Source organism: Diadema antillarum, unplaced genomic scaffold (genome assembly GCF_040938485.1).
Source record: "Diadema antillarum isolate AM-2024a unplaced genomic scaffold, OU_Dant_1.0 scf00000052, whole genome shotgun sequence".
In the NCBI taxonomy this organism is placed as follows: domain Eukaryota; kingdom Metazoa; phylum Echinodermata; class Echinoidea; order Diadematoida; family Diadematidae; genus Diadema; species Diadema antillarum.
This window is the reverse complement of record NW_027270941.1, coordinates 661007-805185: the sequence shown is the minus strand read 5'-3', so window position 1 is coordinate 805185 and position 144179 is coordinate 661007. Positions and strand designations below refer to the sequence as shown.

At 39.2% G+C, this 144179-nt stretch overlaps 3 protein-coding genes across 4 annotated transcripts; 1 reads left to right on the top strand and 2 right to left on the bottom strand.

The window, feature by feature from the left end:
• Positions 1 to 27270: 27270 nt before the first annotated feature.
• Positions 27271 to 81762, top strand: LOC139715619 (SRSF protein kinase 3-like). Its single transcript, XM_071627176.1, has 16 exons — positions 27271 to 28808; positions 43798 to 43940; positions 51722 to 51830; positions 58889 to 58976; positions 63955 to 64042; positions 65682 to 65788; positions 68610 to 68772; positions 69324 to 69479; positions 70072 to 70317; positions 73418 to 73777; positions 74443 to 74961; positions 76225 to 76313; positions 76968 to 77075; positions 78483 to 78552; positions 80458 to 80550; positions 81316 to 81762. Exons 1-16 carry the CDS (start codon positions 28456 to 28458, stop codon positions 81498 to 81500), a joined length of 2877 nt encoding a protein of 958 aa, XP_071483277.1. The 5' UTR covers positions 27271 to 28455; the 3' UTR covers positions 81501 to 81762.
• Positions 81763 to 94046: 12284 nt separating this feature from the next.
• On the bottom strand, positions 94047 to 133590 carry LOC139715616 (uncharacterized). The gene is made up of 5 exons (XM_071627175.1): positions 133535 to 133590; positions 123034 to 123083; positions 114608 to 114779; positions 95951 to 96219; positions 94047 to 94594 (listed from the first exon to the last, which is right to left on the bottom strand). The coding sequence occupies exons 1-5, from the start codon at positions 133588 to 133590 to the stop codon at positions 94047 to 94049; spliced, it is 1095 nt and encodes a 364-aa protein (XP_071483276.1).
• Positions 133591 to 133962: 372 nt separating this feature from the next.
• On the bottom strand, positions 133963 to 141658 carry LOC139715603 (dnaJ homolog subfamily B member 9-like). 2 transcript variants are annotated; one of them, XM_071627162.1, is made up of 6 exons: positions 141533 to 141658; positions 139762 to 140044; positions 138766 to 139169; positions 138157 to 138190; positions 137450 to 137497; positions 133963 to 134195 (listed from the first exon to the last, which is right to left on the bottom strand). In XM_071627162.1, the coding sequence occupies exons 2-6, from the start codon at positions 139985 to 139987 to the stop codon at positions 134125 to 134127; spliced, it is 783 nt and encodes a 260-aa protein (XP_071483263.1). In that variant the 5' UTR covers positions 139988 to 140044; positions 141533 to 141658; the 3' UTR covers positions 133963 to 134124. The 2 variants fall into 2 exon arrangements, with proteins under 2 accessions (XP_071483263.1, XP_071483265.1); XM_071627164.1 differs by lacking the exon at positions 137450 to 137497.
• Positions 141659 to 144179: the final 2521 nt, after the last annotated feature.

The window sequence follows — 144179 nt, the reverse complement described above, 5'->3', positions numbered from 1 at the left end:
AAATTCCATTTACGAAATTACAGTGGCATGACAAAATAAGCATTGTCCTTGAGTTTTGCCAGTCTTTTGTTGATGCGATGTTCTCTTATGACTGTGTGAAGATATAGCAGTTGTAGAATTTCTCATGAATTTGTCGATATCATTTTACGGAGGACATTGCCCATAGAATAGTATGTATAATACAGGACGTCTAATGTGCCTGTCGTGTGTATCACTTGAAGTGATTATGCGCTAAGATCCCGAGTGGGATGGCATTTGAAGTGCTGGCTGGTGCCATGGCATGATTAACCACTGTCACATGAGTCGTTTGAAGCCCTGGTAATTTGCAGTCATGGTCATCTGTGCTCCGTACTGTAGGCCCATAGAGGACTCTGACATGCCCGTGCCGCGAGTCCAGTCAATTACTAGCCCATCACAGCCACCTGGACCTGTGTATAAGTCAACATGTTTATTAGGTTGACGGGGATTTTGTCCTGATATAACTAAGGTCATACTTGTTTTGGGCTTCCGCTGAATACCTCATTCTGGTATAAGTATTATTATCGTCATGCCAGCCTTTGTACATAGTATGGCCTATTGATATGTCCAGTTTTCAAGTTGTTAGGATGTTTTGTTTTTTTATTTGTTTATTTGTGAGTTCCTGGGCTTCCACCACTTAAAATAATTTTACTCTATGAATAAGGTAATATCATGACTGTTTCGATATCTGGTAATGCTTTCATGTTGATGAATTTATTAAGAAGTGATGCAAACTGCAATTTGACATTGAAGTTGTCAGAAGGGAATAGACACTGATATTCTGCAAGAGTCTTGTGTAAAATGCTGGGATGACATACATGTAGTGTGGAAATGATGCTTAAAAAAAAAAAATATGTGATAAGTAATTGTCATGAATGTAATGCTCCACGAGGTGTACACATTGCTTGGGTTTTATTTAAAGGTCCTGTTTACCTTTGGGAGCAATGATTTAGAAAATTTTTAAGATATTACTTTTAATGCATACATGTGTAGGTCAGGTGTATCACAAAACATCCTACATTTTTGCAATAAAGCCTAAAATATAAGGAGATACCACTATTTTTCTCATTAAACCATAACTGTACACGGTTTAGTCTGGATTTTTTTTTGTCATTACTATTGTTCACATTTGGTATACTTAACAATACTTAACATCGATTATGCTGGTTCAAATTTTCACATTGGTTGTTCTATCCCTAACTCACGTCTTAGAGCTATTTTGAAGCACTAATGCTGGGTTTTTGTTTCATCTGCAAATGGTAAATTATGCCTTTGATAATACATTCAGTTTCTTTTCTCACATGAACAGATGTAGACAAGTTGAAGTATCCAAAAAGCTGACCGAGTCTCTAATCTGCTGGATGTAATTCCATGAATAGTGATAGAAAATGAATACTAGTAATTGACCCCCCATAACAACAACAGCAAACAATAGGTGACCATTGTGATACTTGTGAGTTCATAAACTGATAATAATATGACATCTTGTAGCAATCCTGACATGGCTATTCAAGCTCCTCCTTGCAATAGAAATAGAAGGATATATGACAGCAATAAAAACTTGAAATCAAGAATTGGTCTGCAATGCATTATCACTTGAATATATTCATTGGACACTTATTGGCCAATATAAGGAATTGTATTGAATACAGGTTAGAGATGGAATCATGGTTACATTGCTGCTTGATTTAGCTCAGTTAAAACCGTGTGTGTGTGTGTGTGTGTGTGTGTGTGTGTGTGTTAGTCCTTTCAGAAATTAAAGTGCAATATAGGATGGAAGAAAATAGATGAAGATGTGATTCAATGGCATAATTATTAGGCCCATGATTACCATTTGCAAAAATCTTTTGAGTTAAATCATAACTTATCACGTAATATGATTTTTGCTCACAGGTGCAAAAGATCAGGGCTATTCTTTCTTTCATATTGTTTTTTTTTTCTCTCAATTGTTGAATATAAAATGCTGAGTTTAGCTGACATGTGGTAGTCCAACGTATTTCATGCATGAATTGACAAGTAGATCAATGGATCATGCAAGCGTAAGGGTGGTAAGGTGCTATGGAAGCTTTTTGGTGTAGCCCTGATCCACATAAATGTGGGGAACAAACAATGTCATGCATTTGTTGAATCTTCTCCACATGGAACACAAGAGATATTGTATTTCATTGAGACCCTCAGCCATTCCTGTACCTGTGTCTGTCAGCATTCCTTCCAATTTCCATGAATCTCATCTATAGAGGACATTTCATGCATACCATGACGTCAGGGATAAAAGAAAGAGATGAAAATTTTACAATAGCCTACAGAGGAAATCCAACTCTCTCGCAAAAATGTTAAAGGTAAAACAGATTTTTTAGAAGCGCTTCAAAATGCAGCTTCCACCATTTGGAATCATGAAAAAAAACCCCGCAATTCATATGAATTAACTTGTGGCAGATGTTCCACTAATTAAAAAAAAAGAAAAAAAAGAAAGAAAGATAAATCACAGGTCCAAATATCTTTCATGCATGCGTACAGTCTGGATGTTTCATATTTGCGGTCAAAGATGAATATTGAATTATTGTCCCCGCCGAACGAGTTCGAGCAGGGGACTATGAAACGGGCTCCGTACGTGTGTGTGTCTTTGTGTCCGTCCGTCCGTCCGTCCGTCTGTGCGTCCGTGTGTGATCAAAATGTTCAATTTGCTACTTCTCTGTCATTTATGAGCCAATTTTGATTCTGTTTGCTTTATATGATAGCACTACATGGGAGCTTTGAAACTTCTACACTGAATTTCAGTTGTGACCTTTGACCTTGACCTTTGACCTATATTGTACATTTTGCTTCAAAATGCTACTCCTTCGCCATTTCTAACCCAATTTTGATTCTGTTTGCTTTATATGATAGCACTACATGGGAGCTTTGAAACTTCTACACTGAATTTCAGTTGTGACCTTTGACCTTGACCTTTGACCTATATTGTACATTTTGCTTCAAAATGCTACTCCTTTGCCATTTCTAACCCGATTTCAATTCCGTTTGCTTTATGTGATGGCACTAGGTGAGGGCTTCAAAACTTTTACACAGAATTTTGACCTTTGACTTCTTTGACCTTTGACCTTGATTTTTGACCTATATTGTACATTTTGCTACAAAATGCTACTCCTTCGCCATTTGTAACCAGATTTCGATTCCGTTTGCTTTATGTGATGGCACTAGGTGAGGGCTTCAAAACTTTTACACAGAATTTTGACCTTTGACTTCTTTGACCTTTGACCTTGATTTTTGACCTATATTGTACATTTTGCTACAAAATGCTACTCCTTCGCCATTTGTAACCAGATTTCGATTCCGTTTGCTTTATGTGATGGCACTAGGTGAGGGCTTCAAAATTTCTACACAGAATTTTGACCTTTGACTTCTTTGACCTTTGACCTTGATTTTTTTACCTATATTGTACATTGGCTACAAAATGCTACTCCGCCATTTCTAACCCGATTTTGATTCCGTTTGCTTTATGTGATGGCACTAGGTGAGGGCTTCAAAACTTCTACACAGAATTTTGACCTTTGCCTTCTTTGACCTTTGACCTTGATCTTTTTACCTATGATATTGTACATTTTGCTACTAAATGCTACTTCCGGTGGGGACATATTACGCACCGCGTAATTTCTACTTTTACTTGTTATTATTATTATCATTGTTTTTTAATGCACAACTCACACTAAGCAGGTGCAGGAAATTCTATTTTTGTTCCCGCTCCTCAATCAATTTTTATGCTGCATGTGCATTTTTTTTTTTTACTTTTCACTGAAAAGAAAGAAAAAAAACTCAAGGATTTGATTAAGAGTAATTATGTCGGGCAGCTGTGTTTGATGTTGCATAGGCCAGAAGTAAGAAATTATGTACAAAAAGGCACTTTCTTGTCAGCATTAATAGTGAAATTTCAAAGCACATTTTTGTGTGTGTGTGTGTGTGTGTGTGTGCAAACTTGACAATTTTCCAGCAGAACCACAGCAGTTACTACCCAAGTATTTTGCCCAGTATGTATTGCATGATACATGCATTTCCATCAGACGAGTAGAAATATCCACCTCCCATTCACAATAGTACACAGCCCAGTGACATTCTAAACTAGGCTTCTCATTATGCTATGCAAAGCAAGTAAAGACAATTGTATGGGAATTGTGGTTGGTCTGCGCAAGGAATTATCAGACACAAGGAACTCCTTGGTCTGTGTAATATTGCAACCATTGAGCAGAGCAAAAGACAAGAAGGGTAATTGCTGTGGATTTCACAGAGATCATCTGGTTTGCCCCCAAATCTGAGGATTACTTCACATCCAGTGAGCAGCAGTACGACAAATGCCCACTGAACTGCAACCATGGACCAACGTTGAGAGAGACTGTGACCTATTGTAACTATTTGTGACTATTTGTGTCCATGGGACAGTGCTTACAGAAAATATATGATTTGTGTTCGTATCTCCTCTTGCCCAAGCAATACTAACAGTGGCTACAGAGCTGGAATTTATGGGAAAATTTGGTTTACGCTGTGGTTCTCTTTTCAGAGTTGAGAAAAGGTAGCTTGTAATATTTCCAGCATTTTTTTTGTCTTCCTTGATTTTTCCACAGTGTCCATAGAGCCCCATGACACTGTTATGGTTGTTAAAGTCGCTCTCTCTCCCTCCCTCTGATTTATCAACTGCTGACCAGGCATATATGCATTATGCATTCAGATCTTACTACTCCTGAGATATTTATGATGCCTGTAGACAGTTGGGCCTCAGAATTTAGTCTCATCATTTAAGGCAGCATTGCCAATTTGACGCTTTCATCTACTTTTATCCCCGTAAGAATCAAATTTCACAGTCAACTTCCATGCAGTCTCAATGCGGCTGAAATTCAAAGCCGGGCAGAAAGTGGAGAATCAGGTTTCTTTGAATTGATCGTGTCAATGAGCACATTCTGGGAAAGTATTGCTGTAGTCTTAGAAATTATGTTGATTTAAATAGTGTTGCAAACACTTCACACATCAATGTGCTTGTACTTTTGGCAAGATGAGAATGTCATACCATACAATTTCATTGTAATTCTGTCTGAGAGGTGATGTCGTCTCAATGTTCTTCGTATACCAGTTCAATTCGATTTACTCTTGTTCAATTCAAATTGTTACAAGGCAAGTCTGTTCTCCGATATTTCAGTTACAAGACAGATGTAGTCCTATGATCTCCATCGAGTCTGTGGCTGCTTGTTTGAGTCCTTCGCATTTCGTCACATCAGGGAATACAAGCCTATATTTGTGCATTCAAGCTATCACTTTTCCACAATCCACAGCGAACATGAAACATTTTTCCATAAGGTTTCGAGACAACTTTATTACACACCCAAACTAAACCATGCACCCCTCATGAAAGATCTAGAGAATACTAGTTCTGAACCACCACACACTTGTCCACCCAATCAATATTGGCTGGTGTACACAGTGTATGTAGCTGCAGCTCTCATGCTGTCCAGTTGCCTGGTGATAGTGTGGTCATAGATAGCACTGGGCACACTTGCACTCTAACTAGACACAAGAGATGACAAAGTGTGAGATAGAATGAGATATACTGGTCTGCACACCATGCATGCTTTCCTTTCAATGGTTATATAGCTGCTACTACAGTACACTGAAGTACTTGTGTTTGTGTTGGCGTGTGTGTGAGTGATACAATTGTGTACTGCTCGCTGAGAGAAGTGTGGTGTGTTTATGTTGAAATGAAAAGGATGGATACAAGGTTTTTGTTTTAGTTTTTTAGTTTTTTTTATATACTGTGGTTGCTGGTACACAGTAGCAGATCAATGAATATTTGACATCAATTCTCCATTTAGCCTAGATAATCGAATGATGTTTTTTTTTTTTTTTTTGTTATATGAATGTTTATGATATTGCTAAGGGATTCAGTTGTTTGATAAGAATTTGCCCTTGAAAGAAATTTGGCATGAAACAAAACTTTTATATAATTACAAGCAGCTAATAAAGAAGACCCTCATGGTATTGATAACATCTGTCATTGGACCTCGTGTTGTTTTTTTTTTCTTGTGTTGTATGCTAACATTTTCCCATTGTCCTGGTTTTGTCAAAGTGTTAATAGCAAACATGCAGCAGCTACCATATGAGTCTCTACCCAACCTTATGGTGGGTGGTGCATTTAGTACCACACCACACGGACAAATGACACCTCATGCACACTTAATCAAGGTATTATGCAAATAATGTACACTGTGAGTAGGTTCACTTGAGTTGTGTACAACTACATCACTGCTGAATAGCAAGCTTGTAGCTGTTTGTTTGTAGCAGGGTGCTTTCTCCTCCCAGCAGCATGATTCTAACTGGCGCATCGCTATTTAACTGTCATAAAGGTTTGCACGTCAGGGTTATTTCTGTGGTAAGAACAGCAACACAGATTATCATGCCAAGTGAAGAAGCAGTTGTAGTGACCAGTAGGGAGTGAAAGTCGGTGGCCTAGGTTGTAATGCATCAAGTTATCATAGGCCTATTGTTATCCTTTTCTTGCAGAAATTTCAAGATGGCGTCGAAAAAGCCCATCTTTCGTATTATCAGCGACAGTCCGGTCCCAAACAAGTCTCTTGTCATGCCAAATTTGTGCTAGGCCTACATTGCACATCACGCCCAACTACTGAAGAAAGACGAAGAACTCGTGGGCTTTTTGTTTTAATCTTTAATACACGTGCGTGCATATGCACACATACAGAGCTCCAGGACTATCATGGGAAAATATTTGTGCAGTGAGTAAGTGTGTGTTCAGACGATATGCAGTAGAGTGTGCTCAGGCTGGGCACATGATTTGTATGTACCTGTGATACAGGCGTAGTGTAGATCTACACTAGTAAAAATGAAGTGTAGAGGAAACTCTCCAATGGTCGAGTGTGCACCCTAGGTGTTATAAACTCCCAAACACGTTTCTTGCTTCACTTGGAGGATTTCATGGCTGCACTTCCACAATAACAACCCGTGGAATGCAAATGCCCTGGAAAGAATTTAACCTAGAAATTTTTGCGAGAACGCAGAATCGCCAGCGAGTGCATCTCGTGTGGTGTGAGGACTCCCCTCATCCTGAGTTACCCCTGCTGACTTTGCTGGGGTAGTCTCTCTGGTAGACTCACCGACTATTAAATCGGAACTGACTGAATGCAATCTGCAGAAATCGTCAACAGTTGCATATATGCCAATGAGGTGGCGTTGTCATGGAAGCAGAGGTGCGGGGGGAAAGCAAGGGCTTTGGATGTTATTGGAGAGCAGAACAGAATGATGTTGCATTGTCATTATATCCAAGAAGGTTTTTTACTGCCTTGCTCATTTTTTTTTTGATAGACTTTATGTATATTTTAAATTGTTCATTTAACTTTGTTTTCATTTTGCTTTTTATGAACTTTTTTTTTTGGTCCCATAAGTGCTCTGGGTAATGATGCCTTTAAACATTTCTTGGGTGTTTGAGGGAAAATGATGTTTGCACATCTGAAAATCTGAGATTTGAGACATCAGTATTGTATAGTGTAAACATGGCCAGTTAAGAATCATTGCATTAATCATGTCATGACAGATACAGTACAACGTGTCGGGAAGAAAAGAGGAAGGAACTTGCTTGCAAGCAGACTGGCATGTGAAATGAAAAGTTAGAAGTGCTAACAAAAAATGTCCATTTCAGATTTAAGATGTGATGTCTTTATAAAAAAAAATCAGTGATTTCTGTTGATATGAAAAAGACCACAATTGCAAGATGGAAAATCCTCACAATAACAAGTATTAACTTCAAAGATATTACCTCAAAAGAGATGTGCATGGAGATCTTGCATTGTACATTCTCATTTAGTACAGGTACTGCTTCTGATTGCACAAAATTGAATGGATGGGTCATAGCCTTGGATGACCTGAGCTTTGAAATTTAATTCAAAGTGAGATTCCTATGTAAGAGGGATCCACTTGCACCCCCTCCCCCCCCCCAAAAAAAAAAAAAAAAACCAAACCACAACAACCAAAACAAAACAAAACAACACATATTCAAAAGGAAGGAAAAGATGGGATGAAAAAAAAAATGAAAACAAGAATTTACCTTTTAGTGGGGTTTTTTAATTTCCCTGAAAGGGAAGCAGGAAAATTAGAGATAGTTCAAAATAGTGCTGCTCAACTGGTGGAACATGCAGAGAGTAGGGATCCAATTATGCCCATGTTGAATCACCTGTATTGGTTACCTGTAGCAATAAGAATTGTGTATGTAATGATTGTCCTATGTCAAAGAAATGCAATCAATAAATTCCCTTCCTATGTACTTAATTATTTCATACACACCCATTAGAAACCTCCACTCTTCCTATAAGCATTTCCTTGACTGTACCAGCGGTTGCATCCACCTGTTCATTATGAGGTCATTCGTTTGTTGTTACAGCACTCCATTTTGTGGAATAGGTTGCTAGACAGACTTAGGGCTGAAACAGACACTAAGAAATTTGTAAAATTATTAAAAACTTCAAACCTTTTTTTCTGATGATAAGTTATGTACATAGACAAACTTTTTTTCAGATTATTATGTACTAAATGCAAATAAAATTATCTTTATTATAAGGTTTGACAGAAGGGGCAATTGAAATAAACAAAAGATCAGCTACAATTTGAGATAATTTAGCCATGCACTTGTATGTTCGGAAAGTAACCTATGACTTTATAAATTCAGATATTTTTGAAAGGTATAAGAATTCATTCTACTTTTGTTATTGCTGTACAGCAGCACTCCTGAGTATTTTAGTCATTATTAGAATGAGTCGTGCCTTGGATGATATTTAACTTTGAGATTCATTTTACTCACTTTTCTGGTGTGTTGTTTTCCTCTGTGATCAATGTTTTCAATGAACCAGGAAGAAATTTGGCTCTTGTGAAATGACTGAATGCTGATACTATAATTATCTTTTACAACCTGTTGTGATATGATGAGAAGCAGATTGCACTAAATTGACATTCACTTTGGTTTTAATGGTTTAGTCATCGCAAACATCCCACATTTTTGGATATCGTAGACATGTAGTCAATTGGGTGTGTGTATGTGTATGTGTGTTTACGTGCATGTGTGTGTGTGTATGTGTGTGTGTGTGTGTGTTAAGGGGGGAGGGGTGAGTAGGCTAGACTTGTGGTATTATGCATTGCCTTGGTACGGAGATGGGCAGTATCTTTTAGCAGGTGGGGAAAGCAGCAATTACGGAATTTGACACTTGCATCATTCTCGGCGTCTGCACTCCGTGACTTTACCCATGCATGTTCGTGCATGCAATAAATAAATGCCAACATGCAGCCGAGTGAATTTGTCATGATTCTGCTGGGGAAAAGCTCACAAATCAAGGGCTCGCTCATTGAACGGAAATGTCAAACAAGCACCGCGCAGCGCAGGGCAAAGCAGAATTCCACCCAGCAAAGAGCCACCAGGCTCTGCCAAGACATATCCCCCTCTCCATCCAATTCCAAATCTTGAAGACATGTCGGTGGTTATTTTGCCCAGCACAAGAAGATGCTAATCATTGAGATGTGCCCCAGAATCTGCATGCTGTTCATGTTTGTTTTTGTGATGATACAACATGTTTGGAGTGGAGTAGATATAAGGAGAAAAAACACTCATTTCAACAGGATTAGTGAAATGATGGTTAGGTGCCAGTAGAATGAAATACATCTGTAGACATTTGTCACACAACAGCCAAAAACTGCTGTTGCTGTCGAACATTGCCTTCTTTTTATAGCAGCTTGGAATTCCATCTTGGTCATGTGACTGGCAAAAGATTGCTATGGAAAGGAATAAGCATTGATAAGGTGTATGAAGACAAATTTGGTATTTCTGTAACCTCACTTTTTGATAATCACATTTGATTTTCAATTGAAACTTAAACACAACAAGTGAATGCATCCCCCCTATAGAATCTCCGTGAATATGAATTGATCATTGTGATGAAGTAGGGTTAAAAATCGAGATTACTGCAGGGATAACTGCTTTAACATTGATGAGCTTTGAACCTATAAAGTGTTCTACACAGTTGCTATGGGCTGGTTAATCATGAGCATTAGGAACCTCTTCAATTTCTCTTTATTACTGTAAAAGTGGATATTTTCGCGCGACTAATTTTTCGCACTTGGCCGGGTAAGAACAATTTCGCGTGTTTTTAATTCCACGTAATCAAGACATCATGCACAGGAACATTATGGCCAGCTAAAAATATTTGCGTGCTTTTATTTTCGCGCTAGTTTCTGGTTGCGCGAAATGAGCAAAAATTTCAACACTGCGAAAATTTCCACTTTTACAGTAAATAAAATCACAAATAATTCTGAATCATCAACAGTGTGACTTGTAAATAAATGATCAGTGATAGGAAATGCACAAAATTTAAAGAAAAAAAAAGTTCACAAATGAACAGCTTCATAGATTTGACTGGGATCCTCCATCTCTCTTAAACAAAACTCAAAATAGGAATGAATGAATCAAAGTAAAGCTGCAAAATACAACAAATTGACAAAACTTGTCAGGAATGCTTCTCCATGTTCTCTCAGTCAGACTGTCCATCATCCATTATGTTGAAAGCTAATCTTTAATGGACATTAATTGTCATTGATCCATAAGGAATCAGAGTGTTATACGTGTAATGTACATAAATGTATAACAGATTTTTTCTTTCTCTTATGTGTATGTTGGTTGATATATTTACTGTCATTTTTAGATGAAATGTGATAATGTGTGGAAGGTTTGAAAATCTATGCTTTCATAAGAAAAATCCAGTTAAAGGCAGAAGAAAATTTGATAATACACATTTGCAAAGATAAATGATCTATTTTATTTTTTCTGCTATTTTTGTCACAGTCAAGTGTGGATCAGCTGATTAATTTCTTTTGTTTATATTTGTTTTGGTTTTGTTTTTTGATGAAAAATACAGGAAGTAAGTTGAGTATATGGACAGGATGGAACTTCAGTTGAAAGATTGTACAGTGCACTCTGTGGGTAGAAATTGAATGCAGGCAGAGTTAATGTGGGTTGCTATGCAAACTATCCACTACAGCGTACATGCTTTTGCTTTTGTTTTTCTAGTTTGGTGTGGGGGGGGGGGGGGGTAAGGAGTGACTGCAACGCAGTGGGTCACTGGTTATGAAGAAAGGTTTTCAATCAGAGGCCCTGCGATGTGATACAACCCAAGCCTCCCTCCCCACCCCTGCCTGCCAGATTATAGAAGCACACAGACACACTCCCATACACAGACACAGACAGACATACACACACCCATTACATATGTATACGTCGATATAGGCACGTTCTACGTCTGTCGTATCTGTGACATATTTGTGAAAATTGGAGTGGTGGGGAGTGAGGCTATTGGCTTCCTGTCGGTACATAAGGGTATTAACATTAAAAAAACATGTGATATATTGTTAGCTTAATGACATAGACATTTTTGCAATGTGTTAAAGGGAATAGTCTGTTGTATTTCAAGGTCTGTAAAGAAATATTTTGATGTGTTAAAGGGATGGTACAGTATTGGTGGAGATGAGAATTGGGCTTTTAACTTTTTGTGAGATACCAAGAAAACACTTATAATTTAGTACAGAGCATACCATTTAAAGAGGAATTCAAAGTTTATTTGATGAAAATCGGGTTTGGAATGACTGATACATCCAAAAACAAAGTAGAACAAAGCGATCATAATAAAGTGTAGGTCCCACACTTTATTAGAATCAGTCTTTTTTGGATATCTCAGCCATTTCAAAACCAATTTTCATCAAATAAACGTTGAATTCCTCATAGAATTACATGCTCTTTCATATTTCATGAGAGGTTTCTCATTATCTCACCAAAAAATGTTAGAAATCTGAAATTAGGTCTCAACCAAAGCTATACGATCCCTTTAAAGGGAATAGTCTCTATTGAAAGATACAATGTAGATAGTCTGTCAAAGTGCCAAAAAAAATAATGAATGAATAAATGTATTTTTTTGAAGGGGCCACTAACAAGCTGCAATAATTTGAATCTTTATTTTGTATTGAAAGTGTTTGATAGCTGAACCAGAAAGTTTACAGAGATTTTTGTTCATATGTTTGAAATCTACAGTCATCAAAATGTATCTGATCATTGTTACACTAGCTAGTTTCATGTCAGGTCATTTTTAATGCAACATGGCTCATATTATATAATGTGCACCACTGAAATGACAGCATGAGAAATATTGATGAAGAAATTGGTTTTGATTTGGCATTTAGTTTGTCAGCAACGTTCTACTATAGTACTTTGTTGTTTTGTTGTAATATTATTTTTTTTGATTTTTTTTTTTTACAGCAACATAGAATGTTTATTGTCAGAGATTGACTACTTGTCCACAAAGATAAATCTGCTAATCTGCTATAACCTTTTGCTTTTGAGCACTAAATAATATCGATACATTTAAAACACAGAGAATGCATAGATGTGTATCATCTTCATGAGCCTGAAAATGATTGAATTAGAAAAATGGCCAATGTCAGTGCTGGATTTGTATCAAACAGATTAAAAACAGATACAAACAAATTAATAAGACTATGTAAATGATATGTCATGATTACATCTAATCAAAATTACTTTCATGAAGTAAACAGCTGTGTAACTCCACAGTGTTACTTACACCACTGCAGATGAGCAGATGTATGTAAGCTATGATTGTTTGATGAATGGATTGTTGCAAAGATTGTGGCGAGAGTTTTATTTCTCAGAGTTCAAGTGTTTAAGGAAAGAGTTCTTGACAAAGATGCACAAGATGTGTGGTGGTGTGGCTATGATGCCTTTCCTGGTTCGTTGCTTCTCCTCTCCTTCCAGGGCAAAGCTCATTTAATGTTGCATGATGACTGAAGAGGCAATCTGGCATAGCCCCCTCTTGAGTTCAGTTAATTACAGCTTGCAGAAAACACCAGCCGGAAAGGTTCCAGGCTGTGGCCCATAAAGACCTGTGCTTCACAGCATGCATCTGCCCTTGTGTGTGTATCTGTGTGTGTGCTTGTTTGTGTGTGTATGTATGTGTTTGTCTGTGTGTCAGTATGATGTTGTGTATTATATGTGAGGATGTAACTACAAGGACTATTGTTATGACTGATGATTTGCATCCATGGAAAGATATCATATTGCTTTGAAGTACATGTTTGACAAGAGTGATCATTAAACAGTTATGAGTACTGTGTGTGTGTGTGTGTGTGGGGGGGGGGGGTTAATCAACTGATCATAATCATCACAAATGTTTTGAATAAGAGCATGTTTATTCTTTTTCTCTATGCTTTTGTGCTGCTATCTGTTATCTGCTCATTTTTTTTTAAATCCTGAGAGATGAAATAAACATTGTTGTGAGGTTTCGCCAGTGTTTTTTTTTTTTTTTTTTTTGTGCAAGACTACTAAATGTTCATACCACTGAATGTCTTTAATGTAAAGATTTGAATTCTTTACATCATGTTCACAATGACTGAAACTTGATACTTGGAATGACTCAAAGAAAAATAAATTGTAATTTGTTTGTTGAAAACTTTGTATTAACAAAAATATTAGTCAATATGGCATAGGAAATGCATGTTATTAATTCTGTTTCAGTTATCAATTATCTCACTTTAGCATCCTATCATCATCCAGTTTGTTGCTTGCTGCAACACTCATTCCTGATAATTGAACTCCTAGTCTTAACATGTTTGATTGTTTGTTGGTTTTAATATTTGTCTGCTTGTTATAATGCTACTAGAGATGTGGAAACCATCAGTGCATACTGGAGCATTTTGTCCCACAAGAAAGACTTTAAACACTATTATGGTGTTATTACCCTTTTGCCTCAGAATAGTCTACTTATGCTGTATTGTGCTCAAAGCATTTATTGATTATGAGTTCTTGCAAACCTTTTATAAAATTATGATTTATGCAAGGGGGGGTATAAAACTTTAAAAAATATACTCCCACAGGCTATGCTGTAAAGCAGGCTGTGATATTTTGTATTGTAAAATTACTAATAAACAAAGAACACAAAAGGGAAAGAGAGGAAGATGGAAAAAAGAAGAAGAAGAGAGTAGGCTTTTGTCAGTTCATCTGGAGTTCTTCGCACTGTGTGTCATGATTATTCCACATATTATATGGGGCCATAGGGCTTTAGGGTAGTGGGTATTGTTGTGAAAGTACAATGGACGTGGAATGCATCGGTATTCAAGCATGTCCAAGGCAGCTCCCATTGATGCACCGTGTTTAGCCTCTTTCATCCACTACGAGTACTGTATACTGAGGTCCCGTGTGCAGGCACATGCATGCTAATACCCCTCAGTGTCATCACAGACTGCGCATCAGGCCCCGCTCCACCGGCTCTGCGTTTTTTTAACACGGCCACTCAGTGTTGGCTTCGACGAAAGGAGGGGATTCAGGGAGTGATCACGGATAAGAAGAGACACTGTTCGGCAGTGGGACGGACAATTTACGCGGGGCAGTCGGCACTTGGGAGTGCATTAAGTCGACATTTGCTGAGAATCATCCACGCTGCATCGTTGCATTCCGTTCTTCAATGTGTAAGCGATTGGCTACTTTCACGTACTGGATGCATTCTCAATTCCTTCTCTGGATCCTAAATGTCTGAGACGGCAATCAACGTGGGGTTCTGTCTTGATTTTATCCACCCCCACGTTCTGTCCTTAAAGTCATCAGTCATGTGTGTATAGCAGAGTTGCGGAGAGAGTGGTATCGGATGCAAGTGAATCGATGCACATGCCGCTATTAGGACGAATTATGCTTTTGCATTATCACGCTTCGCCGCACATTCGCACCACTCACATGCCAGCCTTTCTGCTTTCTAACAAGTAAGTGCAGTGAGGGTTTTTTTTTTTTAATGATCTCCTGTGTTCTAAGCGAAATGACCTTGCGTCTGAGCATCATGAATACTTTGCATAACCACTCCTGTTCAACTGCCATTGCTTTATTTTTCATTTCTGCAGCACACTCACCCTTCTGCATTTCACTTGTCACTAATTCATTATATAATATAACTCGCCTCTCTCGCTCCATTTAAAATGAGGGGTTTTTCCATTTTTATTTATTTATTTTTTTGGGGGGAGGGGATTACACATCTGTATAAAATCAAATTAAACGGAGTTTTACTATGCATTCAATTCTTGGTATCATTGTAAGTTTGATGTGCTGGTGGCATGTGTAATTTTCTCAGTTTAAACTGACTCTGTGCTTCTTTGCTGCTCATACATGTTCTTTTAAACCACAGACTGATTTATGCCTTCCGCATAATATCTATCAATTAGAATGCGTTGAATAATCAAAGAAAATAAAGAACATCAAAGATATAATTTCTGTTAATGCCTGCTCACTACATCTCTGAATTGCCTAAATTTTACAGCTACTATTCTGAGAATGAATGCATTTTTATTTATTTTTTTTTTTAAGTAGATGGAAATTGGGAGGGCTCCCTTAAGAGGGGCTCCTTTCTTGAAGTGAAAGCTGATAGGAATGTAGGCCTTCGACATGCATGCTTTCCCAACTCGTCAGGGTGAGTAATCACCAAGAGACCCCTAAGAGTGAATTAGGTTGTTCAGAATTCCTAATTTGTTTTCCATGTGCGAAGTCACCACATCTCATATTTGCAATATGAACATGCTCCATAATGTCTGATGAAATACTTGAACGTAGCCAGAGAATCTTTATTATCTTTCCTTGAAAATATGTGTGAATATTTTCAATCCGTAAGGACAGGATCCAAGGCCAGTGTGGTACTGGATGTATAATCCATGCTTACTTCAACAACAAAAAAAATAAATAAATGCTAAAATTGTTTATATTTTTGCTTCATATCATGCCACATGTCTCATTCTGGCTGACTGGTTTATTCACATCCAGTTTGTCTTGTCGAAAACATTTATGCAAAATCATAACACCTCTTTCTACCCATTTATATCTTCAGTCAGCAGAGTGCGTGATGGTCTTCATTCTATGAAGTCTTTATAGTTTTGTTTGCTTTTTGAGTGGTCCATTATTAACTCTCCTTCTATGTAGGAAATTGTATTTACTGTGAGCCAATAAAGAAAAAAAAATGCACAGGAAAGAAGTACCATCATCACTAAAAATATCACGCTTATTCTTATGTATGGCCTTTTTGTCAACTGGAAAGGAGTATGAATGGGAGACAATAACATCAAGTCTGTCTCTTTAGTAGTTTATGGAGGAAATCTGGTGATTGTTTTACAAAGGAGTTTGCAATGATTGCAAGGTGCTGTAATAGCAGTTACCATGGGAACGCATCAAAATATCTACATCCAATTGGCTGATACATGGTCACTGCCGTAGCAACTGCAGATATTGCAATTTGAGATTGCCGTTGAGAGATTACATGTTTGAAATGGTGCTTAGATCAGTGAATTCTGCTCAAAACCCCCAGCAATATTTATCCATTTTCTACATAAAATAAAACAACGACATACAAATGATGATTTTTTTCTGCTGTATTTTGTTCTCATTGCGCAGCTGCAACCAGGTAAAGACAAGATGACCAGTGTTATATCCCATGTTAACAGTTCAAAAATTATCAGCAAGTGAAGTACTGATATCTATAATACCAGTAGAATTTCATAGGATTTGGGAGGTAGGTTGATTGTCAAAAGGCTCTCAGCTTCAAAAGGTTAAGTGGATCTGTGATTGATGCGGAGTACTCTCCACTGACCACAATCACTAGTTCCATTTACACTGACGTGAATTAATAGGATCCAAATCACGAAGTTTGCGTCGTAATCCGTTTTTTTTTTTCAGTGTAAACATTAAAAAATCCGTAAATAGTGCAATCAGCATCATGCGCTAAATTGAAGGAAATCTTTCAGTGATTTCTGAACTATCTTGATTATTTGAGAAATTGTGCCATTACTGTGGCGGGTATCTAAATGGTTGAGCAAATGATCTCTTTATTTCATAACCCACCTCTCAGAATGTACAAAGGGCAATGAAGGGTCATGATGGTGGGAGATTTCAGGCCCGCGCAGTCTGGTTGACAAAATACTGCAATTAACAAGATATTTTTGTCCATCTGAATGGGTACAAAAAAAAATCTCAGTATTTGGAATGCGATTGAAATCCTGACTTGTTTTGTCTTTGTGGACTTGCTTTATTTAGTCCTGCACACATTCATCGTTTTAGATTTCCATTACTACAGTTGTACGTCTAGATGTTATCCTAGACCGCAGGCCCCAACCACAGGCCCATTGGGGCCTGATCAGTGATCACAAAGGTTGTTGATGTTCAATAATCACTGTAAAAGTGGATATTTTTGCGCGAGTAATTTTTCACGCTCGGCCAGGGATAAAGATGAATTTTGCATGTTTTTAATTCCAAGGAATCAGGACATTAATTACTGGAATATATGGCAAGCAATACATTTTTGCATGCTATTATTTTCGCACTAGCTTCTGGTTGCAGAAATGCACGAAAAATCTCCACTTTTATAATATCTGTACTTTATAGGCCTATTTGTCATGTGTTGTAATGTTTGGTACAACTTTCTGTGAAAAAAGCAAGCAACTCTTCTTTTCTGGTGGCCATACATAGAGAAGCTGAGTCTGCTGTAAATTAGTCGCTATACTGTCATGCATTATCTGCATGGGTGGGGGGATTTTTGTAAGCTTAATTTTCGCCAATGCAAAGCTTGCGCCTTGTGAAATAAAGTCAGAGATTATTGTTCCCTAAATGCATTGCGTCACGTCACGGCATCGGATGATTTCTAAGCCACAGCATCGTGCATGACGGAATGTATCATCTGTATTGGAGGGATGGCATTGTAGTAAAGAGCAGGATTAAAATACCGCTTTCATCACAGTGGGAGACGGATTAAAAGGAGAAAAAAAAAATATTGTCCTGTATAGAAGAGGAGCATTGTTTATTGATGTTTGGTGGTAGATGAATCTGTGGCGCTGGCGCTCGCCGTGCAAATGAATTTGCCGTCGTCTTAATGTATTGGATTATGAGATCTTTCTCATCTGGTGTCACGTACAGAAGACTGGCTATAAGTGCTTAGAAGAGTGGTCTGTAGCCTCTTCCCCATACCACATTAATCTTCTTGTCAGAAATTTCAGGTAGGCAGCCACGAACTGCACCCAGTGTTTTTGAGGAAAAGTTTTTTGAGGAAGACTAACGCCCAACCATTTGGGTCTTTCCTGTTGATGTGCGCTAGGATTGATTTCTCAGCTACGATTTCCATTTTTTCCCCTTTCTTTCTGGATAAAGCATGCACGGCCCCACAGAGCGCATTCCCGTATGTCAGAAGGAAATGAAATTATTGTCCATGGATATGAGCAATGCAATCACGATTGAAATTTGTCCCTAAAAGCTTGATATGCAACCACATTCACCATGTCTCATCCCAGCTGCACTCAAACCAGGCATAGGACCTATACAACTGTACAATATGACGCCTTATTCAGGGTATGTATTGAGATGGATATACAGATTTAAAAAAGTGAGGTTGCATTCTTGCTTGTAGGTTTTATTTCTAGGTTGTTAGTGTCCGTGCTTGCCTGCCCTATTATTTCTAGTTCTCCACTAAAATATACTGTGCAATCTGAAATTTGAATGACATGTATGCTCAATTGAAATAGTTGCACATAATATCATGTAATTCCCTGTGCATTTTTGTATCTCTCAGAGAGAAATATGGTTTTTAATCAATTTATTATGATTGCAGTTTTGGTTGATCCTTTTCAAATGACATACAAGGTAGCCTTGTCAACTTTTTTTTTTTGAGCAATTGCACAGCAATCACCATTTGTTTGATTTGCCCACAAGTAAACTGTGTTTTACCAAGAAGTTATAACTCCTTGGTTTTACATTTTGGCACATACTCCCTCTTGTTTCTGTAAGGACCTCTTCTATATATAGCTTTATGTTTCTGCAAAAATACAAGGATAGAATATGAAGCTGTTTGGAACCATGAACCATTGCACTTCCTGAATGAAATATTATTCACCCACGCTGACGATAATTCCTACCCCCCCCCCCAAAAAAAAAAAGTGGGTTTGGCAATTGTGGTTTTATCTCTTTGATATATTCAGAAACACCTTGAACGTTTTGTTGAGCACGCTGTTGTACTGTAAATGGTGATTAGCTATACTTACCAATACCTGGCATTGACTTTAATAAATAGTCTGCCATGTGACCTTCCCACCCTCTGAACAAACAAATCTCAAGAATATAGAGATAAAAAAATAACCAAGCCAGCAAAAGGTGTGGGTTAGGAAGGGGGGGGGGGGGGGGGGGAGTGGTAGTGTGGATACCTGCCTGAATTTGTGAAAGAAATCTGTAGCAATTCTATCAGTGACAGTAAACAAAATGCACTGTAGCATCCATCCCCATATGGTAATATTGTAATAAATCTCTCACCCTGTATATTTAGAAGGACAAAGCTGGCTTTAATAGACACCGAGATATCAAATTTGCAATTGGACCTGAAGTAATTCGTCTGGCCACTAGAGGGCATCATTGAAGAGATCTGTTGACTTAACAGTTGCGGGAGTTTATTTAACAGATTTGGAGCTAATCAGCTGTATATACCCCTGCCCTCCAGCACTCAAATCAAGCTGGTGTGTGTGTGTGTGTGGGGGGGGGGGGGGGGGGCACTCAATTAATGCCAGCGATGATATGAACATGTGAGTGAATTATTCTCCCTAGGTTTTATCTTTCGGCTAGGGTGCCAGATATTATGCATCACTGGCACTGTACATTTTTTGCATTTGAATGTTAACATGAATTTTATGAGAGCAGAGTGAATCGGAGGCTGTATTATCTTCTCCACAGTGCTTCGATAAACCAATTTCAAAATCCCCCTTTTTGTACCACTCCTTCAATGCACTTCCAAAGAAGCTGTAATTGACATTTTGATGGCGGACAAATTCATCTTCATGTTGTGAAATGCACTCCGGAGAGACATTGACGTCACCGATTTGTGGCCGCGCCGGTAATCTTTCAAACTTTCTCAGAAAGCAAAACAAACAATTCAGACACAGACATACACACAAACGTACCCACTGGCAGAGATCACAAAACATTTAACAGGAAGTGGCATGCATTGAGCATCTCATTCTGGTGGCCACAAGATTCCATTTCAACAATGCATGTTCTATTACATAGTAACCTGCTTTCTGTTTTTGGTTTATCACCGGGAACATTATGAAAAAGAGTGCTTCACTGAGATTACAGGAATTTCATGTTTTCATGCTTGCCCAGAGAGCATTGAGATAGATCACCTAATTTTCAACTCTTTTTCTGTGCCACATTTGCACGCTTGACCAAGTCAATGGCATGCTATTAAAGTTCGCATATTTTGCTCTAACGCACAAACACACCCAAACTGATCGATAAATTGCCTAATGCCACATTGCAGTGCAATGAAAGCGTCACTCGCGATTCCATTCCTGTCACACGTATGTAGCTTGCAATATGTGGTGACTGAATATCAAGCGGTGTTTAGTACCTATTGGCCTTTGGAGTAAATTCTAAGTTTCTGTCACTGTTTTGTGTTCAAAAGTCATGCCTGGACAGCAATGTAGTTATTGGTCATTTGAAAGAAAAAAAATCGTAGATTTGTCATAAAATTTACCTCAAAGCAAATCTTGGCATTTTGGACGATAATGTAGTTATTGGTCATTTGATTTTTACAAAAATTGTAGATTTGTCAGAAAATTTACATCAAAGCAAAGCTTGGCATTTTCTCTCCAGCTGAGCTCATTACACGTCCAGCGTAGCAAAAATCTGTATAATGGCCCAAAGCATGCCTATGTTGTGGTCTCAGAATAATGTGGCACAAAGGGGGTTTACACTGTGGTGCATAAAAGAAAGCTGTTCTCTGTGTCACTTTTGTTATACTCTAAATACATTGTACATTGTTTATACTTGCCGGAAAAGAAGAACATTTGTTTATCTATTTTATTGTTGCTTTGCTTTTGTTCAGTAATTGTTTTTTTTTAACTTACTCTTCAATTTCTTCAGATCCTACTGAATCTGCTTGAATTTCTCCATGATATTTTCTTAGTGCATTTCAAGCTGGCATTTGGATAAAAGCATATATTGTAATTTATACCCAAAAAAAAGAACATGTGAGGTTTTATCACATGTCCCATTTAGAAAGCACCAAGAAAAAATGAGAATGCAATGAAAACTGGGAAACAGTGACAATTTTGTTTTCTCCAAGCTGCTTACATTATGGGAGATGGATTTCATTCATTTGTTGTTGTTTTTTCTTTTTGTTTTTATAGATAATCCTGATGTTGTATGTGTGATTGTGTGTGTGTCCAGTGGTTGACTGAGCCTCCTTTGTGTAGAATGATGACAGTAATATGAGGAAGGCAGATGTTCAAACTATGACTCAAGAGACTTGGTAAAGGATACTCAGGGAATTTTTCTCCCATGATGTGCATGATGCCTGCACATGGTGAGGAGAGATCAGTTGAGTATGACATGTATTCAGACAGATCTCATCTCACCCTGATACTATGCCAAATGGGCATCCGGAATGTAGGCCTCAAATGCCTTCAGGTGCAAAACTTCTGCTAGCACCCTTTTTTGAAATGTATGTAGGCCTGAATTGTCATGTAACCAAATATTGTACATCCATATTAAAGTGGGTTCTTGCAAGACACATCGAAAAACAACCAGTCTCAATTACTTATTGTCTGTTGTTTGAAATGGGAGTGCAATGCATATGTTTCTGATGTTGGTACATAGCAAGAAAGACAAGTATTCTTTTGTGCTTATGAATAGTTGAGCAGCTCTTGTCGATATAGTCCATGTTATGTGGTATCGATTTCAAGTCTCTTCTGCTATTGCATCATAAATTTTTATCTCCATGATTGTTTTCAGGGTATGAAATAGCACTCAATAGAAGTCAAAAGCACCATCAAAGAACTATGCTGGGAGAAGATGAGTCACAGTAGATGGATTCTTGACTGCTTTGTCACTGATGTCTTTACATTATTTCATGAAACTTTGCTGCAACGGGGTTGTTTTGCTTCAAGAGAATGCTTGAGCAACAGTTTCCAGTGTAAGTTGGTTGTGCTGAGAAACTAAGTCAGAGTGACTTGCGTGTTTTATGTGCATTCTATGTATGAGATTGTGCGGTTTCAATTTACAGTTCTTTCTATCCCCCCCCCCCTTTCAAAATGTTCTATAGATGGGTAGGGTAGAAATAAACAAATCTAACGGTAACTCAAAATGATTGCATCAAACGTGTGACTTCCTTCTGTCCCTTTTCATTTGTTTATCTTATTAGAGATAATTCTGTCTTTCAGGGGGGAAAAGGAAAGAGAGAAAAAGAACTTTCTATCTTCATATGAAGAGCAAGACAGTTGTAATTTGAATCCTAATGATGTCCTGCTCTGGAATGTGTAGGAAAATGAAAAGATAGATGGGGTGAAAAAAAAAGGGGGAAATACGTTCACATGAGTGGGATTCACACCAACAGGTATTGTAATAGCTGGATGCAAATCTCTGAATTTGCATCACAAACCAAATCTTGAAATTTTCGCAGGTGTGGACATGAAGTCCCACTAGTTAGCGTGATGAGCATTGCAATCCAAATCCCAAGAAATCTTGCTGTAATTTCAGAATTATCACAATAGTTTGATAAATAGCGCAGCAGTTTGCACTATAGTGAGTGGGTGAATGCAAGAGCAAAATATTTTGAGATTTCTTTTCCCATGATTCAAAACATGCATGATTGAACAGAAACACAAAGGCAATGGTCACCATTTTAGGCATGTGCTGTTTGATTGACAAATTATCGTGATCAGCAACTATTGGGATATTTCCGTGTGTCTGAACAGGCCCCCCAAAAATCTTGGTATTTGGAGTGCGATCGTCATCCGTCTATATTGTCTGTGAATACAATCCGTTGTTCTTTCTTCTGGCAGAGCTAAATCTAATATGATTCCTCGTCTCTCGTTGCGGTATGCAAAATTGAGAATGACAATATCCTAGAAGCAAATATACACAGAGAATTACTAATATGTGGTCGAGATGAGATTGTTGGTGTTGGTGCGTCAAAAATAGTTCCAAAGTTTTGGTCTGCAGTGTCTGTGCAGCTGTATTTCATCTGATCAGTGCTGTGAGAGGTAGGGATTACAATGTGCATTTCCCACGGCTGCGTTCATATCACATACTGAATGAAATTGAAGTTGCGATCGTCTCTAATATTTACTACTGTCCTATTTGTGTAATGCTCAATGAAGGTTATCATTGTCTCAAGCAGGATATAACGGTTTCGTTTTGCATTGGAGAACTCGTGTTTGTCCACGTTATTTTTTTTTTCCTCAAAAAGATGAGACTCCAAAGGTCGAGGCTCAATTAGCCCTGAGCAATCAAAAAGTAGATAGGAGCATAGGAGGGGAGGTAGTAGTACACATCGATTAAACACTCCCTTGGCTAATGCGCTCTCAAATTAGTCATTCATTTGCCGCGCTGAGGACAAGCTCATGTACGGGAATAGCACGTAGTTGCTTTTTTCCTGTCTGTGTGTCATGTGCAGGCATGTGTGTGTGGGGAGGAACAAAAAAAGTTTTGGGAGGAGGAAAGGTTTATCGCTTTTCGATCCCCTTTGTTTTTTGCTGTTGACTCTGAGTGCCAGTCTCTTAGTTCTAAGCCTTCTGTTTGGATCCTCTCATGCGGAAATGTAGCGGGAGGGAGTTCTAGGTGACTGCATGTGTCCGTTTGGACTGTGAAGAACTGAACTTGCAAGGCTGTGCATTCTGCAGTTTGTCGCCAGGTGTTTTTTTTTTTTTCTTGTCTTTTTTTTTTTTGGCGACATATTCCGCAAAGCATGAAGACTTTGCAGGCAGGTGAGGAGTTCCACAGGCCATGGTGGCTATGGGAATGAAGGAGAAGCAACATGTCAAAGCGTGTGCAAGTGGTTTTCTTGGTCGAGACCGTTGAGACGGTCGTCGAGGAAACTATAGTTCTGCCGGCAGAGAGAGTTCGGGAGGAAAGAGTTGAAGGGCAGACGGCCGAGGCGAGGAAATCCACAAGGTATGCACGAAATGCACTTGGCACGGAGCTATAGGCACACAGCACAGTGCCAAGGCTATGGATTGGCCAGGTTTTTTTGAGGGGTATAGTCAAGACAGGCTTGTGGCGGAGAGTTATAGGATAGGGTTTGTTTGCAGGATAGGTGTAGAAGTAAGGCAGCAACTGTCAAGGTTCAGCCTTGAATAAATATTGATGAACATCACGCATGACCACTCTGTAATCATGAAGATATGAGCTGAGAATGGGGTGTAAAATTTGTACCACTCACGGCACCATTGCCTATTCCTCCTTGCTACACAAACTTATGACATTAACGCATACATGGAGTGTAAATACAAATGCATGTATTGTGCGTGTAATAAGTGGTAGGTGTGACATACATGATCGGCAGCGTACATCCAATGTTATCTATGATGATATCTAATGTGTAGGCCCTAATAGTATTGTTAACTGTAATTCAACCTTATTTGACTTGGGGAAAAAAAAAGGAGTATCGAGGTCAAATTGACAACTATCATTATTATTATTATTTCTATCTTTTATTTATTTATTTATTTTTAGTTATTTAAGATAATTTGGTAATCTGTTTTTGGAAACTGTCCAAAGCTGACCTCTATGCATGTTGCCAGTTGGGTCCCCACATTGCTACTGAAGGGCAGCAGGCTTTGAAGTACAATGTATTGTGTTGCTAAAAGGCAAGGTTGCTATTGTAAGTTCTCATCTAAGTCTCTATGGGCTGCTAATCTTGTCACATTGAAAGGCACCAATGTGTAGCAGCAGGCTTGTATTTATAAAGAGGATTCATTCTTGAGGTTCAGTGAGCATCCTATGCTCTGCCATCAGAGCAAATATCCTGGGTCAATAGGGGTCAACTTGTGGTCAACTTGTGATTAACCAGTGGTCAGTTGCATAATTTCTTTTTATAGTTTTATACACACAACACGTAGTTATGGTGTGGCTGTGTGGTGGCTTTTACAGGGAAGATCATTCCTTTGGAAAAGGCGAACTGTAGTCTGCTACTTGAAAGCACTCAGGTGTTAAAGTAAGCTTTGTTGTGAAGTTCATGACAGTAGTGCCCAGCAGGAACTTCTTTCATACTTCTGAATAGGTACACCCAATTATAGTCAGGACAGTAAGGGTCACAAAAGGTCATTTGCACTGACCACAAGAGGATTTGTGTGCAGATGCTATGATGGTCTTCGATGTCAATGCCCTAGTTTTCCCTGAATGTGTTGGAGAGTGAAGGAAACAGTAGATGAATCCCAAAGAGCAGACACGCTTCATGGACTCAAACTCAGAAGTAGGACGGGGAGTCAATGCCTTTGTGACGTTAAAGGACATTGAGAAGCAAAAAGTCCTCCATCTCAGATAGTCATGATAAGTAGGGCCTATAGTATAGACAACAACACATACCCACTTGTGCTTTCAGAAACAGAAGGATTAAATGAGAGGTATTAAAATGGCTACCCAGATGGAGGCTTGAGTAAAGGGCATGAATAGCTCCATAGGCTGGCCATGGTACAGCATCGATACGAAAAGACAACTTGCTACTCAACAATGATGCAGGAATGAGTGCAAAGGTTCAAGTGTGGATTATCTCCTTGGGTGAACCAATGCAGTGTGATGATTAGCTTTTGATACAAAATGCAACCCATGTGACAGTGTTATGAAATCTCCTGTGACCTCAGGTTGCACTCTGGAAAGTTAGCAAGTCGAGGCTGCCTGCCAACCACACAAATGCACACAGCACATACAATATGTACATAAATACAATTGTACACACATAGTGACATACATGCATAAATAATTGCAGTCATATTGTCATTCACTGAAAAACAATGCAGATCGAGACCATCCTCAGATGCGTGAAGATCAGAATCTTTTGAGTCGAAATGACCAGTGCTTCTTACTTCTCCGTTGTAGGATAACCACCTCGATGTGTTCAGGATAAACACTTTATTACACTTCATGTGTTGTTTTTTCTGTGTTAATGTATAAATTATACACTGTGTATATGTAGGCCTACACATATACAAGCATAATACCATAAACATACAATTTATACATACCTAATTTATGCATACAGGCATGCATAAATTTCTGTGAAGCTATATTATGCACAGAAGAAATGGAGTATGCTGTTCATTCATAGTGTCAGATTTCCTAGATGAAGTCCTTCATCACTTCATTATACATGGAAGAATGCAGCTCCTCTTTGTTCCTGATTGTTTGCATTTGTGTATTTTTTAAAGCCAAAAAGGAAAACAATGAGGATATATTACTTTTTTTTCTTTTTTTTTCCCCAGTAAACTGCAATGGTGTGTGATATTCTGTAAATGATACAGGAATCTGCAACTTTCAGTACTGAGTTGAACCCCACAGACAAGCTGCTGTATCTGAAAAATACTCATTTATTGTATAAACTAGGTACATGCATAATATATTCAAGTACTGCATATTTCCAAATGAGGCTAATGGAGAGAGAGAAAAAAATTGATATGCAGTGAAATCATGATTGTATTAATTTCTGATGTGTTTGTGTGTATAAATGTGTGTTTCAATGCTTTTATAATGCTGTACTGCCATCTTTCTTTACTTCAATAATGTGTGCTGGCAAGTCTATTCTAAATGCACAGTTCTCTCAAGTCCGCTGCAAATATCTCCAAACTGAATCTCAAATGGTCCCCTCCTGATTAATCCAACTAGCATCTGTCGTAATCCACTTATCAATGGCTCATCTCACATTCCACCACTAATGAATCACCGGCGGCTGTGTTGGTTACCTCTCTCATCTTCCGGTAGTGTGCTCTATTGAATAAAATCAGATGTGACCAGTCCTGTCAAAAGGAGGCATAGTATTTCTATCATCATTACTGTTGAAATGCCTTTTACTTCTGAATCGTGGTACGTTAAATTAACATTCTTTTTTTTTTGCACAAAGTCATTTCTTTTATAACAGAAATCAACTTTTGTGTAAGCACTAAAATGTGTATGTACCTCATTATCATGAGATTGGTATATTTTGATACTAGCGTTAAATATCAATGTTAAATCAGTTCTTTTGACTGTACTTCAAATTTATATAGGGGACATAAAATAGGGTTAAGGAGAGGCTTTCGATTAAAGTACCATTAGCACTTTAAACAAAGGAAATGACTTGTTAAGTCAACCAAGGGGCTAATGGTTAAATTCACAAAAATTGGAGTAAACACCCTAATGCTAGTCACATGATGGTAGAAAATTTTGACAGGATTGGTCACAACCAGCTGCTCTAACTTCTCTCATCTTAAAGGGTGCTCTTGACCTGGGATAATCTTCCTCATGTCCATAAGGAAACTTGAGTGCCAGTGCGTTGGGCGCTGGCTTTTCGTGGAATCCAGCCAGCAAGAAAGAGGGCAAAAATTGCTGCAGATGTCATTCCGCAGTGAGATGCAGAGGGCCCGCAAGATGGATGTAGGAAAGATTGTAAATTTGACAGCAACATGTGCTACTAATGAGAGCGGGATTCATAGTGCCACCCAATAATCCATCCACAAGGGCTATTACATTTCATCTCATTATGCACGGCTTCATCCCATGGCTTGGCCTGCCTTTGGGGCCTCACCTTAATAATCAAACCACCTCATTCACTCTGGACAGGACTGGAAGAGGGTGAACTTTTACCCTGTCTACAGTCTGTGACCTTTTCCTTTTGACCTCAGCATCATGTGGGGTTCGGCAGGATCCGTCAGGTTGGAGCACTCACCGGAGGCAAGATTGTGATCCCCGTGCGCCGCCAACGGGCTGTCGCCTGTCTGCTCCTGGCAAATCAGAAAATGGGACATACTTAATGGGAGTGGAGCATGCAAGCAGACACCCTCTCAAGAAAATCTGAGGTAAACTGAAGAGAGGCAGAGAGACAGTGTGCACGAAAGTGAGCACCTCACCTAAGAATAATCGAATGCTCTAGAGTTTGCAACACAAGGCTGCCACCAGTGGTTGGAATCGGGCCAGCTTTCCTTCCTTTTCCCCCTCTTCTCCTCTTCAAACTGCGAGTCGTCAGTTGTGTTTCTGAGCATTCATGCCCTGGCAATCTGAGAGGAGGTAGGGATTTTGTTAACAGGACCAAAGTGGTACTGCTAAAGGAGTTTTCTGAAAAAGGGGGAACCTGTTACCCCCCTGCATAGATCCGTCCTCTAGATTCCAACCCTGAATTCTCATGTGAGACTGAGTGAAGTGAGAAAGTTAGGCAGGTGCCTGCAACGAGAACTAAAGCATCCACTCATTACCGATAGCAGTATACCACCAAGCAACAGCACCCACAAGGATTCATTTTACAGAAAGAGGGACAAGGGATCGTCCCCAAGGTGAAGAACTTTGCGCTTGGATGGAAGAGGTCTCGATTTTAAATGAATGAACTCAACAGCCTCCACAAGCTGGCAGCTGCCGCCCGGCTGCCAGCCGTGGATAGGGATCGCCTCCGCAGGACTTTCAGCTTTAAGACGCTGACCACCGTCAAGGCACGGATGCGGGCCAAGATGCCGTCATACCCCGACCTGGACCTACGCACCAAGCTCTCACACCTCGCCTTCAAGTTTCGGTCAGGAGGCGTAGCCAACAATGGGATTGACACGTATCCAAACTCTCTGTCTTCAGACACGGCATCAGAGAGTATGGTAGAAAGCCTGTCGGATAGCCCCTCACAATCACAACTGGAGTCCGAATGTGAACAGGACAGTTGGCTCCCAGATTTATCTTATTGGTATGTATCTCTTCAATTTCACCTCCCCAGCTCTGTATGAACTAAAGAACAGTTCTCACAGTTGTTTTGAAAAAGACATGTTACATGGTTTTCCAGTAGTGTGACTTGTCAGCATTGTGTTTTGCTTGGTAAAACTGTTCCTGTATGTATGAAAAGACTCCAATATCTTAGCACTCGGATGTCTTGGAGGTATTTCATTTACTGTCATTATGTTTCACACACTGACATAGATTAGGCCTACATTTTCATTGCCTGCCAGTGATGAATATCACACATCATTGACATCATCATCATCATTTCAAACCACTGTTACAAACTTACGTCGTATATATGTGGTGTGATATGACTCTAGGCTGAGTACCGGAAACCGGCAATGTTTGCATTAGGGCCCATATATGTGTGTCACAAGTGAGATCCTCAATCCAGGTCATTAGAGAGCACACTCCAGTGTGTGTCTCCTTCAGACTGCTTTAAACTCGAGTAATTTCCAGTTCAAGATTTCCCTCTTGCAAGCATGCTTGCCCTGTACTTTGATCAATTTTTATACTCATAAATTCAAAAGTACTGACTTGTCGACCACGTAATCCATGTAATGAGTAAATTCCATCAAGTGCAATGACAGTTTTTCAGTTCACCCAAGCTCTGCCGACCTTTTGCATGGAATTAAAACACATTAATAACAAATAGTCTTTCATGGAGCAATTCCGTGTTACAGCATTTATCTCCAGTCTACACAATCCCATACTCCAATACCCTTACTTGAATTACAGTATATCGTATTGGATAGATGAAACCATGGAATTGATAACAGCGACCTTGCCGTTATGTTTCCAAACCGTGTTATATTTAGGTCTTCCTGGATGAATCACGATACAGCAACGAGTAACAGAAAGGTTGCACGTTCACTTCTTTCATTGATACTATAGTGTAGTGCACATGTAGCTGAAGTATTGGAATGAAAAATTTAGTCAAGTTTAACAAACAGACAAACAAACTATAAGGGTGTTTGAATGCAATTATTTGTGTGCCATGTTTGAGAAAAGCAGTTATCCTACAAATTTCTTTCCATTTTTTGAATTAATTTTTTTTGTAAAGTGCATTTCCCCGTGCCATGTTCAAATTGGCTGTAATGAATATTGGTAAAATCAGGTGAGCAAAAGAGTGCAAGTTTCATCAATAAAGATGTTATGGAATTTAAGTCGAACACATTTTCATTTTATAGTGATATCTGTTGATCAAAACCACATCCATGAAAGTCACTGCTATTGGTACCACCATTACATGAAAACATGTAAAACTCTATATTTCTGTCATTTCTTAGTTTTGGTGTGATTTAATGGAACCTCTATACCATTCCGTGTGATTGATACCACTCGGTTTACTATTTAAGTCAACTTTAATGTAATGTAACATTGTACTTCAATAAGGACTGTGTTTGAGCAACTTACAAGGAACTGGAAAAAAAAAATCCGCCCGAGACCATGTATGTGAAAAAGAGTTTAGCATTGTAATGAGTTTTGGGGATTATGAACATTTTGGTTAAAGAAATATAAATCACCAGTTATTCCTCATTTCTACACAGACTACATGATGTGTTCAGCTTGAAAGAACATGAAAGAAAGTGTTCATGTCTCTTTCCCCCCTTTTAATAAGGTACTTTTATTATTGTGTAGGGTTAATCATTAGTCTTTTCCCTCCAAGCAATGGTACTTTCATTTTGGTATGATGTATTCAGAGTACACCTGGTTCCAAAGAGCAGTTTGTTAGATATGGTCTACAGTGTATAATAGAATAATAGAGTGATAATAGTATTATAACTTGCTCAGTTTATCTTTACTGGTCTATTCCTGGCATGGGTAAGGCAGTCACATCACATAAGGTATGTGGGAATCTAAAGAAGATGCCTCATATTTGGTTTGTGCAGACAGGCTACAAATCTATTCTAAACACTGTGGGTTTGAATGTTTGTTAGCATAAGGAGAACAATGCATCCCTCCATATCTCCTCCAGAAAATGGGGGACAGGGATGACCTCCGATACCGCCATGATGACACCCATCGTCACTTTCCCATTTATCAAAACGTTCCGAGAGGAGGCAGAAATATTGGGGGGGGGGGGGGGGGGGAAGTGATGATGAGTTCTGGTGGGCGTCTGGATGGTTGGCTGGGTGTATTGCAGAGCAGGCAGACTCTGTTTGTTTCACATGGCAACCAGGGCAAAAGTTCAGGTTCAAGATCACGGTGGTTTTCGACCAGTTTCGGGCAGTTGAAGCTATACAATGTGATATATGTCTCACTTGAACTATGTTTTTTTGTTATTCTCTAATAGGGGGTGAATGAATTTAATAGCAGGACATAAAACAGGTGCAGGGTATAGTAGCGCAGCAACCAAAACACACACAGCATAGTTACATGGTGTAGCTTTAGAGCTCATGTCCACCTCCCTGGTTCAAAGCAGTTCATGACTGTGTTGTGTAAGGGATTTATGCATCAGTTGTTCTCTTCATGCATACTATTTGAAGCCTCATGACCATCGTGATGTTTAAAATGTTTTTACTCCGACTGCAAAAACAAGGTGTCATATCCATTGTTATCATTGCCACTCTAAGAGTCTTTTGGATCGTATATGGTTACTGTAAGCGAAGATAGGACATTGCTCTGAAAGGAGAGGTTTAATATTGTGCAGTTTCCAGACTGGCAATATGCAGGGACTAGTGACTTTAATGTTTACTTCAGGAGAGAAGTTTAAGGTATTTAATTGTAGTTATTCTCATGTTAGCTGCAATTTTGTTAATTACTATTGTATTTGTTGTGTTTTGTTTTTAAATCTTAAGCAAGAGGGCTCTTGAATTTTGAAGGTCCTCACTTTTTTCTTTTCTTTGTAAGGGGAACAAGGTGGTGATGGTGAAAAGTTGTCAGATTTCTGTGGCTTGTCAGGGGTATTGAAGGTTTAAAGGTGCCGATGGGGTAGGGGAGATGGGCAGGATTTGGCCCCTAAAAAAGTCCAGGGGTATTGATCGCTTGTTTTCCATAGTCTTAACTTATATGCTGGAATAATATGAAGTCCAAGGTCTGACATGTAGAGCCATTGATGGATGGCAGTAGCTGATGCCTCAGCTGTGGTAGGGTGATAAGCCCACTTCTGACAGGTGCGCTCGGTCTGGCGGGGGAAAGAGGGAGGGAGGAAAGGAGGATGAGGAAATGGGATGGTGGGCATCCTCTTTCTTTTTTCGAGGGTTGGTGCTGGCCTGAGATCAAGACATGATCAGGGATATTTCTCTCTTCTGGTACAAGAACCTGGACCTCCAGGGCAGCATCATGATGATATCTAGCCCGATATTACTCCTGCATATCTCTTTCTCTCTTTTTCTTCCGTGCCATATCTGTTTTGTTCATCATCTTCATTACAGGACATACTTTAACTTGCCTGTAGGTTCAAGAATTTGCTTGCATGTACTTAGGTGTATACTTAGTTATGACCCAGAAAAAAAAATAAGTATTACTTTCCTTTAAGTCAACCTCGTATAAGTTGAATAATTGCCTATACAGTGTAAGTCAAAGGTCTTCTCAAGTCCTCTTCTCTTTATATTCTATTGATTTTAATTGTCTTTTGATTTTTAATATTCTATTGATTTTAATCCCTCATATGTCAAGTTTTCTCTTAAGTCCAAGCTATTTCTTCAGTCCAAATAGATTTGACTTAGGCAAGGTTGACTGCTCAACTTTTTTTTCGAAGGGGGGGGGGGGGTGGAGAGAATACAGATGTGTTGGAATTGATGCATTATTCCTAGATAAGTCAGCATTTTTAAAATATCTTTAAGTCTCTGCTTTCAGTGCCAACAAGGGATTTATTGTTACTATGTAATCAAGTACGATGACTTAGTTTTGCACAGTGCTAATCTTACACGTCTTTTTGTGTGTATTGCAGTAGGTCATAGTGATTATAAACAAACATAGTATTGATGGATGAGTGTGGAATGTTTTAGACTGCTAGATCTTCACCAAGTATCCCTAATGAGAACGGTTTCGTGACCAATATGCCGTCTCATGGGTTTCCCGTGGTCAAACCATTCCCTGACTAGCAAATGTTCTTGCAGTCATCACCTCTGATTTCTCAACACTTTAGGACGAAATACTAAGATACTGAAAAGACTAGAATAAATACACAAATCCAACTTCTTATAGCGAACACTTTGTAACTTCCTGCTTTAAGGAGAACCAATATATAAGGTTACTCATACTTAGTGCGATCCAGTGTAAGCTGCGAGTGGGAGCATTCAACAAGCTCATCTTCCTGTAGTCCCTGGCGAGATGGTGCCCAGGAATTAGGAGACCCAAAATACCACGGTAATCAGCTCTGAAGGAAAACACAGTCGCTGTGTGTGTGTGTGTGTGTGCAGTTGGCGCTGAAACTACACGTACGTGCTCTGCTGGCAAAGACTGTCCCATCTTTGGGCTTGTCTACCCCCAAAATAACTTCTGCTTGTTTTTGTAAAGAGCTCTTTGTGAAATGCACTTCTTTTAAAAGAACATATTAAATTCGTCTGCAGGTAAACCGGCTTATGTATTTTGCACCTCTAGGGTCCAAATTTGAGGCAGGTAAAGCTAGATGCAGTTTCTGTTTTGGTATCTTGAATGCACTAGTGGGCCTCTGGAGGTAGGTTTTAAATATGAAATTCTGTGTGATGAGTTGTTTGAACGCTGATATAAAGCAAAACATAATGGACAGCTTTCAGAGTCGCTGACTGTTCGTGCTAGTTAACAAGCACAGATGTGCCTGCCAACTAGCACATACAGCTCTCACTAGAATTATTGGAACAATTATGATGATGGTTGTTGTGAAATTGGGAATGCCAATGATGATTATGATAATGATTACGATAGTGATGATGATGATGATGGTATAGCTGATGATGATAAAAATGATGACCTGTGATCAAAAGATGATTATGATGTTGGGGATGAGAATGATGATGACAATGATGATGGTAGTAGTGAATATAAAGATGATGATGAGGAGGATGAGGAGGATGATGATGAGGATGATGATGATGATGATGATGATGATGAGGAGGAGGAGGAGGAAGAGATTACAATGATTACAATAGTAAAGGATGATGGTATAGCTGATGATGATGAAAATGAGGATGATGATGAGGATGATGATGATGATGATGATGATGACGATGAAAATGTGCAATGATGATGATGAGAAGGAGGAGAGGGAGGAGGGGAAGGAGGAGGAAGAGGAGGATGAGGAAAACAAGAGTGGCTTCCAATCTAATCTTCATTTTAATGAATATGGGCCAGCTAGATATAGGTGGCAGTTGTTGTAGACATTTTTGAAGATATTGCTCTTGACATTCATGAACAGTGATGATGATGACGATTATGATGTTGCATGTAATTTGCTGGCATGCCACAGACCATGACAATGTATGTCGATCACTTAGTCAGCATCCTCTTGTGGAGGAGTAGTTACCGGCCGCTCCAGCCAAAGAGGATCTGAGTGGTAGCCAGCTCATCTCCCTGGAGACAGGAGGGCTGCTTCCGATGAAACCGCTGGGCCCAAGACTACTTTAGCTGCCAGCCAGTTCCCAGCCAGAAAACATTTCTGAGATGATGTATGTTTTTTGTAATAACTGCAATGTTTGGCCTGAAAAGTAAATTTGATAGTGAAAAAGACGAGAGTGTAGGTATACTGGAGGAAGATGTAATTGTTTCCTCCACTTTTCAACAACATTCATAATTCATAAATATTCATGCAGCACAGCTGTTGAGGGATGGATATGTGCCATTAAGTGCCTTCTCTGTACATACTGATGTGTTTATACCCAAGGCTAAAATACTGTCAGAGTGTAGTAGTAGGAAAAGTGAGTATGGTATAAGCCTACAATGTACATCAGGGTTTTCCTTGTTGAAAGGTTGATAGCTTTTCCTTTTGACTGTTTTTGCTTGAGCAGACAGGGTCTGAAAGTCATTCTTTTCCTCACATGATACAAATATCTGTAGGAGCATCCATTTGTAGTTAGCAGTGCCATGTATAGTGGAAGCATTCATTCACTATGAAGAAGAGGAATGAAGTATTGCAGTGATGGAAGTAGCACTGTTAAAATTCTCCACTATTAGAATAAATCTTCTTGTGTGCACCCAAGGAGTTGCTAGCTCATCTAGTAGGTCCCCTACCTTTTTGGTATCCTGTGAGAGATATGGTAGATTTTATATTGATCATGGAAACTGACAAAAGAATTATGTATGAAAGTGTTATGATAGAGGCCACTTTCTTGTCCCACACACCGTCATAATGTTTGTGTGTAGATTAATACTGTTTATCATGTAACTCCTGAAGACAAAACAATGTTTCGGCTGTGGATTTTTTTTTTTTTTTTTTTTTTTTTTTTTTTTTTTTTTTTTTGGGGGGGGGGGGTTTCCTCTGGTATCTCGTGTGCATCAGCATGAAGAAATTGCCTGTATTATATTGTTTTTATACTTTAGTCAGGTTCATGTTGTGTACTCTGAATTACTGCTGATAACCGGTAATTTAATTATTTGTGGTCTGTTTAAAATACAGCAAGTTAGTGTATTTTGGTAACTTTAATTAAGCAGGGAGGTGGAAGGTTCCACCTCCCTGCTTTAAGAGACTTTCCAGCTCAGAAACAACGTCCCTTATTCCCTCCCCCTCCCCCATGCATGACTATTTCTATGCAGAGATATGAGTTTTGCCCCTTTAAAATTCCTTCACAGTTGGGGTAAGCAACAGCTCACTCTTATGAATGTCTTCCGGTATCACAATCAATCACATAGCTGGCATGCAGACATGTGAGGTCTTGAGGCCCCTCATCTGTCAGTTTGCAAGTCCAGAGACACAGATGAACAGGGGAGCATGAGTTTAGGTTGTAATGGTCCCGTTAACACACACCTGAAATTACCGGTTTTCGAAAATCGATATTTGCAATGCAATGCGAAAACAGTTATTTCTTACGTGCAGGCACAGGAAAAAAGAAGTGGTAATAAACACTAAATCTCACTATAGGCGTTTTGATGCAAAAATCAGTCAAGATTGATTCAAAAGAAACAAAAACTCATGATAATTTGCCCTGTTTGTGTGAAACAACACATGAAGAAATCATTTATTTTTGTAAACCCCATGATGCAACTTGCCGCACTAGGTCCACACACTCAGTCAGATGCCTTGGATCACGTCGCCGTCATTTTAAGGCATCCACAGTCTGGCGATTCAAAGCACTGTATTTATACCTGAGTTATTTCTATTTGTGTTGTGTTTTGTTTTTTGTCCTTTTGTGGACCAGGCAAATGAAATCAACTTTTTTTGTAGCGATGCAAATAATTCCTGTGTGTGAATGTGTGTGTTGTGTCGTACTGAAACGTGGCCTCCGACTCATTGGATGATGGACACAGAGAATGATGGTATATGAGAGCCATGGGGGGGGGGGGGGGGTAGGGATGGGTGAGAAATCAAATGTTATAAAATATGGTTTAACCATCGGCCAATAAAAAGCCAGCTTCATAGGACTTACAAGTAACACTGGATGTCGAGCATTACTCGTTCTGCGACATCGCCACTGTGTCCGTGTCTGTTGCATGAGGGTATTTGAGATGGACTACCTTCCATGTTATCCTCTTTACAAGTCAGTCACTCTTCATCAATGGATTCGATATGATGGAGTCACAATTTTGTAACCACTGACAATTGCAGATGGCAAATATGTATGTATCTAACAATTTCCAAAATACGAAGACAGGGAGGGACGTAGCCTATAATCTAGGTGGAGGGTGCAGCTGTTGTCTTTGCTGTGACATAAAACGTCTGATACAGCGAGACTATTGTCTGATGCGGTGAGATTACGAACAGTGGATGCGCACGAAGCATCCACCGCCTGTATCCACTCGTCTTGCTAGAGTCGTTGTTTTTCTTATTATTGACTATGAATCAGTAGCAGTTTTTCTTACGTAAAACTACCACTGGGTTATGGTCAATTTTAATAAATCTGAAAAACTGCCATTGATTCATAGACGATGATAAGAAAACGACTAAAGCACGAGTGGATATAGGCTGTGGATGCTTAAGTTGTTCGTTGTCTCACCACATCAGACATTTAGCATGACAGCAAAGACAGTAGCTGCATCCTCCGCCTAGATTATATAGGCTAGGAAGGAAGTAGGCTACATCAAATCTGCCACTGCCATGGCGGCAATTGACGAGCACTCTTGCACGACTGCCTTTTTAATTTGACTTTTGTCACATTCGAGTGAATACAGGAAGAATCATTGCCCACACCAATAGGGAGACAGCAACAACCCCCACAGGCACAACATTGAGATGTTTAGTAGGGAATAATAGACCCAAGTTCATGGGTAGGCAAGTGGGTCAAACGCAGGTCGAGGCGTTTGTATGGTCCCAAATTTGCGCATTCACGGGCCTGATTTGTTTGAGCGTCACGATGCCGTGAATGGCCCGTTCAGAAAAGGCGGTGTCTGTGTGGATGGACACGGTGTGTGAGCAGGGACAGTGTGTTTGTCTACAGATCATCTTCAGAAAAAACGAGGAATCATTTTTCCCTTGAAAGTGTGCACGTTTGCAAAAGGTTGTTGCCTCTAGTCACGTGTATGCACATATGCAAGTCTGTTGAATAGGTGGAGTATCCACATTAGCCCCCATGTGCTTCAGTTCGTTTTAGCTTCATGAGATGTTTTGAATGTGAAAAACATTCAGTGTGAGTATACTGTAGTTCAATTTGTGGATGATTTGATTCGTGATCAGTGAGATAGAAAAAGAAAAAGAACAAATGCATTGGCATGCAGCTTGGAAAATGAAATGGATGTTGTTGAAACCTCTCTCTACGCCCTATGCAAAATCATTCCAAGGTTTTTAAAAAAAAAGAACAATTAATATAGGTGTGGCTTGAATGTGAAGGATAGATATGGAAATGGGAAGCAAAATGAATGTAGGTTGTGTGTGTGACAGTACTGTAAAAGCGGATATTTTCGTGCGACCTAATTTTTTGCCCTCAGCGGGGTAAGAAGAGTTTCGCATGTTTTTAATTCCACGGAATCAAGACATCAACTACTGGAACATATGGCAAGCAAAAATACTTGCGTGCTTTTTGTTTTCGCACTAGTTTCTGGTTACATGAAATGCGCGAAAATTTCAACACAGCGAAAATTTCCACTTTTACAGTAATTCCTCCAAGTGCCATGGGAGTGGACATATGATGATAGAGAAGTCTAACTAGGAGAGACATAAACCACAGAATTGCCCGAGACTATAGACTACAAGACAAGGTGCACTTCCAGAATACGAAGATTTTTTTGTTCGTCTTGATTGCATTCTGAATTTGCCTTTGTAATTGCATTAAATGTTGAGACTATCAGATGCTGAAGTAGTCCAGCAACTGAGGACAGACAGCAAACAACATCCACTGGTGTCACAAACTCTATAACTTGTCAGTCAACATGCAGCTCTCTGAATGTGTAAGTAATTGCATATTTGAACCATATAACCTATGTCAAATAATACAAGAAAAGAGCATACAGTTCAATATTCAGCAAAAGTAAGTGAAAGTCAAGCTGAGCTCAGATATAGTGCAAACAGGCACCAGATTCAAACAAAACTCAACTGGAAAACATTTTTTCTCACAGCAATTTGCCAAACACAGTTGAGAAATGTGCTCGGGTGAAACAATATTTAAGTTTGCTGTCATAGACTTGCCAAAGTAACTCGCTAAAGCATGGGACACGTTTCTAACAATGTTTACCAAGCAAAGTTCTTTTTTTTTCCCTGTCTGAAAAGGGCTCAAGGTAAAAAAGTTCAGCAATAAAGGAGAGTGCAAAGATGATGAGATCAACTCAATACCGCTAACATTGGCGCCCACTCTTTTCTGTCTACTTAATCGGCTTTTTGTGTGAAAGCAGCATCACATCAGTACCTAAAACTTCTCCTCTTCCCGATTCTCAGGCACCGCTATTTGTCATAGCAGGGAGCTTCCCACCTCTGGTCGTAGGCTACATTGTACCCTCAAGCTGCTCATTGTGTCCTTACTCCTTGGTTTGAGAAGTGACAAGCGATGGCATTCTGGGTTTATTTCTGAAGAAGTTGGAGAAATGAAGGTTGGTTTGAAGGTCAATTCTTATCTTTATCTACTTCCAGAATCGGCCATGGAATAATCTTCCTTTATACACAGTGGCATTCTTCCATTCTCGTGTGTGTAAAGTTTAACGTCGCCACAGTTTGAAACATACAGTTTGTGGAGATTTACAAGAAAGTGAGCTCGCTGTTGGCCAGTAAGAAATGATTTTAGAATATTGCAGGTGCCAACAATGCAGAATGCTACTCCCTGTTTGTCGACAGCTACACACACAGTGTGCCTATACTAGGTTTTAGGAAAGTATGGACGGAATATTTGTGTAGCATGTTATAATATCATGTGAGACTGTACGGGAGACTAGAGGTGTCCAAATGGCAGATGTCGCATAAATACTCTCAATATACATATAAGCCTACGTATCAGATCTGACTGCCATAAAGTCAAAGGCAGCTGGGCAAAGTTCAAATATAACTGAAGCAATATGATACATCAAAGTGCAACAAATTTACTACACATCCAGGTGCTGGTAGTCATACGAGGCAATATTTTCCAATAAAGGCAGTTTTATAGTGCCTGGATGGTGTTTCACATGACACTTTAACATCATTCCTTTGTGTACTATAAAAAAAGGGGGGAGAGGGTCACAGGGTATCCATCAATCAAACTTGACATATATTCATAATATGTATCATGAAACTCTTCACTTAAAGAAAAAGAAAACACACACACAGAAAAAAAAAGGAATAAAAACGCATGTAAGGGGTCATGACAGGTTTTTTTTCAGGATATTGTACCTTTTGTGCATGAGAGGGAGTGTGTCTATAAAATAGGTGATAAATCTTTTAAACCAGATAAATGATAATGCAGTTTGGATGGCATCTTTTTCATTGTTTTATTATTATTATTATCATTTTTTTTTGGGGGGGGGGGGTGTTATAGAAACATTCAATCAATGATTTAATCTATAGCCTTCCATTTAGGCCCTACATGATGATATGTTTAATATACAGGGCTGCACACTATAACCTCATTTTTTCTACTGGTCCGACCTGTCTGTTGGACCAGTAGGTACCCAGTTTTTTTTTTTTCATATTTTACTGGTCCATTCCTGAAAAAGTTACTGGTTCAATTGTGATTTTTACTGGTCAGGGACTGTGTGCAGCTTTGTTTATGTCAATTTGATCAATATAAGGGAGACTGGTCATTAATTTGTACATTCTTTATATTAGTTGATTGAGAATTCAAGAATTATGGACACTTTGCTTCTTTCTGTGGATAAATGCTTCACAAATGGAGGACCATCTGTCCGATGTGACATTTTCTACCTTCATAGATGCATTTTTATTATTTTTTGTCAAAATTTAGTTTCTTAATGAAATTTATGAATTATATACTGTATGCAAGTCATGTTTATTTGTGGAAAAGTGTGCACCAAACTTCAAGATACACCAACTGTACCCATTTTAAGATATTTGATGGCTATCATATTTTTCATTCTTTTTCATTTCTCCCTGTGCACTTTCATACTTGACAGAGAGATTTTACAATTAGTTTGTATATCATTCACACGCTGATTTTTTTAGCGGACTAGCCAGAAATCGCTACAAGAGAGATGAGCTATCAACGAGTCTGGGAAAATGGGTTCATTGTGGTCCTCGTGCAGGGGTATTCCGGCACATTCAGTGTGTGGTTGTTGGGAGTGCGTGTGGAGTTTATCTGCTCTTCTGTCTGTGTTTGTATATATGCCTGTCAATACGTCATGCGCTCGTTATCGTTGTATGTCCTGATCGAGACATATCAAGATAAAAACAGGAGGAGATGTAGGCCCTATTTGTTTGGAAATAATCAAATGTTTGACTACGAAGTCCTTCAATACATAGTTTCTATTCTTTCTTCTTCTTTTTTTCTGTTCACATAGATTGTGGGGAGCAAAGAAATTCATTATTTTTTCTTTCATTGCTACACAGTTTTCTGTGACTTCACTACTTTACTAGGAGTAGGCCTACTTCACAAGCAAGTTACCAAAACACATATTTCATGGGTAGATGAATGATGCTACAGGTTGTGATATTGTTTTCTTCATCATAATTGTTCACTGGATAGCCAACCAGGAATTTTGGACCGTAATCGAATGTGAATCAGTTGTCAATTCCCACTGCTGGGTCCACGTGGCAATGGGCACTTGTTTTCTGTCTGAAACCAATTTCTCTCTGCTAATAACCTGAGACTTTCGCTTTCTGTCCGGGGAAGGAAGTGGGTATTTGTTGAGTCTCTCGTCGCATCTGTCATTATTACCATTTTTTTCGGGGGGGGGGGGGGGGGGGGGGGGAGGGGGGGAGGGAGGGGGAGGGGGTTGTGGAGTTGGCATTCAATTATGAAGGATAGTCTTCCTGGTGAGCTTGTGTGTAGGTATGTGTTGCAGGAACCAGGAAGTGCGGAAATAATGGCCACAAATATTTCTAGTATTTCAAAGTTAATTTCAAGCACGACAACAAGTTGGGCATTATTTGTGTTATTAAAAACAAGCTGTTACTGGTTTTCAGAAAATGCAATACTGTGCCGTTATTGTTCTGCCAGTGACATGGTATAGGACCTATTGCTTATTCCTGGGAAGTTATTGGTTTACTTGTTTTTCTTTTATTTGGAAGAGTAGGGAGATGCATACATAATACATGTTGGATGTTTGTGCTGCCCAGTTAGTAGTTGTGAAAAGGCTAGGATCCAAAGTTATGGGAAAAGAAAAGCTATATAAAACCATAATATGTCCATATCAAAATGTCCATATCAAAAGACATTTCATATTGTCCTATCTGGTAGCTTTATGCGACCGTTGTTACCAGTGTGTCAGTCTTATTCTCATTTTCAGTCGTGGAAACCTTTAGATAGGCAGTATGATATAAAAGTTATTTAGATTTCATTGCATGATTCTGGTTGGATGAATAGATCTGTATTACCAGTTGAAGATTCAGTATAGTTATCCTGCTTTTATACCACCTGTTTGCTGCATATTCCAAGAAAAACAGTCCACATTTTTGTACCCTATCATGTTTGCATGAGATAGTGGAGAAATTTGATAGAGGATGTATGAGATCACGCAGCCCTCCATCCAGGTTCTAAGAGCCCAAAATAGCTCCCCCGATCCCAAATAATCGCACAACAGGGGGAATAGTTACCCAAAGTGTGTGCAATTTAGCAGATTATTCAAGATGACACTGACGCGCCAGAAAATAGCAGCAGAGACAAAGTCGGATGTAGTTGAAAACGCTCCTGTGCACCTTTGTCAGGAGTGATCTCGATCTAGATCTCAGGGCAGCAGCGAGGAAAGGCTGGTCATTGGGGAACATGAAGAAATGTCATGCACCCACCCATTGCCAGGCTGGCCCTACCCCTGAACCTCCCCACCTGTCACTGATATGCCCAGAGCAGTTGACGGCATATTTTTCTCTCATCTCTCTTCTTAAAACCATTATGACTAAAGCATTGTATAGTAATATGAATTTCGGCCTTGAGCTGCTAAGCAGTATAAGTCAAGCCCCCCCCCCCCCCCCCCCCCCGTTTTTTTCGTTTTCGTTTTTGTCTTTTGTTTTTGTCATAATACCTTTAATAAGACAGCATAGTTCTGTAACATAAGTGTAAGACATGATAGGTTACCCCAAGAGCTTAACACCTAATCCCTCCTCTGGGTTTCTCATGGTGGGGGTTCCGTCTTGCAACTTCCTTACATTACTTTAGATCTCACTGATGCCACATGAGTAGTACATGGGTATCCATGACATTCCTGGGAACTTTATGAACACTTTTATTTACAGAACACCGGTAACGTACAATCATACTCTTGATCGAGTTTACGGACAATGAACTGCCCATAATTGGCAGAGAGAGTTAGAAGAATACAGATTCAAGGACAGCGTTTGTGATTCCCCTTGGTTGACATCCAGCAAAATGATGTAGGAAAAAAAAAGGCAAACCCACAATCATTTTCAAAGCAGCCACAAGATATTTTCTAGCCCTTTTTACAGGTACAACTGGGATTAAATCAAACAAACAAACAAAAGAATGAATCACATACAAGCCTCCCAAAGGGGCATTGCGATTGGCCGAAAGCCAAGTCATGAAATGTATCAACTTGTAATCAATCTCAAGTTTAGCTTGTAACTCAGGTTGTTGTACTGCAGAGAGCCATAGGCAAGTTTTGTTTGTTTGTTTGTTTGTTTATTTATCTATTTTCTTTAGTCACCTTGCTGAGTGTTTGGTAAAGGTATGGGGGCTCTTTCTTAGTATTAAAAAAAAATGTTCAAGGTGACGGAAGATAATGTGCATGTCATCATCTACTGTCTTGCATCATTCATATGATTGCCAGGTGAATATATAGGGATTTTTTTCATTTAAATTCTAGTATAGGAATCCTGAATCTATGATAACACATAAAATGTAGACATTTCCATGTGACAGTTTTTACACACTTCAGGCAAAGTGATACCAAAGAGGTACTCGGCTCTCCAAGTACCTCCTTAGTGATACCAACAATATGACAACGGCATGGCATTTCCTACTTTTACAATATTTTCATCGTATAAATCTCACACGGATATCGTACATGTTCGGGTCTCACACAGTAGACCGAAGCTAAGGGAATGTCAGTATCGAGTCCCCCTTTCTTTCCCCACTGTAATCCCATGGGAGAGGTTTAATGGATAGACATGGATTAGAGCCATAGCGCAGTCAGATGTCACTGATGTCATTCATGTCGGAAGATGGATGGATACACTTGCAGGTGAATAGATAATTTGAAGAAGTCTATTGCTGCCTGTCATTGCCATGGGGCTTTCTCAGCCCTCAAACTTTAATGTCTGATGTTTTTTTTTGTGTGTTTGTGTCTTGCAGTTCGCAGAGCAGCAAGGCTCCGGTCAAGATCGTGGATGAGTCGGAGGACGAGGAGGAAGAGGAGCAGCGAGAGGAAGGAGAGGAGCAGGGCGTCTACGGCTCCGACGACGACGAGCAGGAAGACCCAGCCGATTACTGCAAAGGTAAATTGATCTCCTGTATGGATAGGATGCAATTCAAGGATCAACAAGCTCGCATGGAAAAACATGGCAAATGACCAGTTGAGGAGGCTCATCTGTTTGTTCCCCTAGAATTTATTTCCTTCATCTCATCCTGTCAGATCAGTCTGTATATGCAATATCTTTCACCAGTTGATCAGTCTATCTGAGTGGGGTGTCCATAGAAATGGTAGGAAGAATTATTTTGACACTGTTTAAAGGTATTAAAATTTCGCATTAAAGCCTAAAATATAAGGAGATATCACCATTTTTCTCAATAAACCACAACATCTTGATGGTGTTTGTTCTAGAAACAATTGTATCATAACTATTGTTCACATTTTGTATATTTAACAATACTTCATTAACATTTTTACATCGGTTGTTCCTATCAATTAAGACCTACTCACATTTTAGAACTATTTTGAAGCACTAAAACTGGGTTTTTGTTTCATCTGCAAATGGTAAATAATGCTTTCAAGTTTAAATGGTAGTTTTTAGAAGGTGACATGGCTATACCATGGTAGAGGTGTGCATGCGATGTTTTATGACAACATATTTATAAAGAAATCATGACAAGTGCAACTTGTGCATATATTGTGTGACGCATAGTGTAAATTTCTACTTTGTCAGGAACATGATGATGTGTGGGAAAAGATCAAATTCTTGCAAGTGCTTTTAAATACCTCCTCGCTGTCAACGGTCTGTCAAGTGCATTTCACGTGACCTCGCATAAACATCCGACAATGTTGTCCCTCGAGCCTGCTGAGTTTGAGGTTGAGATAGGAACCAAATGTGATTTGCGTGAGGGGTTTTGCACGTAACACAAGTTTGTGAGGAGAGATCGAAATGTAGCGACAGTGTGAGATTGGGGGGGGGGGGGGGGGGGGGGGGGGGGGGGGGGGGGGGGGGGGAAACAGAGTTTGAAGAAAAATACTGCAAACCAGATCTCCAGGTGATGGAGATGGAGGGACTGGGATAACAAAACATTAGCCTATCTTCCAGACTGTGAGTTGCTTATCTTCTTCAGTAACCTGTACAATTTAATCAGAGTAAGTAGTTCCTGTGATACCCGACATTTATAGGGTTGAGCGCTGTTAGTTTTTATTCCAGACTTTATGATTAGCAGTGTATGTCTAAAGTGAACACTTATTATGGGTTAGGAAAAAGAAACACAGTGGCTGGAATCCAGGCTAGGTTAGAAAGGTAGACACACTTTGAGAGAAGTGATGGTATGTGACGTGCCTAGACAGATGTAGGTAAGTCACGTGGGGGAGCACGCCCCCCTTGTGACATCATGTGCTCCCCCCCCTTCCCCCCCCCCCCCCCTTTCTCTCCATCATCCAAGTTTTACCCATCCAAAATTCCTGCTAACTGCTAATCCCAAGCGGGCATGAAAATATTTTGTCTGTCTCCCTGTTCCTGCTTCCATGCTTTACGAATACCCACTGGATGGGAAAATTAGATGTTAAATCTTTAAGGAACAGCTCCCCCCTTATAGTTCCCCCTCTGCAGGCGGCATTGGAAAGGAACGGGCAGTGACTGCTATGCACCTGGCAAGTCCGGTGGAAATATGCCATCCTTGGTGGAGGTTGGCGCTGCTCACTGCCCTGCTCCACCCAAGATCACATCAATATTTATGCACTCCAACTTTAATACTTAAAGTAAAAAATGAGATGCACGCTGAAAGTCATGTTTCAGCCGCTCAAAAGTCCAGGGCATAGTATAATTGCATCTGAGAAAATAAAAGCAGGCTAAATAAAAACACATATTGTACCCCTATTAACCTGCATCACACACAAAAAAAAATCTTGTGGTTTCATTTACAAAACAATTCTTAGGCCTACATGTTTGATTTATTTTGCTGTTTTGCTATTTTACTACTTATTGTTTTGTCTCATGGATACAATTTTTTAGTATCAACCAATGTACATTTAAAAGTGATGGTGGTATTACTTGGAAAGTTCTGCGCTAGAGAATCTGCTGTAGCCACACTGTCTTCCTTGAAAATATTGCCTTTGTTCATAGCAAATTTGTCTTTGTTGTGGTTTACCAAAAATGACTTTGTCTGACAAACCAGGACTCGCTGGCATCAAACATACTTTACCTTTAAAAGTTGCCTTGTTTTTGGCTAGGGAACATTGGAAAAAAAAAATGTGATGAACCGTAAACATCCTGGAACACCACCTAAAGCTGGCATGGGACCAACCTTTTGCCTAGACATTGCTATTTCACCTTTGTATGACCCCCCAAAAATGCATGACCTCCCCAAAAAGTCAAGACCACAAAAAGTGAAAGAAATCTGAGAGAGAGAAAAAAAATGAGTATGTCTGTGATACCAGAATGGGAGAATTGTGTCACATAATTTGAAGGAATTTTTTTTTGCCCTTAGTCTCCTTTTCTCTCTCAGTCTTTGTTTGTCTGCCACGCATGAGTGGTACATGTAGGCCCTATTTTATGTCAACAACAATAAAATACAATCAGATTTTCGCATTGATAATGTCCAATATGATTAAACTGTCTGAATGCTATTTTAGGGTATGAAAATATAACATCTTACCTATATTTTGCAGAAAACCTCATCCAATTTGGTCAAGTGGTCACAGAGAAATGTGGATCATTGTACAAAAATGTCATGGGTCTGATTCTTCCAAGTTTAGCACTTGGATGCTCTTGGAACTGTAGTGAACACAATGGACAGCAACTTGGAGGGAAAGGATTCCTGACATGCTCTACAAAGATCCTCATTTCTCTTTTACCACTGAAGCAAATCAGATATGGTTTCCTGTAAGATATGGGTAATAAGTTATAGTTTCATATGCTTAAGTTGTACTTGGATTGGTTCACTATTTTTAAAGTTATCTTATGTTGTAATTTTTCTTTTCTTTTGGACATACATGTACATTAGTACTCTTTCAGAAGATGAAGGGGAGAACTGAATTGGTGGAGGTATAATATTCACTGGAGTTTGTTGAATGGAATTGTAAAAGCTGTTGTGTAGCATTAAAAGAACAAAAATTTGTTCCTCATCTCATCTTTAGAATATCTAGAAAAAATTCTTCAAGTCGAGCACAAAATTTGTGAAAATGTCCACACTGAGAAATAGTCCACACTCGCCGCAAGTGATGATGTAGAAGTACAGCTGGTGGTAACATTCAGGAATAAGAATAATCTAGATTGAAGTAGGGAGTCATGACTGGCTGTTGGGGCTTCCTGTGGAAACTTCAGATGGGTGGATGTAATTGGAGTATGGTGATAGCTCAGGGGTGTGTTGATTGTACCCTAGTAGAAGGGAAAGGGGGTGGTGTCGAAGCCATTCTATCCATCATCAGCTACCTTCAGCTTTGCCATTCCGGCACTCAGGTTCAGGTTTGGGGTACTGTAGAGGAAATGAATGTAGCCCAGTATTTCTCAAACCATTGAAAACAAAATAAGAACATTCCCAGCTTCTCCTTCTAAAGAAAAAAAAAGAAAAAAAAGTGCCTCCTGGGGCTCTGAAAGAGGGTTTCGATACATTTTCTTTTCTTTTCTTTTTTTTTAAACTGGAAATGGTGTTACACTTATTCTTCCTCACCAAGTACCTTGATACATCTTAAATTGATATAGTCCAACAAGAGCAGAAGTGCCACATTTTATATGACCTTTTTGATACGTCAGTTTGCAAACAAAATGCGAAAATGTGTAATGGTGTCAATTGTTTTGCATTAAAAAAAAGATCAATACAGAAACATTTCAACATCTATTGCAAGCATATATACATGGAAACATGAAGGTTATTACCTTGGTAAGTAGCATTAAGGGACTGAAAGACATGTAAGAATATTGAATCCCTATTACAAATTCAACCTGAAAACAAATGAGCATGGACTGACCTGCCAATGATAAAGAAGTATTCATAGTAAAAGACAAAAGATGTGGTTGCATTGATAATGCGCCAAGGCTTCCAGGGTGAGGGGGATGGGGGGGGGGGGGTCATCCAAACAAAGAAACAAAGTCAGGTGGGATAAATCCAATGTAGATTGTACTTCTGCAACCTTGTCACAAAATACATGTATGTGCAAATGACCTTGAAGATGTTGCAAGTGCTACATAGAGGAAGAGTCTGCACTTAGTCCAAGAGCTTGATTCAACGATAGAGGACATATAATATAGATGTCCTGTTCATCTCGATAAGTAACCCCATGTCAACACAAGTTTTTTGTTGTTGTTTCTTACCTCCTCTGGGATGAGAAGAAATGTGGATATAAAGTGGATCTCAGAAGGCTCAAGCTGTGTGCGGGGATTTGCTATTTATATTGCAGACAAAACCGAGAACAATGCATGCCCTGCCACGGCCATGTATTATGCATAAATCGAATGACGTGCGACGCAATCGCGGAAACGTAAACGATGCGTCCCGATGGTCAATTTAACGGTGATCTAGTCTGCTTCCATCCGGGATTTAAAATGGGATTCGCAGATTTTTCCCCCTTACGCGTAGCAGGAGCCACTCTACCGTCCCATTTGGGTTGATAATGCCTAAAGTGAATTTGCTCCCCACTGGCTGGCATGGATGTGGCAGCAAGTTTTAGTGTTTTGTGTTGTTGTTAATTTCATTTCCAGCAACTAAATAAATTGAATCGTGCAGCTGAAAACTGCAGAAATTCCAAAATGTGTATACAAATTTTTATCAGCTGCTTCTACAATTTTGTTGTTGATGTTGTTAGAATTCTGTTAGTCAATCAGTGGTTGCATATACCAGTGAAATTCAAATTATTTGCTGCCACCCAGTTTTAACCCATTGAGGACGGTTTGATTTTGCTACAACATGCATTTCCCATAGACACTTGCCCGAGTATACATGGGACTCGTCCTCAACTGGTTAAAGACAATCTTCACATTTGAAATTAGGACTTGTATACTCGGTATTGTAACATTTTTTTAAAGAACTCTTTATTATAGTATCACATTGCAATCTAAGTGTAACCAGTGCCATATCAGCTTTCCAGTTGCTTAGCAGTCGTCTCTCTTCTTTCCCATGTTCATTCACTACACACACAGTTCTCATTTAACACTGAGATTATTGACAATGCAGGGAAATATCTCTTTTCCTAGTCTAAAGTGCTTCTCATATATTGTGTGTGGAACAAACATGTGGTATTATGTTAAATCTGTACTCTTCTTGCTGGAATAACTGGTAGTAAAAGTGGTCCTTTTCTCCCAAGACATGAATTTTCATCACAATAGGCAAATTTACTTTTACAAAAGGGACAAGAATTTTGAGTCTCCCTTCGTTCTTCAGCAATGGTGTATCAATTGGCAATTCATGTTGAAGTGCACTCTTTTCATCTCGATGTAAACGTATGGTTTCAATCAGCTCTGACCATGTAAAGCCCGATTGATATTGCATGACAGCAAATCAGCACCGTTCAATATTTACCAATTTATTATTTTTTAAAGTTGTCTCCGTGGTAGCTGCGTATTTACGTTAAGGCGTTGAGGACAAGTCCGAGTTCTGTAAAACATGATATATTAACGGTATGAAAATTTCGCGAATTGGAGCCGACAGCCTTTCTTGCAGCATGAAATTTTTGCGACTTGCCACTGCCATCCAATGCATATTGTGTAAGCAAGAACTTTCGCGTGCATTTTAATTTCGCGAATGTTGACGCTCGCGAAATTCGCAAAATCAAAATGCACGCGAACATTCCTCGTTTTACAGTGTACTCGAGCAGGGGTCTATGGGAAATGCATGTTGTAGCAAAATCAGTCCGTCCTCAACGGGTTAAGGGGACAGAGATCTCACCCATCAAATGTGGGGTTTCCTTCAATACACATCCCTGCGTTTTTTTAGCTTCCCACCCGAGTTTACTTGAAATCATGGCAATGACTCATGTACACTGGGGTAGGATGTTTTAGGATGGGGGACTAACATGCTCCTAGTGCTGTAACCACATCGTGTGCTGAACATTTGACAGTATCCGCTGTGCCCTTCCGCTGAAAATGTTCCCTGCCAGTAAATGTCAGCCGTTGCCAGCATTCATATTCCAAGCCAGGAGAAGGGGGGAAAAAAAAAAATGTAATAAAATCATTTTCAACCACAATGAATTGTTGGGGAGCACTTGGCATCCGATTCCTTGTGAGAGCGTGGTTTCCATGGCGATTCTATGGAAGATCAACCCTCCCTGCTTTGGTTCATGGCTAATTGAATTAGGGCATATTGGTTCATTGTAGATGTAAGTGCAGTGCCTTCTTGAAGTCCAGGGTAAAATGAACACTGGGAGCGTTCACACGTACCCAATAAGAAGCGAGGGACAAGTGGGCCCTGCAGTCTGACCATCCTCCAAACTCTACCATTTGTACAGTTTGTCTTGAATGACCATGCTTTAATTTGGTATAGGTATAGTTGTAGGTGTAGGTGTATATAGGTTTAGATGTAGGTGTAGGTTTTGTTTTGTTTTGTTTTCCAGTGTGATTGAACTGGATTTCGATCATAATATTTACATTACCACATTCCAATTTGGTTTTTTTTAACCCGTTAAGGACGGTTTGATTTTCCTACAACACGCATTTCCCATAGACACCTGCCCGAGTATACTCGGGACTCGTCCTCAACGGGTTAATACGTTTTATTAATTTCAACCATTGGTATACAAACTTAAATCATTTCTAATTATGGTATATTGGTAAATTAAGAGCACACTTGAGATCATGAAGTCTCAGAACGGATGTGGGTTCTTGTGTCAGCTAGCAAGCTACATACATCAAGGAAGCGAGATTTAATTTTTCCCTGTCTGACTGCATTTGTTGATGAGAGAACAGTGTTCTTGAAAGTCTGAACTCCACTTCAATTGAGTTTTTTTTTCTTCCTTTTTTTTGACTGCATTTACATGAAAATTCATAAAGCAAGGTTTAGATTTTGGTTCAAACAACCTGTGTTTAGTGTGTGTCTGAACTCATCATGTACTGCGTGACCTGTCTTGCGGAGTGTAGACTTTAGTGCTTAAAACCTCAGGGGAAGTGCTGCTTGCCATAATTTCTTTGAGCTCCCATAAACTTTACACTCAAGCAAATTCAAGTCTGCAACACAATGCAATATATCACCAATCTCTATAGTCCAACAAATCAACTAGTCAAACAAATGGATATCAGTGTTTGTATTATTGATTATTTCTGTGTGCAATGTGAAATTCTTTGTTGACTAGAGTAATAGAATTCAAAATCATCTTTTTATAATGTATATATGAAAATTTTCTGCTGTCTAGGGGTAGCATCAAAGGTATTTTTTTTCTGAAGCTGTAGTAAATCTCTTGTGAAAAGGGCTTCAGTAATAACCCTTGAAAATATTTGTATTTTCATTTTGACTTTAAAATCTTAAAATATCGCCTATCAACTCTGCGGTTGAGTTGATATCGATCAAATTTAAGAATTCCTTTGTTTGTAAGATGAAAAAGATGAATAAGTAAAATCCAGAATATTGTATGATAATATTCCAGAACTTACAAAAGGAGATTACAAATAGTTAAACATCCATAAAGTGCACATGTACACGTACGTGTACTTGCAAGAAAAGATATGTATTCAGTTATAGAGTATATTTTGATTTAAACAATAACTTTGCCCTCGTACTAATAGTGTTAATATTTCTTTTTTTTTCTCCCTCATCTCTCCTTGCTTGGAATAATCTTCACCTGCCAACCCCCTGTGACGTACATTTACGTGATGTCTGTCTTCTGGCGCCCTCGTCTGTCCATGCGTACCCACTTCCCTCGTGCACCGTCACCCAGGCGGTTACCATCCGGTGAAGATCTTCGACCTCTTCAATGGGAAATACCATGTGGTGCGGAAGCTGGGATGGGGGCACTTTTCTACTGTCTGGTTGGCCTGGGATTTGGCGTAAGTATCGATCAAGACACTCTCAAGTGAAATGGGTGCATTTTGCCTGTATGCAGCATTTTATATCCACAATCTGGTTTGTATATCATGTGAGGTATGCATGTAGAAAGAAAAAATAAGTAATACTATTTGAGTCCCCTGAAACATTTGGCAGTTTTATCCTGTGGAATGGATAAAAGAGATGTGCATATTTTATGTCTGGTAACTGCAGTATGATTTGCACAAATGTAAAACTTATATCTTTTTCTTCTTTTTATTTATTTATTTATTTATTTATTTTTGAGGGGAGAGCTGTATATGTAACAAAAGTTGAAACATCAAAGTTTGTGTACTCGAATGCTGACAAAAAAAGCATGAGATATCCCATGGTACCTGAAAAATATCATTATTTGTAGTTTGCAGGAACTGAAACATCATAAAGCAAGTCCAGCTCGTCCGCAGCATCCTCTAATGAAATTTATTTCTGTGTACGATCTCTCCATTATTCGAGTTGACTGAGGTGGTGGTGGCTGTCCAGAAACTGAAAACTCCTCCACCCTGCAAACATTAGAGAGCTAGCAGTTAGCGGGTGTGGCTTCCATAGCAGCTTTGGCTATGACTGGAATACTAGCTGTCCCTCCCCCACAGCTCTCATGCGCCTATGCATCACGCCATGGCACAGTCAGAATGAATACATACATGCTGGAAGTCATGTACAAATGAATCATGATCCAGTGCTGGTTGTACACATTAATTTGCACACGTAAGATTAGCATGACCATTTTCTTTCATAGTTGTTGTTTTTTCCTGTTGTTTTTCTTTTGTTGTTGTTGTTGTTTTAGGTTACTCTGTTTTCTCACATTTGTACACATTTTTTCTGTGTGAGTTCATTTTGCCATTCCTATATAACCCTCACCCCCCCCCCCCCCCCCCCCCCCCCCGCCACTTTTCCAGGTTTGGAAGAGGGTATAATAACCAATTAGTCGCTCAGTGTCCGTGCTTTGCCAGCCCTTGTGCGTGATGCAGTGATGATCAGCATGAAAGAAAGGCAATGAGGGAAAAATCCAGAGCAATATGAATGGCTCAACTCTGCTCAGCCAGTAATCCGTTCCTTGTCAACCTATTTTTTTTTTTTCAAATTCATGCGCAGCCATAATTGCAGTTCTCGTAGATGTTGTTCCAACCATGATTGAAGGATGAAAAATGCTCCGTGAGAATTTAGTCACATGCCCAAAGTGCCTCCCAGACAATTTGGTAGTGTGTTTCTCCAGATTAAAAATGCATCTATGCTTGCATCTCCAAATGTTAATCACTGACTTATTTCATGGTGTGTGTGGTGGGGGGGAGGGGGGGGGGGGATGGATGGGAATATTTAATTGATGCTTTTTCATGTAACTGTATAAAAAAATTCAGAAGACCACTTTGTGGAACAATTTCGTGCCAACACTTCAACATCACAACTGAAAAACAGGAACTGCCATGTTACTGCTGTCACAGTCTGTATCATGTTAGTGCCTAATACACCACTTCTAGTGATTTTATCCTTTATATTTTTACCGGCAGAAGGATATGCTTTGGAATGCAGTTCAGTTTGTCCTATTTTGTGTGTGGCCTGATACATAGACCTGTCACACATTTTTTTTTTTGAAATGTTCAGTATGTTCTTGGGGGAATTGCTTGTCTGCTGAAATCATCGTCAACCACACAAATGCGCTTGCATGTGACAGCATTTCCCGGAATACATTTATTTGGTCTTTTTTTCTGAAAATACTCATTAGGTAGCACATTTATGCCGCATATGATGACATTTAGTTGACAGTTCAGACGGGTATTGATGAGCCCAAATGAAACATGATTCAAAATGATAGCATGGGGACGTAGTCCCTGATTCATCAGGGGAATGTGCCCTGATAGCATACGAAATGAGTTTGATGAATTAGTAATGGTCTGGTAGTGTGTCGCGAATGTGGCAGCTTCGCGGCAGCGAAAAGGTTTAGCAGCTCGTGTTGGGTTGCATCCGTCACTCATGGAATTTGGCTCGCCACCCCCAGGCAAGCAAAACACTGTATTACTCTCTCTTTCTTTCATTCTCTTAGTGGATGGGGAGGGGGGTGCATGAAGGAGTATAGAAGATGAGGAATGGGGAGAAAGGGAGGTATGAATACAGGTTCTATGCACATTACAGACAAAAAAGTCTGACCCCTTATGTAGCACTTTAAAAACATAACAGCTTGATAACTTGATATGTGTGAAAGACTCTGGTATTAAATGAGCCTACCCCTTTCCCCCTCCCAGGACTATTTATTTTGCCTTTGTGATGCTTTTTCCTCAGAAAACAAATTACCCTCAATGCTGTGCTATAGAATTTCTTTTTTCCATTTCAGACTTGTTTACTTTTCATTTTGTTCTCTGGCTTTCCAAAAAAGTAAGTGACTGTCAATAGTTCGTCAGCATGGCTGAGGTGCAAATTTCTGCTTTTGTATCCTTAAGACAAAAACAACAACAACTAAAACCAAAAAATAAAGATAAAAGAGAACTCATCAAATAACACTTATTTTTGAAGCTGCAAATACCTCATTTCACAAGAGTAGTATGGCTAGATTATGCAGTGTACTCCCATCATAACAAACATGGTTATAATGAAATTTCTTCAGCACAGATTAAATATTCAGGTCCTCAAAGTTATCGTCTATATATCTTTTTGTACCTTATTTTGTTTTGTAATGTGAGGAAATTTCAATGTAGCGACAGAAAACTGCTGATCCTGAGGACTTCATTACACACAGTGAGAGTCACCTGTAGTTGGATAGGAGCATTAAATGATTTATTTTATTCCAAGACAATGGAAAGGTAAATCTATTCAGGTACAAAAAAAGAAAGAAAGAAGAAGCTATGTTCACATGTAATCCTTTCAGTGTCCTGTAAAGAAGGCATGCCATACAGACTACGAGTGCAATTGCCGCAGAGGTGGAGTGAATTAGTGGAACCATATCTAATGAAATAGCAAACACAGTGTACACAGGCACACACTCTGTAAAAACTTTTGTCGCTTAGTTTCTAGTACCCCCCTCAGATTGTGCCCCCCGTGCTGATTTGAATAGCGGGATTTGACTGTGCAACAATTAAGCGGGAATGCAACTGCGCATTTCGAAGCGGGGCATGGGAATCTCCGGCAGGGAGGTGATGGGATGCATGGCACGTAGTAATTCACACCAAAAGATTGATCCTTTCATACCAAATGGGATATCTGTTTTATAGTTTCAATGCAGTTTTGATTTAATTGTCTTGTGTTGGTGTGTTATTGATGCATCCATATGATACAGTTTGCGAGCAATTAGCAAGGAGATATTGTGAGTGTTGTTGAATATACAGTAAATAGATCTGATTGTTTGTGCCTCAATGGTTAAAACTGCAGTTTTTTATTGCTTTGTAAGTAGGGTAATTGCGATTTTGGCTACACACCAAATAGCTGAACGTAATACATAATTTCCTAAAGTACGAGATGTATAATAAGAGAATACATTTGTTGTAGTCAATGCAAATTATTGCTGTATGGTTGAAAGGGTTGTTTTGTATCCCAGAATTCAGTAAATTGTACCAATCTGTTTTTGAGTGATTTTTTTTTCCCTCCTGCTTTTATTTCTTTTACTCTCTTTCTCTTCTTGTATTTTGCTGTTCGTAATTACGAATACAATCGTACCTACCAGCCATGCTGTACGACATGCACTGTTGATTCTCAATAGTTAAAGTTGGACAGCATGCTAGTCAATGTACATTAACTAAAGTAACTCAGTGATTAGCTTGTTTCTGTCACATGGGGGCGAGCGATATTAAATGCCATTGTACACAAATCATCTCTCCCTTCTTTGTTCTGTCATAATGGCATTCCTTTCTCATGACAATTTCATCATTTCCATCCATTTTTGTTATCATTGTGGCCAGAGAATGGCACTGAACTTGCCCACGTACTGAGTACCAAACAAATAAAAACAAGATACTAGCATACCGGTATATCTTACTGATGCCAAAGTTGAGACGTGGCCATTAAACCCCAGAATGTATGGAAGAGGTGCATTATCACACACAAATGTTTATGAAGATATTTAGTGAAGGAGGTGATATATTACTCATGTTTGGTGCTCATGTTGTTGTGATACATCTGAAATGGATATTTTTAAAGAACAAATCTTACCAGAGTGATATGTTTACTTAGAAAGGAACAAACACGCAAAGCCAATATTCAAGGCTAGTTGTGGCACTAAAATGTAGGGTCTGTTTGTAAAACTTACTGAACTCAATGCTTTTCTTTGAAGGCATTAGCCCAACCCCTTTTCCTTTCTTCTTCTTATTTGTTATTGTTTCCTCCTCCTCTTTTTTTTTTCATCAAAAGCAGGAGTGCGGATAGAAAAGCAATTGTTATTCTCAAATTGGGGTTTGGAATAAGCAAATATTGAAGTGGACATATCACTGTAATATTGAAAGTATACTGGAAAATTCTCCCAGTTCATATTACAGACCTGAATTGTGCAAACATAAAAAGGTAGAGTACTAAAATTACAGTGAATAGCCTCTGGTAGAAACATTAAACACATAGACCCATAACTTATTGTTCAATCTGTTAATTGCTCTGCTATCATGCGTATCTGTCATTTGATTTGAATAGTGTGTAATATCTTATGTGTTGTTATAGTAATTGTAAGATCTTCAGTGTGACTTTTTATTTTTCCTTTTGGTGAATGCTTTGGAAAATGCTCTAAACGGTGATGAATGTTATGATATGATGAGGATAATGGTGATTAATATTATTTTCATCGTTATTGTTATGTGGGAATGTTCTCTTCTTATGGAACTTTGTGCCACCAGGGACAATGTGACCTCGAAGAGAAAGATTTCAGGGTTACAAGCAAGAGGAAGGAAACATGTTGAAACCAATTGCTTTGAAACTTAATCAAAGCTAAATTGATGACTCTATTTTGTTTAAGTTTGTTTTGTTTCGTTTTTTGCTGATTCTAAAAGTCGAGAGTTGCATGGAACCGGCACCACAAATCTCTTCAGATTGGCTCATCTAAATGCTTTCTGTCTCCGCCCTGACAAGTACAGGCTAAAGAAGCAGAGACCTTTGTCACAAATTCTATTAAAAGCTTGATGAACCCTCAAAAAGTACCTGGGTATGGCATTGTGGATTACTTTTGCCATCTGAAAAGGGTCATTTTGGGATCCCAGTAGAGGTTATTGACTCAGTGTGTGCTGGTTGGGAGGTAGCTGCATACTGACAGATCTCCTTTTTTTTTTCTCCCCTTTTTCCCTCCCTCTTTTCTTGCTTTGCAAATTTGAAGTGGCCCCCTTCCCTCGAATTTGAATGTGACCCAAAAGAGTGTGACTAAACCCCGCTCACAAATACTTAGCCAGTCTATATTGGGGGCCGACTGGAAGTAGGCACTTCGGCATGCACAGGCACACTGTTTGCATGCTGCAGGAGGCTGCATGGGAGATTTTAGCTGCTTCCCTTTGCTCTGTAAAAAGCTCTGTTGTCTCAGAGCACCCAGTACTTTATTTCTGCACGATCACTGCCAATGCAAAATCAGGCCAGATCTACAGACATTGTAGTTCTGTGTCTGTATCTACTAGTCATTGGTACCACATTAAAGCGTCCCATTCCGATATATCTTGGTTCGATATTTTGACTTTTAAACTTTGCTAAAAATGAAAACCTATGCAGCACCAGTTCGTTTTAAATGCATTCTTTTTTAAATAAATGAACATCACTTGAAATCACAGAACTTGTGCATACCTGTAGCCATTCCTTAATTGAGTTTTATTCAGCACAGTACATGCTGTGGAAATAAGATATTTATTTTTTGAGACCCCATTAGTTTACCAAGAATACTTTTAATTTTGTTCTGTTTTATTTCATTTTTCATGTGAGATTTGTCATTCAAATGGTGATTTATTGATATCGTAGATTATAGGTGCATGGAAAATATGATCAACTATTTACAGTGTTGCTTTTTGTAATAAGCCAAACTTGCATGTGGAGGAGAATACCGGTATAATGTGAACCTGACAGAAAAAAAGTGCAAGCATGTGGCATGAGATGGAACTGAGCATCATCGAGTCTGTGCTATTTTTGGCATGGAGAATCTGTAATATCAATTTTGGATTGTGATGGTAACTGCACATGTTTTAAGTACACGTATGAATGGGATGAGGCATGAAGAAGGAACTAGAGCAGAAAGAGACCTGGCAAAATGTAAATCGTTTGATAACCCTGAATCTCCTTCATCTGTTTGGAGGATAATAACGAGGGTTCTGGCAGTGATGAGGATAATGTGATGAAAGTGACATTATGAAGATAATGATAGCACTGTAAAAGTGAATATTTTCGTGCGAGTGATATTTTTGAGCTCGGCCGGGTAAAATGACTTTTGCCTGTTTTTAACTGCTGGAATGTAAGGCAAGCATTAATATTTGCGTGCTTTTGTTTACGCTCTAGATTCTGGTTGCGCGAAATGTGCAAAAATTTCCACTTTTACAGTAATGGCAAAATGCAAACACAGATAATGATAATATTTTTTGTATTCATCATTTGTCCTTATTAGTATTACTATTACTACATGTATCACTGTAATCATTAGCATTGCTGATGGCAGTAATATTGCTCTTTACAACAACTTGAAAAAATTGTTTTCTCAACCAATAGGCCTGTTATATTGTACACTGTATAAAGTAATCCTTTTACTAGCTCTTTGGGTCACAAATGGATGAATTAATGATTGAGCTGCAAGTGTGTTGAAGATGAATAGATCATGAATGAAAAGGAATGACCCTTTTCTCACGGTGGTATCTACATCCGGAAAAGCTGCGGCTGCTGTGAAAGATTTGCACAAATGCTCATACGAATATTTACTGTATGCTTGCACAAGTTTCTCTCCAACAAGTTTGAGTGCGCACCTCAAGGCATATGAGGTACAGATGACATGAAACAGAACAACAGGGATAAAAGGATCTGCGGAATGAATGCATCTTGGTTATCATGGGATCTTACCTCTTTATCTCTTTTTCTCACATCCAATCCACAGAGGGAGGAGGTACGTGGCCCTGAAGGTGGTGAAGAGTGCCGAGCACTACACAGAGACTGCCCTGGATGAAATCAAACTTCTGAAATGCGTAAGTAGGACACCCGCCCAGAAACAAACGAAACCAGTGCACACATCTGGATGAAAAGGGGATAGGATGCTTTAGTGGTTTAGCCTGTGTGCCTGTAATTGGTAATTGGATCATGGGCCAGGGCGTACACTCTTGGGACCACTTTGACCGAATTCATATCAACAAACAACAAACAAATTATCAAACAAATATCCCCCCCCCCCCCCCAAGTGTGATTGTCAGCCCTGGTATGTAATGTTTTAATGGCAGAGGAAAGAAAGTAATTGCTGTGATACCTTCTATTCGTCCTGTGTGAATAACATGGTGTATGGTTTCGAGGTCCAGTACAGGTAGTATCCTTGCAAAATCGTTCATCGTAAGCATCTTACAATGGTAAATTATAGCTATTGAACACTTTTTGGAGGTTCTCATTTTTGAAAGTGGTTTCAAAAGATTTTCTTACCGAGTCTAGACTGATGCTTGAATTAATAACCGCTCAGTTCACTGTTTTGTTGTTGGAGTCTTCACTATTGTCAGTTACCCTTCTGAGGGTGTTCATTTGAAGGACTTAGATTTCCGAGGTGATGAGTGACTTTTCTGGGAGAACACCTTTACACTGTGCTGACCAAGGGTGTCAGACCGCACTCTTCTTGCCCGCCTCCTTGAATTGATGAGCTCTTTCTTCCCTAAACAGCTTGACCTTTGCTCCAGGAAATGTTAGATCCTTTGAGTTGAAAAAACCCCAAAATGGACAGAATAGAAGTGAAGATACCATTCAAAGCCTTTATCAAACCCCATTTTCTCCCCCCCCCCCCCCCCGAAAAAAAAAGAAAAAATTGAAAGGAGGAAGGAACCCATACAAGAACACAATTATGTTTGACCACATTCTCCAGGACACAAATCGTGCATTGACCCCACATGTTGTGCAATGTCCAAATACAATAGTCAATGGATGAACGAGAGAGCCACTTTTGATCATACTATATGGTATTCCTGGAATTTTCAAGGAAGTGTTGCTTTGCACATAGGCCTTCAGGAATTCCAAGCCAGTTGGTAGCAAATCTTCCTCATTTACGTCAGATCTTTTTTTTGTCCTCACATTCTTCAGTCTATCCATGGAAAAAATCTTTGATAAAGTTCTTCAAATAAGAAGAAAGTTAAGTGAATGTAAGTACAAGTGTAAATGAAATAAAAACCTCTGCTGGATGTTAACATTAATGTCAACAAATGAAGAAAAAACATCAAAATTAGAAAAGTCAGATGTGGATTTCCAACACAGATGTAGTATTGCTTTGAGAAAAAAAGAATCTTGTCATGACATAGTTCTCAAGGTATTTGCATTATTTATGTTTAATATGTAAACCTGAAATCATCTGGAAATTATCTACTTATCGATTTTATACCTATCTTTATATTATTACTTCAGTTTTATCAATTTCCAGGTAATCTACACTCAGGAAGAGCATGTGTTATGTTTGAATTCTATGAATCCTTCATGAACTTTACCCATGTGTGATGCTGATAAGGCCCTTGAAGCATTAAGATCACACCTTCGTGCCAGAAGATACTTTCAATTTTCTTAATTAAAGTCTGTGCCATTTGTCACGCATGAAGTAGCGCTGTGTTGCGTAAAGCGAATGTGGTTTCTTGGCGGAGATGGTTCATATGCATTAGATGAAAAGAGCCAGGGAGTGCACCACGTACACACTTCATCCAAGATGATCGCGGAGCGCTCACCCTAGTTGAGCGTCGTAGCGTATCTGACCCCTGATTTGTAGGCAAGCTGATTGGGATTGTATCGACCTTGCCTGTAGTCTAAAGGGGATTTCCAGAATCCTCTTTGTTTTATCAAGGCCAAAGAGATGCAGGATCTTTGGACCATTTGTAGGTTACCTCTCTTTGTTGATAGCAAGAGGCAGGAAGTGGGTAGGAGCAGATATTATGTTGAAAGGTTCTTCAATTTGACTGGAGTGCTTTTATCAGACATGTCATGTTTGATATGAGAAGAACATTTTGCTTCTCATCCGTTCCATCCACTTAACTTTCCTTTCTTTCATTTTTTGTCCTTGAAGTGTATGGTACATGGAAAAAGCATCCATGTGCATTGGCTACTATGAAAGAGTTATACTGTAAAAGTGGTTTCTTTCGCGTACAGAAACTTTCGCAGTTTCCATCGGTGCAGACTTTTTCGCGTGTGTTTAAATTCACGGTCGGTAATGATAGCGTTGTACAAGCAATGAGTTCAAAACATTTTCGTGTGATGTTAAATTCGCGGTTCAACCTCAAAGTGCGAAAAGCGTGAAAATAAAACCACCGCAAAAGAAACCACTTTTACAGTACGTGTCTGGTGTTCCTATTGTTTTGCTCTTCACCAAATACATTATGCTGTTGTGCAGTCATCTTCATGAAAATTTGCAGGTCATCAGATAAGGTGTAAAAATACACACAGGAAGATTAATATGCATGGTGGTTTTTACATCTGATTTTAAAGTGGACTGATGCAGCTCTAGTGATGCAATGTGAAGCAAAGTACTGTAAGATTTGTGTTCGAGAATTGCAATATTCATAATTATGTCCTGCACATAAAAGTATTGCTCAATCTGTGCAAAACAAACACATTCATATCTGTGGGATGGAGGCCATGGGGGATTCCCCTCTCCCTTCCCCCCCCCCCCCCCCTCACTTAATGCCCAGACACCAGGCAATTATGCATGTGATGCGATTTTAAAGTGAGCCTGAAAAGAGATGACACGATTGTCCTATCTTCCCTCCTGCATCTCAAACCATGCCTCGGGCATGATGCAAACACTCCCCTATTCCCCCACCCCACCTCTAAGTCTCCTCCACTTGCGACAACCTGCTCGGCTGACCCGCTCCCCATCTACTTACCGTCAGTGTGCATTAACATTAAGTGGACAGAGAGGGGAGAGGATGCAGATAGACAGCCGTAGAGAAGGAAGCGGTAGGAAGAGAGGAAGATGAATAGAAGATTAGAAAAGATGAAGAGAGGAGAAGACACCTTACAACCCACAGTGAAGAGAAACAGAGATTTACAAAGAACAAAGAAAAGCAGGTTTTTTAACCCGTTGAGGACAAGTCCCGAGTATACGCGGGCAAGTGTCAATGGGAAATGTGTGTTGTAGCAGAATTAGCCGGTCCTAAACGGGTTAAGGAAGGCAGGAGAGATAAAGCAGCAAGTGTCTAATAACATTGATAATTGTTTAGATCATGCAGTCATAGTTATGTGCAGTAATGTATGTTACTGTTCTTTTCTTCTGTAACCATCCCTTCTGCATTTACTCTCTTATCGAAATACGTTCAAAATCTTATGGTTTTGATATTGCTGTGCTTATTAAATCAGATGTGTCCAATTAGTGGGGACTTGGGAAGAATTTTGAAAAAGAGAAGAGAAAGAAAAAAATGCTGAAAATATTTCACGTGTATGACTGTGTATGCATCAAAAGACAGTTCGCATCATGCGCATCATATTTGGCATCATGTCTTGTGCGGAATGATTTGTCCGCCACAAACTCCAACGCCGGTGAAGCGATGCTATGCGCCTGTGTATTTACTGCATCTGATATTTCTTTTGTTTTTACCTTTGCGAGTTTGTTGTGCAACCTCAGAGGGTATTGCACACGCCCAGAGAGATGCCCGTCTCAGATGTCTTCCTTCCAGTGCATGAATAATCAGTGCGTGTGAAGGACGCCCTGACATCTGCGTTAGCGCGCGATGTTTGTCGGTGTTTGGTTACCCAGAGAGAGAGAGAGACCGGAGTTGGCTACGCTGTGCACACGTTCAATCTCAAGCCTTTGTAGTCTGAGCATGAACAGTCCCCATCCTTTGCTAGCGTGCTGTTAATCTTCACAAACAATTCCCGTTTGTATCGTTTGGGGCGTGACACGACGCAGTATTCTGTTTGCCGTTGTGATGTACGTACGTACGTGAATGCGCGTTTCGCTGTCACATTCAAAATGAGTTTGGATTTGCAGAAGATAGGTTGAGAGTATATGTAGTCATCATTTATTTACAAGATGCTGGCTCGCACAGCGCTTTGAGTCAGAACCCGAGCGTGTCACACCTTGGATGAGTAGTGCGTGCGACCCCAAGAAGGGTGTGATCCTCATTACAGCACCGCCATATGGGGCGAGGGACGAGGCAGGTTAGTGTGAGTGATGTGAATGGTAGGAGTGGACAGGTTCAGAATTAACAGATCTGCCCCCCCCCCTCACAATCACGCACACACACACACACACACACACACACACACACACACACACACACACACACACACACACATCATGTTGACACCACATTAAGCTTTCATAATGGGCTGACCTGTGTTCAAGCAATAAAGTGACTTGAAAGAGACCGTAGTCTGAAGTGCACGTAGGAAAGTGCCTTTGAGAATGTAGATAAGTTGAGATACAATCACTTCCCTTGTCAGATAGGCAGAGCATTCATTGAAGTTGTAAAGGTGCATTTGATATTGATTGTGCAGTGTGGATCCATTCTCTGCAGTATGGGGAGTAGGTGTATTTCTAATAATGCAATCTGTATTTGATTGGCAGTATGTCTGATAATGAGTAGAACACTTGTGGCAAAAGAAACCTTTCAACAATACAGATAGGTGTGAGCACTTTGTTATGTTTGTGTAAATATTTAGGTATGTTATCAGGTTTTGTTGTATGTAATCTTCCATTATGCTAGCAAAAATGAGCAATCATTTACTAAAGTGACTGGCCAAGAACTATGCAAATAAAACACTAGTTAATATTATTCTTCTCTCTGGGATTTCTAAGAAGCAGTGAGGAAAACCCAATTGTTGACAGTGGGCGTGATATTCTGGCCATGGATCTTTACTCATGTAGCCTACTGCATAAGGAGAAGAACAATGGAATGTATATTTCACATTGCAGATTTGTTATTCAGCATTTTATGATTGTGAAGGATGCATTTGCTGACCTCTTCTTTGTTTCCTTTGTGGTTTTCTTGTTAGGTGAGGGACAGCGACACCAATGATATCAACAGAGAGCGTGTGGTGCATCTGGTGGACGACTTCAAAGTTACGGGAGTCAACGGCACACGTATCCTTCCCATCAACCAAAGTTTTGCCAATAGATATGGCGGTGTAACACTTGCCCTTGAAGGGCAGCAACTGCTTCCAATTTCATACCGCCATCTCATGCAGTTTTAAAGAGAGGGTACAGTTTAGGTTTAGGTGGGGCTGCAGGTTTCCAACTTTTTTGTGTGTTTGTTTGTGAGATAATGAGAAACCTCTGATGAAATATGAAAGAACATGTAATTCTTTTAGAAATTCACCATCTATTTTATGAGAGTTGGTCTTGAAATGGCTGAAATATCCAAAAAAGCAATCCTGATAAATTGCGAAAGTTCACAACTTTTATTGGGATCTCTTTGTTTTACCTTGTTTTTGGATATCTCAGTCATTTCAAAACCAATTTTCATCAAATATAATTTCAATTCTCCCTAGAATTGTATGCTCTTTAAAATTTCAGAGTGGTTTCTGAATATTTCGCAAAATGTTAAAAGCTGAATCCTCACCTCAACCAATACTATGCCATCCCTTCAACCCCTCTCTTCACTCTTCCTCTGTTTCTTTCTCTTGTACACCTCCCTCCTTTTTGCCTCATGAAATCTGCCTTTCATACTCCTTTTTTTTCCCAATTAAAATTGTTTCCTCGTCCATGAAAGCCCTCTTCTTCTTCTCTTTCTCCTCCTCCTCCCCTCCCCCATTCATTTCCCTCTTCATCCTCCTTTTCCTTTTTATGCATCCTTTCTCTTCCCCATCACCCTTTCCTTGTCTTCTTCCTCTTCTTCCCCTTCTTCCTTCTTCCATCCTTGTTTTCCCTTTCGTACACCCCCTCTCTTTTCCCATCACCATCTTTTCCTTCCTGCTCCTCCTCTTCCTCTTCATTTCATTAAAGGACAAGTCCACCTTCATAGACATGTGGATTGAGTGAATGCAGCAATATTAGTAGAACACATCAGTGAAAGTTTGAGGAAAATTGGACAACCCGTTGAAAAGTTATGAATTTTTTGAAGTTTGTGCTCAGTCACTGCTGGATGAGAAGACCACTACAGTCTGTGATGTCATATGTGTACAACTATATAAAGAAAACGTAAAGAAAATTCACCATATTTTCACTTTTCTCGCATGATAAAAGAATGCTTGACTTGCCTCTTTCAGAAGGCAGGGGGAATAATATTATCCTTAACATATGTCAGCGACAAGTCGAGGAAATGTGCACTTTTTTCAAAAAGCAAAAAATTTGTGAAATTCTCTTTATATTTTCCTTAAATCGTTGTACGCATGTGACATCATACACTTTAGTAGTCTTCTCATCCAGCAGTGACTGCGTAGACACTTTAAAAATTCATAACTTGTGAATGAATTGTCCGATTTTCCCCAAACTTTCACTCATGTGTTCTAATAATATTGCTGCATTCACTCATTCCACATGTATATGAAGGTTAACTTGTCCTTTAAGATGGCTGAGGTCCTCTCAAAGTGACATCTTGTAGAGCAGTGTTCTCTTACCGCTCCCAGACATATGAGGGATGTCATTCTGAAAACTTGACACAGGCAATCCTTGTATCAGTAGACGAGGTTTACATTAACAGCTGTTCAAAATTTCAAAAATGTATTGTTTTATCCCCAGAAGAAATTTTGCTCTCCTTAACCCAACATTGTCTACCAAACAGATGTTTGCATGGTTTTTGAGGTGCTTGGCCACAACCTGTTGAAACCCATCATCCAATCCAAGTACATGGGACTACCAATCAAACAAGTGAAAAGCATCATTAGACAGGTGAGTGGAAGATCTACCTTCAAGCAAGCTTGAGATTTAAGGATGAGTGGATATTGTAATGACAGCATGGTCTTATTAACTCCTGGGTGTCCTCTTCAGCATTAGTACTGCTGTTGTTCCAAAGGATCCTGCTCTCCTAGCCATGTGCAAAAAAGTATGCTCATGTGTTGCCATTAGCATCACCATGTCATAGTTTGAAGGACAAAATCACAGGACTCCTGCAAGTGCAAATTGGGATAATGGCCCATATGCCTTGAGGATATCTTTGGAAACACCCTTCGAATTACTTTTAAAGCCTTCGTCATCTCGCTGTCACACTGCAGTGGCCGTTTGACTCCCTTTTGCATTAAAATGAACCACTTATCTAAGATGCAGTGGAAAAGACTTGTGCTCATGATTAGAAGTTGATGTTCACGTGTACTTGCAAAGTACTGTATAAGCTGTTATTTTCGTGAGGGTTTGATTATTTTTTTTGGGCGAATTTCATGAATTACACTAGGAGCTAGAACTTAACAACAAGCGAAAAATATCGCCATGAGCTAGGGTAATATTGCATTTACTATACAGGGTGGCCCAAAAAGAACGGAACACCTACATGATCTTTGATTTCAGCAATATTGTTGTAAATATGTCATTACTTTGCATACTATTGGAAAGGCCATTCTTTTTCCAATAGAATGACACCAAGTTCTTTAATTTTGGTTAATGCGTTATGATTTTAGGACCATTTTTGTCAACCCTTGCAATTTTCAAAATGTGATGATTTTGAATTTGCACGATCAGAGATACCGAAACCAGCGAGAATTTGGCTTGCCATAGAACCAGTAACACACAATGTGTGGAATGTCGGGGGGGGGGGGGGGGGGGGGACGGTGTGATTGTCATTGTCCGTTATCATCGTGAATAATGTGAATTTTATTTTTACCATCATTGTGAATGCTACTGGTTGTATGGCAAGCCAAATTCTTGCTGTTTTCGGTATCTCTGAGAGTGCAAAATGATTACATTTTGAAAATTGCAAGGGTAGACAAAAATGGGCCTTAAATCATAACGCATTAATAAAAATTATAGAACTTGGCGTTATTCTATTGGAAAAAGAATGGCCTCTCCATTGGTATGCAAAATAATGACACATTTGCAACAATATTGCTGAAATTAAAGATCTTAGGTGTTCCGTTCTTTCTGGGCCACCCTGTATACTCGGTGTCAGTTCGCTAAAAGAACATCTCGCGAAAATGTCTTTGACCTCCCCATTCATGCAAATATCTGTACGCAAAAATAACAGCTTATACAGTATATGGGGATCTTTAAGCTCTAAAATTGTGTGTGATGCTGTCTGGTACTTCACCCCACGAAGTGTTAAAGATGTATGATATCTGCAGTCATTTATTCATGGAGAGGGGTTAGGGAAGAGACACGTCTGACATTTGTTAGGCTCCAGTGAAAAATCTGTCATGGCTTTAGAAGTGTACAAAGTGAGTTTGATGTGACAAAGCACATGTTCAATCACTGATTCTCCCTCAGGCAAAGCCATGCGCATTCGAAAGAGATTAGCGGTAGAAGGGGATAATTACAGCCGGTTTCTCTCTCTCGATGTATCGTGCTTAATGTATCCCCGGGGCTAGTTGAGTTTCACTGGAGGGAAAGAAGTTACAAAATATATGCGCAATTACGGCTACTAATTACAGCGTACCTTGAGACTTATTTCCAAGACAGTGAAACAAATACAAATGACTTTCCAATTTATTGGCCAAATCCTCCTCGGGGACTGCTTCAGGCACGAAATAAAAACTAAAGTAAACTGTTGTACCCTGTCTTTCAACATTGCGAGTCGAAAGCATTTACATTCAATGCATTTCAAAAGCCATAAGAGAATGCGGCTTTATCCAGTGCAAGAGGGTCGTAATTGATGATACGAAAGTGAAAGCAGGAATCAACCAGGAAATATCTCCTGATGTTGTGAGATAATGCCCTTGCAATGGATGTGATTGATTGCTGTCTTATAAAACTTGTTATCATTGTTATTTCTCTCTCACTTTTTCCAGGTAATGTTTTCACTTGATATCCCATTTCTTGTGACTTCATGACATGTGGTATTTCTTTACTCTGTGTACTTGTTTGCTCATACAGCAGGTTGTTTCAGAGAACTGAATAAACACTGTCATGACAAGATTAGATGCTAAATGTTTTTTTTTTCTTTCAATCCTTGTCCATTTGACCAAATTTATGTGGGAAAAGTTGATCTATGCCAGTGTTTTGAATGATAGCAAGGTTAAAAAAAAAAACGAGCCCATCCCTCGAGTATTCTGTCACAGTGTTATTTCAGTTTTCTTTTCATTATTTCTTTTTCCCACCTAAATATTTTTTGTTTCACTCTGAGTCATAAATAAGCATCCATTTTTCTGTGGTACCAATTTCAGCTTTTATTTTCTGAAATGCAAAATCATCACAATGAAATTTACAATGACAAAATAGATGAAAAGATAGGTGGTTGGGTCTGCCAAAACCCCAATTTTTAAAAGTTCATTTTTACTGCATCAGTTACTTTTCCTACCATAAACTACTACTTCTACTACTTTGGTTCTGCTATTACTTCATCAACTACTCCTGTTATCTCTATCAATTCCTTTGGCATGCATTCTTATACGTAGCATCCATACCTATACATACATACATGTAATCAAACACAGTTGGTTAACAATTCCAGTTCTGTACAAATGCAAACAGTCAGGATGAACTGCTTTAACATTCTATTGTTGGTGTCCATAATAAGTTCTCATGTTATCTCGTCTTGTTTGCCATGATGACGCTGTTTATGCAGGTGTTGGAGGGACTCGAGTACCTGCATACCAAGTGTAAGATCATCCATACGGATATCAAGCCAGAAAACATCCTCCTCTGTGTTGACGACGAGACGATCAGGAGACTAGCGAGTGAGGCCAAGGAGTGGATGAAGGGGAAGGCCAAGCCTCCGGTGTCTTCAGGTGAGACGGGGGATGGATGTCACTCCTTCGCCCTCTATCCTGCTGCATCCCACAGGATGGGGCTGTTTCTTAATTACCAGTTCTCCATCTTATGCCTGTCTGAATGCTACTTCCTTTTGGTCTTACTCTTCTTCATTGCTTTGAAAAAAGAAAGAAAAACATAACACATGTTTCTTTTGTACATCTTTTCCTGACATCTTTAAGATATTCAGTATTCTCCCCTTCTTCATCATAGTCTTTGTGTTACAAATTTCCATTCATGAAGTAAATGGGCAATTTCAGTGTTGCCGTGAATCTGTGGAACCAGCACTTCGTTCATATGTGTGTGTGTGTGTGTGTGTGTGTGTGTGTGTGTGTGTGTTTGTTTCATTGTTTGTAATTATTGTTGTTTTCTTTTTCATTTCTAATAAGAGCTACAAGAATAGCATGAGGAGTGTGGAATTGTTTGAGTATAATGACTAGCTACCACCTTTGTAGTCCAGAGGGTTTTTGGTCAACGGTAATCACCCAAACTTTGACAGACCCATCGCTCTTGTCCCTTTTTGCAATAGTGAGCACGGCGCCGACGGAGAAGAAGCCCCAGGAGAAGATGTCGAAGAACAAGAAGCGGAAGATGAAGAAGAAGCAGAAGAAGCAGCTGGCCCTCCTGGAGAAACAGCAGCAGCAGCTGCAGGAGATGGACCAGGAAAAGATACGGAGACTGTCTGGTGAGGAACTGATAGCATTTGGAATCTGCCACTTCATTCTTGCCCAAGCAATTTCTTTATGGCAAGACTTCTTAATGTCCTTACCATTACCAAGTTGTTTGTTTTTTGTTTGTTTTTTGCTCTTTTTTCCTTGTGGCAAGCCTGGGTATTATTCACAAGAATTCATGGTAGAGTTATGTTGGAAATCCTGAATTTTGTCAGAAACTTTGCTTTGTTCATTTCTTTCTTTGCCTTGTCAGTTCAAGCATTTTCTGAATGAAAATCTTGAGCCCAGTTTGCTGCAGTTCAGCACTTTAATAGAAGCCGGTGTGAGGTTATTAGTAATACATTGCCTGTAAATAATAGCTGTTCCTTACTCAAAAAGTAAAGAAAAGTTAACTGTCTAGAACATAGAATGTTGTGTGTGGGGAACAAGTATGCACCATATGATGTCCGTTTTTGACAAGAGACCTGTCGCATTATAATGGGCAGTGGTCTTAAAAACAGTCTGGAAAGTAATATCGCTCATTTTGGGGGGGGGGATGTACTTGCATGTGAAAGGAATGGAAAAGCTCTTCAATTCATGATGAAGAAATGATCTTCCATGTCCCAGAAACCGACCCAGATGGCGAAGCGGAGGGTGAAGAGGTTGAAGAAGAGGGAGAAAGTGCACAACAGAATCACAGCAACAACGGCAACCAGACACCGAGCACCTCAGACGACAAGATGCCCCAAGTACTAGAGGAGGAGGAGGAGGGGGAGGGGGAGGAGAAGCATGAGGGGGCAGAGGATGGCGTGAGGAAGGAGAAAGCTCCCAAGAGGACATCCAAGACGTCAAGTTCGGAAGAAGGCAGAGGAGGTAAATGTTAATTACAGCTTCCTGGGCTTCTAGCCTTCTGTAAAAAGGTTTCTTGGGTGTGTATCGCCAGCAAAATGGCATGCAGGAGCAGCGGTAGTATTCAAAATCATTGTACCTTTGATATCAGTGGATTGCATTCAGTCTCTTCCTTTCAGTTGGAAGTTTAGTGATAAACCTTGCAACATATGTTTGGGTGTCATAATAGACCATTCAAAATATACTGTATATCAGAGTATGATTGAGTTAGGAATCTGGGAGTTGGTTATTTTTTTTTTACTTTTGACAGGACAAATCAGATTTATTTTCTGTATTTGTTTTTGTTTGTTAGTTGTTGTTTTTTTCTTTCTTTATTTCTCATTCGAAGAAGGAATAAACCACTGTGGTAGCTCCTGGGTTATGACCATGGGGTGTCAATCATGAGGTCCCTGGTTCAAATCCCCTTGCTGCAGCAGTTGTGCCCCTCGGCAAGGCACTTTGACTCATCGTTGCGTAGTCTTGGTTCCATGGCTGCTTGTTTATAAGCATTCAATGCTTCCTTGATTGTGATATAAAACAAAAGATTTCCGATGGAATTCCACCAGCCTATTACACAGATACTCAAAATGTCATATGAGCAAAGAGAGGGGGGGGGGGATTTTCTTTGCCCGAATCCAAGTTCAATGGCATGTCTGACTGTTACAGACATCCCTAGTAATTGCCCTTGTTGCCTTTGTAGACACCTTGGGAGAGAATTGTTCTTGCTTTTCTTGCAATTTGATGCAACACCTTCATCAAAAAGTGTGAACTGTGCTATTTTGTAGCCCAGGTGTGGTGGGGAAAAAATGTTACCTCTGAGACAGAACTCTTGCAGTGTCTGAAGGCCGCAGACACAGCAAGGGAGCAGAACTCTTTGGAGCCACAGTGCCAAAATCACCATCAAATGGGGCATATTCATGTTAAAAGGCAATTTTCTATTCTTTTTGAAGGGAATGATGCCTCTTTTGAATGCAATAGTTTGTAAGAAAGCATTGTTTGAATTTAAGCTTATCATGGTTGATAGTCTAGTTGTTTAAAGGGAGGTATTATGTGTCTTAAAATGCCAATTTTGAATGTGTCATTTCAGCAAGGATTAAAAACTGAACAGCATTGATTGATGTAAACATGCAAAGTAGGAAGGGATTTATTGTCTATGTATTTATGATGCAAACAGCAAGCCACGCATCACATGGTGTAGGGCCTAAGTTTTGTTGAATGTAGGTATGTGCAATAATTCCCGAAATAATTGTAAACATCACAGTTCAAGGCTGTGTACGTTTGTGGCAAAATACCCCAAACGAGAATAGTATGGTGCTATGGGCTTTGAGAAGAAAGAATCTACAAGCTGCTATTACATGCACTCACATACACGCACACACATGCACACAATCAAATCGAAAGCACTTAAAGTGCCAGAACCAAATTGTAAACATCTCTTGATGAATAAAGGGAAACCTTGCAAACCTGGAGACAATGGAACAGCTACAATGAGCAAATTCATTTTTGGGGGTCATGTACAGTCCAGTGACATGGTCAGGTCACCCAGGTGTGCAAATTACACACACGCAACCCTGCCTAACTCACAAAACAAAAGCCTATAAAACCAAATTACATCTTTTAGATGCTCGTATGTAGTCTGAAGATGCCATTTGTCTCATAGTTCTTGTAAGGAACTTTTTGTTTGAAATCATCAGATAAAACACACCATCAGATAAGCTGTTTTGGCCTTGAAACTCTGAGAAGTTGTGGCAAAGGAGAGAGGAAAAATAGCAACACAGTGTCTCTGGAGTGTTTTACATAAAGTATTGGTAGTCATGTAAATTACCCCTAAATCACACAATGGACAGACTGGAATTTGTTCCTTTGTTGATGTGCACGTTTGTTTCCGTGATGACATTGAAAGATAGAAAAAGTGAAATTATGATGAGGAAGCTTTTGACAAAAAACAAACAAACAAGCATTAACAACATCACACTGTTCTGTTTTTGTTCAAATCAAATTTGCAAGTTTTCATAAAATGAGCTGTGCTTGAATTGATGTTTGGTGCATTGAAAAAAGGTAATTGCTCTTTCTGAGATTGTTTTTTTTTTTCAAATTTAAATTCTTTCCGTCAGATAAGAAAGCAGAAATCACAATGAATAGTTTTATTGGCAAATATGACCATTTGTTGTAGGTGTGCATGTATGGCAAAGCACTCCCAAAAGTAGTTTTATGAAAAGCGAAGTATTACAGAAAAGGGGACATGATGATTGTAGCTTGCCTCCATACTCAGTCACTAAGAATGGAACACACTTCTCCTCAACCCAAGGAAAGGAGGGGAAAAAACATGAAATAAAACATAGAACTTCTGTTGGCAAGTAACCTTGACCCCAATAGTCCCATGTATGGCTCCAGGCGTTGGCATTAGGTTACATCAGAACAGCTGCTCGATCCTAATCTGACATGTCAACACATTGAACTCCATTACCAGGTCTTTTTGTTTGTGCGTGTGTGATTGAAGGTTGCACAAACCCCCAAAGACCCTTTCTATGCAAAACATATAGTGTGATGAAAAAATAACATTTGCCATAGCATTGTAGAAAAGAATGAGGAAAAAAAATCAAACAAACACAGAAATAGTGATGTACATGAATTAACTTGCTTGCATTTGGCACTGTTAATAGAGGGGATTGGGTACATTCAAATGAAGGTTTGATGTCGCAGTTCCTGTCACCTGTTCTGCATTAATAACAAACATTTTTCTAATAAATGCCTCAAAACCTTCCTGTGGTGATGAAAACAGCATTCTAAGGAAGCCCCTTACGTTGCCATGAATCCTTCGAAATCTGCTTTTAATACTTCATGCACGTTCTTGCAACACGTATGAGTCACAGATCTCCTTTCATTTACCCAGGAGCCTTTCTGTGTATCTTATTAAGTATACAGGTAGAGATCTGGATTTTGCTCCCAGACTAGTGAGGCTTAAAAGGGGTGCTCACTGAATTCCCATGATCGACTGTAGTTAAAGATGAGATGAGTATATTCACACAAATGTGACAGATATCGTAGATGCTGTTATTGATATTCTTGTGATGGCCCATTCCAGATATACCTGAAGCCCCATCAGAGGGAAAGACATCATCTAACGGGAGCCAGGGCCACCATCGTCATGGCAACGAGGATGAGACTGAGTATGGCGACGTCTTCGAGGACGCCCCGGAGAGAATACCGTCCGGCAGCCCAACACAAGTCAACGAGAAGGGGGATGGTCCAGGAAAGGGGCGTGACCAAGAGCTCTGCAACGGGTACGGCGAAGAGGAAGGAGGAAGGAGGAATGGGTCAAGGGAGAAGAAGGAGAAGGAGAAGGAGAAGGAGCAGGGGATGTTGGATGCCATCGTGGGCGAGAACGGGCTCAATACTCCATCGGATGCTACAGACACACCTACCAAAGAATCTATCAGAAATGGTGAGTGTGTTTGAGGGATGATTTTAACAGCAGGATTGCTTTGAATAGACCGGATGACCATTTCATATGTCTTCTTTTTTTTTCCTGTGTCTTGAAATCCAAATAAAAGCAAGAAATGAATGAAAAGAGGTAGGGTGCTCTTTTTTTTCCAGTCCTGCATTCTCATCTTATTCTGCATGTAATACACCAGCAATTCATATTAATTTTGCAAGAGTTGCTTATGTGCATTTATAGTGCATGCAGAGGCCCCATTTTGATATCTTCAATTTTTAGGTACTGTAAAAGCTGTTATTTTCATGAGGGTTTAATTTTTGTGAATTTCCAAAATCACTGTTGGGTTGTGAATTTATTGACGTGCGAATATATCGCCGCATGCCATGGCATTAGTGCACATATGATAGCCTCAGCATCAATTCGTGAAAACAGCTTCTTGCGAAAATGTTTGTGATCTCAATAACAGCGTATACAGTTGTTACTTTGCATGTGATCTGTTATCTGTTCACTATTTTACATACAATACATGAAATATGCCACAGTGCTGGGTTTTTTTTTTTTAGCCGATTCATTCTTTTATTTAGTGTAAGCATAGATTCTCTGCAAATATAGATCATATTTCTTTTCTTCTTCCTTTTTTTGTGCATGTTGTGTTTGTATTTATTCTTCAGCTGCAAACTTGGAGAGAAGAGAAGACAGGGATAGTGACCCTAATGAGAACACTATATCAGAGAACTCAAGTGAAAACAGAATCAGTGACACCGTGCACAATGGAAATGGCAGGACCGTGGGCCGGGAAAATGGCGACGTGGTCGATAAGGCGGAGAGAAGACCGTCGCCCGAGACGGAGAGGGGAGAGAAGGAGTGCGCACAAACCTCAAAGAATGAAAGGGAGGACAGACTGAATTGCAATGAGACGGAGCCGCACTCGAACGGGGAGGTGAGCGGGGGCGGGGTTGCACCAACGGAGGAGGCGGCAGCGTCGAAGGGCCCGGGAGTTAGCTCGCAGAGCGAGAGGACAAACAGTTCTTCCAGCAGCACCCAGAAGACGGAAAGGACGGGAGACCTCGCTGACGAGGAGGAGGTGCGGCAAAATTGCGAGGCGAGGGGCGAGCAAGCTGATGGGGCAACCTCGGGGCCAGAAACGGGGGAGAGTGCTGGAGCAACTGCAAGTCCTGGTAGCAATAAAGGTCAGCTGGTATTTGTAAAGGCAACACTCTATATTGTTTTTATTTTGATCTTAAATTCATTGTGGGATTTTATATATTGTGGCTTTTATCAATTCCTTGGCAATATCACAATGTTTTTCAGCAAAACAAAATATTGCATTCTCTGACTTTAAAAGTGATGAAGAAAAAGATGTGAATGAAACAAGAATTTGATTAGAAACGAGTCATCATTATGCAAGAAGTGCGTGGCTTCAGACTAAAAAAAAAGGGGGATTTTGCATACCAAGTTAGATTCTTAGTGTGTAGAAGAGAGTTTAATCAAAATTTCTGAAGTCATGTCAGTTGGATAAAGGGCATGATGATCTGATGTTTTCAGACTGCCTAATATCAATTGTCACCATCACATGTCTACAATGAACATTAGGCATTATTCTTTTCTCTTTCATCATGTCTCCTTCAAAGCTGAGCTGGAGATTGTTATGAATTATACAGCGTATGTTATGAGATGATAACGGGATTCTTGTATTTACATGACTGAAAGTGGGAGGGAAGGCCTACAAAAAGTTTTTCCCTTTGGTTTGGTATGCCTTCTTTCCAGCGTGGTTTTGATTCATATTTATACAAATTGTACTTCTGTAATCTGTGATCATTACCAGCTATGAGATGTCAAAAGCTATGATGACTGTCTTTTAACATGTGACAATGTATGTCGGGTTAAAGCATGATCATATATAAGTAGAGTTTTGAAAGGTTTTAAAAACTGTTGGTAATGAGGTATTAGCCATTCGACTGTGTGTTATGTTTTGATCTATGGTAGGTATAATGAGTGAATGTGATGCCAAGCATTCTATTTTACCTCATGTCATGTTCATCTGTTACATAGCATGCCGATACTTAAAAACAGAAAAGTCTGTACAATTAGCAGTACTTTGATAGCCAATACATCTCGTATTCTTTGGTGAAGGTACCATGTGTGAAAGGAGAATCAAATCAGTTTGAAAACAGTTATGTTTGGTTGTATTTCATTTGGTGCATATATAGTTTTGTTAATAGACCCATATGTTGTGTAAGCAATTTAAAAGAGAGGGGGAAAAAAAGGGGAGGGGCCAAAGAAGGGGAGAAAAAAAAATCAGAAAGAATCGCAGAGGAGCAAGACGTGAGGAATATGTATTAAGAGGCAATAGCATTTATTGTGTTTTAGTTTGCATTAATGCATATCATGCATACCACACCGTTGTTCTTGTCATCAAAACCCTTCGAAACTCTCAATTTGTCTTTTTGTAGATTCAGAGACAGACCACAACATCCCGTCACTACCAAAGAGTGATGAGATCCGAGTCAAACTGGCTGACCTCGGCAATGCCTGCTGGACGGTAAGTTCTTTCTTTCCAAAGCAAACATTCTACTAGCAATCAATCTGTTAGTCTCTTGCAAACATGGGAAAAATCTAGGCCCAGTTACATAAATTTGGAGCTCTGATTACTTTAAGAGTGGAAATTTTTCACGCAAGTACTTTTTTCCACAGAGCTCACTAGGATGAATTTTGCCTGTTTTCAATCCCACAAAACCAAAATATGAAGTAGCATTACATATAATAAGCAAGAAAATTCACATATTTTTGTATTCTTGTGCTAGTTTCGTGTCATGTGAAATGCGTAAAAATTACCACCCCACAAAAATGTCTATTTTACAGTAAAAGATTGTGAACTTGTATCCCTCCCTGGAACGAAATGCTTTGTTCTTCAGGAAGAAACTTAGATGACTGTGCCTGTTTTCTCACAGCTGCTCTGTAATGTGGTAGTATTTGGTAGCAAGGAAGCTGGTATTCTGTCTTGGGGGTTGTGATGTGCTCTTCCAGCCATATTGCCTCAGGAAACAGAATGAACTTTGACCTGATGTGATTACCCCACTGGTAGGCAAGAGGATGGCTGCGTGAGATTTACGCCTGTGGGCTTATTGTGATGTTTATGCCTTCTTGCATTAGGCGTAATGATCCTCTCTGCACTTGCTGTCTTTTTCCTCTCCAGTACCACCATTTTACGGAGGACATCCAGACAAGACAGTACCGGGCCCTGGAGGTGTTAATAGGGGCGGGGTACGGCACACCCGCAGACATCTGGAGTACTGCATGCATGGTGGGTAGAGTAGAATAAAATAGAGTAGAGTATAATAGAGTAGAGTAGATTAGATTTAACCTCTTTGTAGCAGATTTCACTCCCATGAAGCAAATTTCACTTCTTTACCTCAAAAGAAGTATTTCATGGCACCCTCAGTGGAACACGCTCTTAGTTTCAATTTGACAGAGCTGGCTATCTCTGTACAGTGGCTATGCATTGCACCTCTGGGTCTGCCCAGCCTGTTGCCCAGACTGTTGTATCCCACAGTGCTTATATGTGACCCTGCACCACCAAACACACAAAAAGTCACCAGACATGGATTTTTAGTTAAGGGCATATTCTGAAAGAGCAGACTCTAAGCTTTAAAATGATGTATAACTCAATTCAAATGAATTTTGCTAACCTATACAAATATTGGAAAGAAAGCGCACACTCTGGAAAAGTTTGAACTGAGAAAAGAGGCTGCAAAGTACAACATCTATTCAAGTGCCTAATCTTTACTAAGCCTTACTACCCGTGCCATGAATGAGACAAAAACCTTGATGTCAACCATTGTAGCAACAACAATGAAGGGATTATCAGATTAAGCTGAAATTGAGCATGCCTGATTAACACATTCTGTTCATAATAAATGCCAACTTTCAAAGCAGTAGCATTATCACTTCAAAAGTTATTTAAGTTGAAAGTGAAGAGTGTGCAAAGGATCTTCAATAAATTAAAAGGGGCGTCTAAGAAAGACCTGATCAAACTACTTTACCAAAAAAAGGGGTTGTAGAAAAACTGCTGAAAACCCACTTTCCTATTCAATTTATGATCCCAAACTTAGGGATAATGTAGAAGAAGAATAGCTCTTTCAGAAAATATGGAAAACTTAAAACTAACTGGGTTGACCTGTGTCACCTTTCTGGAGTCCTCACATAAAATCAAGGGGTGCGACTTTTTGTTTGTTTTGTGATGCACGGTCACGTATATTAGTCTGGCCTGGTAGGGCTTGCTGCTGATAATACACTTAATTCATAGCCCACTACATAAATTCTTGCAAGATATGGTTAAGCAACAACCAAAACATGTTTATAATCGATGGCTTGATGTGTCTCCTTTTTACACCATGTATTTCTTGAGTATAATTTTAAGCAAATTGAGACCTGGAAAATCATTTCAGGAGCAGTTGAATTTGCAATTAAGAGCCACACTGATGGTATGAGATATAAGAATATCCCATTTCAAGAAAATATTCACAAATTTTCCATCTTGGATACAATTTACAGTGTGTTTACGGATGGCAGTAGTTTCACGAGTTGTTAGATTTATGAATGTCAAGTAACCTTCTGAAAGTCATGAAATAAAAAACACTGCAAATATTCCTTGTGTACAGTAGTTTTAATGTGATTAATATTGACAATCTACCTCTCTTCAAATCCCCAGGCCTTTGAATTGGCGTGTGGTGACTACTTGTTTGAACCTCACTCTGGCGAGAACTACTCAAGAGATGAAGGTGAGTCATAGTGTGGCTTTTGAGAGTGACTGTAGCATTGACTTACGCCTCAGAGATATGAGCCGCGGTCACACTGGCAAAAGATCACAAAGTTTAATTAAGATCCTGAAGTCTTCGCGATCTTTGCCCATCCGCCCTCACTGGCAGCCAAACTTTTCATCTTTAAATTCTGGAAATTTGGGTCATTAGCGTGCATGCGCAAGAAAGAAGAAGGAGTACACAAGCAATACACGTGATTGTATGCCGTCTGACAGCTAATGATATGTGATGTAACAATTCAGCTTTTCCATCACAGGTGTCTTTCAAGGGGCTGCTTCTTACTTTACTTATTTGTTCTGTTTTATTATGTTTTCCAGTTCAAAGTATGTTTTGGTCAGACAGTGCGGAGACAACCTCTGGACTGAAATTGTGATATACACTCAGTCTACTAACACTCGAGTTGATGCACTTTGCTGAAAATTCCACAGCAATTTATTCAGCTCTTGTGAGTTTTTGCTCAAAATTGAGGTGTTCATTGTGCCCTTCTGAATTGCTAAATTAAGCAAATAATGAAAGATATAGACTGCCGTTCCAAATGAATTATGACTTCATGAAAGGCGTTCTGAGGGCCTGTCTTTGGTTGACATACTTCAATCATTGTATGGGAAGCCCTTTACTAGAGCAACCTGAGCATAACAGACTGAATTTGATAAATATCATGATTTGCAAGAACAGGTAAACCCTGTTATAATGAGCTCACTTACGAGGTACCACTTTTAATGAGGTGAATTCTGCCGCCCCTCTTTTCCAATACAGTGTTTAGCTGGTCTCTTTTTATGAAGTTTACAATGAGGTACCGGTTACAAGGTAAAATTGGTGGTTTTGGCGACCTTGTTATGGGGTTTCTGTGTAATTTTAGGTCAATTGAAATGTTTTTCCTTTATCGTAATGAAAAAAAAGTGATTTGTCCTTAAGTATTCTTGACACCATAAACTGCCCATGGGTGGGAATGAAAATGATGTGCAAAGACCAGGTCAAGAGCAAATATGTGCTATGGAGAGTAGAAGAAGGAGGGAGGGAGAGAGATAGGGAGGGAGGGAGACAGAGAGAGAGAGTAGGATGAATAAAGGGTGTTGTAGCTGGCTAAATGTGGTCAGTCTATGGACAGTTTGCAAGTGGATGAGCAAGTCCTTGATTTCCCAGTCTTTTACACAATAATAGAGAGACCCATCAGGCGGAACTGTTCGTTGTATTCAGGGGTTAGGCAGCAATGAGCTGTGTCATTGACGATTCCCCACTTTCCCTGTTTACACAGTTAGCAAAATGCTGTGATCCATTCTGGACACAATTGTTTAAAGACATTAGAGACTCTGTACACAGTTCTGCTCAACTGACAATGTTGAAAGAAATCAGTGTATAATGGTTTCTACTTTCTATCCATATCAACCAATCTACCCCCCCCCCCCAAAAAAAAAAAAAAAAAAAAAAAAATAGGGGAGCAGTCACATGTTAGTAACCAATTTTGTTGCGTCACCTGCTCTACTTTTGACAAAGAGGTTTGTAAGAGTGATGCATTTAAGATAGAAACATGTAGGAATTGGGCACCCTTCTTCTACTTGAATAGCAAGAATCCAACCACCACTTCACGCAGTATAAGAGGGGAAGTCACATTGTTGATGAGTCACAATCTCTGTGAATTAGAGAGTCACATCTGATGCTTTTTATTACCTTTCAAAGTTTTCAGAATGGAAGAAATGGTCCATTGAGATAGCTGTGTTCAAAAAAAGTGTTTACATGTGCAGGTCACTTTAAACAATTCCAAAACATCGTGCTGTTCTTTGGCAATGTGGGAAATAGAAAAGGGCTATCATTGCTCGCAAGTGACAGCTCAAGACTTTCATTTCATCTGCTGTTTTTGACCAACAGATCACATAGCACACATCATGGAACTCATCGGCCATATACCAAGGCACATTGCCCTCAGTGGAAAGTACTCCAGGGACTACTTCAACAAGAAAGGTGAGTAAAATTGCTTCTCAACATTCATTGCTTAAAGGTATAATTTACCATGTGCAGATGACACAAAAACCCAGCTTCAGTGCTTCAAAATAGTTCTAAAATGTGACTTACGGATAGAAACAACCAATTTAAAGATTTGAATCGGCATAATTAATGTTAAATATTGTTAAATGCACAAAATTTGAACAATAGTCATAATAAAAATGTTTCTAGACTAAGCCATCTACAGTTATGGTTTATTGAGAAAAGTAGTGATATCTCCTTATATTTTAGATATTTTAGGCTTTATTGCAAAATGTTTACATGGTAGGATGTTTCGTGATACAACTGACTTACACATATGCATCAAATGTGATATCTCGAACATTTTTTGAATTACAGACTGCTCCCAATGGTAAACAGTACCTTTCATTATCGGGGACAGTTATCCCTAAAACAAAGCATATACAATGTAACTTGCTGAAAACAAAGAAATAATGTGCAAACTTGCTAGTTAGTGGTAGGTCATTTTCCCCCCTGAAATTTACCACTCAAAAATGTTTGCCATTTTAATTGTGTTGGGAAGAGTAATTCTGTTAAATCTGAATGGTGTGCCATGTAAAAAGGTGTTCCTAGTTTCCTCCTTTGTAAGGGCTGGGGTTTTTTGTTTTGTTTTTTTTATATTCGCAACCTGTGATGCAAGTCCTTTTCTCTTTTCTCTCTCTCTCTATTTTCTACTGTCTCCTCTCATCTTGTTTTTATCCTCCATCCATCTCTATCCCCCAGGTGAGTTACGCAACATCCAGAAGCTGAAGCCGTGGAGCCTCTACCACGTCCTGACCGAGAAGTACGAGTGGCCCATGGAGAGCGCCGAGGAATTCGTCGAATTTCTGTTGCCGATGCTGGAGTTCGACCCCGAGAAGCGGGCCACGGCGGAGGAATGTCTCAAGAACCCTTGGCTTTACTCATGATAGTGGCTACCTCCGTTCTCCTTCCTCCTTTTTTTTTGTTGTTGGAAGTATCCGTCTCTGACATTGTATGTCATAGCTTCTGCAATGTACTGGTACTTGAGGCATTGTGTTTTCAGGTTGTTTCACATTGTTGTAGCGATAACTTGACAAAAAACGTTAGGTTGCTCAATAACATTTTGTAACTTTAACAACTTGAAAGGAAAGAGGAATTCTGAGAGAAGACATTCAAGGTCATGGAATGAAATCAAATATGAGTCAAGGTCGACTTAGGCTTAGGAGCTTTTACACAAATCACACGTTAACTCCAAAAGCATCAAATAACTTTTATACACTGAGTGAAATTGGTTTGCTCTTTTCATTGTAATGAATTAATGCACATCTACCAGTTTTTACAAGATTAGAATTCAATCAAGTAAGTTGAACAAAAATAGTGAACGATAAAGCAGCGAGTTGGCACTCCTGCGGGACCAGCAGCTGCCTGCAAGCAACCACAGCTTTATGGATGCATGGTTAGATGAACAGTGTACCAGATAGTTGGAAGCAGAGTAAGATCCTGGGAGAGAATGTGGCGAGATTACCTGTTGCAAGTGGCACAAACAGCCATGGATAACATCTTGTGCATTGTGCAAACCAAATAATCAAATCTCGCATGATGAGGACCTTGCCATGCATTTCAAACAATGACCTGCATCTGTTGTGTGGTTATAGAAAGAAAAAAGTAGGAAGCTTGGGCAGAAGCTCGGTGGTCTAGTGGAGATGATGCCTGTCCGGAGAACAGGAGGATGTAGGTTCGAATCCTGCTCGAGTATGTACTCCCATGATTTTTTTATCATGGCTACTAGTAAAACACTGATCAGTTCAGTGCTTATTTACAGGTACGTTGATGTAGGGCAATTTGTCGATCAGTTGCAATGAAAACATCTCGACGGAAGAATTTCATGAATTTGAATAATTACGCAAGTGCCCACTGCATGCTATAAGGATTAGAACCAACACTTGCTGTCGGGCGGAAGCTCGGTGGTCTAGTGGAGATGACGCCTGTCCGGAGATCAGGAGGTCGTCGGTTTGAATCATGCTCGAGTATATACACCGATGATTTTTAGCTCACCTGAGCCTTCACCTGAGTCGAAGGCTCAAGTGAGCTATTGCGATCGCTCCTCATCCGGCGTGCGTCGTGCGTAAATCCCCCCTCCCCCCCCCCCCCCCCCCCCACATTAAGGAATATTTACAAATCATCTTCTCTAGAACCAGAAGTGATAAAGCAATTTAGTTAATACCATGAGTTTGTACATTGATGACTTCAGTTTCAAGTTTGTTCATTGCAGATCCAGGGCTGCCCCCGCCCCCCTTACAGTTTGGGGGGGGGGGGGATCCAAATGCGGACCTAAATTGTAACATTTTCATCTTCTTGCTGAAAACGACTTAATGGATTTTCACCAAACTGGGCAAGTAACATTCCTAGGGGGATAGGATCTCAAAGTGTGTGAATGGGCCCCCACGCTTTCCTTGGGGGACCCTGGGGGCCCACACCTCCTAAATTAAGGAATAGCAATATTCTACTCTAGAATTGGAAATGATAGAGTTTTAAGTCTTCTTTTTTGCAAACTGCATAGTCCAACTCCCTATAAAGTATGATGTACTAGGCAGTTATTTTTACCAGTTTGATGGAATATGCAAATGGACACTATACCCCCAGCTCTCAAAGCTGCCCCTGCCCCAAGTTTCTAATGTTCTCAGGTAAGAGTCTGCAAGAATGCATGGAAGGTGAACTTGCGATACTCAGGTGAGCGCGAGACCCCCGGGTCTCTTGTTTATCATGGCTACTACTGAAACACTGATCAATTTAATACTTATTTACATTGATGTAGGTCAATTTGTCAATCAGTTCCAATGGAAACATCTCGACGGATGAATTTCGTGAATTTGAAAAAAGTAGACCTATTACAGTTTTTAATTGCAGTTTGAAAGCATCAGGAATCAGAGGGTATAAGGTGAATACATGTGACAGACTTTGCAACCATTTGCCTCTGGTGATACATTGTAGTTGTAACACTATGACAATTAGCCCTAACATGTTAGAATGAATAAACCGATTTGGATTGATTTAAAGAGGGAGTGCATATATCTACCTGATGATAGGATATTTTGGTAGTTGTGAATTAAAGAAAAGACTCTTCTTTGCTAAGCCAGTCCCCCTGTAAATCCAGATCTTTGCCTCTGTGAAGATGGATTCTTGTATCTGCCGAGGCTCCCAAGCTGCGTTTGTGATATCTTGAGGGAACACTGGCATTTATTTTTTCATTATTTGGGAACTTCAATTCACACTTTGCTTTGACATTTCAGAAACAAGGTTTTGCCACTTTGGTCTACCTCTCTAATGAACTCTTAGCTCACTCCCAAAACTGCACTTTACTTTAAATGTTGATGGGCTGCTGTAAATGACAAGGGGGTTAAGGGGCCTTGAAGTGATAAATTGTGTCTGTTTTTAATGGATGAGGATGCCTCTCATAGCAATAATTGATTTCCATTGCTTTCCCCACATGACATGACTAGCAGCGTATGTTGCCACGAGGAGAGAGAACCTTTAGTAGTAGGAAGGCAAAGTACATAACTGCTTCTGAAATATTTTGGGATGTGGCAAGGTTATCGAAATACAGATGGATGGTAAATGCTCTAACACACTGTGAAATCCTCCATTGTGTTTGATATAGGGAAAAGCAAAATAAACTTTATCATAACAGATTTAGATTGTCTTCATTTTCTCTATACCATCTCATTTTTTCCAATGTACTTCCTTTTATGGAGAATTTCTTGTCACTGTTACTTGCAACAGTCATCAAAATCTTGGGATGAAGGCATTACACTCATTTTCTACACTACTTCGCAAAGAAAAAACAAACAGAACAATTTTGTCCCTTTGGCTTTTACCCTTTTGAGTCTTGCAAGTTTGCAATCTTTTGGAAGTATCTTCAATGATCAGGGAATAGCAAAGATGTTCAGAATGAAAAGAGCCCAGTTCAAATTGGCAATCCTGAGTTTGATCTGTCACCTTGCTGTTATAATCATTTGTTAGGAGTTATAGTAATGAAGCATTAAAAAAAAAAAAATCACGGAGGTAATTTGAGAGGGCTACACTGATATGAAGTACACATGAAAGTTCCACATGTGACGAGCTTTTCATAGCGACTCCATACAGCTGAAAATTTGTTGTCAACTCCAATATGAGTCACTACATTTACTCCAAGGAGATGGCGGATGTCTTTTGACAGTGCTTCTGAAAGTTTCATATTTTTGTGAGGATGATAAGATTCCTGATCAGGAAATACTGCTTTATTGATTGTGTGTGTGAAAGTAGGTCTAGGAACATCTCGGCATTTGTCTTTATTATATGTTGATTTCAAAGACAAAATCCAATTGTACTTTTAGTGTGCTGAGCTTCCATGTAGACATTGTTATCACTAGAATTTCTCTCTTTTCTATGTTGTCTTTTCTGATTTCTTTTGAGAATGGCAGGGGGATTTGAGAGCACATCTATTGCATCGTTTATCTCGAGGTCGTCAGACTTCTCAGTCGTAGCCAACTTTTTGAATTCGCTGAAACTATGAACTCCCATGTGAACAACACTTACAACAACAACAAAAAATGTAGTGTGATAAAGAGCAAATGGCAAGTGAGATAAAGATCCATATTAACGTGATGTGTCATTGAATCCTTTGGCAACTAATTGGTTGAAAATCAAGTGTTATGGAAGAAATGAACATCTATACGAGGATGAAATGAATGTCAAACCAGAGGTGCAAAGTCCCCCCTGATTCTGCCGCGGGGGGCTCCCTGAAAATTTGAATATCTAATCATGTCCTGACATGAGAATATGAAAGTCTGTGTGGCTGTGGAATTGTATTCGCCCTTTGAGAAACATGTAACACGCAAGTATATCCCTGACTGCTCTTTGGAATCTCCCTGAATTTGGTGTGTGAATGTTGGCAGCCCTGCCGAACCAGTCCTAGGTTGAAAAAGATCTTGGTTGATATGACAGGGTAGGTCCTACTGCTAGCCCCCTTTTTTTTTATGTGTATTCTGGGTCATCCCTTCTTTTCAGATACAAATTGCTACCTTTGAGCACAGACTGGTGTCCAACCTCCTTCTATCACAGCTTACAGGTGTATTTCATGCTTCTGTAATCTGGAGAACTGACAGTAGTCTTTGTCCTGCAAGCTCTTTAGGTGTATAGAATGTGATGAAACTTTGCAGTCTTGACAGTTCTGTGCGACAGTGTGCACTTCTGTCATTTCGTACTTCCTACCAAACAGTTCCTAATTTATACTCTTCACCTATCTCCTGTATTGCCTTATTGAAAGTTGAAGGAAGCGTTTTTTCCAGATGTCAATGATATTATTGCCAATACCGGTTGTATCTCTTGGAAGATTATGAAAGAAATAGTGTATACATATGTGTGCATCTACATTGTAGTAATGTTATGAAGTAGACATTGTGAAATAATAGCTATTCTTTTAACATCTTGTACAAAGTTCAAGCGGATTCCATCCGTAGCTTAGACATGTAAATAATAACTGGTATGATGTGACTGTGAGTGCAACCCCCCTTGCAATAAGCTATTCCATCAAAGTAATGAGAAACATTTTCAGTTGTGAATTCTCAAATGTACAGAGAATTAAGTTGTATAGAGCAGATAGCACTGTGATGTAACAGCTGCTCATAGGAAGTTTTGTGGCTTATATACTTTTTTTAATCTCTCTCTCTGTCATAGTAGGCTCAGTGAATATATAATCAAAATTAAGTTTAACTTATTGCACTGTGTTGCGATTTTGTTGCCTTCTCCATGTTGACATTCGTGTATATTTGCGACGTAAATAGACTTGGAATGTGTAAATAATCACGAAATCTGGTACTTAAAAATAAGAAAAACAAGTTACGTCGATTTGGTGCCTCTCACGTGTGTAGGTCTTGTTACAGTGACATCGTAAGGTCCACTGCTCAACAAGTTTTCAGGTGCATGTTATGCTTAATTGTTGTGCTAATGTCTTGATCATTGTTAATCATGTCATGCCTACATGCGTCTAATAATCAGTTTAATATTGCAGACTTTGGTTGAATATTAATGTGAAGCACTAATCCTCTATTGACCTGCAAGTTTTGAAAAACTCTCTTTTTCAAGTACTGTAATAAAGACCTTTTATCTTCTTTTTTTTGGTGCAAATTGGAAGTAGAAAATTTGAAGTCCATACAACAAAGAAAATACATCAGCTGAAGTTGGGAAAGAGAAACAAAAAGAATTCAAACATGGAAAGAAAATTGATTATGGTCATTGATGTATTTTGTCATTCATTCTGCTCTTCAGATTAATATTCCAGCCATTTTATTCTTTGCAACCTTATTTTGTTGTTGTTGAAAACTTTTGTTGTTAAGATACAGGTACATTACTTTGCATTTCATTGAAATGTGATGACGTGCTGAATGTGTAGAAATTGTAAACAAAACTGTGTACAAAGAGAACCAGGTAACTTTTGTAATCAATCAAATGTATGACAACGTATGTACAGTACTTTGTACAGAAAGACAGAGCAGATCACATAATATTCAGTAGCTATTTCGGGAAGAGAATGTGTTTTCATAAGAAGCCGTAGACTGCAACGGACATGTGATATTGTGAAGCCGCATTGACAGGTCATTCTTATCAATATTAAAGCTATTGGAAGTTTTTTTCTTTTTTTTGTATTCAGTTTGATTTAGAATGTGGAACAGTTTATTCAAGATGACTTCTGTGCGATTATTTAAGCCAATGTATTGATAGATGATATCATTTGATAGATTTCCATTCGATACTGGTTTGGAAATGACATGAATAAAGGATGGTTTCCAAATTGTAGCATACCAGGTTGTCTCCACCCCCCCCCCCCCCCCCCCCCCCCCCCCTTTCACCTATTTAAAAATGTGCACTGACATTCAGTGTGCATGAATTACAGTCTTAATAATTCCATTGGAGTTTTAAGCAACCATCCTCTGTCGCTAAAAGTTATGAAAAGTACACCGAAATCTGGTAAAAAGAGGTTAAAACTTGTACGTGATTCTTCTGCCTCTGCTGTCAAAAAGTGCCAGAGGCAGTATATTTTGTGAAAGATTTGATGCTTGCAAACTCTGATTGCCTTTTGACAAGTAGCAGCAAGCACTAGCCCTGTGTTGAGATATCTTTTATCAAAGCCCCAGTATAGGTGTTCTAATTAGAGTGTGTTTCACTAGAAGCTGACTAAATTTGTCCTGGAATAGCCTATGGTGTATATTCACGTGTGGACCATCTGAAGCTAAACATGAGAGAGGTCTTTTGTAAAGGCTGCATTTACGAGACAGTGCTGTAAAAAGGTATAGGTACTGTACTTGGAAGTAAAACAGTATGTATATCAGTGGGTTGATTTTTTATTTTACAGCCCTGAACAGTTTTTTTTTTTTCGTTTAATCTCTATCAGCACTCATTTTCTGTTGTCTGAAATATTTTCCACGTGTAAGGTTTATGAGAGCATCAGTGGGTTTTAAAGCCATGTGAAGTGATAAGTGGCAATGTATTTGAATAATTACAAAGAGAGTGAATACGTGCATTTACGTTTAGAAGACACATAAACATATTCTTCCGATGACTACTCACACCGTATGAAAAGCCTAGTTATTATGCAGTGTGGATATAAACTAACATGGACCAAGGTCTGTGGTAGAATCTTCCATTGAACCCCATACTGTGCATTTTGACTAGAAGTTTTTTGTCCCTACACTATCAATAAAATAATTTCATGCTGATTGAACAGACTGTTAAGCATCCCATTATCTTCCTTTCTACCTTTTAACATTTTTTTTTTCAATGCATTTATTCCAATAATAAATTATGAATTTTTTGAAAACTGATGGAAACTGATATCAGTGTATCTTTATATGGTCAAAATGTAATAAACCAAACAGATTTGTACGACAAGGCTATCATAGCCCGCATATTGACTAGTCTTTGTTGCAGGTTGTCAGTGGTTATTGGAATTCTAGCATCCATAGGGGACATTTTCTAGCGCTGTTCTGCTTCATAGTGTGGGATCAGTCATTATATATCTCATATATGGATTCCTCTCATCTGATTGCTTAAAAGTGGAGTCATGAAAAAGCTGTGCCCCATTTTTGATCAAAATGATGTCATGATTTACTGTGCCCGGGGCATAGAATCAACTGTGCCCTGTAAATAGGTTTGGAGACAGTCGCAATCCCGTACACATAGATCACTCATATGTACGCACCAATGATGCGACCGCCGCGCTGTCGATCAGCGTTGATTACGAGTGCTGCTTTTAGTCCTTGTTTAATTCAGGTAACCTTTTAACCAATCAGATAAGAAGAATCTATATTTTCGGTATATAAAACATATAATGACAGCTTGATATTCGGGGCACAGTTACAATTATGTAGGCCCTCGGTGATGTGAAAACTATAACTATGCCCTCATCTTCGCTTCAGGCATAGTTATGGTTTTGACATCACCTTGGGCCCATAATTTTAACTGTGCCCCTCATAGCAGTCATTATTTGTATACTGCTTCCCCCCCCCCCCTCAAAAAATAGATGAATTCATAACAAAAACATGCACACACACACACACACACACACACATACACAAACAAACAATAATGTGATCTCATCCACTCAATTGTGATGTAAAGACTGACAAGTTGATTGCTTGCATCTGTGAGACTATGTACCACTTTATTTTCATGCCCTTAGTGCCACATTTTTTGTTAGGGGGGTGGTGAGGGTGTCAGATTTTGACCTTTCAAGAAACTTTTGTCCACATATATCACAAACTTCCTGTACTTTTGACTATCTGATTATTAGTTTTGCTCAAAACTCTACGATGTCACCAATGGATGCTTGGAATGTTTTAAGTGAGAGACATTTCACAGGAACGTGTACAGTGCACTCCCGTTATAACGAACACGGTTATAACGAAATTCCGGTTATAAAGAAGTAAAAATTTAGGCTGCAATGTCATTCACTCTATGTATTTCTATTGTTTATTTGTTCGGTTATAACGAAATTCCGATATAACGAAAGAAAACTGCCGGTCCCGAGGACTTCGTTATAACGGGAGTCCACTGTACTAATCAAATAAAGAGTGCTGCCCGTGTCCTTAATAAGGGGGATTTGCATTGCTAAACGGTGTAGCAAGAAAGCACAGATACACAATCCATTTGGGTTGTAGACTGTACTGTACTATTCTACTGAGGAGTTTGTTCTATATTTTTTTTTTTCGTATCTTACAATTTGTAGAAATTTGAATTGTCCATTTCAATGCGGCAGTATTAAAAATGAGGAAGAAAAGAGAAAGCGGAGAGTTCCATGTGCACTGTGGTGTTTCGTGTGTTTGTATCAATATCAACTTGTTTTTCCTTTTTGTGGTGTTGATTGAGATGGAAATGAAGAATTTGATTTCTTTATGTAATGTGATTCAGTTCATCAGAAGAAGATACGGAACTGGACAACCATGACCCTGCATTTACACTAGGCACTTTAAAACAACAATAGCCACACAAGCAAACCAAACCACCATGGACTTTCTTACTGGAATCATCTGACACTTGGGTCTGAATCCTCCGCCTTTTATTTCGAATTGTGCAGTGTTTATGACGAAAGGAACTTCATGGCATTGTGGGGGCGTACACAGGAGATGAATGATGCTGAAGAGTGTGTAGGAGGGCACACAATTTGCCCGTATCTGGGAAAGTCCCCTCTGCAGCTGAACCATTATCAAGCTGTCGATAAGTCAGGATTTCCGTGTGAAAGTAATGATGATGTTTGGTGTGAAATATGAAAATATATGTCTTTGGGATGTGCACCTAGATGTAAACAAAGATAGTGGTGATGAAGAGTAACATGATGGTGTAATTAAAGTAGTTTGCCCTGTGCATGTCACATTAAAGGGATTGTATAGTTTGCGTTGAGATTTGGTTTCAGTTTTCCAACTTATTTGTGAGATAATGAGAAACCTGTCATAATATTATGAATGAACATACAATGGATTCTAAGAAGAATTCAAAGTTTATTTGATGAAAGTTGGTTTTTGGATTGGACTGAGATATTCAGAAACAAAGAGATCCCAATAAAAGGTGGGACCCACCTTTTATTGGGAGCACTTCACTTTGTTTTTGGATATCTCAGCCATTTCAACACCAATTTCCATCAAATAAACTCTGAATCCCTCTTAGAATTGTACGCTTTTTTATATTCATTGCTGGTTTCTCATCTCACAAAAATGTGAAAATCTGAATCTCCCATCTCAACCATAACTATAGGGGCCTATCATCCCTCTAACTACATGTGTGTGAAATTTGTGCACATTTTAATTCATTAGCACAGAAAGGGTAAGTGATGGTGATTGGGGTATTAGTAGTGTTGGTGGTGTGTTGGTGGTGGTGGTGTGGTGCTGTGGTGGTGTGGTGGTGGTGATTGGGGTGGTGTGGTGTGGTGATAGTGGTGGTGGTGTGGTTGGGATGGTGTGGTGGTAGTGATTAGGGTGGTGTGGTGGTAGTGGTGGTGGTGTGGATGGGATGGTGTGGTGGTGTGGTTGGGATGGTGTGGTGGTGTGGTTGGGATGGTGTGTGGTGGTGGTGGTAGTGGTGGTTGGAGTGGTGTGGTGTGGTGGTGGTGGTGATGGCATGGTGGTTGTGTGATGGTGTGGTGGTGGTGGTCATATGCTTCAGCTGTACAAGAGGATAAGAGTGATGGAAGAAAAAAACACTGGAGACAATGATTAGAATTGACAATAAAAATATTTAATGGAAGGTAACCCCTGTTTGAAGCCTGTTGAACTCAAGGATTTGATGATGACAATCGAAGTTTATAACGCGCATATGAACTGCAACAAAAAGTCTTGACACTGATGAGACAAACAGCTAGCATAACAGTCGACAGGTAGTGACTCGAAAATATCTTCTTTACATTCATGTCATGATTACATCATAATTACGGACGAACAGCGTAATGCTTATTACATTCGTTTGGCAACATTCTTCTGACCGTAGCTAGCATCGAGAAGCCGCAGATAAGTCTACTTGTATTAACCAGTATTTATCCACAGCATTTGGTGTACGTGCGTTTCCGTTTAAACAATACGTTGTACGGCAATTCCCTGCGCTCAGAAAGAATCGCTCCTTCTTCAGAATTCAGCGTCTAGTAATCTCGGATCGACGACCTCACTGTCGGCGTCGTCATGCCCTTTTCTCAAGAAATATCACTGCCACTGCTCATACGAATCTTGAAATGTCAGCTGCAAATCTCTGAAATATCGCTGGATGTCTCAGAACAGCTGCCCGACATTTTGTGAAAGTTATAGGGCCACAGGTAATTTTGTTGAAAAGTAAAGACTTCCTTGACATAATGCACTCGACTTGATAATATTCACGAGAAAAATGAGTCTCGTGCATCTATAAAATGTACATAAATGGATCAATTTCCGTCTACATTGTACTTTCGATTTCTCGATACTTGTGATTACAGTTTCACTCCCAGCAGTGGCCTTTCAGAATGTGAACTGATGTTACTCGTTATTATTTATTGTCGCTCATGAAACTCTATCGAAGTCAGTATATCAGCTGTATGTAGTAATTTCTTGTTATCCATCAATTCCATGCCCAGTAGCAACGCATTCAATGAGCAACACGTGTTTGATGCAACTCGCTGAAACGTTTTACAGTGTTCTCAGTAGGCCTACTTGAAATTCAGATTCTCATAACAGATTTCCCGTTTAAGACAAACTTTGTTCCATGATCCTAAAACGAAGTAACTCGGTATGAATTCTGCAGGCTTTCCAATCGCATGAGGTGTTCAGGATGTAAGTCTTACTGGTGAGAATTCATCAGGAAAATTATGTGGATTGGTGATATTATTCACATTTACATATATCACGTTGGAATTATAGAAACATACATCTTTCTTACCCTCGACAGGCATCAAGGTATTTTCATTTGTTTGCTAGTTTGCTTGCCTGTCGTTTTTAAATCATGTGCTAATCAAACACCCATGAGTGTGTTCGATACGTTATAGTTTATTGCTCCAGCACTATGGCATTATCACGCCCTGCTGTCTTTTTAAAAAGGAACCAATAACCCATATCTTACTTACATACACACGTATCAAACACTACAAGACTACCTCAACACATCATCGTATCTCCATCGCCCCGTCCAGCATTAATTTCGAGGAGGTCAACTTATTCAACGCTGTCCTCTTCCTCATAGAATTATAATCAGTCCATAATTGACCTCTCTCGACGGGGGACCTGGACTTAATTGGTGTGAGACATCATCCCTCGCTGTCGCACGACCCAAGAGAAAACAAGGCGAACTTTGTTATTACACGATTCCTTTTCACACGCGCTCTAGAAAATAAATTACTGAAGGCGCGCAAAAGACGATCGTGTTGGCCTTTACAATAAAATGAGATGGCGTCTTCCAATCTGTTACACCCGCGCTGCACATGCACATTTCTATTCCGCGCCGAGCGTGTGTGCATGATAGTGCATGGATGTAAGACTTTAGCCTCAGTCATTCTTCCGAAAAAGTAACGCCATGATCATAAAGTCTAGAAGTTTAAAAAAAAACCAAACAAACAAACAAACGTAGATATGGGTAGACAGAAGCCGGTAATGTGGCTACACAATGGAAGTGGGGATACCATGACATTAAAAAAAAAAATGATACAAAAAAAAAACACTTTCTCCTTTCTGAGAAAGGAGATGAAACTCCGATCGACAACCACCTATAGTTTGGCGTAATAATTGTCTGCATTGTTTTGTGCAAACCTATTACTCTTTCCAATGAAATTTGAAAGTCATGCCACTATATTTTTTTTGTTATTTATTTGTTCTTATAATTTAGTCTTTTTTTTCGTCAGTGCTATTTTCTCCTCAAAATATTTAACCTTTTGAAATAAACATTCTACCACAGAGTTTGTATCTAGAAACCAATACATTTTTAGGATGCGTTAAAAAAAAAAAGAATCAAACGCTGATTTTCGGAGGCTAACTGTAATGTAGAGACATGTGTGACCATGGGCCTACCCGAAAACCCGGATACAGTTGGCAATCGCTAGTTCTTGCAGTGAAAAAAACAAAACAAAACAAAGATGTTTTCATTCAAAGTATACGTGTTACAGAAATGGACTGGTGAAATACTGACGAATATTATAGTACTACAGCGGTGAATCGCTCTGTGGTTTGTATGAAGTTTAAATCTGTACTCGAAATGTGTCGTTAGAACAGACTGTCAGGAACCATGCCAATCCCCGATGCTGTCAAGCGGGTCTAGGATCAGTGCGACAGGATAATTGGTATAATACAGCATTGAAAAGCGAATGGTACATACCTTGTGTATGTTGTTCGTTAATCATATTCAATAATCAAGCTTTTCAATAATTTCTGAAGTAATGGCTGCAATTGTTTCAAAAGAAGAAGAAGAAATTGCAGCAAGCAGGTGAGTGAAAGTGAGAATTATTAGAAATCAGTTCAGTGGAAATACGGATTTGTTGCCGGTGGCGGGGCTGGCGGTGCACTGGGACCAGCCGCATCTCCTCCTTGTAAATGGTATCCGCCCTTATCCAATAAAGGTGGCGCGTGCATGTTCTGTCGGTGTTCGGGAGATGGTGCGTAAGGCGGTGGTCGCTCCATTGCCGTAGCTGAGGCCGCAGCACCTGGCGGTACTTGCTGCGTGTGTACCACGGGCGCCGGTACGTAAGCATGCTGCGGCTGGTAACACATGTGTGGTGAAGGTTGTGGCGGAGGGTACGCAGCTGCGCCAATTGTGGTAGGAGGCGCCACCGATGACGCCGGCGGGTAGGGCTGATGCTGGTGCTGCAATGGTGGCGTTGCGTTAGGGTGCTGCTGAGTGGTGTGTTGCTGATGTTGGTGATTGTGCGTCAGTCCCGCATGTGGTGAGTAGTGCAGTGGTTGCTGCTGTTGTTGCTTTGGGTAGGAGTTTGGTACTGCCTTTGGTGGTGCTGATCGCGGCGCCTCATGCACGATTGGCGTTGTAGCAACTCTGGCTTGTGGTGCATCTGTGGAAAAATAGCAACGGGTATTATATTCAATTCAATTCAATTCAAAATGATTTTATTTCCATATAAAGTAATACAAAGTAATCATATTATAAGTGATTCGAAACTTATTTGAAATGGAAGAAAGTCCACATTTATTGGTCATCAGTATAGGCCCTTACGATAGGCCTACAAGATCTATGGCGGCATCACGCACAGGTTATACTCGAGTCGTATAACATGCTTTCACAAACGAGTTGCAAACTCTTGGACTCCAACAGTTTGGGAAGTTGGAAAGATGCAATTGAGAGTTTGCACTTCATTAAGAAACAACCAGCTTTCAGTATTCCGTATAATTTACAATAGGCCCTAATCATGCGTTTTCACCAATTTCCTCACATGTAAGATTGCAGAAGGAATCGCAATAATATAATGATCCTGTATCATTCTCCTCTCTCTCCGAGATATGAAATTCCCCTTTAGATTTCCTGATTGATGCATTTGGTTCTCCTGATCACTTTATTATTTAACATTCGAAGTTTATGATTGATTTCTGACGGCGAGGATAAATCTAGACGCAATAGATTATTTTCTTTATATAAAAGTTAGTCTAAGCTATATGTGTGTGCATGACATGCAAGAACTAGGATGGCATTCCAAACTGAAATTCAAGTGACAATAAAACAGAAAGTAGATGTGATTTTCAACAGTAGCATTGTCATCAAAAATGTTTTCTTCCTATATGAGCTCAATAACACTGCGACACACACACACACACACACACACACGCACGCACACACACACACACACACACACACACACACACACATATATATATATATATATATATATATATATATATATATATATATTACACAGAACAGAATGGTTTAGAATTTGATGTCCCAATTCCCTTCTGATTGACATTTGGTATATACATGTAATAATGCTTAATAAACGGAAGCTTGTGACGTACACAAGGTATAGCCTACACATGATTGCTATTGTGTATTCATTACTGTTAAAAGCTTTTAGTTTCATGACATTGCAGATGGATTATTTTGTTTCTGGAATATATTGTTATCACTATAGGCCTAACTATGACAAACGAAACAGCGTTATTGCCAATATGACAAATGAAGTGAATTAACTAGGTTAGACAAATCGACGGATGAAATAATGACTTGGCAACGAATGCATTGCTTAACATGTGCAGATGAGGAAACAAAATCATAAGATGAAAACGTCTTCTTTTGTTAATTGTATGGGGGGTGTTAAAGGTGAAATGACGTCACATATTCTCCTCTACGATGGTCGATGGTGACATGCCTCTGATGCTGGTGAGCCTGGAATCACAGGGCTATATGTGTCACTTACGGAGGTGCCTGATTATGGGAAGGTGGGCCAGTGGGACAAACCGCCCAAAGAGGCGGGAACCCCGGACGACGCGGGCCTGAGGCCCGCCACCGCAAACAGGATACGTACTGTATGCCACGGCCGACCGCCCGACCCCGTTGCCGCGCATGCTCCGTCGTCGTGTCTGTCTGCGATTACAGAGGCAGCATGAGCAACAGCAACAGCAGATGATGATGCAGATGATGATGGCGATGACGATGGCGAGTGAGCCGCCGACGAAAGCGCCAATGCTGTAATGCGAAGAAAGATAAATCATGATATACATATAAATCCATAAGACAAAAGATGTGATATGATTAGACCTGGGGGGCATTTCATGAAGCATTTTGTCCGACAAGTTGTCGGACAAATTGGGCTCTCAGCCAATCAGATGCAAGGATTTCAATAGCTTGTAACAGTTTGTCAGAAAAATATCCGACCAAAATGCTTCATGAAATGCCCCCCTGATATAATATGCGTGTGTTAGATCGAGTGTGAATGTGTGTGCGTGCAAGATGGAATCTCCGAGAATGATGAAACCTTTTTAGACCCGCTCAAATAGAGATGCGGAAATAGGGAAATGAATTAATGTGACAGATAACGATTCCAGCTTCCTGATGAACCAAACGACATTTCTTTTCTTTTTTTAATGTGCGGGGGTAGCTATCGAAGTAGGAAACATGAGTGATGGCTTCGGTACATATTAAATGTTACGTCTCCATATAAACTGCAGTTGCATTCAGTCGAAGTGCCTAAGCACACGTGCCAGCTAGACGGTAAATGGATTTTCGTAAATATCGATTAAAATCATGCTTCGTTTTCTCGTGGGTGTCATGTGATTTCTGATGATGGTGGATTACGGCCAGATGGGAAAGTGAGCATTTGACTACGCAGCTGAGAATAATCTTTTTGTTTTTTCAAAGTGGGATTGGAAGGTATATTGCAATTCGATTGATTTCTCAGGTATACGTGAGATGTCGTGATTTTGCAGACGTTATGAAGATATGACTCAGGTTGTTCATGCAGCATGGTATGAGGGAAATGACGCAGCATAGGGATTTTGATATTGATTGAATAAAATCTGGTCCAGTTGACATTCTCCTTGACAAACGAGATTAAACCTATAAATCTCCCCCCCCCCCCTCTTCTCACCCAACAATACACAAGCTCCCTAAACAATGATCACAAAATTAAGAAAAACTCAAATTCTTCGAAGTTTGTGAAAAACAGTGGGAAATTTAATGTAAAGGCAAGTTTTGATGACATTTCACACAGAAATTCAATACAGGTACCGCTTTTCAATAAAACACACTTCAAATATTGGATGACAGACAAGATGGGTATAGAATGCAGAAAAAAAAAGACCCATACATCTCACGAGTATTTGTTAACCGTTACTCATGCATGATGGAAAACAAAGAGAAAATTGCAAGGTATGTCGACCGCACAACATTACCTACAGTGTACCGTACAGACACTGTGATTGCAAAAATGCGTAACTCCACGGTGTGATTTACATTCAGTTTTGTGGGGGGAGGGGGGGCAGAAAATACTCGATATTATACAGCTATTTTCAAAATATCTTTGCCCTACCATTTTTTTATAATAGTGGTTCCCACACTTTTCATCATTGATTAGCATTTTAAGTGCATGCGGTGTACTTGAATTGGAGCATGCCTAGTAAGTACATAATTATGGCATCTCCTTTGTTGTTTTTATTAGCGCTCAAATCATGGAAAGTAGTGTAATAAAATTTATGTCTGTGCATGGATAAAAGAACTGGTATGACAAGAGCGAACAAGGAATATGCAAGATGTCAAGTTGGGGCTTCAAAATGTCAAGAGTTAACTCCATGGGATATCTGTTCTGTCTGCAACACTAATAACATTTAGACCTATATTAGTATTCATACGCTCGTGGTTGTATTGTTCGCTTACCGAGATTTTATATCTGTAAAGTTGTAGAAGTTATTCACTATTAAAGACAGCAACAGTTGTTTGAACTTGAAGAAACTTCATTCGTTTTGTTTGTCATCAGTTCAATGGGCACCCTTGAAAGGTTTTTATATATACACGTACTCTCCACAAATTGTACCAAATTGCAGTATTTACCATAAAGGTAGCCTACTTTTGATTTTAAATACATGTATTGTGGTTCGTCGTCGTCAGCCCTTTGACATTACAATTTGTACATGTAATAACCCAAAGTTACAAAACAGAGGACCTGGGGCCTATCATTATCATGGGTTGAGAACCATCGACGATCGTAATTAGAATTCTGCATTAGAACAACCAAGAGAATCTCAAAAGGTCGCAAATACAGGGAAGCAGATAGGCCAAAGCTTGTTCAGATAATTATAGATCTTTCGTTTTTCTCAATCTAAAATATTTTGAGTTCCATTTGAAAGTTAAGATGTTGGTCATATAATGTTACTTTACAATATAGGTTTAAAAGTACAGAATAAAACCAACGTGAAACCCTTTAATGTATCATAATGTTGTTGTTTTCTTTTTTTATAGTACAATGTAATTCTGACGAGAATGTATTTGACAGTGAGATAATTATGAAACCTAAAAGTCTTAAGATTCACCTCATTATAATGTTCAGAAAAGAATATACGTATAGATTTTGGCTACTGGTTTTGGCATTCTGATGAAAATAGCCAGAATTGCAGTAAAATCAGATTTGTTTTTTAAAGGTTGTATATACCATCATCATCTTTCCCCCTCTCCCTCTTACTGCTTTTCTATAGGCATATTACAGGAAAACAAAATAACAAAATTACTATGTGATATTGATAAACACTTGCAATTAAAAGCTTCCTTGTGCAACGGAGTTACAAATCGTTCATCTATTTGGAAAGGCAGGTTTGTTACCCCTCCCAATACACTGCATTTGGTAATGGACCGGTACCAATATTATGATATCAACGGTGAATTGTGTATCACCGTTTATTTCACACATCCAATTACACACCCACCAGCCCCCCCCCCCCCCCACACGTATACACAAACACATAAATCATACGGACGCACGTTCTCCATGTTCTCATATTAGTATTTATCATTTCACACACTACCACGTGGTCCCTTGTGATAGTCCTAACATGGCGCCAGTTTGCTTCACTTTTCACAAATGCTGCCCAATCCATTACTGTAGTCAGTCACACTGATTGGTGAAATTACTGAGTCCAACTGACACTTATTTAAATCATGCTACGTTTCGAACAACACACAAGTTTCATGGTTATGTCTGTGTTTGCTTACAAAATAAGGTTTATTATCACCAAGAAACAATCAAGAAATAACAGTCTCTTCTTTTGGAATCTCGGAAAATGCAACCATCGTATGTGTACATTGTATTGCGAACATTCCTTCGAGACAATGAGAAAAATGCACTCAAAAGACATTTATCTGAAATACATGACGTTTTACTGCATAGAATATATAAACGGAACAGGTAAAGGCATTCATTTACATAATATAGCTACGTTCTACTACATGGCAGCACTTTTCTTCAAAGAAAAGGACGTACATACAGTGTATATAGGCTTGTAACTGGTGAAAGTGTATTTACAATGTAGAAACATGAATACATGTATAATACATATCGGAACTGCAATACTGGAATTGGAAGGTGTTAACAGTTTGGCTTGTTTGCTCTCGTTGTCAACAAATCTAATGCTGAATCACATTTTACAATCACACATTCAATGCTGTGGACAAACTATACCACTTCCAACAACTCTTTTCCATATCTTAACAACAAAAATTTATTGTCATATACATTTACTTTTCATACTTTCATATGCCGTATTTTCAGTAATATTTTCCTATTATGATAGCTACTCATTTCACTTGTAAAGAAGTGTATAGCTGGAATGTGGCAGGAACTTTGGCCAACCAAAAGAACTGGGAATTCCTGTCTCAAGACATGACAGAAAATATCGTATCCTACGTCAGCAAGCTATAGCTTGAATTGAGCACATACAGTACTAAAGTAACCATTTAAATTTTTGACTTGATAACTTTAGCCACCTTATATAGATTAAAAACTAACCAAACAAAACAAACAAACAAAAAAACTACAAAACATGTCCGCTGATCATGCGCTTACTTGAGTCCATGATCTAGAATCTATACATCACCCCCTGGCATTAAGAATGATCTATCATTTAAGTACAAATTTGTATACCGATTCTCTGGCACAGGCAGCGGGAGCGGGGGAACCAGATTCATTTTAGATCTTGATCATAAATGTTCACTATAAAACCGTGAAATGAAGCTAAAACCTACAGCATCCTATAGGTGATTGCATAGAGATACATTTCAAAGGTTCGTCACTACCAATAAAACTCAAGTCAGCGGGGGTAAACAATCTCAAACAGATGAAAACTTGACCGTGCAGTTGGTATTTTTTTTTTGTCAGAAAGATTAACACTATATTTTGAATCACAGTCATAGGAAAAGGCTGTGTAAATATCAGCTTTCGAAGGTTGTCTTTTTGAAAATCGCAACTTCAAGACCTGAAAACAGTCACTGCTTTCTGATTTAGCAACATAAACTGTTGCCTGTATTCATGTACATAATTACGATCTATGCTCATAATGTGTGCTCAAAAAATAACTCATTAAATGTTGATTTTTATGCATTCTTCAAATGTGTGAGTGTGAATTATTCAATGCAGAGTTATAACTTGCACATAACAAACAACCACTACTAGTACCTTTGAAAAGATAGGTCTTGGGAACTTAATTTGGAGCTAAACGCTTTTTTCGGTGGAAATATTGTAGTCTTTATGTGAAAGTATAGGCAAATTTGGTCCTGAGCTGAAAACGTGAAGGAAAAAAAATCAACTGTTTTCTGTCGAAAATGGAAGATCTACAGACAGGCCTCAAATAATTGTGCACATGCTGAACTGGGGCTCTAACAGACCTGGAGTGTGCACCACAGAGGCATCAAAGGGGGGATCTTTATGGCTGCATGGCAACCCGAATATACCTAAGCCTACAAACACAAAAGATGACTTCTAAAAAACAGCGCTCCACGGTTTTGTCAACGACTCTATATTGTGTCATATACCTTCTCTTAGTTATTCAAATAGAAGAGTGAAAGCAGTTACATTCAAAAAAAAGTATCGTAATGTATATAAAAGTCAAACAAGCATTACATCATTCAACGGAATAAAACAAGATGAAAGAAGAAATTCAGCAGCAAAAACGACGACCGATTCTGTTCCAAGCAGTGCACAGCACTTACGTCGGTATGCCTCGTTTGCACAATGGGCAGTCTGTTTTGTTCAATTCTTCAAAATATGTGCTACATGGTAGGCAAAGAGTATGGCCGCATAGCACAAAGAAACTTTCTTTGTCACTGTTACAGCATATCCCACACGTGCCATGAAGACCTGACTTGATGAGAACCTGCAGTATGAATGGAGATGGAAGTTTGAGACGAAAATAATGAAACTTTTGACTAGTACCATAACATAACTCGGTTAACAAAGAAGGAACGTTTATAATCCTACAGCATAGCAACGTCCGTTGCGCCCCACACTTCATGTTTGTTACTCATATGAAAAAAAAAGTAATGTAAGAAGCTAACAAACATCTAAAAATTTTCTTGCACGAGACCCAAAATCTGAACTTTGCGTATAAACACTGAAACGTTTAAGACCTCGAAAGGTGAATAAACATAGTGATACATGTATTAAAAAAAGAACAAACAAACAAACAGCACACCAACTTACTTGAAATTGTCTTGAATGAATTTAGGGCTTTTTGTTAGAAAACTCAATATCGCTTATCAACCTACACGTATATATTTTCTTGTCCTATACCACACTAAACTTGAATAGAAATATATAGACCTACTCTGGGTGTTCTAGAGGAATGGGGAGGTGTAGTTGCTTCCAAAGGAAATGGAAAAGCTTCCTCTGATGTGCAGCCCGATGATGCTAAGGCCCCTGTGAGTGGCGTTTGGACTGTTTGGACTTCCATGGCTGACGCCTCAGTTTCATGGGCTTCAGCGGTAGATGCCTGCATATCAATGGCTGATTCTGGGGATTGAAACTCTGCTGCTCCATTCTCTTGGCCATCATTTACTGGGGATGCGGTGGTCGATGGCCCAGCTATTAATAGACAGACAATAATATACAGAAGTTTAAAATTGATAACAGGTGATGAAAATAGAGTACATCTTTTGTGCGCGTGAAGCTCTCAGAATCTTAATATCAGCATTAACTTTGATACTTTGAGTAGCAGGTGTTACACGTGACAATGGAGTCAAATTACAGTTTGCTATTTATGGTGAAAAATTGGAATTTCCATCCACGACTGGGATAGACACAAAATAGACCAGCCAGACAGCCTAGACCAAGTCCCTGCAAGTCAAAAGGTTCCAAGAACTTCAAGATTTGGAATAAAACCATGTTTTATACAAAAGACGAGGAGAAAATAGTGTGTCCTCCAATACATTACCTCTGCCAAAATGTGGGTTTTGCTTTGTTCTTTTGTTTATACCATTTCAAGAAAACAGTAGACATATTATAATGTAAAAGAAATTAATAAAAAAATCTTACCTGATAGTTCTGGATCAGATACGTCTCTCCCAGTCACTGTGTCAGTACTGCGTTTAGAGCAGGATTCATCCTAAAGAAAGATATTTGCAAGATATTGCAATATATATATATATTTTCAAATCTTTGAATAGATACTACTATAAAACTTAAGACAGGAAGCTAGGATCTCATTTTTGAAAAAAAAAATCTGTGAGGCAGCAATCAAAACAAATGAAAATTGAATGAAAAAAAAATGTAGACGGTAAAATGAGTACAACAGATAGTGCATGTCCGGACAGGGGGAGTGGGGTGGAAGGGGAGGGGGGGGTGGTGAGGACGACTTAATAATGGCTGGCAAGGTCCATTTGTACACACATCTGTAAATGGAAATGATTTGTATAGAAGAGAAAAAAACAGGAATGCATTATGCAAATACCAATAATACCATCATACATCAGCGTAAAATCTTGAAATAAAATCTTGAAATCTTGAAATTGTTGATGTAAATACAAATACACTGTAAACATTTTTTTTTCTCTTACCTTCAACTTTGTAAGTAAGTAAAGTCGTAGTTTCACTCCTGCGCCAGAACTGCAGCCCAATGTCCATCCCTCTTCATTTATTGGCTTGGCTCCGAAGTCTGCCAGTTCTGTCACCATGTCCTTCAACGCTCCCATTTGGGATTGTCCGTTTGGGAAAAAGGTGTTTTTCCCCAACGCAATCACATCTTCTTTTGTAGCTTCCCTCCTTAGGCGAAGAATCGGGGATCCACCGCCTTTCATGGTTTTCACTTGAACATAACCTCGTCGCTTTGGGCTAAAATGAAGCCAGCCCATCTGAAAAGTTTTCTCAAATGATCTTGCATTTTCCTTCCTCGCAGGATAATGTTGGCCATAGTGATTTGATTTGAATTTCTTTATGGCTTGTATGGCTTGGAGCAAACTCTTTCCTGTAAGATGTAACACAATGAAACGAAAAACATAGATATCATAATCACATTAATTTACTGCGCTGTTGAAACCTGAAGTCATGGATATATCAAGCAGTGTTTGGTGACATCTATCTGACATCACGTAAACTTTTATATTTCTTTTAGTGAGAAATTGAGCAAACAACATTGGAATATCTAATGTCAGTTATATTAACACCTTTGGCGTTTCGACTACCATAGACAATGTGACTTCAGTTATGATCACAGGAAAATTCAATCAAAGATGGAGAATTTCGTTTATAGCAATCTTTAATATCTTGTTTTCTTTTGTGTGTTTTTTTGATAATCCAAGTACATTGCTCAACCTGCAGATTTTTATAAGATCATTGTACTGGTTTGTAAGAAGATAAGTTTTCTTTTTCTTTACAAATCGCAGTGGTTAATCAAATTGTAAAAATCTAACTATTATTAGAAAGATACAGCGTGTCACATAGTTTGGTTGTCGCGTTTAAGGGTCATTACGCCTTAGGACTTGCTGAATGTTTAAAGCGCTGAATTTGAAAATTAGTCCGCTTTACAACACTGCCCTACATTAGAACAGTGTCTTCTATTTCGCACAGTTATAAAATGATCATCATAAGAGTGCATGGTAACCTTTTTCATCAGCAGTTGGAGATCCAGATGCCTGTCTCTTGGTAGGTCTTGCTTCTGTAAAATGCATTAAGTTACAAGTAACAATAAATAACAAGTAATTAAGTAACAAACATCGACATTTTATAGATCGAAATTTTATAGATTTATGCATATCTAATACAAGATTGTATATGAATTAATATGCAAACATACCTGTGTGCATACGTACCCACACAATTAGACACTGGGCTCAGCGCCATTTGTAAACATTTTAAAGTGAGCCCATCATAAGATGATTTCTGATTTTACGATTTTAGTGGCCGAACAGGTCACCAGACAAAAAAAAAGTTAGTGCAGAGCCCTGTTATGTATAGATGTATCATGTTATATATATATATATATATATATATATATATATATATATATATATATATTGAAACAAGGAAGGAAAAACTGCCCAAAAACAATTGTAATGATAAATAGCGAAAACTTTGAGCAAAGAAAAATATATATATATTTTAAACGTCCACATAGCCACAAATTCACCTATGAATTGGGGCTATGCAGTTTTAATTCACGAAATATTCCTGCTTCGTGGCTGTGACCCATCAAAGAAGGAACAAGCCGTGTGACATTCCTCCAATATGCTTGTATTAATAAGGGCGCAAAACTATACTTGATCATACATCAAGTACATCTTGAGGAGCTCTCTATTTCCAATGCGCACACAAAATCTTTTATAAACTTGCACATTCCATCAGATTGAAGTGAGTAAATCTACCTATTCTTACCCTTCTGTTCACCCAGCATTTGAATGACTGTTTTCTTGTCGATAGTAAAAGTGTCGTCTAAGTCCATCCATTGGTTGAAGTCATCATCATGGACTTGGAGGAAATAGGATTCTGCTTCAGGAAATAACTGAAAAAGAATCAACAGATTGATTATATATATCTTAATTTCATTTTGACAGTCAGCGGGGGGGGGGGGGGGATCACATCCTGACGGACGAATATGCAGAGATTAGGCCTATGTATCCCTATACTCTACGGATGTTTGTAATTGCCACTAAGAAGACAAGAATGTTCCTAGCTATCTCGACCTTTTCGGGTCCTAGAAAAAAAGGTGGCGAGATGTGAGATTTCGACCTGCCATGGTTGGATCCGAGAAGACAAAAACGCGGGTTGTGAGATCTCATCTCCTAAGAAGACCAGACAACTCATCTGCCTTCTCCGATCGGAATAGACATGGAGACGAGATCTCATATAATATCTCGCCTTTCGGCCCCTCAAGTTGACAAGATGAGAATTCGCAACTCGCCTTCCTGCCTTCTCGGACCCCAAGGGGTCGACGAGATTTCATGTTTCACCTTCATCTTGCCTCTTCAATGTACCCGACAAGTCGAGAAGACGATATCTCGGATCTCGCCCTTTGCTCAGGTGAGCTACAAAGAGAAAGAAACCCTTTGCTTTGCTTTCCTGCGGCTGCAGTATGTTATACAATGTTATACATGTAGTAGCTATAGCTTTAAACACTCCTCCGGTACGTATCCTGTCGACAGTGCACTGTATACTCAATACAATGTACTTCTCTTTCGTCAACACTCAGCAGAATTTAGTTAAGCCGTTTAAAAAAATGGAAGTGCCATTCTACTTGACGACATTGTTTCTACAAGCTCAAACACAAGCCTACATTTCACGTGGTTGAGATAAATCTCTTGATTTAATTGACAAGCTAAGCTAAGCTAAGCAAATTAAATGAAACTATGTCGTCTTGTCGGCAAGGAAGTCGATCTAACAAGATAATTCATGTCGCCATGTCATTTTTTTTTTCAGGTTGACTTGGCAAGATTACCAAATTACATCTCGCCATGTCGATCGGACTTCGGCCCTACACTTTCTGGGAAGTGGACTTGGTGAGGTAACTGAATATAATTATGTCGCCATGTCGACTTCTAAATGTTGATAAGTGGACATAATATAGTAAGTTACATATCTTGACATGTCGACATGATGAGTACATTACAGTCGAAGACACGAAGTCGCCATGTCGTCGAGTAGAATGCTTGTCGTAAATTCAAATACAGCGTGTAGTAATCTTTCAGCACTATACAGTCGATGGCCTACAATTACGAGATAATAATATCTTGGGGGTAGGAACGGAAGTTTGTACGTTTAAGATGTTCAAGGGAAGTATGGGTCCTACACCAACTACAAATTATATCAGTTGGAGCATGGTCGTGTAATATTATACAGTATATCGCAAGTGGGACCTCTCTGCGCGCACAAATTACTCAGCTCAAAGGCAAAATTTCATCGAGTTATCAATTTTCAAACTTTCACCAAGATCCAAGTTTTGATGATCATTTATGGAAAACGCAATGCTGTCATTCTCTATAGGTGACGTCTTTGATTCTGCTCCAATTTCTTATATCTTATGAGTTACCGTAATATGCGCGATAATTTTCTTTCAAAGCATGAAACGATACAACACAATTAAGTACGGAAGCTCATAACAAGGCGCCTTGTTTCGGCCAAAAGGCGACTATTACAAACTCACTACGAAGGCGCCTTGATTGTTTAAGACGAGAAGGCGAGAAGGCGACTTATTTGTACAAAGTCGCCAAGAGGTTTTGTTTAAAACGACAAGGCGTGAAGGTAACTTATATAAACTCGCCAAGGCGCCTTGTTTAAGACACGAAGGCGAGAAGGTGACCGTGTACAAACTTGCCAAGATGCCTTCCTTAAGACGAAACACGCCAAGGCGCCAAGAAAGGGAGAAGGCGACTTATACAAATGTCACTTATCACATCATGTTTATAATACTATTATGCTTAGGTTTTGTAAATGACAATCAATATCGACAAACCTAAACTAAATAAACGTAGAAAGCAGTGCGAGTGATAAAATGAAATCAAATAAGGACCGACTTTTTGTTATGGGGAGGGGGGTTAGTGACTCCTGGCTACGCTACGTAAGAGATGAGAATTTCAAACGTTAACCGGTGACAATATATCATAACCCCTAATAGCACGAATTAAGGTGACCTACCCGTAGCCAAGGCCGTATGCAGGATTTTTTTCCGGGTGGGGGCAAAATTTTATTCAATAAAATGGGACACTGAAAGCGAGGGCGCGATCGAAGTGCCCGAGCGACAAATGTTACATTTTCAGAGTGAAAATTGAGCGATTTAAATTTGGTGCACATTTTGGGCGAAAAACTCGAAAATCTAAATGGTTTCAAAAATACATTGCTTCGAAAATTTCAGGGGGGGGGGGCACTTATGCCCCCCACCCCCACCCCTGCTGTGTACGGCCATGGACCTATAGCTATAGTATTTTCGATAAGTTTGGAGTTTTTTTTTGCTTGTTTAATTTTCAAAGTCTCAAATATTAGGGGTGACATTACAGGCTAGCTATGTGTTACTTTATAAAGTATGGGGGATATACCTTTTGTACAAGTCGCCTTCTCGCCTTATAGTCATAAACAAAGCGCCTTGGCGACTTTGTACAAGTCGCTTTCACGCCTTGTCGTCTTCAACACGGCGCCTCGGCGAGTTTGTACAAGTCACCTTCTCGCCTTCTCTATCTAAGTGCCATAGCGATTTGTACAGCTTCTTCGCCTTCTCGTCTATACAAGGCGCCTTGATGACGATTTGCAGAAGTCGCCTTCGCGTTGCACGCAAGCTTCCGTAATTAAGTCAACTGTAAAACTGTACGCAAGTGTGACTACATGTATACATGTACTTCGTGCGGTGCAAGCGCTTACCTCTTTACAGCATTCATGTAGTTCAGACTTTCCCACACCTTTCGGTAAACATTTCTTCTTGGCATGCTGTCCATATCTAATCAGAACGGGAACAAACTCCACCTCATTCAGGTTACTATAGCTGTCGGAAGCCATATTGAGCAGGCTTACAGAGCACGGACCATAGACCAAAGAGTGTGGTTGGTTTAACAACACGTCCGCGGCATGCACGACGTATACATATAACACGGGGGAGGTCGACTTGGCGAGATAATTTATGTGGAAAGTCGACTTGGCAAGATCGCATGTCGTCATGACGTCATGGTTTTTTTTTTCAGAACTCGACTTCACAAGATAATTTATGCTGACACGTAATATGGCGACATCGATCTTTTCGTAAAGTCGACATGGCACAATACTGTACATTCCAAACGTTTCGAAGGCATATTTTCGCGAATTGGGAGATATAGCACAATCAATTTCGCGGGTAGTTGAATTCGCGATCGGGAAAGCGGATATTGCATTGCTTGCATGCGTTCAGTATGGACGTGCATTATGCACTTAGTACGAAGGCTGGGTATCGATACAGCTGTTGCCTAGCCGTGTGCTCTCGTACTGTATATCAACAGCAGTAGGACTCGCGCAAACGGAGGGCGATCAAAATGCCCTTTGGAAAGTCGACATTCAAGATAATTTCCATGATGACATACATGTATTATTATGTTTGCGGACATGATAAGTTATCTTTACTTGTCATCGTGATATCATCGATATTAAGTCGACTTGACAAGATGAGATATCGTCATGTCGTCAATGGATCGAACTAAATTTAGTTTCCATAAGCACTTTATACGCTTCAAAATAAAAGTAATTTAGGTATCTAGGTCGAGTTGATTTGCAAGATTAAATTTATGTCACCATGACGACATGTACGTTTGGGAGGTCGATTTGACGAGATAATTTATGAATTACCGTGACGACATTAACTTTTGCACATGTCAGTTTGGCAAGAAAATTCTTTTCGCAATATCGATTGATAAAAGTAGGCATAGGAGCTTACATGTCGGTAGTGTCATGATATGGATATCAAGTCGACTCACAAGAGGAAATATAATATGTATTGTAATGCATTCTTATGGAACTTTAACGTTTCCTTATATGGTACGCAGTCCAAAGAAGGACCGCAAATTTCATACTACCTGCAATGTGCACATATTCTATAGGAGGCTGCGCATCTTCCCAGCATAAAGTGGAGCTGCCGCCTGCCCATATTTTTCATGTATATGTATGTATACATCACTCTCTAGAGTCTCTGCATAATACTCACGTAACCGGAAGAAGATATTTTTGGCGGGTTGAAACTCGCGAATTTTTCTGACTCGCGAAATTTAGGAGAAAACAAAACAAAACAACAACAACAACAATAACTGCGAAACATCCACGATCTAATAACACCACAACCGTCTTGAAAAAGTGTAGGCCCTAAAGTATTTTGTTGCTGCTGCTGTTGTTGGTGGTGGTGGGTTGCATGAGATGAATCAGCTACTTTGTTTGCTCTTCTTTCGACAATCTGCATTCATATGATAATAAATTTTCGTCTCGGAAAAGGTTAAAAAACAAGAAGCGTCTAATTTTCACGAAGACATGAAGGAAGGAGACCCTTACCCCTCTCACTCATATCTTGCCATTAAAGGAGACCTCCGTATGATTTTCAGACTTTTACATTTGAACAACTATAAATTACTTATACTGAGTGCAGAGTTTCAGAACTTATAGTGATTGGGTTGAGGAATAAGAATATCTTAAAAATTTACAACAAATTGCAATGAACAGGGATGATGACATGGCAGCCTCATCATGAATGCATGAGTTGGGGCTCAAGGAAGTAGAGCAAAAGAAGATGGCATGCATGCATTCTACACAGGTGAACTTGTTAAGCAAGTGGTAATGTAATGGAACTACACTGCTAGATTTCTGAAATTATTATGTGAGGCTCCTATGTCATCAACATTGTTCAGTGTAATTTGTTCAAGATTTTTCAGAGTATTGTTTCTCTGCTCAAGGACCACAATAAATTCCACAAATCTATACATGGCACTGTCGATTTAAGTACTACATGATGGGAAATTATGAACATCGTCGGGAATGCCCCTTTAAGCCCATAAGTCATGCGGAATGGAGATCACGTCGTGTGCTTTCGTCACTGCGCTCGATATAGCGCAATGAAATCCGGCTTGTATATCTGGTTCGCAATACGAACCGTACGGTAATGGGCACTTCGTTGTTGTTGTTGTTGTTGTTGTTGTTGTTGTTTTCGTTGTTGTTGTTGATAGTGCTGTTGTTGTTTGCATCCTATTAATACAGAACATACGTATTTTCATAGGCAAAAATTAGGCCAGGAAATTAGGTAACGGGCACTATTATTATATGTATTGTTTTACACTACTCTCCTCTGTGGAGGTAGTACTTTGTCACCCTTGAGACACCGGTGACCATGATTATTATTACATTAAGGTTTGGTATTATGAGCAATGCTGGTATAGTCTTCAATGTATTCGTTCCCGGAGAGTCCCGCGGGGTAATCATGACACCATGTTGTCATGCTGATAGGTGGTGGTGAAATAAATGAAATGAACGAAAATGAATGTCTTATAACGAGCATCCAGCCTTGAATAGAGAGAGAAACCGGGATGTCCCATTAATCCCTACCAGAATGTCTGACACATGCCTTCATATCTGGTTTAAAGATCATTAACAGAACATGAACTATCAACTGATAGTTTCTCTTCATTCTCTTTCCAAGAATTGCTAGTTACTAGTATTCAAGTATTGAGGAAATAATGATTGACTATCTTTACGTGCTGTTTTTTCAAAGAATTTATAGGCAAAATTTCAAAATTTTGCAGCATGTGACAAAGAAAAGTTGTGTGCTGTCCCTATTGCAGTTGCATTTGTACCGCAGTCTAAGCTAGATATAAGTACAGTTAACCTCGCAAAAGTCGAAAAACTGGCTAAATTATGCCACGGATGGATGTACATGTAGCTATTATATTGTGTAAGTAAAAGTTCACGTAAGTCGAATGATTTCAGACGAAGTTGACTGTAATAACGCGTAAAACACTTGGTTTCAAACATTGAAGGTACTTCCACTACTTTTCAGTGGGTCTCTCCGTTGTTGTTGTTGTTGTTTTGTTTTTGTTGTTGTTTTTCACACAGTGGATATTGACGATCATTTCACTTTCGTTATCTATTGGCCCTAAGATCTTTATTTGTATCTCAGAATTCCTGATGACACCATTTGATTTCAACTATAGTTTCAACTTGGCGTGTTACAAGCAAAACAACAACTTAGAAAGCACGTCATAGTTGTCAAGACTTCATTAGGCGGATGGCAGTGTTTCGGGTTTGGAAACCGTTACATTATGATTTTGTGACATTTTAGTCAAAGTACTAGTTACTAGAAAAGTACATAAAGTGCTTTTGTTCACAACACACTTGTCCAGCTGCATCGGCAGATGGTCATCCTTAACTTGCGTTTTCTGTACGAATCATACATTTACGATATTTTCGAGTCGTGAGCACGATTGTGTCATGCTGAGAGGCTGATGCCTCTACTGTCTTTTTAATGTTCTGTAAAGCACTGCCAAATGAATCTGTCCTAATATTATTCAAGTTCTTCTTCTTCTTCTGTAGAAGTGCATCCTTCATAGTTGAGGATCAGAGCACTGTAGAGTTATAATCGTTATTGTTAGGAATGCATACAAAGGCGTGTCATCCTTGTTTCAAACAATTCGTCAGGACGGTTGAAGCTATCGTGACTCCACTGTGAAACTGTTGAATTTGAAGACGTTACTCATTACCTACCTATATACCTTTACCTACGATGACAATCAGCAAGTCAAAGACTTGTGGAAGGGCCATTCCAAAGATCTAACCCTGAGTCTGGAAATTTCAGCATGATGTAACCCGATGTCGAAAGTTCATGCAACATATAGATTAATGGAGAACTTTATGTTGCTGCAGCTCTAACTAATTTTATGACTTTCCGACGCTAAAACACATGATTACAGTGTTGGATTCTTTTGATGTCTAAAGCAAGGGGCCAGCGTCACACACACACACACACACACACCACACACACACACACACAGTACCACACACACATGATTATGTTTTATTGTTATGTCACTGGTCAAAATGTTATACATGTTATATATAACAGATCGTATACATACATACTTGTATATATATATATATATATATATATATATATATATATATATATATATAATATACTCAGACACTGTCTTGCCACATGCTAACACAGATGGTGCGGCGCCGCAGGGCGGATACAATGGCGCTTGCTCGGACATGAATGGCGCCAGAGCGTTTGACTGCATGCATTTCATGCACGTGCACTCCAATATATCTTAATCAGATTTCGTTACGAATTTGTCCACCCAGTATATGATTGGAGTTTTCATCAATTACACCATGCCACAGTAATCTTTCGAAAGTGCTAGAATGGATCCTTCTAGCAGAGAAATATGGATATTCTCTTTGTCAATAGGATGTGTTCAACGCATGGGAATTCTTCATTTTGTAACTGCTTTCCGTTTTAGCTCTTGTTACAATGGCGCTTTACAATTATTTCTTGCTTGATGTACCTGATCTCAATGCTATAACGTACATGTATACTCGGTAATAACTAGCATTGAGAAGCTGAGGATAAAGTGTATTAGATTTTTATTTCATTGCTGTCTTGATACATTCTTTTTCTTGCTGCATATATCAATGTTAATACTGAACTTATAAATTATGCGTTACTTTACATTGTAATGGATGGATGGTGCGAATACAACACAACAGTATGATTTGTGTGGAAACATAGTTTCAATGAAATGAAAATGTGATTGTGGGTCGTGCTTTGTAGATTATTTAAATTCAGGAGTGTAATGATTATGTCTGTCATTTTGATTGAAAAAATGAAATGGGTTAATCGTGAGTTAAAAGACGAACAGTCATGCGAAACGTGGTAATGATTTAATTCCTAACGTATAATCTTTACAAATACGATGTAAACTATTCCCTATATCAGCCAGTTCTAAGAATTTTCTTGACCCTTGGAAACCCGAAAAATGGACAAAACCTTGATGACACTTTGCTTCTTCTTTCCTTTAGACAAAATGCTTAAGTCTTAAATAATTATTTCACACTATATTCATTGCTGCTTGCCATCAATTTTGATATCCTGAATAAAACAGCACTAAAAAAAATTGGTTACTGAGAGTATATTACCGAAAAGCAGACTTCATGGACTTGTTAATTGTTGTTTTACGATATTAAACTAATTCCTTTCCAATCTTGAATAATAATGAAGGAAAGGTGTATGTTATCAAACAGGATGTGGTGGAAGGTATAACTTTCTGCTGATGTGTCGACTCGCTGCTTTCGAATTATTGTTTATTTCAGAGTAAATGATTTTTTTTTTTTTGTCTGAAAAGGCTCACCTTACTTATTAAATATCAAATCAGATATTACTTCACGGCCTGTGTGCACACGTCTAAAATTTCGCACCTTCGAAAGGAAATCTTGGCACCCAACAGCGACATTCCTATAGATTTATGGGTGCTGTTCAAGCTGTTAGATTAGCTTCGAAATGTCAGCGAGTCACGTGGCACTTGCGCCGTCATACCGCGCTCTGAAGAGAAATTAACCGGCAAGTAATTTCCACCTGCGGGTCGAGATTGGCGTGACACGAATTTCTATGAAATTTATATCCTGAGACATGTCGTGGCCCACTCGTTTTGAATGCCATTAAAGAGAAATGAATATCACATCGTAAGGCGCATATTATGACCCCTTATATTAATTGATAACATGACACTTCGTGATGTATTGAAGTTACGGATGCAACTTTGAGTTTACAGCATATTCAAATAACGAATATTTCCTCTATAGGATCTAACAATCTGTTAGATCTGCATATCCATATGAAACATATTCAGGGTATAGTCATAGAAGTGCACTTTACATAAATTAGTTGTTGCTATGTCGGGCACGTCTGGGTAACCCTGCGGTTAGCTTTCTGATTGTCAGGAAAAATCTTTATGGTAAAGATGTCCATAAGATTTGAATATAGTAAGCTTTTTTGTGGATTTGGGCAGTCTTTCGACAAACCTGAGTCTCATCATTTTTCATTCATTAATTATTTATTCCTTGCATGGTAAGCCCAAGGAGGTACTAGGCTCTTTAACAAGACTGGCTTTTTGGTTGCTTAAGGACAATCTTTTGTTCCCATGTCGTGCCTACAAGTTGATAACAGAATTAACTTTGTTATGGCATGCGCCTGGGCTTTATATGACATGCACCTGGGCTGGTCGCTGTGAGGAGACGCTTTTCCAATACAATGTGGTGACATTGCGCACCTTGCACAGGAAGGGGACGGGATAGACAGGGCTATAACGTCATTCGTGCAAGTAGTAACACTTTTTGAAGAGATTGGTATAGGCCCACTGAAATAGAATGTCTGTATAAATCCCTTCCTGGCCATGTTTTCCCATGCGGTTGAATCTGATATACTGCTCCCTGCCAAACACACCTGCCCGAATTGTTCAAAGTCACTGTGTTCAAAGGCATTAGATATGGCATTACCACGCAAAGGATGACGAAACTAGAAAACTGCTAGTTTGAAAGGGGGGGGGGACATCGATCGGTGAAACTGAAGTTTATTTGTTTCTGTATAAAAACCCTACTTAGAACGCTGTGACTTACTTGAAATTTTCCAGGAAGTAACCAGTTGGCTGACTGCAGCAGAATTTGTCTGTGGACGTGCCGCAGCAGTAGATGTTGTCCAAGTCTCCACCGGTAGCTCCCTGCGGGGGGCAGTGGAAGCTGGCGTGGTGGTTCCCGTGGTCGTCGACGAACCCCTCGCAAAACTCTCCAGCTGTCGAGGGAGACGAAAAGGAGAACGAAAAGTTGCATGACAGAGCTTCATTGTTTTGTAGTCGTTGTTTCAGACTACGAGGTACATCACAGTGGCAAGAGACTCAAAATATTGTCCGAATTTCATTTTGATAGTCACCCTGCCATTTTTATTTCAACGAAAACTGCGGGCCATGTTCCAAATCAATTTTGAATCTGCGTGTTAGTCTCATAATGCCTGTACAACAAGAAAGATCTGCATCGAAAAGAAAGAACTTCATCAGGCAGTGTCAGGTGTGCTAATGATCACTTACTCTCTGTCGGTTGCATGTTCCTCTGTGTAGGTCTTCTGTAAGTTTGGGGATGATAAATGACAAATTCCCATATCGTACAGAATGACGAGCAAATCAGATCAAATCAAATCAAATCAAATCAAATCAAATCAAATCAAATCAAATCAAATCAAATCGAATCAAATCAAATGACACGGTTCCAGCGCACTACATGAAATCTACTACTCATATAATCACATAGCGTATATATATATATATACACTCAAAATTATCGCGAAGTTTTGAGTAACCTAATCAATAATGGGTGTTGTAATGATGTAATATCATGTTCCTTTGTTCTTACAGATAGAATAGAATGAGATAGGAAAAAGGAAAAGGGAAGGGAAAGTCAAGCTCCGCAGCAATCACATGGGGAATGCTCAAAGTGACGAACTATCAAAGACAATGGTTTCTTTAGATTGGGGATATGATTCTCCACTCTCCTTCGACAGAAAGGAAAAGGTAAAATCTTCATTTTGACGAGAAAGAATGCATTTTACCCGTTCAAACTTTCTTTAACATTCGAGCTGCCTGCACAAAGGAGCAAAGGTATCCATGGACACCTGTGGATGATGGATCAATGTCCTTCCCCACAGGGCGTGACATGATATCAGCCCATGATGCTGGAAGGACCGTAACCAGATCGGACAAGGCGATGCAACCTAACGAGGATCAGCTATGGTAAGAAACCAAACTAACAAAATAGAGGATGCAACACTGCTAACAAGTCCCAAAAGGGTATTGTTATCACGGATCTTGCTATTGCACTATCAGCAAAAGGGTTAAAACGATATGCCAGATAGAAAATCGCTATTGGAGCAATCAAGTATAACTGTGTTGATCTAGCTCTTGGCTTCAGATAGCGCTTCGGATTCATCGGAGTTTTCGAGTTCAAAGTAGTGCATGGAAGAAAGAGTTTGAAGATGCTATAATGGAGGCCTAACGTGCTCACAAAATATTTCCAACGTTTAGAACACGAACACTTTGATTCCCATGGATACCCGGGACGAATTCTGGAAGGACTTAGTTCTTGGTCTTAAAACTGGCTAAAGGCTTCATTAAGATCGTGGACTTTGTTCTGATGGAACAGTTACCACAAAGTGGTGCAATGTGGTTGCGTCTAGAGAGAGGTAATTACATCACAAAATAATTATATGTGCATTAATTTCAATGTATTTAGACTAAGCTCGGTGCCAACGAGTTGAGGAAATATCAACCGACACGAACTCACGCACAGACCATCACATACACATCCCCCATTTTGTTTCTCCGTATATAGGATTTTAATGTATAACAGATTCAGTGCCAATTTCGACTAATTCCAAATGTCTACAATCGACGCTGTCTACAATGTACGTCGACATGACTACATTAAATACATGACAGCTTTCCATTTTCTAGTCCTTTATCGAAAAGATTAATAGCATTAGCGATGCGTGGCACATAACATAACAATCAGTAGTATATGGTTAGTGTATGAATCATCAATATTGGTTGATTAATAACGTAGTTGTTATCAGTGAAGCCATTCTGGAAAACCATATACCATACAATACTTATTTACTATTTTAGTGCTCGTCTTCAACGCTGTCATCGCCATAGTATTCATGAATGTTTCATTAAGTAAAAAGACCACAATGTTAATTGAACATTCAGATTTACGTATACGGTCACTTTCGATTAAGTGGTTCACTCCGCTCTCAAGTAACAAGGATCTTTATTGTAGTCCAACGGATCAGCTTCACTTTCTGAAGAGTGCAGCATTGCGTATAACTTGTTTCCACTTGTTTTCGTCGTTTGTTTTGTTTTGTTCTGATTCGGTCTCTTCTGTTTGGTTTTCTCCTCTGCGTCAAACACTTTCTATCATCAGTCGAAGGTGACGATCGATATCATACGCCAGTGCAAAATGTCACGGCTACTGTGACGTGCTTAATGGGCAACTCGTCCACATAACAGCATCTTCATATACTAGACTGTATCAGGGAGGTGACCTCCCTGACTGTATGCACCTCCTGGGGTGCCTGTCCAACGATCCCCGCCAGTGATGGACATGGGACCAATCTTCATCGATTTCAGGGTGCTCCATATTATTCACACACATTGCTGAATATATATATATATATATATATATATATATATATATATATATATTATATATTGATACAATGTATATTGATATAAGGTAGTATATACTTTTATATAGTATATCTATAATCTATATAACATACACACACACACACACACACACAGCTCGAGGATGTTATGTATTAGGCCCTACGGTAGCATCTTTGCTTGAACTGCACCATTGTCCATGATTGTACAACGACTATTCAAAACTTTAAGCATTAAAAGAAGACAGTATCATGATATATAGAAAACGTCACAGTATATAGCTGGCTTAATCATAATACGGCTGAATAACTATTTCCATTATACAATGCGTATGTGACATTAACGAATGATTTTGATAAAAAGATAATACTTTTTAAAGACTGGATAGCGGCGTAGAATGATTGTAACCGGTTCGCTGTTTGTGATCTTGTACATTTTAAATTTGTAAATTTGAAGTCATTGCATCTGCATAACTGACTAACATAACTGACTAACAGTAACTCTCAAGAAGGATTGATATATCCGACGGGTGAATGATTAATGTATCCGTAAATAGTATGACGGATGATTCATGTTCTTCTATCCTTCAACCAAGATGCCTGGAAACGCTATTTTTATGTGGAGTTTGGCACGAAGGACTTTTAGAAGGTGCTCTCGAGTGAGAGCTATAGAAAATGTACATGTACTATGCATTACTTTTTGATAAGCTTTGGCCAGTTTTCATGACTCATTTCAGCACCTTCAGCCCATGAAGTATAGAACACATACATAAAATAGTTACATTTGACTGAAAAGTCTGTAAAGATATTACACAGTGTCGTATTCGTAAGTGAATCTAATCTCAAACTCTGCATTTTTTTATCAGCTACAGTGAATATTAAACTCTGAATGAAAAGAACATTTTTCGTCTAATTTCTTCATATGCTGATTATTGTTTTTCCCCATTCTCCCATTTCTGCACGTCAGATCTTGACGTGATGGAATCTTGATACGGAATCAAAATATGTGCACGTTGCGTGATTCACACTTGGACGATATCTTAACATAACTCGCCATTTTGAATAAACCTCTTTGCTGCTTTCTATTCGACTTTCAATGAAGTAAATTTAACTACACGTATCGGTTATACAAGTCCTGTCTCGCGAGGCAGATATTCCAGTCAATACACCTAGCTCTGATAGCCACGATTCGCATAATTCAAGAAAGAAAAGTGCATTATTAGCTATTGATGTCTCCACAATCCTTTCATTAGTTTTCTTCCATTTATCTAATCATCAATTTTGCTTTGAAGTAAAGTTATGTTTATCTTCTGTGCAAGATGCAATCTACTTCTTACAGTAATCTCCAAGGAAGCTCTACCGGGATGCAAATCGTGTCATGTGCCAATGGAGGTGCCAAAGTGACAAGGTTGTGCATGTCTCTCTTATATACAATAAAAGCGAGAGTGCATGTCTGTTTAATAAAGTGAATTTCGCGGAACTTTTCTTCTTTATATTTTATTTCTTACTAATAGGACGTAAGCGATGGGGCCATTCGTGCAGTTTTGCTCAAAAAGAAAATTTTATCAGTTCTGAAGCGATGACTCATCTAATCTTCTGTGCGACAGGAAGTGTCGACAACATCAAATGAAAACCCATGTCCTTCGAGACTCGTAGACACCCTCGAGCAGTGTAATCTTAGATAAAGAGTTGACTACGAGTACATGGAATCGATCCCTGTAACGTAAGGATTTTAAGGATCCTAATTGGGGAAAGCAAGACGTTAGGCCTCAAGGAAGTATAAAGTACTTGCACACGTGACAGTAGACGTCCCACGCGTGCCAACCAGCCAGACAACATCGCTGATTGTTAGTGAAAGGGAACTCTGTGAGGTACTTTAATATCACATAAAGTTATCGAACAGGATGAAACCGAATAAGAAAGCCAAAACGATTGCTTGTAGTCCTTATCTCTCGAATATAGACGGAACGATTTTGATGTTAAAACCAAAATATACGCGTGCCAACCATCATCATGTGGCCAACCATTATCGTGTGCCAGCCATCATCATGGTTGGCCCACTTCGTGGGGGCTCTGTGGCATAGTGGATAAGACTCCCGACACCCGATCGGAGAGCCCGAGTTCGAATCCCGCCCAGTGCTTACGTCCTTGGACAAGATGTTTTAACCCACCATGTCCCTCTCGACCCAGGTGTATAAATGGGTACCTGGCAATGCCTAAGGTAATAATAATAGCAGGGCCCTCTGGTAGAGCAGTGGCAACACTGAAGAGGCTACCCTGGGTAAATGAGACCTTATTATTATCATTATTATCATTGTTATCATTTTTATCATTATTATCATTATTATTATCATTATCATTATCATTGTTATCATTATTGTCATGTTTAATCTGCCGTCTGCTGTCTGCCACAGTAGTTCCATTAATTCTGGCATATACTATTATTGAAATCAACATTATCCCTTTACAAACTTATGTGATGTGTGATGTTATGTGCAATCTACCGAACACATTAATCAAAGCATGGAGCTACGGTAGCTCCATGATCATTATTAAGAATTGAGAGGACGTCTACTGTATGACCATCACAACTATTTATTTTGAGGACTGAACCCCCCCCCCCCCCCCCGACGGTCAACCACACAAATAATACGTTTGTTCCAGATTCTATATAGAGACACCCCCTGTATCTACAAAGAATGTAAATGAGTTAGGATTTTTGACCCCCGGCTACTACGCGCTTTTGGAAGGGACACCATCAAAATCCCCCCTATATCACGGGCTTTTGGAAGGGAAGTCAGCAAAATTACCCCGATCATAGATTTTTGGAAGGGAGTTCAGCTCCCAAGGAGTCAGCAAAGCAGCATGACGTATATCATGCAGCGCATGTGGCGAAATGTCCTGCGAAAAGAAGGCCATAAGCTCGGCATGCTTTGCAGCAAAACATGCACAGTAAGAAGGCATTTATAATGCTTCCGGGAAAATCGGGCAAATACCAAGAAGCCGCACTACCTTCCAGATAACCCCAGTCGGGACCTTATTTCAGGATTGTACGGAAAAGATATAAAAACTGCCCCTAAATTAAGCAAATAAATAGAATACTATAAGAACCCCTATTAAAAAAAAAATGGGATTCCCCCCCCCCCCGAATTGAGCCCCGAAAGTAAATAATAATCTTTATACCCGTTTTCCATAAGAACCGGGGACGCGCATGTGGTACAGACCGCTGATGACCACCTGAATGGGAGGGGGGGGGGGGGGGGGATTGTATACCAACAGTGTCCACTGGTCGAAGACAATTACAAGCTTGCATTCACACTTTAAATGAGGCGGATACATACACACGCACACCCTAATTTTATCATCCGATGGCTGTATAAGAGTACCAGGATGTCATTTCTGAATGTTTTGATAAAATCTACTTTAAGAAAATCGGCAGACGTATTCACAAGCATGGCAAGCAATCAGAAAGGGAAGGCCTATATATAAAAAAATATATATATGTCTGATTGGAATGAGAGCATTACCACGTTGTTTTGTATCATTCTTAAATATCATTCTTAAATGATTGTTGTGTGAGAGAGGATTTCTTGTTGATATGTGGAGGGGACGGATTAGGGAATAGAATGGGAGAGAGACAATGAATTGATTTTTTTTTCCAGATTTTTATTATACGTAGAAACTGGAACTAACCGTTTAGTTTCGTGCGTTTCCGAGGTCCACGAAGATTTCTGTTTAAGATGACCTGCTATTAAAGGTCACTGTTTATCGATTAAAAACTATAATTATTGGCATACAGGTGTCATTCGATCCTCATCTCTCCCCTTAGCATCACATGCATGACATGCTATGAAGGCAAGGACGAGATGGTCACAACATTTAGTATCGGCTGCTGTGTCAAACATGCATATAAGAGTTGAGATCAACCTTATTAAGTCTGTGAATGCTCAGTTTTGATTGGTTGATACCTGACATAAATTATGTTTGATTTTCTGACTTACGTTTGATCACATCTTTTCATGCTGCAGGGTCTTATGCGCACATAAATCTAAATACAACTGATAATGGTTCATCGAAATACATGTTTAAACCTATCTGTAGATGTTACCATGTTTGTAAATATCTGGACACTGCCGAAGGTATGTGATTTTGGACAAGCACAATAGAAGAACAAGGTCATAACAAGGAATCAGCTTGTTTCTGCCCCTTACTAATAATAGTTTTGATGGGAACGCACATTACAAGCTGCGCTTTTGTTGCTTCCCCTTATTTTCAACATTATTTAGTAAATTCTTGGCTTCACGATAATTGTGTGCTTATATAATTTTTCGATATTTGAAGAATATATATATTTTTCATGATATATGTTTCATGCATTTATATTCTTTGTTGAAAATGAAAATGAATAAATGAAATGAAATGTAACTTTATGTTCAACACAGTAAATGAATGCATGCGTGAAAAAAAAATCGACCAATATACTCACATGGTCTTGAGTTTCCTTTGAATATATCCGGTAACTCGGGAATGTCTGGTATGTCCATTTTTGCAACGACGCGAAAATATATAACACAGATCCTTTATGTAACCAAAGTCAGGGGCAAGTGCCGGAGAGCAAGTGCCTGAACTGCGCGACAATATAAATGTTTGAAACTTCAAAATCAATATGCTTCGAATTCCTTTGTGTTGCCGGGGGCACTCAGGATAAAGACCGCTACCTTATGCACGATATACTTGTCTAATGATTTTTGTCTCCGCAAACACGAGCCGAGAGCGATGCACTTGGAAAGTTACACATGGCTAAAGGGGGGCAGGAGCGTTAACTCGCTCTAAAGTCTCGACTTGAGCGGACGACGTAATTATTCCTTTCATTGCTTTCCAAAATGTTCCCATTCGTGGGAAGCGACGTCAGCAAACAATCTACACCTCGCTAATTGATAACCACTTCCCAAATCCCTACCCCAGCTCTACAGACCAAACGTCATTCACATAACAGACATCACATACTTTGTTTTTATCTCGCCGCTGCAGATCAAATTTGCAAGGCAACATACTGACGTTGCTGTTATCGACATTGATTATGTATGATGATGGCCTGACAACAACAACAAAATGAATTAAAGAAAACAGCATGCAAGCTTATTCCTAATAGAAATGTCAAAAATGCAACCCTTGCCTTCTCTGCTTCAGAAACGCAAGTTTTAAACATGATATACGAAGAAATGTATCGGATACAATGTCACCAATATAGGTCTAGGTCTGGACAAGAGACCCGTGCAGTTTCGTGTCTCTCTGCGTCACTTTCTCGACGCTTGATCTCAAACATTGGTGAGTCAGGTCCCCGAGTACCGAACCTAAACTTCCTGCATCCACTCACGATACCGACGAACTCACTCGGGTCGTTCACGCTCGAAGAAACAACGGGAAGAAAGAATGGCAGCGACAGGTATAAGACAGACAGACAAACATACAGACAAACAGACAAACAGGGAGAAGGACAACTAGAAAGAAAAGACAGAGAGAGAGGGAGAGGGAGATTTGCATCAGCAGGACCCTTGCCAAATTATCCGTGCGCGTCTAAAGTTGGATTGTCAAGGCAACCAAGGTTAAGACGCCAACGTCTTAACGTTGTAATGAGTAACATTATTCAAACTTACCTCAAGAATCACGTTTTCTCCGCTATTCATAGTTTGTATTAACTCAAAAAATGTTCCTCCTTCCCATCTAGATTTTCTCTCGTTTGAGTGTTTTTTTTTTCTATATCGATGGGAAAAAAATAAACTGGCTCAAGTCTATCATTTTGCCTCGAAATGATGGCACATGAATTTGTCACGATGATAAAGTAACTTACTGAGTATGCTCATGATAAAGAAGTAGCTCAGACTTTTAATGATATAGTATACATACCATAAAGCTAGTTTAAATCCAAGCTGTTCATTTTCGTTTTGAGTTGTTCTTGGTATAATGTGTGTTGGTGTGTATGTTTCATCTCGACGCAATATATTTACAGACTATCATTGATAGATCTTTTCGAGGACTAACATGCTGAGTAACAGAAGAGCACGAACTCTCATGAATTCCCAATCGACCAGACAAAGGTAGAAATTAGTAATAGGGAGAGTTAAATGAATATCGGTTACATAATTTTCATATTACATTGCATTAATACAACGCGACAACTGATAGGCTAATGTGGAAAATTGTTCACAAAGAGTTATGCAAAGCTGTGTAGGAAGAAGAAGTTTCCATATCACCAGAAGCACCTCAAACAACAGGATGGAGTCGATTACAAAATAAAGTCGGGGAACTTTCGGGGCATGTTACGGAGTCGCGCAATTACTATCATGTATAGGACCTTTAATGAACTCTACCTGCCTGGGTAACAAGGTATGAGAGTATTGTTTTCCTTTCTTGTTCGCAGGCCAATCAATACTACGCCAATTTGACTCTGTATAGCTCCCTGTGAAATGGAGCATGCTTACATTATGATTATACTTACATACACACACACAAAAAAAAAAACCAACACCACACACACACAGAGAAAGAGATAGGGTTGGAGGGGGAGGGAGGAGGGGGAGCTCCACCGAGACAACAGACTTAAATGGCTTTTAATTTGGCAAAATAACTTGCTTTAAAATTCGCGCCAAATCGATGGTATATGATATGTTAATAATGCGGATGCTAAGAGATCTTACTCCTTTGAAAAGACAAACCAAAAACAAAGAAAGAAACAAACAAGTTAGTCTGTGTAGAGAAGAGTAATGCATGCAGCAATCCCTTCTGCGCTTGATGTTTGGTCCTCATACGAGGTGCAAAAACTGACCCCCTCCCCCGCACCCCCCCCCAAAAAAAAGTTTTACACAAGTCATACACTATCTTTGTCATTAATCTCATTTAAAAAAGACACTGTTTTGTCCAAACATGCGAATCATCGCCGACGATGTACTAACTGCATTCGCTTTCCATATACATAGTGATGATGAGGCGTGGGCTGGTATAGTTTCAAGTATTGAGGGCTTTTGCTTTGCTCGAAGTTTCATCCTAAAATGGTTAGAATGAAGTAAGGGTACCTATAATATCAATATCTTAGTTTCTCTGCAAATTTGTCTCCTGACAAATTTGATTTGCATAACGGAAAGTTGTGTTTGTTACCGTTCTTTTCGGTACGGACGCCCACAGAGCACGCAAAGTCCCAATATATTGAGTTGCGGGTTTCCTTTATAAATCACAGTTCAATTTCTCTGTATGCTTCACGCGTAGAAAAAGCCATGAGTAAGTCTTGTCAGCAGTGCATGTAGGCCCTACGTGGCTCATTCCTGGCGCTAACACAGGGGGCAGTGGATTTTAGTAGAACTTATACTTGAGGTGCGCTAAAATCAAATCTATTTGCTGCGAGGGCCATACAAGGGATGATTGTGAGGACAGAAAAAAAAAACTGTTTTGTCGTTGCCTACATGTTTCAAAAGCAATACTATAATAATACTTCCTCCGAGATAGAAAGATATATAGCGGGCCGCGGAGAAAACAGAACTTGGGGGGGGGGGGGGAGATAGGAGCGTCAATTGAGGAAAAGGGCCCCAGCGCGATTTTCTCCATGGACTTTTCGGTGAGAGAAGATGAACCTCTTGCTAAACACAGTTTACTGTGACCAAATCACATTTATTACAAAGCGTAATCGCGCCCCAACTTGTCAGGTCAAATTCCGTTCGAGGACTGCAGGACTGCGCCCCCAAAGAAACGGAGTTAGTGACCTAGTCTGACTTCATAAGGCGATTCCACTTACTGTGCAACTCGACATTGATAAAATAAATGAATAAATAAACAAACAAACAATCAAAAACTGTAAAATCGGACGAACAGAAGCCTTAGAGTTAAAGCTTCAGTCAAATCGGAAATATATTTCCGATTTCCCTCATAACTTTCTCATCTTATAAGATGAGAAAGTTATGACGTCTCAAAGTTTTGCTTCATTGCTTTCATAAGCCTCCCTTTTGTCTGAGCACACACACACACGCACACACACAACACAATATCATAAACTCTCGCATCTGTGGGTTCATATTTTGGCAACTTCAACCCCTTGACATGCAGTGCAGTGGTCACCATATTGCTAGATCATTGCATTTTTTTTTTTTGCGAAACGACAAAAACATGTGGCTCATAATTTTTATGTTATGTTAATAAATGGAACTAAAATTAAGATTCGTTGTGTGCAATGGGAGATTTTTTGACGTCATGACACCATGATGACCTTATTTGCATATTTTGGTTAATATCAATATCACCTTCTTTATGAAGACATGCCTGGGGAAACCTGAATAACTTTTTGGTGAACTCTCATTCAAAACTTTCTCTGTTCAGTAAAGTTAATCTTTAACATGGTGTGGAAGATTGCCATTTCATAACCATACGGCTGTAGTCTTAGAGCGGTTAGACGGTGGAAATTTATTCAGGTGCCGTTCTATCCGTTTATATTTTGTCAATGTTCACTACGAATGCACGCAAAATTTCGCTCAAATATTTGATAACCGCTGTGTTTTTGATATTGGATGATGAAACGGGCTGAATCAAATTTTTATTGAATCGAACTCACTTGCTAGCAGAAACGAGGATGATAGAATGAAGGCACGGACACACCCCACCCCCCCCCCCCCACCCCCTCATCCTTTAGCTGTTCTGGTAACTGATCAATATCAACCGACGGGATGCTGATTGTGAAAGTTTCTCTTTTACCCCTCCCCATCCCCGTTATTTTTTTTTCCATGAGCAATTTCCAATTTCACTATATTCACTTTCACATGAATTTTCTCCAAAGAATACAAGCATGCACTCACAGTATGCTCTCTCTCTCTTGTGCGTGCTCATACACACTTTCACACGCAAACACACTTTCACACACACGCACACACACACACACATGAACACACACGCGAACGAAACATAATACAGTACGGCACATGAAAGATGAAAATAATAGGCATATGAACCCAGAACATAAACGCACACAAAATATAGGGCATACTGATGACCCAGACAGTCTCTATGGAAACGATTTCTCTGTCTTGTGTGCGTGTGTGTGTGTGTGTGTGTGTGTGTCTGAGTGTGTGTTGGAACGCGAGTATGATGTTTCATTTGCATGTGATTAAATTAGGAAAATCGTTTTGTGGTGATTGGAGTAAAAAATGAGGTAAAGGTTCCCGAAAGAGTTATTAATCAGCAGCAAGAAATGCCCCCTCTATTCATTACGCATCAGGGGTAGTCACCCTTCCCCCATCCCCCTCCCCAAAGCCGCCTCCGGTTGGGATTATACAGTTGATTGTTTTAGTTCTGCATGCAACACTCTGTAATAAGTTCTGGAGATGCTCTCCCTTTCTCTCTCTCTCTCTCTCTCTCTCTCTCTCTCTCTCTCTTAGCAGGCTAAACGTTTCAAAAATGATTTCATAAGGCCCTGCTCATGATTGTTCAGGATGTTACTTACGACAATATTCATTAACATTCATCCCAATGTATGTGTGTGTGTGTTTGTGGTGTATGTATGTATGTATGTATGTCAATATTTTCTCGTAAAGAAATTATCAGTGGGGTTGATTCATATAACCGACTTATTCATGTTGAAGAGAGGTTATTTGCAGTATAAATTGAAAAATGAATTTGTTTTGTGTTTTGAATTGTATTTGTATTGTTTTTGTTCAAGTTACACCCAGAATGGGTTAATTCATGAATAATTGAATGAAATCAATAATATCAAGGGGGAAAATGTATGTATACCTCTCAACATGTTATCGAATTGCGTTGAGGGTATTCAGGAATTAGAAAATGCGTCATTTTTTAAATACAGCAAACATGCCATGGGTGTATGAAGATGTGCAGAAAATGATGTCGGACCTGTGAATTCAGTATTTTGGTCAATTCAATATCTACAAGAGGACACCACTCACAAACGTAGCCTACATCAATAAGAACCTTACCTGCTCTGATAATCCACGACAGGAGTTGGTACACCACGAATAGAGCGCCTCCGATCTTTCGCGCATCCCAAAGACACGTCATATTTTCCACTGCGCAGAACGACATCAGCGTTTCGTGTTGGCAAACTATCGCGAAGAGCTATTCATTCCGTATTGTAGCATATTAAGCACATCGCAAATCAGTTTCCTTGCCTCCGCAATAAGGTGGACCTTTATCATCTCTTGGCTCTTCCCCCCAATCACGGTGGAACCAGCAACTATTTCATCCACATTTTCTTGAATCTGAATTTCCGTCGTATCACAGTACATGTATCACCGCTTGGATGATGATTTAAGTTGGAATCACTAATTAGAAGTGGTATGTCCTTTTGTTTGTTTGGTTTTTAAAGTACATACACACAACGAAAACAAAAGCGAAAACCAAACAATAAAACGAAGAGGCAAGCACGGCGAAAAAAAAATAAAGCTGATATCTGTTCAATACATGGCGCAAACGATTTTTATTCCAAAATGACGGATCCAAGGCAGAGCTATACATAAGTAGTTCATACCAAAAAAGAAACATGGAGTAAGAAAAAAAAAAGAATTTTCACCCTACATGTCAGCGAGGCAGGCGTTTATCTACACGCTCTTTGGACTAACGCTCGCGTAACAGATGTCCCAGATTGGTGGTGTCGAGAAGGATGTTCTCATCTTATCCTCCTCGACGGAGTTACTTAGGTATCCAGCTCTTGGCGAAGACCTACCAGGAGCAGAGGAACGATAACATCTGCCTGGAGACGAGGTTATCCTCTCGCCCGGGGTTAATTGCGACGATTGAATCACTTACACGGGCAGCGCAGCGGGCCTTCCTCCCAACTAAAAACGCAGTCGCATTGGTTATACGATCGATTTGATGATGGGAGCTGCGGGGATGGAAAACAGTGTCGAGGTTGAGGGTTCCCATCCATGCAGGCAACTCGTGATGAATATCGGTAGATGAAGATTTATGATAATCTCAGCTAAGCAGCGAGAAAAAAAAAATGTGTGAATGACATTACGAAACAGAGAGATGGCAAAGCCCAAATTAAGATGCCTTCAAGATTCTTCTGATAAACGTAAGTTAAAACAATGAGATAGATATTGGCAAAAGGGTGGTGCTCTACGAAGTTGGAACCTTGGCACAAAAAGAGGAAAATAATTCACGCTCGACTAAATATTAAAGGGATTGTATAGTTTTGGTTTGGACCTAACTTCAGGTTTCTGACATTTTTTGGTGAGATAACGAGAAACCTCTTATAAGATATAAAAGCGCTTGTAATTTCAGAGGGATTCAACGTTCACTTGATGAAAATAACTGGTTTTGACATGGCTGGGATGTCAAAAAACAGAGTAATCCTAATAAAAGGTGGGACCCACCTTTTATTAGGATTACTTTGTTTTACTTTGTTTTTGGATGTCTCAGCCATTCCGACACCGATTTTCACCTAATAAACTTTGAATTCCTCTTAGAATATGCTCTGTATGTTTCTTGATATCTCACAAAAAAAGTCAGAAGGCCAATCTTCATCTCCACCAATACTATACCATCACTTTAAGATAGGTATACATAATACCAAATACAATATTGTGATGATTCAAGTGTGACAATGTGGATTGAGCATTTTGTTATTGGTGGATCTGATATCACTTATACTGTAATCATTCAGAGACTTTCGGATACGCGTCTTTTGGAGTTTGTACATAATAATGTATTGAGAATCATCTTCTTCCGGTTTGTTATGGTCTTATCTATCAGGGAAGCTTTAGAAGTATTAATGGTTGAAGAATGCATCTTGTATTGCAGCACCGATTATAAAATACAATATGGCATTCTTTTTTTCTTCAATAGACCTCTGACCCTATGTATTATATCACCGTGTACAATGGAACCCCGAATTCCAACAAACCCAGCGTGCTACCTATGAATATGAGGGCGCTATTGCAACATGCGACGTTGCGATCATAAATTTCTCCCTCACAGGTACAAATGTCAACCCTCAAAATCCTCACACACACAATACACGTACACAATCGTAAAAATATGGTGTATGCAGCTGTATACACAGACGTAAGCAGAGTCAGCCTTACCTAAAAAAGTCAGTAATATTGGCTACGTCAAAGAAAAATTCTTCCCAGATGGATATAAACATGTGGTAATTCAATTTAATTCAATTGTGTGAGTCAAAATTCACCAAAGTTGAAGGGATTTGACTTTGGCAAGACTGACTGTACAGTGTACAATATTTTGCTTCTAAATTGCACTGCAGATTCATGCACTCACACATTCATAACATGTACATGTCGTGTACCCTGCACTTAACGTTGTATATTCCCGGGAGTACAAACTAGTACACTTGATACATGTACATGCCAGATAAATCTTGAATATATCAATGTACATGTACCAATAAAATGCAATGTCAGACACGGTTCCTAAATGATCAAAGAAAATGTGAACATTGTCCTCTATCAACATTTCTAAGGAAAGGTGGATTAAAGTGCCATAAAATACTCATAGCAAAATACTGACAATGCTACAACAATGAAAACGAAAAATAATTCCACACTGTATGAGTCATTCAACGCAGATTTCCTGAAATTAAATATTTATTAAAAATCTTTTCAGAAATATAAACATTTCTTTTTCCATTCTAATTTCACAAATGACAGATAAATATACCTCTTCTTCTTCATTAATAGTCTAGAGCATGACAACAGACATACCTTGAATATATACATTTCACCCAAAATCTGACTGGAATAAACACAAATTACACAAGAAACCACATTTAAGGATGGAAGAGCAGAAAGTTTACATGGACTACTGAAAGGCATCGACCATTCAAACACAATACAGTGTACTCCTGTTATAACGAACATGGTCATAACAAAATTCCAGTTACAACAAAATACAAGGAAAAGTAGAAATTACGCGGTGCGTAATATATGTCCCCGCCGGAAGTAGCATTTTGTAACAAAATGTGCAATATAGGTAAAAAATCAAGGTCAAAGGTCAAAGAAGTCAAAGGTCAAAATTCTGTGTAGAAGTTTTGAAGCCCTCACCTAGTGCCATCACATAAAGCAAATGGAATCGAAATTGGGTTAGAAATGGCGAAGGAGTAGCATTTTGTAGCCAATGTACAATAAAGGTCAAAAATCAAGGTCAAAGGTCAAAGAAGACAAAGGTCAAAATTCTGTGTAGAAGTTTTGAAGCCCTCACCTAGTGCTATCACATAAAGCAAACGGAATCGAAATCGGGTTAGAAATGGCGAAGGAGTAGCATTTTGTAGCAAAATGCACAATATAGGTCAAAAATCAAGGTCAAAGGTCAAAGAAGTCAAAGGTCAAAATTCTGTGTAGAAGTTTTGAAGCCCTCACCAAGTGCCATCATATAAAGCAAACGGAATCGAAATCGGGTTAGAAATGGCGAAGGAGTAGCATTTTGTAGCAAAATGTACAACATAGGTCAAAAATCAAGGTCAAAGGTCAAAGAAGTCAAAGGTCAAAATTCTGTGTAGAAGTTTTGAAGCCCTCACCTAGTGCCATCACATAAAGCAAACGGAATCGAAATCGGGTTAGAAATGGCGAAGGAGTAGCATTTTGTAGCAAAATGTACAATATAGGTCAAAGGTCAAGGTCAAAGGTCACAACTGAAATTCTGTGAACAAGTTTTAAAGCTCCCATGTAGTGCTATCATATAAAGCAAACAGAATCAAAATTGGCTCATAAATGACAGAGAAGTAGCAAATTTAACATTTTGATCACACACGGACGCACACACGGACGGACGCACGGACGGACGGACGCACGGACACACACGGAGCCCGTTTCATAGTCCCCTGCTCGAACTCGTTCGGCGGGGACAAAAAATGCCAGTCCTGAGGACTTTGTTACAGCAGGAGTCCACTGTGCAGTCAACTTCGCCTACGTCAAATGCAAAGGGTCCAGAGAAAATCCTTTGACTTTCATGAATTTCGATTTTAATACAGAACATACAACATTGTAAGTCTCATATGTTCATAGTCATTGGGGGTTAAATCTTTCTTCGACTTAGCCAATTTTGCAACCTGTGAGCATGAGGTCAACGTAGGCGAAGTTGACTATGTTATGTCCTTTGATTGGTCACTTTTCACTTTCAAATGAAAGCTGATAAAAAACTGGACATTAATTGATACTTACCTCACTACACTGAATAAAACCATTGCACCATGACACACATATAAAAATAACGATGTTGAGCAAACATAATGTGCATAAGGTTCAAAATGACTTTTAAAAGAAAATGAATGAAATAACTTTTTTTCTGGTTGTTGCTCGTCACACAGCTTAGATAGCCAGTTAATTATTGAAATCCTTAATTTCCTGTTAAGGCTCTGGATAACATGCAGTGCTATTTGGAATCTAACAAGTATGTTTTCCTCTGCAACTTGTGCAGAAAACAGACTGATGAAATGGAAAATGATATAAACAGTATTCTTCAATCTATTACATGATACGTGCAAGCACCAATCAAATACGGTTTATTCTTAAGAATGAATCTGAATAACTGTACTCACTGTGCTGTTGCATTGCACTACTTGTACCACAGTTCTAAAAACAGTCTTGATATCAGTCAGATTTCAACAGTGGACAGGATCATCACTTATGAAAACTTTGTCACTACTAAACAGAAAAGTCTTTCAAACCTGAGGAGCAGAAAGAGGACCAGGACTCTATATTTTCAGAGTGTACCTTTATATTGTTTCCTTCCCAAGTCAATTAGATATTTGTTTGCAAAACCAGATATCTTCAGTAAATTGCATGACATTCAAACACACAAAATAAAGCTTTTTAGACATTACATCCATTAGATCCAAACAAAGAATTTAACTCATAAACATGGTCCACACACTTCATGCACTCCAAACACTGACAAAAGAATAAATTTCCGGCACAGACTTGTATGGGGATGCAGTAAATGCCAGAAGATCAGTTCGAGGAAATTAAGACAATCTATTCAATTGTTCTGAACTTTATAAAGTTTTGCTTGATCCCACATTGCGCAATATATGTACACTGTATATGTTTAGGGACTCTACAACAATTTGTGATGAGTAAAAGGAATTTCATAAATCTTTTTTGAAGTGTACACATTTACTATAGACCCGTTACCAAGATATGTTATGGGCGAATATTATTCTCCAAGTGCTCCAGGGCCATTCTTCTCAGCCTGAAACCCAAGGCCTACTTTGGCTCCTGCAATATTTTTCAAGGCCCAGTCAGATCGAATACAAATCTTTTCTATTTCATTTTAGGCAGACATCCAGCCTGCCTGAGAGAGCTTGGTGGCCCATCAGTTAAGCGGCACTGCTCTAAGGGATCTTGGTCAAGTGATCTGTTAATATCCTGGAAATATGATCCCGTTATACTTTCTTCTCTTTGTTCTACAGCTATTACATCTCCCAAGTGTCTTAGAGTTCCCATTTGCACATGGGATCAACCATAACTTTGTAACTTCAAAATTGTTGAACTCATCGTCCAATTTTCCTCAAACTCTCAAGAAATGTTTCAATGATTTTTCTGTAATCACTGCATCCATATCAATGTTACATCGTAGAAACTCTCCCTTTAAGAGCCAATCTGGAATATTGGTGTGTCAACCTAGCCGTTTGCACAACTCAAGAGAGGCTAACTCACAATGAGGAACAGCAAGATGACTGTACTTTACCCAAAAGAGGAACAAATTCTGCTACAGAAACTTATGGAATTCATACAAAAAAAATCAACATCAAAACTCTTTCTTTCATAAGACCACAATTCAATTAACATGGACTAATTAAACTGCACGTTATCAGCATCATAGATGGCATTGTATTGTCATGTAATTTCAATGGTGTAGAAAATTTCTTCCACATATTGTACTATGCACTGAGACTTCACAGTGTCTTCACAAGTCTGACAAAAGAGACCTCACAGTGGTAAGGCAATAAAATCAATCCTATTTGATTGTCATTCACTGAAATCCATTTTCATTCTTAGATTATTGTTTTCAATTACAATCACCCTAGTACTATTTTTTCTTTTCTTTTTTTTTGGTTTGGAGTCTTCATACTTTCGAAAAGCAAGCACAAGTTTATATATCCATAAAATTGATTACATTCAAGAAACTGGTTGCCTAGACGCATTTCAAAGAGATAGCAGAGACCCTTTTCGTGGCACTGTTTAAAAATCATTTCATTTCATTTCATTTTGCTATGTCTGATGCTGGTGACAATCACACAAACATTATCATATATATTTTGTAGCTGAAGCGATAAGAATGAATCCTTGTGAATTTTGTGGCACTGGTAAAGCTTCTCTCACGTCTTGGGCAGTTGCTGGAAGCCACAGGACAAATTCGATGTGAAGACAGGCACCATCCTTCAAACGCAGCTGCATTGCCATGACTGACACTCCATTTCCCGAGTCAATCATTGTGGGCTGTGAAATCTACATCTGGCAGTTCATAATTATGGCATACAATGTCTGTATCATAGTGTGTTCACACATCTTCCGCAAGAAGGCGTTCCAGAATTGAAACGAACACAACCAGTGTGCGCCGTGAATCGTTGGCTCCAAGGATTGTTGCAACTTTTACTATGAAACAATTAGGAGCCCTGAAATTTCAGAATTCAATGTTTGTGAGCTAATCCGCACTGTCTGTTGAAATTCTCATTGAATCATAATAGCAGTGACCCTGGCAGAGAAAGGAGGAAATGAGTAGATCCTCCTACATTTAAAGCTGCGTCGGCTGGCGTGATTCCGCATCAAAGAACAAGAGTAATTGAATCTGCAGAAAATTTATTCCTCAAAAAAAAAAAAAAAATGATTGGCATCAATAACACATGTAATTGTGTCTGTCTTTTGAAGGGTCCTGCCTCATAAGAGTATCAGTTTGTTCCACACAAGAGTTCTCATGAGCAGTCGGTGTATGTGGTGATTGTGTTCCCCACTCTCTGTGTTACAGTCCTGCAACTCCTTCCACCTGCAAAGTGAAAAGTAAAATGAGAGACACCCAATCAAAAACAATACTAAGATCATCTCATCTCTAAAATAGCATTTAGATCTTATACAGTGGAACCTTTTATATAGTTCAGATAAAACAAATCCCTCTTATACAACAAATTGAATCTACAAGTCCAAACTTTTCTATATTTCCTTGTTTTTGTAGCCAAATATATACTAAGTGAGAAACCTGATATAACAAGCTTCATTGTAATTGCCATGGTTTTTTGTTCCACATTACAACGTTCCTCTGTATGACAAAATTAGTACTGATGGTAAAGACAGCATTCATAACTAAGTGGCAGTGTGAAAATACTTTGATTTTAATAGAGTGTAGGAAAATACCTAACTGGTACATGATTCAGAATCTTGAGAATCTGCATGCAAGTTTTGCTGTGGACTCCTGTTATAACGAAGTTCTTGGGACTGGCACCTTGCTTTTGTTACATCAAAATTTCGTTATTTATAACCAAACAAGTAGACATTAAGAAACAATGAGCCAATAATGTTGCGGCCTGAATTTCTATTCTTTGTAAGGGGGATTTTTCTATTTCCTTGTTTTTTACAACAGGAGTGCACTGTATGAAATTTGGAACTACACAATTCATTTTTGATAGATGGCATTACGAGTGTGAGCATAGCACTGCCAGGATTTTGGGGTACAGGAGGAAGTCTGTCCTACCACCACCACCACCACGAACTAGTAGGAATGCATATTACCCATTCATTCATTCATTCATTTATTTTATTTTGTCACGGTAACAGGCTCAGCCGGAGGCTGTTTTTCAGCCAGTCCGTGAATTAAAAATACACGATACACAATGAATTGTCCACTACATCAACATAGTACTGAACATAGTACCCAAAAGAGAGAAGGACAGAGAACTAGTTTCATAAATATTATAAATAATAAACATTACATCAACACTGATATTGAGATACAGCATCGTATAGGCATCTACAGCAAAGATCAAGGAATTGCATAGTACATGTATCTCAATGATTTAGGTATCACTGACCAGTTCCCGAATAGAAGCGCAACTCCTGCCAGTTTACATTTCTAGAGCATTCAAAGTTTTGAGAAGGAAAGTCACTGAGGATTGGGAAGGGATTGTCTATGACTTCTATACCTACATACTGGTGATTGCTCATGCCAAAACTATTCTTCTTCATCTGACATGTAAAGCATTCATGCGAACACAGGAGATACAGGAGACACAGGACTGATTTCTTCCGCAATGTCTACATTACACAATGTACCTAGATCAACTGTATCCTGTATGTATTGTACACTGTTAGAAAGCATAAAATGAAAAATACTTTCTATTTCGTTTTAAAAAGGCACTGTACGCATTAAACATGTTGTAGTAACCCCTTTTCCCTAAACCAATTAGTATACAATGTATATAGAGAGTCCTGATAATGTGGAATTGCAGTTTCTTCATGTTAAGTGCCTGCCACCATAAAAACAAAAACAAAATACATACAGTGTAATTCAATCAATAGGTTAATTACATTGTACATATGAACATGTTATATCAGTGAAGCTAAATTATGGGGATTCTTTGGAGCCCAGAGATCATTTCAAGGCTGTTTAATGATAAGAAGAATTATCCTACATTTTATCTTCTGAATAATGATACATAAATCTATAAATTCAGAGAATTAATGATATGTAATCAACATATTTATGCCTTCAAGAGGATAAAGGAAACTTCAAGGATGATGTCATTGCAATACCTGTATGCAAAGAATACAGTGTATGCATGCAATATATTTTGTTTTAAAATTATTTCTATTCTCTTGTTTTGGATCGTAAAAAAGAAATATCTATACATCCAGTACAGACTGAGCAATGTCATTTTGATATTGCTGCCTTTAAAAAAAAACCCCTCCCAATCTTTCTGCCTGAAAAGTAGGGATAATTTGGCTCAAAAATAAGAAAGAAAGGGCAGTCCCCACATGAGTGTGTACTTATACCCCTTTCATATTGGCATCCTCGGATGTCACGCTAGACTTGCGTCTGGGATGAACATGGCGTGACTGACCTCCCAAATCCTTTTGTACACACGAGGTACAGTGCGTATGCCCTTTCATATTGATTTCGAACACAGCACGAACTCAGCACACGTTTCCATAGCAACCTGCTCAGGACAAGGTGCCATGATTACTTGCGGCCAGTTTTCCCGCGCTCTTTTCATGAAAGCGACAGTCTGGCAGTCCACCAAAGTGCCGAATCCACAAATTTTTCCAAACGAATTGCAACAATATATACAATTACAGCTGACAGCAATCAGTACAGTGTAGGCATGTATAGCCACTCATGGCAGTCGTCAGTAATCATGTCAATTACTAGTGCTGACTGACCAAATTCTAAGCAGACACACTGACTGACCTTGCAATTTCACACGTGAAATGAGTGTAAAAATTGTTTAGACACAAATAAAACATAAACTATGTTACTTTGTAGTCAGCACATATTTTATTTGTTTTTTTATTATTATTCAATCATTTGTTGTTCTGACAAATTTGATATCTCTGCATGTTGGCAAACAATTTGCCACGGCATTATACGATAAATAAACGATCATTGTATGTAGACAAAGCACACATGTGTAGTTGTATACATACTAACGCGCGCTCGCTGTTGTTAATATCTGAGATTTCCGGTTCTGGTTGTATGCCGTGTCCGTTCATATTGGCAGCGTCTAGCACAAACTTCACGCCATGTTCATCCACTGTTCGTGCTGTGTTCACGCCGAGTCGAGCTTTCATATTGACAGTGGTCTGGGATGAACACGGCACGTCCTCCGGAGGACGTGCCGTGTTTTTGGTCAATATGAAAGGGGTAATTAGTAAAATTATCCAGAAAACCCCTGTTGAAACAAGAGCTGGGAATGGTCAAAATTCAGATTTCTTTCCTCCCAATTCAGTATGGATGGTAAGTCTGTTAATATTCTCTGCAACATGATGAAAAAAAAAACACATTTATTCTCATTCTACAGATTTACTTTACCAGGAGGAAAAGCACTCATGAAGACTACATGTATCTACACTAATTTCAAATTTAACTTGAAGAATCACTAGCTACTTTTTGGAGGAATGCAACAGACGGCAACATGAGATTTCAATGTTTTAGTTTTTCCACACACCATGCAGGGTGATTAGATGTGGATAGACAAGTGCACATGAATGTCTCACAAAACAGAATATATAATGAAACAACATTGGCACCTTTGCTTCTGTGTGTAGTTCGATGGACAACTTTTTGCTTTCGTGCAGCTACATTAATTGGAAGTGGAAGATAAAATGAACATCTGATATGTATGCATTGATGAGAAATAAAAAGGCTTAAAAAAACCACAACAACCGCAAATGCTGGCAGCTGATCTCCTAGGCATGTGAATTTACATAAGATTACAAAGTCTACTTGATAAAAACCAATGACAGGATGACAAACATGACTTATAGATGGAGCTGTAGGTGTCATTCACCAGAAGCAACGTACAGATATGGAAATATCTGTCCACATACATGGATGTAGTTAACCAACTTACTAAGTATACAATCATCAGAAACAATGCTTTTGGACAATCTATCCGTGGTACATTTTAAATATTTTTTTTATTGTGATATAACATATTGGTTCTTGAATGATTGTGAAGCAGAGTAGCCTGCAACGTTGTGTACATGAATCATGTTGGCAGCAGCAAGCATCACTACAGTTTATTCGTCCGGAGTGTAAAGTAGAAACTTGCATTTGCACCAAATATGGTGTAAACATAACAGGTCACTTAACAACTTACCAAGCATCTTGTATTTATAATTATTATACATAGATCTGTACAATTGATTAGACTTTGGTACATTTACACCTCACATCAAATGTCAAAATTGGGTGCGATACTGTAATCTAATTATTGAAATTTGAGGCATCTTACCTGATCTTGAACCTTGACTGTGAAATCCCTGAGCCTGTAGATGGAGAGACGACAAGAGAAGATCAGAAAAGAGAAGACGAGAGAGAGAGAGAGAGAGAGAGAGAGAACAGACGGATATGGCTACTGTAAAATCAGAAAGTTTCATCTGCAGTTTAATTTTGCAAATTTCACGAGCCAAGACTCATGAAACAAATAAATACATGACAGTTCTTGTCTAGACACACTATATGCACTGAATGCTAGTGGCAATTTGCTAAAATGTCATGCCGCAAACAGGGCTGTCAACTCCAATTTGCCAAAATTTCAGGCCACACAAATACCTTGCTTTACAGTACAGTGTATGTCAACTTTCTCACTATGAATCTTGACCATAAAAAAATTGTGTGTATGCGCATGCATTTCCCGAAAGTGTGCTTTCTGCCTATTTTCATTCAAATTCATTACATTTCGTTTTCTCCAATGTCCCTCAAAATCGCATGTAAACAAGCTCTATGAAGAAAAAGAAACTAATAGAGTGATTTAAGTGAAATCATAACTGTGTGACGTAGAACAATGCTGTAAGACTTTAATGTCACTCTCATTTTGCATGCAGGCAAACTGTGTGCTTACCTGGTGTTCCCTGAAGTGTGCATTCCTGAAACCTGATCCAAAGTCCCCAAAGCCGTGTCCTCCACCGAACCCATGTCCCCCACCAAATCCGTTGCCCCCTCCAAATCCAAACCCGCCCATGTCACCACCAAAGCCGAAAAAATCATCCTCCTCGTCGTCCCAGAATGACCCGAAGTCGAAGAACCCGTTGCCGAATTTTACTTTTTGCTTGCGTCCTTTTTGGCTTCCGTGTCCCCTGTGTTGTCGGAAGCTTTCGTCGAATCCATGAAAGAATTCGTTAAAGTTGAAGTGGGCTCCGCCTCCCCTGTGGCCTCCGCCCCCACGCGATTGTTGTTCCTCAAAGGCAGCAGCTCCAAGCATGTCATACTCTTTCCTCTTGTCCTCATCTGAAAGCACCTCATAAGCTATGTAGCAATATCATGGAAAAAAAAAATCAAGCCATTAATGAGAATATGCCACTAACAAACCTAAATTCATGTGACCAACAGCTTCTGAGGTTCCAAGTCAAGAACATCAGAATAAATGTTTCAAACAAATACAAATGTCAAATACAGCGTATGTTCTTCTTCAAAGAAAGTAATCACAGCAAACAAGTGCTCTAAAGTGCAACTTACAAGTTAAAGGTAATTAAACTTCTCAGTCTGATTACTTTTTTTTTTTTAAAGCAGCTCCAAGAGTCCAAATTCTAGTCTGGGATATACGCCATTGGAATATTATGTTTGGCTCGAAAGAGTTGTCTGAAATCTAGATTTTGCATGGTCTACAATTACATTATAGGGTAGGGTTTGTAGTTCACTGGATGACTGGCTTCAATGCACACACCAAGATCATAGATCACATTTTGTGACTAGGGGCTGTTGTATTGTATTTGGCATACTGCAGAATGTTTCGATCAATGCACACGAATGCAATTAAAGACATGGTACATGCCCCTCAGTCATTGTTCTAAGGGGGGGGGGGGGTATACATGCATTTTGCTTGTTTTTAACTGATTACCTTTTGCTATCTCTCTGAACTTCTCTTCTGCATTAGCGTCTTTGCTCTTGTCGGGGTGGAACTTGACTGCTAACTTGCGGAAAGCACGCTTGATATCCCTGTCTGAAGCTGTCCTGCTAACTCCTAAAACCTTGTAGTAATCCCTGGTGGCACTCTGAACATAATCCACAAGGATGACTGCCACGAAGCCGATGGCAGCAAGGTGATAACAGGTTTGGCACTTCATCTTCAATGTCCTCGCAACGGTTCTGCTTTGAGCAGTGTCTGCGTGTTCTGTTTATTTCTGCAAGGAGGGATATAGAGACATGTGGGATGAATGTATCATACTCAGATGGTTCAAAGGGCAAGATAGCACAGTATTATTACATTAGCAGGGAGATATGGGTCTCGTTGGATAACAGGTTTGTTTACAAAGAAGGCTTAATTGACACTGATGAACTGGTCAAGTTGGGAGGAGGAAGATTATGCGGTGTTATCCAACATTTGTGAGAGGTGTGTCAGAACACCTCAAGTAGAGTTCTCGTGAGAAAAAAAAAAATTGCATCTGCTGCCTACAATGTACAGAACAAGAAAGCAATTTTACAATCACAGAACTTTGCCAGCATACCATAGTACCTGTACTTGCAAATTCTTGGTGTATCAAGGGCAGATCTCATACGTAGTCATAGCTTTCACATTCAAAGATGACAATTTGTAACAAATGCAATCAAATAGGTATACATCCCCTTTCCATTTTGGGCTTCAAATATACAATCTAGGCCCTTCCCCCTATGTAATACAAAAATCAGAGTTACAAAGACACGTGTTATTCTACATTCAATACCTTTTAGTTACTTGCCAAAGACTCACTCCTGTACCTGTATTATTATATATTTCAGCATGCTCACAGACAATCATTACACCCATCGTACCCACCTCGGCGTATATCCAGTCTTGGACGTTGCCGAGCATCCACGTAGAAGTAGAAGATTAATTCAATAATTGAATAGTTCCATGGTGTAAACATCATTATGAGCATGGCATTGACTACCAAGGTACTCTCAGGAGTGGATATTATTGGCTCTAGATCTAATCAAATAATTGGCACTATAGTCTCCAAATAAAGAGGGCAGAGAAGCTTGTTCAAATTGAAGCCTATTGCAGTAATGAACAGACTAATGTCAGATTTAGAAAGCTGCTCTTTTCAATACCTCCTGTTGACACCATCGCCATCGGATGATCCAGCTAACGTTAACATATCAGTTGAATTACATTCTATATTAACAATATGGCAATAGCCTATATACCTTTAGCCCGATCCGACCAGACGCTGTGCATTTTTACAGCGACAGGGCTGTGACTGACTGTGTCTGTGAGCCTTGAGCTGTGATAGTAATAAAGTACCGGTAATAATACAATAGCCCCACTTATATGCCATGGTTGACTGCTAACACTAACACTAAACAGTAACAATAACAGGCAACTGCTACATAAGTCATAACTGCGAAGTTTACAAGGACACCCCGCCCGGGGTTAACATTCATAACAATACAGTTTACCAAGGAGCTTCAAACAAAGCTCCTTGAGTTTACACATAACACTTAACAGCCCAGCCGCTGTGCTTTATTCGCACGGCGTCTGGTCGGGCTACTACCGTATCAAAATAATGTTTATAGAAAAAGTACTTCATGAAAATCATTTTGCAGTGCCATCACCACTATTATGGCAGTAATCTAGTTCTGGCTGACATTTATTTCGACTGGAAGCGAGCCGGAGATCATATTTTACTTACCAATAATAAGAGCCGTGTAACGTTAACGTTAGATGAAATGGGTTCCGAACGGGTTGCGGTCGTTTCTAAACGACGAGGTCCAAAAATGCAAATCCGACGATACTGCGTTAATGGACTAGAATATCATACACGTCAAAGATTGCCGATTATTGATTATTCAGGGAAATTATGGGACAGGCTCTGCACACTACAGCAAGTAGATGTTGATATATCCCCAAGCCTTCAACCCTCGCTACTCGATTCGCGCTGGTACTGGTGATCACTGTATCGCCTGTATGATACAACGAACGCGACCCTACTATATAATCTACGTACATTATCCCTCGTGCATTTACGCGTACGGGATACACACACAGAACTGTGTATTGAGTTCTGTGGATACACACCGTTCGTAGAGCTAGAGTACGATAAATACGCCCGGTTCCGGATAAGTCGTTTTCTATAACAAGCTCAACTTCGCCTGTGTCTAGCTTCTTGTCGCATAAGGGTACGAACATCAAACAGCTGTTTACAAGACTATGCTCAAAGTTTAACCGACGGGGACCAATTCTATTGGTCAGAAGTATCCGTAGCGGGATTTCGCGTTTCACAAATTACTAAGTACAAGTAACCGAGTGTTTGGCTTTGCTTGCTAACAACGGCACTGACTTATGAGACTGATAGAAGCTCAGAGATTTTAGACATAGGCATAATACGAGTCCTTTAAATTCACATATAGTAGTCCGCTTCGTTTAATCAATGGAAGGAACACGCTAAAGCCGCTTTTTTATTTTGTTTTTGTTTTTGTTTTTGTTTTTTTCGGGGGGGGGGGGGGTGGGGATGATGAGGCCTTGGCCGGGCCTCGGAGAGTTTCTGGTGAAGCTACTCCAAACGAAGTGAATAATACTATCAGAGGCACTGAAGCCAATAGTTTTATCCAGAAAGTCGAATTGAATTACGCAGAACAGTTATCATTTGCTTTATATTTTGGATCAAACGTTTAAACGAAAGCAAGGGAAATAAGATGTCGTGTGGCGGATGCCATGTTGTGGACGTAGGTATCCCAGAGTGACTGTGTACGAAGCAGAGCGCGTTGTCACACTCACTTTGTAGGCCCATATATATATATACATATATATATATATACATATATATATATATATATACATATATATATATATATATATATATACATATATATATATATATATATATATATATATATATATATATCACGAACCAGCATGTGGTGGGTGGGAAGGTGCACTCCAATGTCTTTTGTTAACCATATCGGTACTTTAGCAATGATTGACAGATGAGGTCATCTGAGGAATATTGGTTTGGAAGGATTTTTTGTGGGCGTTCCCAAGTAATCTGAACAAAAATAGAAGAAAAAAAATTGTAAAAAAATATGGAACGTTTCTAAATATTCGTTTCACCGCAAAAGTGATCGTGAGGGTATACCCTACACGAATCAACATGCATTTGGATTTCAGGGGCCCTTTAACAGATAACCAAGAATTTGTTCATGATATCTGATTCCCTTTTTCAAAATCTCACTTAAGAGTGATCGTGAGGGTATACCCTACACGAATCAACATGCATTTGGATTTCAGGGGCCCTTTAACAGATAACCAAGAATTTGTTCATGATATCTGATTCCCTTTTTCAAAATCTCACTTAGGTACCTCTGTGTACTACGCCTTTTCATGATACTTATCTAACAGAAGAGCGAAATTTGGAGAAAAATTAGTACTTTGTATACGCTGTTTTATTGTAGTCAGAAAGACGCATCAACATTTTATCATAACCATGAAATGCGCATTCAAAGAACTAGAAACGACTGATGTTATCATTACTATTGTTGTTCTTGAGCCGTGCATGCGCAGACGATTTTGCTATACATGTATAGGAGCATATTTCTGCCTGAAGTAGTGGTGCATTAGAAATAATAATGATTATCATAATCATTACTCCCTGACTACTCTGGTCATATTCATCATGACTATTGTCGTTCTCAACCTTTTTTTTTTTCGACAGGAGTATTCTTCACCAGAACTATAATGTGTGGAAACATGACCTCCACAATTACATCGTGAATTACCACTTTTCTCGTCTTGTACAACAATCCTCAGCTCGACAGAGTAATAGTGATGTTAACGAACATGATCGAAAGCTATACTGTTTTTTTTTTTCAAAGTAAACACAATTCGAAACTGGTATACATGTGAATATAAGGTATATACATTGACTGTAGAATTTGGTACGTTACAAACCAATGTGTAAATTGTTTTAATTCTCACAGTCATACAGAACGAGAATCATAGCGATGGGTAATATTATAAAACAACTACTCGTGATATATGATAATGATTCATTGACAAATAACAATGGCATGATTCACTCACTAAAAAGAATGAAAACGTGTGCACAAGAAACAATGATATTTAAGGACTGTAACCATTACCGTATGTTCAGAAGCACAAAACACCCTTTAAGTCATTTTTAAAAAAATTCCAACTAAAGTCATAGTAGTAGAAATTATTCATTAGGTATACATTCAGCGTTTATGGAGTGTCGATCAATATTCTGATAATCCGTACCGTTACTGTATAAATACTCACGAAATAAATGATTGCCAATGTGTAAATTCAGCACTTTAGTCATT

Bases quoted from the DNA above. Each gene is read 5' to 3' on its own strand.
- LOC139715616 (XM_071627175.1), bottom strand. From the start codon at position 133,590: ATGGTGCCTGTCTTCACATCGAATTTGTCCTGTGGCTTCCAGCAACTG. The intron at 123,084-133,534 runs GTGAGAGAAGCT...TATCATTAAAAG, and splicing joins TTCCAGCAACTGCCCAAGAC to TCTGAGCTACTTCTTTATCA. The intron at 114,780-123,033 runs GTGACAAATTCA...CTCCCTCGACAG, and splicing joins CAGTAAGTTACTTTATCATC to CTGGAGAGTTTTGCGAGGGG.
- LOC139715619 (XM_071627176.1), top strand. From the start codon at position 28,456: ATGAATGAACTCAACAGCCTCCACAAGCTGGCAGCTGCCGCCCGGCTG. The intron at 74,962-76,224 runs GTCAGCTGGTAT...GTCTTTTTGTAG, and splicing joins AAGTCCTGGTAGCAATAAAG to ATTCAGAGACAGACCACAAC. The intron at 80,551-81,315 runs GTGAGTAAAATT...TCTATCCCCCAG, and splicing joins GGACTACTTCAACAAGAAAG to GTGAGTTACGCAACATCCAG.
- LOC139715603 (XM_071627162.1), bottom strand. From the start codon at position 139,987: ATGAAGTGCCAAACCTGTTATCACCTTGCTGCCATCGGCTTCGTGGCA. The intron at 139,170-139,761 runs GTAATCAGTTAA...ATTGCTACATAG, and splicing joins GTTCAGAGAGATAGCAAAAG to CTTATGAGGTGCTTTCAGAT. The intron at 137,498-138,156 runs GTAAGATGCCTC...CAATTAATGTAG, and splicing joins CAGTCAAGGTTCAAGATCAG to CTGCACGAAAGCAAAAAGTT.